The following is a 144179-nucleotide window of genomic DNA, read 5'->3' as shown; positions in this document are numbered from 1 at the left end:
CAAAACTATTTAGAAAAGATATCTGAATGGTGCGAAAATGAATCCGTTAAACTTCGGTTACACGATAAATCAGTCAAATACAAAGGCCGTAAATTCAATTAAATACCAAGGAATTACAATTACGAACGACTTAAATTGAAAGGAACACATAGAAAATGTTGTGGGGAAGCTTACCCAAAGACTGCGTTTTATTAGAAAGACACTTAGAAAATGTAACAGATGTACTAAGGAGAATGCCTACACTACACTTGTCCGTCATCTTTTAGATTACTGCTGCGCGGTGTGGGATCCTTACCAGATAGGACTGCCGGAGTACTTCGAAAAAGTTCAAAGAAAGGCAGCACGTTTTGTATTATCGCGAAATATGGGCTCCCATAAGATAGCACGCAACTTGAATAATCGCGGCAGCGGGCTAGTAAGCATAGAGCCCGCTGCTGTCGCCCACCTCCCTCCCCGCGACCGCCTACAAACTCACAGCAGCCGTTAGGTTAGGCTAGGTTACTGTTTTTTAACGTCCTGTCGACAACGAGGTCATTAGAGACGGAGCACAAGCTCGGGTTAGGGAAGGATGGGGAAGGAAATCGGCCGTGCCCTTTCAAAGGAACCATCCCGGCATTTGCCTGAAACGATTTAGGGAAATCACGGAAAACCTAAATCAGGATGGCTGGAGACGGGATTGAACCGTCGTCCTCCCGAATGCGAGTCCAGTGTGCTAACCACTGCGCCACCTCGCTCGGTACAGCAGCCGTAATTAAGTGTATTTGGACAACTGCGATCGATATTATCGGAAATATTCTAGAACTTAATACATCCCAGTTAATTAATTAATCTAGTGTAGTACTTCGTGACGTTATCCAAACATCGATATCTTGTCCTACAGACCTTCACAGGTCAACTGCTACGTCTTTGGAGCAAGTACACTCCTGGAAATGGAAAAAAGAACACATTGACACTGGTGTGTCAGACCCACCATACTTGCTCCGGACACTGCGAGAGGGCTGTACAAGCAATGATCACACGCACGGCACAGCGGACACACCAGGAACCGCGGTGCTGGCCGTCGAATGGCGCTAGTTGCGCAGCGTTTGTGCACCGCCGCCGTGAGTGTCAGCCAGTTTGCCGTGGCATACGGAGCTCCATCGCAGTCTTTAACACTGGTAGCATGCCGCGACAGCGTGGACGTGAACCGTATGTGCAGTTGACGGACTTTGAGCGAGGGCGTATAGTGGGCATGCGGGAGGCCGGGTGGACGTACCGCCGAATTGCTCAACACGTGGGGCGTGAGGTCTCCACAGTACATCGATGTTGTTGCCAGTGGTCGGCGGAAGGTGCATGTGCCCGTCGACCAGGGACCGGACCGCAGCGACGCACGGATGCACGCCAAGACCGTAGGATCCTATGCAGTGCCGTAGGGGACCGCACCGCCACTTCCCAGCAAATTAGGGACACTGTTGCTCCTGGGGTATCGGCGAGGACCATTCGCAACCGTCTCCATGAAGCTGGGCTACGGTCCCGCACACCGTTAGGCCGTCTTCCGCTCACGCCCCAACATCGTGCAGCCCGCCTCCAGTGGTGTCGCGACAGGCGTGAATGGAGGGACGAATGGAGATGTGTCGTCTTCAGCGATGAGAGTCGCTTCTGCCTTGGTGCCAATGATGGTCGTATGCGTGTTTGGCGCCGTGCAGGTGAGCGCCACAATCAGGACTGCATACGACCGAGGCACACAGGGCCAACACCCGGCATCATGGTGTGGGGAGCGATCTCCTACACTGGCCGTACACCACTGGTGATCGTCGAGGGGACACTGAATAGTGCACGGTACATCCAAACCGTCATCGAACCCATCGTTCTACCATTCCTAGACCGGCAAGGGAACTTGCTGTTCCAACAGGACAATGCACGTCCGCATGTATCCCATGCCACCTAACGTGCTCTAGAAGGTGTAAGTCAACTACGCTGGCCATCAAGATCTCCGGATCTGTCCCCCATTGAGCATGTTTGGGACTGGATGAAGCGTCGTCTCACGCGGTCTGCACGTCCAGCACGAACACTGGTCCAACTGAGGTGCCAGGTGGAAATGGCATGCAAGCCGTTCCACAGGACTACATCCAGCATCTCTACGATCGTCTCCATGGGAGAATAGCAGCCTGCATTGCTGTGAAAGGTGGATATACACTGTACTAGTGCCGACATTGTGCATGCTCTGTTGCCTGTGTCTATGTGCCTGTGGTTCTGTCAGTGTGATCATGTGATGTATCTGACCCCAGGAATGTGTCAATAAAGTTTCCCCTTCCTGGGACAATGAATTCACGGTGTTCTTATTTCAATTTCCAGGAGTGTATTTCCTCTTGATGTTCTAGGTTATCGGACATTTGTGATCACTATGTCTCAAGTTCGTGGTGTTGGAGAAACGTCTACAATTTTTTTTTATTGATAATTGAATTGAAATGTGATAATTGATTGAATGAGATTGAAATGAGATAGGATTTAGGATGGACATCATTAAAACACAGGCGTTTTTCGTTGCGACGGAATCTTCTCACGAAATTCCAATCACCAACTTTCTCCTCCCAATGCGAAAATATTTTGTTGATACCGACCTACATAGGGAGAAACGATCACCACGATAAAATAAGGGAAATCAGAGCTCGTAAGGAAAGATGTAGGTGTTCGTTCTTTCCGCGCGCTATACGAGATTGGAATAATAGAGATTTTTGAAGGTGGTTCGATGAACCCTCTGCCAGGCACTTAAATGTGATTTGCAGAGTATCCACGTAGATGTAGGTTTAGAAACTGGGCAACGCTGGTTAATCAGCAGGTATGATATCCGCGAGGGCATCGTGAAAAGTAAAGCCTCCGAATTTTTTACATGAAAACTGTTGAAGCTTGCCGGCCGGTGTGGCCGAGCGGTTGTAGGCGCTACAGTCTGGAACCACTCGACCGCTACGGTCGCAGGTTCGAATCCTGCCTCGGGCATGGATGTGTGTGCTGTCCTTAGGTTAGTTAGGTTTAAGTAGTTCTAAGTTCTAGGGTACTAATTACAACAGAAGTTAAGTCCCATAGTGCACAGAGCCATTTGACCCATTTTTTTGTTGAACCTTTTTAAATAAAATAAACGTTATTAACACTCTACTTGTTTATTCTTCATGTCTACATATTTGCAGCCGTCTGCCTCTAGAGGGCCGAGAATCCTACCGTGTTACACGGTGGTGTGTACTTATCTATGTCTGTGCATGAGGAATATCGTGCTGTAACAGAGTTAGAATAACTCGACCACACATGGAGCACCCTCTTCTCTCTTCTCCAATGTGCCAGTACCAGAACTCACACGAGTGCCGAGACATCTGCAACAATCCGTCACCTTGGGTTCCCCTGTCATCGATCATCCTCTGTACAGTCCCGAGTTGGCGCTATCCGATTTTCATCAGTTTCCAAAACTTAAATCAAACCTCCGAGGACTTCACGTTGATAGCGATGAAGCGTTGCAAGTAGAGGTGAGGTTGTGCCTCCGTCAGGAAAGTCAAACATTCTGCAGTGGCGGTATCAAGAAATGTGTCTCTCGTTGGGAGAAAGGTGTTCGTCGCCAAGGTGAGTACGTTGAGAAAAATACGAGGGGCGTTTGAAAAGTCTGTGAAAAAATAATAACTACTTCAGTGTTTGGGGTAAACCTTTTTTATTTTTCGACATAGTCTCCTTTTAAACTTATACACTTCGTTCACCGTTGTTATAATTTGTTGATCCCATCAGAATAATAGGAATAGTCCAAATCTGCAAAATAGCTATTAGTTGCTGCAGTGACCAACTCGTTCGAATAAAATCTTTGTCCCGCCAGCCATTTCTTCAAATTGGGGAACAAATAGTAGTCCGAGGGAGCCAAGTCTGGAGAATAGGCGGGATGTGAAACGAGTTGGAATCCTATTTCCATTAATTTTGCTACTACAACTGCTGAGGTGTGTGCTGATACATTGTCGTGATGTGAAAGGACTTTTCTGGGGTCCAATCGCCGGCGCTTTTCTTGCAGCTTGGTTTGCAAATAGTCCAATAACGATGAATAATGTGCACCTGTAACAGTTTTACCCTTTTCCAGATGGTCGATGAGGATTATCCCTTGCGAATCCTAAAAGATAGTAGCCATAACCTTTCCGGCCGAAGGAATGGCCTTCGCCTTTTTTGGTACAGATTCTCCCTTGGTAATCCATTGTTTAGATTGTTCCTTGGTCTCAGGAGTATATTTATGTACCCATCTTTCATCCACAGTGACGAAACCACGCTTTAAGTCCTGCGATTTCTTCCTAAACAGCTGCAATTCATCATTGCAACACTTCACACGATTCCGTTTTTGGTCAAGCATGAGCAATCGCGGAACCCATCTTGCGGATAGCTCTCTCATGGAATTTTCAAACGCCCCTCATATGTAGCCATGAAGAATAAAGGTGTAGAATGTTAATCTGTAAGTAGGCTGTTTATGTTTTCTTATTGGCAACGTTACATAGCGCTCTGTATGAAAAATCACTGGCTGTGCTGTGTGCAGTCTGTCGCTAGTTTGCATTGTTGTCTGCCATTGTAGTGTTGGGCAGATGGATGTGAACAGCACGTAGCGTTGAGCAGTTGGAGGTGAGCTGCCAGCAGTGGTGGATGTGGGAAGAGAGATGGCGGAGTTTGGATATTTGTAAGACTGGATGTCATGAACTGATATATATAATATGACTTTTGAACAATATTAAGTTAAATACATTGTTTGTTCTCTATCAAAATCTTTCTTTTGCTAACTGTGCCTATCAGTAGCTAGTGCCTTCAGTAGTTTGAATCTTTTAATTAGCTGGCAGTAGTGGTGCTCGCTGTATTGCAGTAGTTCGAGTAACGAAGATTTTGTGAGGTAAGTCATTTGTGAAAGGTATAGGTTAATGTTAGTCAGGGCCATTCTTTTGTAGGAACTTTTGAAAGTCAGACTGCGTTGCACTAAAAATATTGTGTGTCAGTTTAAGCACAGTCATGTATAATTGTTAAAAGGGGACGTTTCATATGGCGACCATGCCAGGATACCTCCCTGGAATCTTCTGATTTTTTCTTGTAGTTTGTGTAATTAGTGTAGCTTTTGTTTATTGCTAGCATGTAATTATAGAGTGAATTTCCTTTTTAGTTGTAGTTTTTCATTGTTGTACAGTAAAACAGTTGTGGCATGCATGTAGATTTCCAGCAAGTATTTCACAGCTGCGCTTGCAATTAACGAGATATTATTTTCAGTGCTACGTTAATGTGTTCTCTTATTTTTGCTCTTAAAATTGTGCTTTTCTGTGTTATCGTGTGAAATATTGTGACAATAATGGCGTGTGAAAAACGTAATACTAGGCTCCAAAGTAAACTGAGAAATGACAGTGAAGACGAAAGCAGTGTGTTAGCGCCGCCGAGTAATGAATTAACTAATGTTCAAAGTAGTAATTTGGTAATTGTGCATAGGGAAATGGAGCGGGCTGCAAATAATGGTGTAGGCAGTGAAACAATTAGTGAACAGCGAAGCATTATCGATCGATCAGTCGGCAACAGCTCGTCTCAGGAATCCGAAATGACAGGACACAATCTTGCCAATACTGTAGATTCGGGTTTTGAGTCCTCACCATTTTCTCAAATAAGTCAAGACACATTTTCTGCTTGTCAAAATGTGAATGTTGCCGGTGCAAATTCACTGCCGAAAAGCACTGAGTAACATGTTTCAGACACCAGTGCATTGTTATTACAGTTAATAAAACAAATGGGACAAACACAGCAAAAGCTTCAAAAGTTAGACACAATGGAACAAAATCTTCAAAAGTTAGACACAATGGAACAACACCAGAGACAAACACAGCAATAGTTAGACGCAATGGAACAAAATTTTCACACCACGCTTGAACAAACACGTGAAGATTTAACTACTGACTTACATAAAATGGAATCGAAATGTCAAAAAGTCTGTAATGACGTAAAAACACAAATTTGTGAGCATTTCCAACCTATTTTTTCACGGCATGAAAATGCATTACAGAATCACGAAGCAGCCATAAAAGAACTGCAAACTATTGTTCATGAAAATCATGAGACCTTGCAAGCTAAAATTGACTCAGTTGCATCTACCGATTCAGTTACGCAACTTGCAAAAACTCAGGAAAACTTAAAGGATACAGTAGATACTCTGAAAATTGGTTCAGAAAGACACATGGAGGAAATTTACGGAACAGCCACAAAATAATAACTCAGGGCACTTCGGAAATTATGAAAGAAATTGGCAAGGTACACCGAATTTTGAGATGGAACCGCCGAAACGACGTAACAATGACCGACATGCGACTCGCCGATATGATGATTTTGACTATAAGCTGTTCATTGCTACACGTAAATTCAAAACATTTAAGAATTCTGGCAACGACATTCATCCACAAGCATGGCTCCATCAATGCTCTCATTGTTTTCCTCCCAACTGGTCATTAGAGCACAGATTAGAATTTATGTGTGGCTATTTAGAGAATGAACCAGCTGTAAGAATGCGATCGGTCATTCACGATTGCCACAGTGAAGGAGAATTTTACCATGCCTTCCTCTCGGCATATTGGTCTCAAGCTACACAAGACCGAGTAAAACACAGCATCATGATGATGAAACATTTCGAACAATCTGAATTTTCCAGTCTTGTGAAACCCATACAGCCCCTCAGAACTTATCCGCATTTGCTAAATAAAATTACCTGAACATTTACGACATATTATTTTGGCAGGACGTTGCAAAGACGACATTGAAGCTTCTCAGGGACTCTTACAAGAATTAGAAATTGACACAGGCAGTCGCCAGATGCGAAAACGGGAGCACAACAATTACAGGTCACATGTGTCACAATTCCGTGACGACAGAAATAATAACTGGACACGGCAAGGCTATTCTTACAAAGTAAATCGTGACCAAAACAGACACCACCCATATGCCAACCGTTGGCAGAATAGTAGTTACAGAGAAAGATCGCATTTCCGTAGTAACGAATATGACAGAGATAAACATAGAAACAGACAATATGGTAACCAAAACAATTAATATCAAGGGAGACAGAATAACTTCAGATGCAACAGTTCATCGCGCAGTTACGATTCATGGAGAAATTCTCCACCACGTGACCGACAAGAAAGAAATTATGGAATCTACCTACATGCCGACAGACGATATAATCGTAACGACAGACCTGAATTGCATCAGAACTGGCGGGATTCAAACAGAGCAGGGCACTCTCGACAAGGTGAATTTGTAGAAGTTAGATCTCTTAATCCTAACGATGCGCGCCAACAAAGGGACAGACAATGACCCGCACCGCAAGCAGCCACGTGCGCCGGCTGGCTCGGTGAAAAATAACATGGACGCTAACCTTGAGAAAAATTTTAGTATTCCTTATCGACGTATACCGCATGATAATTGCGTTCAAGTTGAAACTCTGCGTACTAGGAAGAGTAAATGACTGCACCACTTTTCACATGTAAAACTGTTTATTGAGAGATAATCTGTTTTTTTTTAACTTAATTTTTGCTACAAAATTTTTCACTTTACATTACTAGTATGCTTTGTCAGACTTAGAATCTGTTAAGATGTAACAATGTTTGAAGTTAAATATCCAGTCAAGAACCAAGAGAACTTATTTAAACAGAAATTACGAATGCATTGTTATTGTGAACAGATGACACAGTGTTATTGTGTGTCTACATTCTTGCTTGTTAGTTGCACGATTACGTAACGACTATAAGGCTCACATACTTAGAACATTTACCAGTACTGCTAATGAGATTTTAATGCAACATTTTGGTTTACTTGAAAATATATTCTGGATTTAAAGTACTTTCAGTGAGATACCAGATGACACAGTGGTTAGTTTATGTGACAGCTACACGATTTTATCACGACGCTACTAATGAGTGACAATTTACAATGTTGCTTTTGCAGTGTTTCTGTTTTATATCTGCACAGTTTTTCTGTATTATTCTGGAAAGTAAAACATGTTTTAGTAGTAACTTTTGTTGTATAGCTACAATGAGACTGCCATTTCCGTAGCACAACAATACGTTACAGCACAGTACTTTCTTTATCACGGCAATAAGCGTAATAACTAAGATATCTATACGCAGAGCATTTCACTTTTGTTTATCATGAGGTAAGTACATTGGCTTCTGCAGAACTTAGCTTTTGGAGGACAATAACTACGACACTTCCACAGAGATTATCTTACAGCAAGACGCACATTTAGCGCTACAGGTCACGTATTTGAGTGATTGATTTTGTACTTAAATCATTTATTTTAAAGATATTTGAAGTACAATGATACAAAGGTTTTCCGTGATACATTTCATTCCATTGCTGTAATCTGTAACACCTGAGGGTATAATTACATTAATCCTCAGGGGGGTACACATTTACTTTGTGTACCATGTGTTTGGCAAACACAAGGAGCCCTAGCTAATATGGTATTTGCTTATACAACTTTACACATCGGTACCATATTCCTCTACCACATAAATTACACAGCTATCTGATCATTTAACTGAGAGATAAAGTTTTTTACTACATCAGTGACACATGTTTACACAATTACACAGTTCGATAAATTCAAACTTATGAAACTGTATTTTGTCTGTACTTTGTGAACTGTTCATATTTTTTCGGAACCATTGTGATACTATGAGAGCATTGAATGATGTATTTGGTAAGGAAGCATGATTTTAAAGTATGTTTGAGTTAGATGACACTATTGAAATGAACAGAGAATATTTTTTTGGGTTTGAAATTGTTGGAGGAAGCTACGACGTTTTTGAGATTTGACTGAGGTGTTATGATGTTATTATTATGACGACGATGTGTATTATGCTGCTGAGGTATGTTTATGATTAATAAGCTGATGCTATATCAGTTATTTGATTATGCTACATATCTGTTATGATGAAATATTGAAGAAGTGTCGACGAACATGTATATGTGTAATAAGGTAAGGAATAATGAGTAGTGGTTAGGGACTCTGGCTTGTGAAAAAGGATGTTGGAAACCAAGAATCGTACTTTAAGAGTTATGAAATGTATGTATATGCGTAAATGTATCACAACGCCGACGAAAATTTTTTGGACACTGTTATATATATAGGATTTTGTTTCTACACATTTGCAACACAAATTCTCGACCCGTGAAATTTTGTATATGAGACTGCCACTGTAGTGCAAACTGGTGTTGTAAATATTTCGTTAAGAAAGTTAAGTGACCTTCACGTAATGCATCGTGGGCACGACGCATTACGTGGGCAGCTGCGCGACAGTCGCCTGTAAAAAAGCCATTAGTATGTGCCTTTCAGAGGCACAGGTGGAAAAAAAAGAGAGACCATTATCCCCGCTATTGACATTTCTTTGTCGAAAGCATCGCAAATACGACACGCTCAAACTTGAAAATATATGATTATACTGTGGAGCTCTTAATTTATGATATTTACTAAAATGCCTAATGAAATAATGAGAAACATTTTTACATCTATTGTCTTTCTAGTTGAGAGATTGCTCAATTTGTTTAATATCTAGTTTTTAGCTGCCCTGCAGCATTGGTTAAAATAAAATTTTATAGATGTACTAATACAGATATTTTATACCTACAGATCCAGTAAATACTAACTTTATGATGTACTTAAAAAAAACGAAGGAATACAAAAAGACATTTCCCTTCACAGGAATTGCATACATAATTTTCTTTTCAAGTACATGGTAATATTTTTTTATAATAAGTTGTTGTGGTGCACCACTTTAATTACATAGACACTAAGATGTGACATAGGTATTAGACATGGCAATCTTTACTGTAATATTTTTTTCCAATTGAGCTTTGTCATGTTTAGATTTAAGTTATTGCATTTGCTGCTGCTCTTTGCCAGGCATAATGTTACTGAATTTGACTTTGTATTACTCTGTTAAGCCAGTTTTACTACTGATTTATTTTTATTGTTTGCTGCACATTGCCTTATATTAGTTGTAATATTGCAATTACTTTGCTAATTTCTATAATGCTGCTGGCTTCGCCAATTTCCATTTTTTTGTCATTGTGGTTTGTGTTAATTTGTTATGTGCTGCTGCATTGCCTTGTCCCTTGGTATATATATCTGAGTAGATTTAAGTTAGCTTAAGAGGGGGTAGACTATATAAGAAACTGACTATGGACAATAGGGAAAGAATGCATTGAGAAGGTATATGAAAAATATTTGGGCCAAAATGAGTATTGTACACTGAGATATAATTATTTTGAAAGAAATATGAATAGAATACAGACAGCAGGTATAGATAGGACTTTTTGGGAATAATGATGAATGAAGGGAGATCTCCAAGAAGTAAAGAAAGTTTTGTTTGCAAAATACTGCAGTAAAACAAACCCTGTCCTTTCCTTTTGTATTATTCTGCTATATGTTTGTGTACCCTTGTGTATTTGTGTTCATCCTGTATTTATGTGTTTATCTGATACGATTTATGTTGTGAATTTTTCTAATACTCAGCTACATTCACTATGATGAGGAATACTGTTATCCTCAAATATAATTTGCATTAATAATATGTTATTTACTTTGTAAAGATGTTTAGACATTATTTATCTGTTCTGTTTTGTTGCTCATGTGTGAAGTTGATGTTTCAAAAGTTATTCTGATCTTTTATGTAGGTACTTATAATTCCTGTAACACTGATGTATATGTTATTTCGATTCTTTTGTAAAGCCTGTATTACTACAAATGTTATCTGTATTATTATGTTTTTAATTATGTTTTCTGTATCTTTGTAATTGTATTCTCAAGTTATAAAATTGTAATTGACACCAGTTCGTCAAATTAAGTAACTTGTAAGTTACATTTCACTGGTCATAGTATATGGACAATATGTGACAAGTAGGGACTGATAGTGTTTGGACGTGTGTTAATAATTCAGCAAGGGACTGACTAACAGCATTGCTGGTTCTAAGGACAATTCCAAAAACTTTGTGCGTGCACAAGTGGTGGTTTATGGACTTGCTATATTCTCCGCAAGACTCTTCGATGGTGATTGTGCACCTGCACAGTAACAACAGATGGCTGCTGGCCATCTCTATAAGGACTACAGTGGGTCTGCATCTTTGATGACCCACCAATACCATTATTTCTACCAGGACTACAGTGGGTCTACACCTTTGCTGTCTCACCAGTACCATTATTTCTACAAGGACCGCAGTGGGTCTGCACCTCTGGTGGCCCACCAATACCACAATCTCTACCTGGACTACAGTGAGTCTGCACCTTTGATGACTCACCAATACCATACTCTCTACCAGAACTACAGTGGGTCTGCTCTTTGATGATCTACCTACCAATATTCTTCAAAACTTCGACTGACTCTGCAGTGGGTTTGCTCTGTTGTGGCCCATTACCTGTCAGCATGTCAAGAGTCAGCACTGTCTTTCCGTTGGAAGGACAACACTACTTCTTCAAGACTACATGGAAATCCACTACTTCCGTGTGCATTGTCTTTTACTGCTCAGACTTTGAGAAAAAAAAGCACTGCAATTTTACTGTGATGAATGATCAGGACTGTCTTTATGGACTGTGAGAAAATTTTAGCTTTTGATCAACATTGTATCAATAAGTGTGTGCATTTGATTTCTTTGTTATTGTAATTGTGAAAATTTTTTTAACAAAAATGTATTGGCCAGTGCCCAAAACAATTTGTAAATTTTTTTGTGGGGAGCATGGGGGCTATGTAAGTAGGCTGTTTATGTTTTCTTATTGCAACGTTACATAGCGCTCTGTATGAAAAATCACTGGCTGTGCTGTGTGCAATCTGTCGCTAGTTTTCATTGTTGTCTGCCATTGTAGTGTTGGGCAGGTGGATGTGAACAGCGCGTAGCGTTGAGCAGTTGGAGGTGAGCTGCCAGCAGTGGTGGATGTGGGGAGAGAGATGGCGGAGTTTGGAAATTTGTAAGACTGGATATCATGAACTGATATATATAATATGATTTTTGAACAATATTAAACTGTGCCTATCAGTAGTTAGTGCCTTCAGTAGTTTGAATCTTTTAATTAGCTGGCAGTAGTGGTGCTCGCTGCATTGCAGTAGTTCGAGTAACGAAGATTTTGTGAGGTAAGTGATTTGTGAAAGATATAGGTTAATGTTAGTCAGGGCCATTCTTTTGTAGGGATTTTTGAAAGTCAGATTGCGTTGCGCTAAAAATATTGTGTGTCAGTTTAAGCACAGTCATGTATAACTGTTAAAAGGGGACGTTTCAAATCAATTTAATTTTATTCAGGAAGTTTTAAGAGTTTTCACATAAAAATGCGGAGGCATTGCTTTTCGGCACGCCCTCGTACTTAAATACGTACTCTGCAAGGCGCATTAGAGTGCGTGGCAGAGGGTTCTTTGTACCACCGCCTGTCCTCGCGTGAAATACACGCTCTAGGTACCATACCTTAATTGTTGCGTAGTATGAGGCCAATGTCGGAACTAGAAACGTTCTCAATAGCGTTTCGCGAAAATATTTCTTTCAGCTGTGGATTACTGTGAAAGCGTACGGAGAATTAGCTAGGTCAGGGCACAAGTCAGGAAGACAAAATGGTAGATATCGAAATAGATAACAGAGCGATAGAAAAACAATTAAAATCGCTCAAAAGAGGAAAGGCCGCTGGACCTGATGGGATACAAGTTCGATTTTACGCAGAGTACGCGAAGGAACTTGCCCCCATTGTTGCAGCGGTGTACCGTAGGTCTCTAGAAGAGCGTAGCGTTCCAAAGGATTGGAAAAGGGCATAGGTCATCCCCGTTTTCAAGAAGGGACGTCAAACAGATGTGCAGAACTATAAACCTATATCTCTAACGTCAATCAGTTGTAGAATTTTGGAACACGTATTATGTTCGAGTATAATGACTTTTCTGGAGATTAGAAACCTACTCTGTAGGAATCAGCATGGATTTCGAAAAAGACGATCGTGTGAAACCCAGCTAGCGCTATTCGTTCACGAGGCTCAGAGGGCCATAGACACGGGTTCCCAGGTAGATGCCGTGTTTCTTGACTTCCACAAGGCGTTTGTTACAGTTCCCCACAGTCGTTTAATGAACAAAGTAAGAGCATATGGACTATCAGACCAATTGCGTGATAGGATTGAAGAGTTCTAGATAACAGAATGCAGCATATCATTCTCAAAGGAGAGAAGTCTTCTGAAGTGAGAGTGATTTCAGGTGTGCCGCAGGGGAGTGTCGTAGGACCGTTATTATTCACTATATATATATATATATATATATATATATATATATATATATATATATATATATATATATATATATAGACAAATGCAATGTGCTGCGAATACACAGAGACAAAGATTCTTTATCATTTAGCTACAATATAGCAGGTCAGCAACTGGAAGCAGTTAATTCCATAAATTATCTGGGAGTAGGCATTAGGAGTGATATAAAATGGAATGACCGTATAAAATTATTCGTCGGTAAAGCAGATACCAGACTGAGATTCATTGGAAGAATCCTAAGGAAATGCAATCCGAAAACAAAGGAAGTAGGTTACAGTACACTTGTTCGCCCACTGCTTGAATACTGCTACCGGTGTGGGATCCGTGCCAGATAGGGTTGACAGAAGAGATAGAGAAGATCCAACGAAGAGGACCGCGCTTCGTTACAGGATCATTTAGTAGTGCCAAAAGCGTTACGGAGATGATAGATAAACTCCAGTGGAAGACTGCAAGAGAGACTGGTTTTTGTTAAAGTTTCGCGTATATACCTTCACCGAGGAGTCAAGCAGTATATTGCTCCCTCCTACGTATATCTCACGAAGGGACCACAAGGATAAAATCAGAGAGATAAGAGTCCAGACAGAGGGATACCGACAATCTTTCTTTCCACGAACATTACGAGACTGGAATAGAAGGGAGAACCGATAGAGGTACTCAAAGTACCCTCCGCCACACACCGTCAGGTGGCTTGCGGAGTATGGATGTGGATGTAGATGTAGAAGAGCCGCAATACAAAACACCACATACAATGAAACAAAAACCTGGCGTCTAAACGCATGGAAACAAATGCAATACAAAAGTCCAGACAAGACACAGATGATTTCACAGATCGTAACACACGAAAGTGAAACGGCAGAAACGGTAGTAATTCAGCTTCTCCAAGAAAATGGATATTCACTTAGCTTTCATACAGAAAAATTCGGCATCCTGCAACTGAGTCAGGAAATCTGTTCCGGCGTAGAAGACAAGCGCCGACACGACGGACAGGAATGGCAGAGCAGAAAGGGCTGTGAAGTAGACGTCGGCCAAATAGTACGCTGAGCGACCCCTGTCCTCCCCCGGTAGCTGATTGGTCAGCGCGACAGGATGTCAATCATAAGCGCCTGGGTTCGATTCCCGGCTGGGTCGGAGATTTTCTCCGCTCAGGGACTGGGTGTTGTGTTTTCCCAATCATCATCATTTCATCCTCATCGACGAGCAAGGCGCCGAAGTGGCGTCAAATCGAAAGACTTGCACCCGGCGAACGGCCTAGCCGATGGGAGGCCCTAGTCACACGAGCGACCCCTGTCTAGCACGACACGGAGACAGCTGCGGCCTCTAGGCGAAGAAAACATAAGCCGCGCCGCCTGGTCCCGGCCATGTTGAAAACTAAGCCGTTCTACGAGCTCTAAAGCAGCGACTTAGGAATTGTATAATTTCACTTGTATTAGGCACTGTCTACAATGGTGAGACTCCTTATTTGTTTGTCGCCATTTGCTTGCGATACAACACTGTAAATTCTCAAAGTTAAGTACTATCATTTATCTTACTGTAATAAAAATTCATTGATACGATTTGTTTGAATTGTTGTCTGGCGACGCGAGAAATCAGGTTTCCTAGGCACCCCATATTCGACAGAGACAACAAAATCAATCCTGAAGTCTGCATGAACTGTGCAAAAGCACATCAAATGGCTCTGAGCACTATGGGACTTAACTTCTAAGGTCATCAGTCCCATAGAACTTAGAACTACTTAAACCTAACTAACCTAAGGACACCACACACATCCATGCCCGAGACAGGATTCGAACCTACGACCGCAGCAGCAACGCGGTTCCAGACTATAGCGCCTAGAACCGCTCGGCCACCTCGGCCAGCGCAGTAGCACATCAGGAAGTAACCACAGTACCGTGTATGTGTGTCACAACTGGATAGCTTGGTATTTACCAGAATTTCCCTCTGTTTCCTTTTCCAGCTGAACTGCATGAGGAACATTCTGATCGCTGGACTTCTGGAGCGAGTGGCTGAGTTGCTTGAAGCGAATTTAGTTAGCCTGTAGGCAAAACGATGGAAAAGACAAGGCACACCTCTCATGACAAATGAATCGCAAAGTGAAAAACCGAAACCAAGTCTTCATAAGAGAAAATCGCTTTACGTCGTACAACTGTTGTCGTGCAATCAGTGTCTGGTTTATTAACGTTTTGTTGGTGGTTTGGTCTTCAGTCCTGAGACTGGTTTGATGCAGCTATCCATGCTACTCTATCCTGTGCAAGCTTCTTCATCTCCAAGTAGCTACTGCATCCTACATGTACATCCTTCTGAACATGTTTCGTGTATCCATGCCTTTGTCTCCCTCTACGATTTTTAACCTCCATGCTTCCCTCCAATACTAAACTGATGACCCCTTGATGCCTCAGAATGTGTCCTACCAATCGATCCCTTTTTCTAGTCAAGTTGTGCCACCGATTCCTCTTCTCCCCAATTCTATTCAGTACCTTCTCATTATTTATGTAATCTACCCATCTTATCTTCAGCATTCTTCAGTAGCACTACGTTTCGAAAGCTTCTATTCTCTTCTTGTCTCAACTATTTATCGTTCATGTTCCACTTCCATATATGGCACCCTCCATACAAATACTTCCAGATATGACTTCCTGGCACTTAAATCTATATTCGATGTTAACAAATTTCTCTTCTTAAGAAACGTTTTCCTTGCCATTGCCAGTCTACATTTTATATCCTCTCTACTTCGACCATCATCAGTTATTTTGCTCCTCAAATAGCAAAACTCCTTTACTACTTTAAATGTCTCATCTCCTAATCTAATGCCCTCAGCATCACCTGATTTAATTCGACTACATTCCAGTATCCTCGTTTTGCTTTTGGTGATGTTCTTCTTATCTCCTCCTTTCAAGACACTGTCCGTTCCGTTAAACCGCTCTTCCAGGTCCTTTGCTGTCTTTGACAGAATTACAGTGTCGTTGGGAAACCTCAAAGTTTTTATTTTTTCTCCATGGACTTTAATTCCTACTCCAAATTTTTATTTTATATCCTTTACTGCTTGCTCAATATACAGGTTGAATAACATCAAAGATAGGCTACCCTGCCCCACTCCCCTCTCAACCACTGCTTCTTTCGTGCCCCTCGACTCTTATAACTGTCCTGTGGTTTCTGTACAAATTGTAAATAGCCTTTCGCTCCCTGTATTTTACCCCTGCCATCTCTAGAATATGTCAACATTGTCACAAGTTTTTCTAAGTCTACAAATGCTAGAAACGTAGGTTTGCCTGTCCTTAACCTATCTTCTAAGATATGTCGAAGGGTCAGTATTACCTCACGTGTTCGAACATTTCTACGGAATCCAAACTGATCTTCCCCGAGGTCGGCTTCTACTAGTTTTTTCCATTAGTCTATAAAGTATTAGTGTTAGTATTTTGCAGCCGTGACTTATTAAACTGACAGTTCGATAATTTTCACACCTGTTAGCACTTGCTTTACTTTGGATTGGAATTATTATATTCTTCTTGAAGTCTGAGGGTATTTCACCTGTCTCATACATCTTGGTCACCAGATGGTAGAGTTTTGTCAGGGCTGGCTCTCTCACGGTTATCAATAGTTCTGATGGAATGTTGTGTACTCCCGGGGCCTTGTTTCGAATTAGGTCTTTCTGTCCTCTGTCAAACTCTTCACGCAGTATCGTATCTCCTATTTCATATTTATCTACGTCATCTTCCATTTCCATAATACTGCCTCAAGTACATCGCCCTTGTATAGATACTCTACATACTCTTTCCACTTTCCTGCCTTCCCTTCTTTGCTTAGAACTGGTTATCCATCTGAACTCTTGATATTCATTCATGTGGTTCTCTTTTCTCCAAAGATCTCTTTAATTTTCCTGCAAGTCTTATAATGATCAGAAAAGAGAAAGCAACTAAACAAAAATGTTTCACTTCACAAACTGAATAAAACGCGACGTAGCATAGGCCCAGGATACAGAAAGAATGTAAAAACGGCGCTAGCAAACAACGCAAAAAGGCAGTGAAATGAAGGTTTTAAGAACACTCAGGAAACGATGAAAGAAGGAAAACGCAAATATCTCAAGGTTAATGAAGGATTTCGTTATCTGAAAGTGTTTAAGGGAAGTGGTAGTTTCGTCATATGGGAGATCGAAATCAAAATTTTGTTTTCCTACGGGAGATCTTTGTGACATTGTGGGTGATACTGAACCACTTGAAAAACTTGACACAGGAAAAGAGAAGAAATGGCACCAATGGGACAGCAAGAAGAGAGCGTATATACGGTAACGAGAACAATCAACTAAAAGGTAAAACCACGTGTGTTGCGTTGTGAAACTACCAAGACTATACGAGAAACGTAACTGTAATGTACGGAAGAGACGCTTCTCAAAGAGCTCAGCAGTTATTCTAACGTCACTTCACCCATCTGTTCTAATACCTTTTTGGGTATGACCAAATTCCAGTTCTCATCTTCTACCATAAGGTATTTAAATTTAGTGTAATATGTCGCAAATGCCGGAACTATAAACGTTCTCAATAGCATTTCGCGAAAAGACGTTTTCTTCCAGTCACGGATTACTGAGAAAGCAGTCGGAGAATTAGCTAATGAGGAAGGCGTAGCTGAATTAATTTGCACTTAGCTTTTTGATGTTGAAGTGCTGGTGATTTCTGCCAGTCTGCTGTTGCTGCTTCTTGTGCAAGTTTACAAAAATAGCATGTAGAAAGAGGTTTGTCGTTTGTCTTCAAATAAAAAGTCTTGGCCATCATGTCATTTCCCACCATATGGTTTACTTCCAAGTCCTCATACACTTTTACCGCTGGTTACAATAGTCATATGTATTAGTGATGACAACAGGTTTTAGAGCGACCCTCAAAACACGTCCACTTCCTACCCTCCCAGAAAACCAAATGAGTCGTCTGCACGAGACGTCATGGACTTCGTGAAATCTTCAGGTTCAGGTTGAATTTGTTATTTTGATTTTTGTTTAGAAGCTTTCGAGACAGGTTAATATCCTTATAAAAACTAGAAAAATGTGAAACTTACAGGGTGAGACTAACGCTTACAGTAACTATTGGCAATTATTTACGAGAATATAGTGTTTATATTATGTTGACAGTGGTAGACGTAATTTGACTTCGGCGTATTTTCCACTCTGATTGCTAAACAGGTGTTTTGCAGTTTTGTGTTTTTCTACAAATGGGTTACATATGGTTTATGTTCCATATCAGGCTACAAATAATAAAAGTGATTTTGTTGTGAGCAGTTTTGTGAATCAATGATGCTTTTTAATTCGAAATTACGCCACAATTTTGAGATTTAGCTATTTTCTATTCGGGATAGAACTGACATACACTAGAAAGCACTTCAGTGCCTTTGTCTCCTAAGCTTTCGGATGAGACAAAGTTTCAAAAGATGATTTAATTAATAATTTAGCAATATTGCACAATTTGTAATTTTCGTCTTTTGGTTCGTTATTGAAATTAACATGGTTATTTCTAAGGTGTCAGTGCTCAGAGGTTTGTTCTCATGTAACATACGTCTCGTCTGATAAAACAATTTTTGTTTTCTTGATAACTGTGTGGTTTCAAATTTGCTTGAAGATAATGTTCGAAAAGCTGTAACATCCATCATATATTTCTTGTATATAGAACTTTTATAGGGTGTCTACAAATGTTATCTGTCGAAATAGTGAGTGAACAGATTTAACAGATCCTGAAGATAAACTAGAAAGTTTTACTGAATCTGCCGATACCATCTTCATAATGTTACATAATTCAAGATTCTTATAGTTTCAAATACAATAGAACTAGAGCCATAGCAACTAAAGCAATTACTCTACAGAATATAGCATTTGAATTAAATCAATTCCAATCAGAAAATATGACAGATTCTATTTTTCCAGACGAATTCAAAAAATTTCTCGGGTATAGGATTCATTAGCCAATAGTGAGAAGTCTACGGCAAATCTAAATGCAAGGCTCGTAAGAGAAGGCTAACGACCGAATCGTAATTGTCAAGGAGGTAGTCTTACCTTTAAAGTATGTTTTAACAAAAATAAAAGAAAGGATCCGTGAGTGACAGATTTGCACTTTTTGCAGTAGAATGCAATAAGTCTAACAAAAGAAGAAGTTGCTGTATATGTAAGAAATATAATCACAGAGAAGATAAATGCTACTACAAAAACAAAAAATCAGAGCAAGAAACAAAAATGAGACCTTCCAAGCACTGTCCTCACCGCAAGAGAACAAACAACCATCGTTATGTTAATAACAGAAACAACCTCACAAAAGCAGCATTTTTCGGCTTTGAAGTAATCAAAGATCAAGCTATTGAAGAGAAACAGGAAATAAGACATCACTGAAGATGATAAGAGAGAAGTCATCACTGAAGTGACATAGGAAGAAGACATGAATAAAGGAAAACAGCAAAGGAGACTCTGCATTTCATGCACATGAATGCAACAAACAAAAAATTTCTTGAGAAGCTAACAAGAAAGAAGAAATGGTCATGGTCGGTGATAGTGCTCCTGCAGGACATATGTGTTATGAAGTGGGCAAGTTAAAAATGTGAAAGACTATGACAGAGTTGTAAAAGCTGCCAAAGAAGGTGGATCAATGAAGATAATAGCACCAGGGAACTTTGTGCGTGAAACCTGTATCCTCAAGGACGTTGTGTACGTTCTTTGACAGTACATAAGTAATCTGATATCTGTAAATGCCAGGCATATCACTGAAAATGATTTCAGATAATATGGCATTAGTTACTGAGTCACTTGATAGTGCCAAAGAATAAATCACAGAACTACAGAAACAAGGAGGCAAAAAAGGACTAAAAGTAGCATTTGAAAAAAACACATTTCGTGGCAAATATCAGTGATGCTGCTGAAAATCTAAAAACTTTTGAAATTCATACCAACACAATATCTAAAACAGTTTTAAATATCTAGGTAAAGGGATAACAAGTAAAGCAAGAGGAAAGATAACCATATAAAATAGAGTATGTAAAATGGAAATGGCACTCCAAATGACCAAAAACATACAGAACATAAAAACTTTGTTCTGGAACACAAAATTAAGACATTATCAAACAGTGGTAAGGCCTGGAACACTGTATACAGAAGCAACACTTAAACTAACAAGATTTTTGGATCTCGAAAAACTGCAAAAAGTTGAAAGAAGAATTCTAAGGAAAATACTGCGACCTAGAAGTGATACTAATGTTGGATACAAATTAAGATCAGAGAGCTCTATTTGAAAATGGAAAGTCGAATTGATATGATGAGGAAAAGATCATCACAGTTTTATGGCCACATACACCGAATGGATAGCAAAAGACTGACCAAGCAGATCTTTAAATTACTAAACAAAACAAAAACAGGAAACTTTTTAGAGAAATAAATACAAAAGGTAGGATGTCAGAAAAGAAAGAGGTCTGAAAAAGGAAGAAAGTGGACCCAGGAAGTAAAGGGACGACAAAAGATGAAGGAAGTGTGGGAGCAACGAAAATTAAAGAAGCAAAACCAAAATCGATTTCTCGTACCCTCCAAAAGAGTTGTTCGGATAAATAAAAGAAAATTCTCAGTTATGTTTGGCAAACATTTATTTGGAATTTATAAAGAGAAAATGCACATTTTAGAAGCGCCAAATCCAACAAATCGATTTATGAAATGTCAATTAAACCAGGGATGCAGTCACTTCTTGCAGAAGGAGGACAGCAGAATGGCGCAAGATGCTTGGTCATCAGGCACAATTCAAGAAAATGTCTGATGGGGTTCCAAATAGTTCATGCTCAGCACAAATATTGTATGAAGCTTGTGTGAGAGCTGAGCTACTAAGAAAGCCATTTTATACTGTAAGAGAAAAAGTGACAATACCACCTCAAACAATACATACTATGTTTTTGTTGAGAGATACATCCCCTGTATTTAATGGATACATATACTACATGAGGCTGTTAGATGATTTCATTCTGTTTCTGTAACCTCTTTGTTAAAATTTAAGCCAGTGGCTGTAACATTCATAAGAAAATATATGCTGGACAGAGAAAATCAGTACAAGAATAATATGTGATGAAGATGGTGAGTACACTATTTGTGATTTTAAGAACTGGAGTGAAGAAAAACGAATTGTGCTAGACTGTAGTAGCCGTTATAGTCCTCAATGGGTAATCAGTGAGACTTTATCTGAATAAGAAATGAGCAAGAAAATAGCTATGATCTTTGACAGCTAACTGAAGAATGATCTATGGGAGAAGCAGTGATCTCAGGGACACATTTCTACATCTACATCTACATGATTACTCTGTTATTCACAATAAAGTGCCTGGCAGAGGGTTCAATGAACCACCTTCTAGCTGTCTCTCTACTGTTCCTCTCTCGAACGGCAAGCGGGAAAAACGAGTACTTAGATTTTTCTGTCGACCCCTGATTTCTCTTATTTTATCGTGATGATCATTTCTCCCTATTTAGGTTGATGCCAACAGAATGTTTTCGCAGTTGGAGGAGAAAACTGGTGATCGAAATTTCATGAGAAGATCCAGTCACAACGAAAAACGCTTTTCTTTTAATGATTGCCACTCCAATTCACGTATCATGTCTGTGACACTATCTCCCCTATTTCACGATAATACAAAACGAGCTGCCCTTCTTTGTACTTTTTCGATGTCATCCGAAAGTCCCACCTGATGCGGATCCCACACCGCACAGCAATACTCCAAAATAGGGCGGACAAGCGTAGTGTAAGCAGTCTCTTTAGTACAGCTGTTGCACCTTCTAAGTGTTCTGCCAATGAGTCGCAGTCTTTGGTTTCCTCTACCTCAATATTATCTACGTGATCGTTCCAATTTAGGTTATTTGTAATTATAATCCCTAAGTATATAGTTGAATTTATAGCCTTCATATTTGTCTGAGATATCGCGTAATCGAAATTTAGCTGATTTCTTTTAGTACTCATGTGAATAACTTTACACTTTTCCTTATTCAGAGTCAATTGCCACTTTCCACACTTTAATCAATAGAAGTTCAACTATCAATCAAAGCGTTACAACTGCAGAAAAGTCTCTTGGGAGACCAGATCTATCAGCACTTCAAACTTTTGGATCAAGAATTTCTACGAAAACATCTAGGCCACTTGAAGAAACTAAATGAAAGAAGTAATCCATAATTCCTGTTACGTATGCTCCAAATAGCTGCAGACGGTTTGATGTAGAAGGAAGAAGTATTGCTGAGTTAAGAGATCCAGAGCCTGAAAACGATAAAAGAAACCATAGAGGAAAGTTGTTACAGTATTGATTGTCAGCGGTTTTTAACTAGAAAAGAATGCATACTTTAACAAATAATTCAGCTCAGTAGTAGATGTCTATTCACTAAGATACGTAATTGTTTGTTACGGCAGTAGAGAAAAATTTTGATATGAGAGTGTCTGATGGAAAAGGAAATTTGATGAGGAGATTTTTATGAAGATACTGGCAGAATGACCGCTTCCGTACCTGAGTGGTCAGTGCCGTAGCTGAAGGGTCGGTGCACATGACTGCCAAGGGGGGGATTCATGTTCGACTCCTAGTATTGCCAGGGACTTTCCCTTTCTGAGAAGGATAGAATGGGACGCTGATTGCGAATTCTTTGACATCAGCCGTATTAGATATAGATATACCGCCTATTAGTAAGACATGAAAATTTGTGGCGAAACGAATCTCGAACCCAGATTACCCGCTTTTTCAAGAGCAGTTTCCTTAAAAACTTCGGCTATCCGTGCACGCTCCCCAGGTCGATCCAAAGCTCCATGTTGTTGTGGTGGTCTTCAGTCCTGAGACTGGTTTGATGCAGCTCTCCATGCTACTCTATCCTGTGCAAGCTTCTTCATCTCTCAGTACCCCTCAACCGAGCGAGGTGGCGCAGTGGTTAGCACACTGGACTCGCATTCGGGAGGACGACGGTTCAATCCCGTCTCCAGCCATCCTGATTTAGGTTTTCCGTGATTCCCCTAAATCGTTTCAGGCAAATGCCAGGATGGTTCCTTTGAAAGGGCACGGCCGATTTCCTTCCCAATCCTTCCCTAACCCAAGCTTGCGCTCCGTCTCTAATGACCTCGTTGTCGACGGGACGTTAAACACTAACCACCAACCCCCCCCCCCCTCCCAGTACCTGCTGCAACCTACATCCTTCTGAATCTGCTTGGTGTATTGAACTCTTGGTCTCCCTCTACGATTTTTACCCTTCACGCTGCCCTCCAATACTAAATTGGTGATCCCTTGATGCCTCAGAATATGTCCTACCAACCGATCCCTTCTTCTAGTGAAGTTGTGCCACAAACTCCTCCCCAATTCTATTCAATACCTCCTCATTAGTTATGTGATCTACCCATCTAATCTTCAGCATTCTTCTGTAGCACCACATTTCGAAAGCTTGTATTCTCTTCTTGTCTAAACTATTTATCGTCCACGTTTCACTTCCATACATGGCTACACTCCATACAAATACTTTCAGAAACGACTTCCTGACACTTAAATCGATACTCGATGTTAACAAATTTTTCTTCTTCAGAAACGTTTTCCTTGCCATTGCCAGTCTACATTTTATATCCTCTCTACTTCGACCACGATCAGTTATTTTGCTTCCCAAATAGCAAAACTCCTTTACTACTTTAAGTGTCTCATTTCCTAATCTAATACCCTCAGCATCTCCCGACTTAATTCGACTACATTCCATTATCATCGTTTTGCTTTTGTTGATGTTCATCTTATATCCTCCTTTCAAGACACTATCCATTCCGTTCAACTGCTCTTCCAAGTCCTTTGCTGTCTCTGACAGAATTACAATGTCATCGGTGAACCTCAAAGTTTTTATTTCTCCTCCATGGATTTTAATAGCTACTCCGAATTTTTCTTTTGTTTCCATAAAAAAATGAAGAAAAATCCATACTCCAGTCCAGTGAAGTAACCACCAATTTATGGACTCAACACTGAATTTATTGTGCACATCACATAACATCACATTTTACAAAACTAGGCAGCATTAAGTACATGGACACCAGAGGAGATGCAGTCTGGGCTGCGGTTTACTGCTGATGTTGACAGAAGCAGAGCAGGCGACGCAGAGCGCAGCTGCAGACCTGATGTTGACTGGAGATGTTTAACATCACTGTGGCCCCTTCCTGGCTTACTGGGCACATTTTTGCATAGTTGGTTTCTTCTCCAGCACCGCATTCAAATTTTCCGTGCTGATAGTAGCATGTAGGCAAATGGAATTGTCTTGTGTGACGATTATACGTCCGTCGTGCGGAATCCGCTATGTATCCGACCCCACAATGTTCTGGAGGGAGGATCAGAAAATATTTCAAACCTGAGTGAAACTTGACAAACGGAAATTCAGACAAAGAAGTTGGCCGAGCTTCCGGTATTAACCATTGAACACTCTTTTGCCGAGTAGTTTTAGATTTTCTAACAGGCGATATAAAAGCGTCGATTTTGTCCTTGTTTGATACAGATTCGAAGAATTTAGAATAAACTGTAGACTGCATGACTCGCCCTGGAAATTCTGCCATTTTGTGGATCAACCGCCTATTGGTTACTGTAGTAACACACTCATTGTCAACAATAGCAGACTGTTTGCTGGTCCAGTGGCCATTCCGTTATTGCTACCTCGGATAAATTCTAGTGACCGATACCACCCGTCGGCTTTGACCAATGACGTCACACGTAAGGCAAAGATGCTGCAATGGACAATCTATGAATGTAACGGATCATACTCGTAAACAAACGAATGGAGCATGCCGTAAAATAATACATTTAACGAGACTATTATTTAAGCGCGAATTTCATTTAAACGAGTTGAAAATGACTAAAATAAATAAGAGCACGAGAGCAATTACGAGTGCATACATTATATTACATTTTCCACACGTACTGCGAAAACGATGTAAATAATGAACCGTCGAATAGTTGGAATCGGTAACTAGAAGCAAACTATGTAGGAGGTCATTTCTAGTTTCGGACTCCAGTATTACTGTTTCTTGCGCAAAAATCTTATAACATATCGGAAACTTGCTTAAAAAATGAAAATTTTTACACACATTACTGCACACGCAAAGAAATAAAACGCAAAAATGACCAAATCCTGAAACCGACAACTGTACTACACGAATGTCACACCAGGTACAGTAATTCCAAAAAAACACTCAGTAACACTGGTACATGAGGAATGAAAGTAAAATCAAGAGCAGTATGCTGAAAACATGGAAAAGGAAAACATAAAAGTGGCTCCATAAAAAGAAACTTACCGCATATGAACTTCCAAAGGAGTCACAGATTGAAACTGACAAGAACGTAATAAGGACATAACAAGAAATAATAATGTTAGAAAGTGAGGCTTTAACGAAAGAAGCAAAATCCAGAAGAACTAATGAAAAAAATAATAAGAAAGAGAAATTGCCAGGCACGAATAAGGTACAGCCCAAATCATTTCCTCCCTACCACCCGCCCTCAATCAGACCCAAAATTTTAAAATTGAAAGAAAAAATGAAACCACGAGTCAGACCGGCAACAGATTTTACAGCCCTCCAATACCCCTCGATAGTATTAGTACATGCATCCGTCTTGTAATCTTTAAACTGAATATTTTGATTCACTACTAAATGAGGATAACCCCTTACACGCAACCCCTTGTACGCAGCAAACCCATCCGACATGACTACAAAACCTTCTTCAACATATTCTTCTATTAAAGATGTCAAGACTTCCTTTGTCCGATTTTGTACAACCCTAAATACAACATCAGCACAATCTTTCAAAAACTACTGCTCCAAAAACCCAAAGCCCAACAACCTCGTGCCCCCTTTCGTACTTTCTCTTTCCAAAATGTGACTCATCTACTTCAACTATACCCCCCCCCCCCCCCCCCCGCCCCCAGTGACCCCCTATACTTCATAAATTCCCCGCAGACTTCTCTACAAAACGAGAACCTGTCGACTACAGTGCCACACGTAACCCCTGCTTCGTGCATGACAGATTTGCAAGAATATCGATCTTTCGAAGCACGTCCTTCTGCGTATGGATCTCCATACGTTATTTCTTCTGCACCTCCACATGTATTCATCGGAAGTTCGTGATGGCCCAACCTTCGTCAAAATCATACAATTTCCACAGACACTGCACTTGCAAAATTCAGCAGTGACGCCCAATGATTGCAAAAAATTTATTGTTGATTTACTGTCACTCATTTTGTGCAGCAGAATTTTCGCAGTAAAAACAACCGACTCATCCATAACGAACAGCGTGAGAAATCAAGACCTTATAAATCACGACTACTTATAAATCACGACTACTTTCAGTAATAAAAGATGTCGGAAACAAATTACTAGATGAAAACAAAACAATTTACATCGAATTTTTAAAATGCTCGCGTAACGAGGAAATCCAGAGAAATAATTTAACGTTCATCGACAGCAATCTGCGGCACAAACAAAATAACATCACACATTACGTCATTGATTAAAGCCGACGGGTGGTATCGGATACTAGAATTGACCCGCTACCTCTGTTATTTCTCACTGTAGCTGCAGCAACCCGCTCTTTAGGACTAATTAATACCGATTTATCTTCGGACATTAAATAAATTAGTTCACAGACCAGTTCTGAAACTGAACTGCGAGGAAGCTTTCTAATCATTGTAGACAGAGCAGCCAAAATTTCCCTGACTACAAGACGCCTCAGCATTGTGATGCCGCGTGACGGAAGAAACCGCTGTTGGTTGTGATTCCCCTAGTAGACTGAGTCGCAGGTGAGCGGACATCCAAGTGTCGTCTGGTATAAGCTGGTGGATTCACTTCACGACATCCCTTTCACACGTTCATTGGACTGACCATTACGTTAGAAGTGTTGAAATGAGTAATGATATCTTCTTGTACGAAAACTTCGTTTACGATTCTTTTTGTTGGATTAACAGGACTGGAATGACGTGTACTGTAATTTATTTGCACCATTCGAGGTTATGACAAACTTACGTCACTTATAAACCCACACAACCGGTTCCGCAAACTTTGAAGTTGCTTCTTCTGGTGTCTGGTGCAAATATCTGTACAATATATATATATATATATATATATATATATATATATATATATATATATATATTTAATTAATGTATTTGTAAGTGACCTGAAGAAATACAGCTACAGCGGACCATCGCATATTTCATTCAGTTTCATTTTAATAGTTTTAACAAATGTATTAAAAAAACTGTTCGCTGTATGAATTGACAAGCAATCATGTATAATCGAGGAATGAATTAGAATATGACACGGCAATGGAATGTGTTCGTGATTCTGCACAAGTTATTAGTGGCGACGATTCAGGAACCGTCGATATTCATGAAAATTTAAGCTGAATGCTGAAGGAGAAAAAAAAGTACACTTCAGGAAAATAATGTGGTGTGTAGTCGTGGATCCATAAGAATGAGTTAGAGAAAATGAAGTGAAGAGAGATTGCATCATGAACACTTCATTGTGTTTCTCAAAGTTAGTATAACAAAATGTCCTATATAAGTTAGCATTATATGTTTATTCAATAGCTCTCCTAATGTTTCAGATAGAAAAAATGTATCCTCTCGTTAGAGTTTTATAAAGAATGTCTGCTTTTATAAGGCATTATCAAGGTAAACGTTCTCCTTCACAGTTTATGAAGATTATTCGACTTGTTTATCTTGTTGTTAAGGGCTTTATGATTATTTCGTACGACAGTTTCGTACGATGAATGAAAAAGCACTGCACTTCTTATGGAACAGGGCACCAGCATATACAAGCAGTGCGTCCGGAGCACGGCAGCTACACCAAGCGGGGGAAGTCCACCTGGCGGACGACTCCTTCGTTGGCCACCCACACTGAGCCAGAGCGACCCTCCCGGATGACTCGAGTCAGCGCTTCGGCGATGAACTCAGGCCTGCAAACAATCGGCACACACCGTCAAAGTGTCATATGTATGCCGCTACAGTCTACAGCCTACTACCTACATCCATGTACACTGTGAGGTGTCAGGTCAGAGGGGTGTTCTGAACACAATTTCGACACAAAGCAGCTCAATGGGCTGTGGAGTGGAAGGGGTAGGCTAGCAATAGAACAGTGCATCACCATTGACTAGACACTCATTTATTGAACACATAAGTCAGTTATTACTCAAAAGGAACAATCAGTACAAATTACAAAATGATATTCTTTTCCTTTAAGTCACACAAACATTTAAACAGGCAAATAGCAATCATTTAACTCAAAGCCTTTTCAAAAAGCAAGACTAGAAAATTTGAATGATGAGTTAAAATCATATTTAAATAGGCTCTGACCGAGCACTTATGTTAAAACGAAATACTTCCTCTTAGGAACCAGCGATCAAAATTAATTACATAATCCTCAACAACCATATTACATCAAAGACATTTAAGATTAAACAGTAATATATAACATCCGAGAGCTGCAGACCCAAGTTTGAAGCAGCACGTTTCAGATGGACTGCACTGCAACAGTACAATACAAGTCCCTCAGAGGATCTCCCCAAACAGGAAGTTATGGCCGCAGTCGAGAAAATATCAACATCATTCCATGTACAGATCTAAAACAAACTAAGAGCTCTCTTAAGTTTGCTACAGTTAATTCCCTTTCAGCATAACATACATCACAAGTCTAGCCCTAGGACGGTACCGACACCCCGCAATTTAACACACGAAAAACTACAGCGATGCACTCATCACGTATCCTTACAAAATCCAAGAACAGAGAGCCAGCTCCCCAATAGCGAAACATTTAACCACGCGCAGCGTGCGGGTTTGCGGGATGCTGATCTCTCCCTTAACCTCAACACCAGTTCAAATACTAGTCAGCCTACAATCTTGAACCACCATACACATTCCTTCAGTTACTGCATAGAAAGCCAATGTGGTAGGCAAACAGAGCACCATATGACAAAAGCTTACGCAGTTTCCTTACTAGACAACCCTTATGAATAGTAGTCGTATTTTTTTTTTCTTTTTTAAACCTGAGCACACCCACAATCAAAAGACAAACAACGCCAATCATAAGGACAGTAGCACATAAGCAAGTAGCAATGGTAACTTCTGCTTAGATTGGCTACAAATCAGCGCGTAATTTAACACACCAGAGAACAGTCTTTACTACGTAACCATCAATAGAATAGCAAATTACTCACACGTGTACTCCCCCACGATTTCGATTCGCAAAGCCATAGACAAAACGTGGAGAACGTATCACTTAGACCAACATAATGGTGCTCCCTCAGTTACCCCAAATAACTGACTCGCTCAGTTGCACAACAAGGAACCAAACCTAATGAAACCACCACAGTTTTCGCCTCTAAATTGTCACAGTACAAGTGGGACTCAATCACAAATGCAATTTTACATCAGCAGTTCCCGTATAGTCAATACAAGAGCCTGATTTTCACCCGTTTATAACGGCAGGCAGCAACATCGTACGGAAAAGAGCGTAGGCAAGAGCTCTTACCAATTCTCTTCTCCAGAAGCAGCCACCGAAACTCTCGGGAACCACTGGGACATCCAATGCAAAAATCGTTACTCCTTCACACAAATTACAGGACGCCCACTTCCGGCTGCTTGCTACGGCGCCTTCCGTTCAGAGCCAACTTGTATATCTCCATGCGATAGGTCCGGTCCCACACTCGCTGCGTCAACCCGACAACCGTCTGCCACCACGTCCTGGAGCACCCCCCCCCCTCCCCCTCCCCAACAGGACCTGGCCTCGTGACTCCTCGCGTAGGCCCCAGAGGGCGCTGCTTACCGCCCTGACCGTGGCAGGAAAGATAAACCACCAGAGTGGCACTATCGATATGAGCCGCCACGGCTCACACTGGTTTCCAAAATTAAAGCAACAAATGGAAATTTTGCAAGGTTGCGTTTATTTTGCCATAAAACACTGTAAACAGTATGTAAAGAATACAAAACGTTAATAACTGCTTATGCACAACGGTAGACAAAAATGTTCTTCACTTTTTCCAACTTAACGGATTTTCACGCAGATTCCGACAACTCGTTAAGGGGGTCAGTATGGAGTGTGACCACCTCTGACAGCAATACAAGCTCGACAGTGGCTCGACCTGCTGTGAATGACGTCATCAAACTTATGTTGAGGCAATAACGCCCATTATTCCTGCAGAGCTGCTCGCAAGCTTTGGAGAGTGGGTAATGGATGCTGATGAGATGCAGCCTCTCTCCCTAGCGGATCCCAGTCATACTGCGTGGGATGCGTGCAACATTTTCCTTTTCCGAGAAAACATCGACCACCCGTTCTCTAAGAGGTCACCGAGCGAGATGGCGCAGTGGCTAGCGCACTGGACTTGCATTCGGGAGGACAACGGTTCAAACCCGCGTCCGGCCATCGTGATTTAGGTTTTCCGTGATTTCCCTAAATCGCTCCAGGCAAATACTCCGCAATCCACCATACGGTGCGTGGCGGAGGGTACCTCGTACCACAACTAGCATCTTCTCTCCCTGTTCCACTCCCAAACAGAACAAGGGAAAAATAACTGCCTATATGAACCTCTACGAGCCCTAATCTCTCTTATCTTATCTTTGTGGTCTTTCCGCGAAATACAAGTTGGCGGCAGTAAAATTGTACTGCAGTCAGCCTCAAATGCTGGTTCTCTAAATTTCCTCAGTATCGATTCACGAAAAGAACACCTCCTTTCCTCTAGAGATTCCCACCCAAGTTCCTGAAGCATTTCCGTAACACTCGTGTGATGATAAAACCTACCAGTAACAAATTTAGCAGCCCGCCTCTGAATTACTTCTATGTCTTCCCTCAATCCGACCTGATAGGAATCCCAAACGCTAGAGCAGTACTCAAGAATAGGTCGTATTAGTGTTTTATAAGCGGTCTCCTTTACAGATGAACCACATCTTCCCAAAATTCTACCAATGAACCGAAGACGACTGTCCGCCTTCCCCACAGCTGCCATTACATACTTGTCCCACTTCATATCGCTCTGCAATGTTACGCCCAAATATTTAATCGACGTGACTGTGTCAAGCGCTACACTACTAATGGAGTATTCAAACATTACAGGATTCTTTTCCCTATTCATCTGCATTCATTTACATTTATATATATTTAGAGTTAGCTGCCATTCTGTACACCAGTCACAAATCCTGTCCTGCGTTTTGCAGGAGCGATGCTTTCTAAAGCCGTGCTGATGCATGAACAGCAACTTCTCTGTCTCAAGGAAATTCATTATATTCGAACTGAGAATATGTTCGAGAATCCTGCAACAAACCGATGTTAAGGATATTGGTCTGTAATTTTGAGGATCCATTCTTCTACCCATCTTATATACAGGCGTCAAGTGCACTTTTTTCCAATCGCTCGGGACTTTACGTTGGGCAAGAGATTCGCGATAAATGCAAGCTAACTAAGGAGCCAATGCAGTAGAGTACTCTCTTTAAAACCGAACTGGAATCCCATCAGGACCTGGCGATTTATTTATTTTCAACCCATTCAGCTGCTTCACAACGCCAGGGATGTCTAGCACTATGTCCTCCATACGGGAACTGTACGAGACTCAAACGGCGATATGTTTGTACAATCCTCGTGCGTGAAAGATTTCTCAAATGCTAAATTTAAAATTTCAGCTTTCGTTTTGCTGTCTTCCGTTGCCAGGCCAGATTGATCAGTGAGTGACTGGATGGCAGCCTTCGACCCGCTTACCGATTTTACGTAAGACCAGAATTTCCTTGGGTTTTCAGCAAGATCTTTTGCTAAGGTATGACGGTGGTAGTGGTTGAATGCTTAATGAGGTCTGGGTCCACACCACCTCACAACAACCGCACGTGAGGTCCCAAGATTTTGTCGCGATACCTGACAGCAGTTAAACCTTGCCGATTCACCTGTACAATTTCATGAAAAGCTGTTTGAGTGGTCAACATAATCCCTGCCCACACCATTAGGGATCCTCCTTGGTACCCGTGTCTTTCCACAATGTTTGGGTCCCGAAATTGTGTTTCACATTCCCTCCAGATACAAATGCTTCGAGAATAATTCTCCAGACCAAACCAGCACTCATCTGCGAAAAGAACATTGGACCACTGTTCCACCATCCAATTGGCATGCTGACGACTCCACTCTAGACGTTCCCTTGTGTGAAGACGCGTCAGAGGTAGACATACAGCAGGTCTCCAGCTATAAAGGCCAGTGTGCCAAAGCCTTCTGTACACCGTTTGCCTCGCTACAACACGTCCAGTGGATGCTGCGAGGTCAGATGTCAGTTACCGTGCAGCACTACGGCGGTACCTTCGCACCCTTACAACCAAATAACAGTCCTCTCTTTCTGATATCAAACAAGGATGCCCCTGGCCTGGTCTTCAGGATACTGTTTCATTCTCCATAAACTGGTGCCACATCCGAGAAATTAAGCCATCAGGCCACACCAGTTTCCAACTGTCCTGCTTCCATTCTTTTTATGACCCTCCACCACAGAAAGTTTGGCAGGCGTCTTCTTTGTGCCACATCACCCTGTCTGTAACTGTATACACAGCGATTGTGGATGTGGGGCTAACCAGCACACACTACCCCGTTTGATAGGTGCCCTGACGTCATCGTTGGTCGTGGTTGTCCGTTAATGGGAATTACACTTACCGTGCTTAACAAGATTGTACAGACATCTCTTGTCACCTTGATGATTATACCATGAATTAGACATAAGACAACCAAACAGAAGCATGTTGCTTTAATTTTGGACACCATTGTATATGTTGTTGTTGTTGTGGTCTTCAGTCCTGAGACTGGTTTGATGCAGCTCTCCATGCTGATCTATCCTGTGCAAGCTTCTTCATCTCCCAGTACCTACTGCAGCCTACATCCTTCTGAATCTGCTTAGTGTATTCCACTGTATCCATTGTATATAACTCAGGGATAACCAACAATGTTACAGTAAAATATACATGTTACAGTAGTGCTGAAGTGGGCAAATCTTTCAATTACGCTGAAATCCTAAATCTGTCTTATTGCAAAAAGAGAAAATCAAATGGAGGAAGTTCTGCCACTGGATCTTAGCAGCGAATGATCGAGGAGCCTACTGCTTAATTACCCGCACTTATTTGGCTGTTTCGCTTCACATATTGAATGTACCTTCAGCAAGAGAATTCACCATCCCACTGCCTACAAATTCCTACTTGCACAGAATCTGCTTAGAGCTGACATCGAGAAATGTCGCTGTATGGTTACCATCACTGTCGCTGTACCATCGCCACATTCTCATGATCACCATCAGTGTATCATCTCATGTTCTGCGGTAACTCATCTTTACGAAAGAAAGTCTTCATTGTACAAAAACGTGCTGGGAGAATAATGTGTGGTGCTCACCCACGATCATCTTGTAGTCATCTATTTAAGGAGTTGGGCATTCTGACTACTACTTCACAGTACAGTTATTCCTCCATGAAGTTTGTTGTAAGTAATCCATTACAGTTCAAGAGGAGCAATGAGGTACACAATTACAATATCAGAAGGAGAAATGGCATTCATTACTCTGCCTTTAGCAGAAAAATGGGTCTACAATGCAGCAACAATAATTTTTCATCACTTACCAAGTGATAACAAACTGAGAACGTTTCTCCTTGGCCGGCCAGGGTGGCCGAGCGGTTCTAGGCGCTACAGTCTGGAACCGCGCGACCGCTACAGTCGCATGTTCGAATCCTGCCTCGGGCATGGATGTGTGTGATGTCCTTAGGTTAGTTAGGTTTAAGTAGTTCTAAGTTCTAGGGGACTGATGACCAAAGAAGTTGAGTCCCATAGTGCTCAGAGCCAGAGCCCGTTTCTCCTTGACAACTCCTCCTGTTCTGTAGAAGAATTCTATTATTGTACTGTGTAAGAGGTGGTGACTAGGAATTACTAACTCACATCTGTATATCTTGCTTTCTTTTTATATATTAAAAAACTTATAAATTTTCAGAATGTAATGATACATACAAATTAATTTGCAATATGAATGTATAGTGACTTGTTACATGTCATTATGATCTGTTGTGCTAAATGATCTATGGAACATGTTACTCACTAATTAACTCTCCATCAACATCACCATCACCTTACCTCACTGTCACAATTATTGTCACCACACTGTGATCATACTGTCACCATCACTGTCACTATTGCCATCACTTTGGCATGAGCATGCTATCACCATGTCCATGATTGTCACTATCTCCATCACCCTACCATCAGTGTACCATCACTACAGTCAGAATCTTTGTCACTGTCAGCACACTTCTGTCACTGTCACCATCAATGTCACTGTCACCACAACACCGTACTATCACTATCAACATCACCATCACTATCATCTTCTTCATCACTGTCACCACCACAATCACTGTCATCGTGTGTCACCATACCATGACTGTCACCATCACCATACTGTGACCATATTGTCACTGTCATCACCAGCATGCCATCACTGTATCATCAACAACATGATCACTGTCACTGTGACTGTTGTCATGGAATAACTATAACATCACCACCAACATGACCTTCACTGTTGACATCTTTGGCACTATTATTATCACTATCATTGTCACCATCACCATCACTGTACCATCACTGTACCATAACTGTCACCATCACCAATACTGTCACTGTCGCCACCACAATGACCACCACCTTACCATCAGTGTATTGTCCTTGTCAACATCGCCATCACCATCATTTTTGTCACTGACACTGCACCATCATCATCACTGTCATTGTTACTATCACCACACAATCACAATACCACCACCATCAATGTCAATGTCACCTTCACCTTCACCATTACTTTCATCATTGTCGTGGATGTGACCATCACGAATAGTATACCAGCACTGTATGACCTCAGTCACTATCATCAACACTTTGACTGTCAGTGTCACTGTAACTGTCACCATCAGCATCACCCTAAAATCAGGGTACTGTCATTGTCAACATCACCATTACTGGCACTGTTACTGCACCACCATCATCAATCTCACCATACCATCACTTTACTGTCACTATCACTATTAACATCACTTTCACCATCACTATCACCACCACAAACACTCTCACTCTCACCATCGCCATTGCCATTCCATCACTATACCATCACCATAATCATACCATGACCACACTATCACCATCATTGTCGCCATCACTGCCATTTTTTCTATTTGCCTCAAAAGCAGCAACTTGGATGCAGTTAAACTGCTTACGCAACATGCAGAACCATGGGTGGATGTGTATGTTGGGACAGGGGGAGGGGATGATACCATGACACCCATACACCTTCTATCAGTTCCAACAGGTGGTTTTAACTTAAAATTATGAATATAATGTTAAAAGTAGCTAAGGAGTGACAGACAAAAAACACTAAAAATGCTGTCAATGTCACCTACCCATAACCACTACTCTTGGACTTCATCATGGACTTCTGCTTTGCATTGCAATCTGAACTTGTTTTGCCACCTTGTTTCTTACCATGCGTTCATTCACTTTCTTAGTGGGACTAATGGGTCTTCAGTACTGGTCAACCCTGCCTGTGTGCACTCAGCTGAGGCAGTCCTAATGCATATGATACAGCCTGGCTGTAAGGCTGCCTTTGTGACAGCTGCTTGCCCACCCCTTTCCACCTGTGCTAACAAGCGTCCAGCTGCACACAGGCAGATCATCTTTGTCTCAACCATCGTTGTATCCTCTTGACACATGTCTCTGAGTTTTCACGGTGTTTCAACTCCTTGACTGGGAAACTTAACACACTTCTATAGGATATAAGGGACCGTAGACTTTTTTTTAGTTTTAAAGTTGGCCAGTCTGGGGAGGGAGGGGCGGGGCGGCCAGACACCCCAGGCCTATGTATAGTCTCCATTCATCTCTCTTTTTCATTTCCATTGTCTCCTCTTTTGCTCCCACTGCCACTATCTCCATCCATATCTCTTTCTCTTTTACTGCCACTGGTTCTCACTGGCCTTCACTATCTTCTCTCTGACTCCCACTGTTATTGTCTGCATCCAACTCTCCTTCTCTTTCACTTCCACTTTCTCTCTTACCATCACTCTTTTTTTTCTCTCTCTCACTGCCACAGTCTCTCTTCCAACATCACTGTGTCTCTATTACTCTCATTTAGCACCTGAAAGCGCCAATATGTTCGCATCCCAAAATTTTTGATAAGTAAGACAAAATGACGATTGAGGCAGCTGGTTCCCCACTTTTTTGCCACAGTCCTCTAAAAAGAAACATATCCGCCTTCCTTGTTCTCTGACAGTAGCATTTTTCAGCTGGTTCCCTCTTTTCCCTCTTAAAGCAGGGTGTGCTGTTTATATAAAATGGTCTGTAGATCAGTAAATTTTTGAGAGTTTCAACAAAGATAAAGAGTCAGTCATCAGCTGCAAGTAATATTGCAGGCGTTGTATCTGGAAAACCTTTGGTTATAGCATGTTCGTGGAATGTTGCATTAAGCAGATCTTTCATTGGGCTAGCGACATGAGGGGCTGCCAGTCTTGCATGAAAACAGTGGTTGCCATTTAGCTGTGCTCTTCCAAAGCCGGAGTCACAAGCTGCACAAGGAGGTCTCGATGATGTGCACCTGGCATGCCCTCTGGGTGATGTTTTTCAAAGAAGAGCGGGCTGAGAATGAAGGAGTCTGTGAAACCACACCACACAGTCACATACGACAAGTGCAATGGCTCTTCATGGACGACATGCAGTTGAACAGTGCCCCAAATTCTGTAGTTCTGTGTATTCATCACCCCCTGACGACAATGAGGTTTCAGTTGCTGTACCATATGGATCTTGTATGGGTACTAGTGTAAAATAGAGCACAAAAATTCCCGCACTGTTGTCCGGGAGGCAGAGAATTCTTGTGACACTGCAGGGGCACTAGCATTACCTGGGCCACATGCTGCATGGTCAGTTACAGCAACAGCAACTTCGTCGACAACTTTCTCTGAGATAGAACGTCTACCTCTTCCTGGTGCCACACCAAGCTCATCATGAGTTCGGTTTTCATTATCATCTGCTGTAAAGCATTTAATGATATCAACCTCTCCTCAGACCTTTCAGTCAGCGATACTCTCTCAGTGGAGCACAGTAATTGGTCCTGTTCTCATAAAATAGCGCACAGGTTCTCTTCTTGACGGTTAGAGCATGCCATATGACAGTGTGGATGTCATAGAGTCATACAAACAGTCTACAGTGTCAAATTTGCACCTCCTGTCCAAAATTGGAACTAATTTTTCCAGTGTAAATCGATTCCGCATTCTCGTATTAGCATATCTGTCAAGTTTTGCAGTCTTACAGCCCACACTGCACCTGTGTGAGTAGCTGCACTTTGATTATATCGACCCGGTACGAATGGAGCTTGCGACAAAGTCACTTCATTTCACACTGAATGAAATGGAAGTAGGTTAAGCGCAAGCATAAGAATAATGGAAGAAACTTGTGCATTCGGAGCAGCAGAGGTACAACGCCACAGAGCTACCACGCAATACCTGTTGATGTGAGTGGCAGACAGGAGTTGGGCGAGAGGCTGCTTGATGTAGTCGTGCATCAGGTGTTCCGGAGAGTCCAGCAGCAATGGTGACTCAGTAGGGCCCGGACACAGCGCCACCACAGACACGCCCGTCTTATCCGTGTACGTGGCACCCTGTAACAGAGCGACTTTAACGTTCTATGTACAGTGCAGAACGGACGTCTGAGGTCATTTCTGCTATACGCTCCTAGTAGAAGGCACAACTGCTAAAGCTGTGTCATTCCCCCCCCCCCTCCCTACCCGTTCATCCCCTCCATGAAATTATCTTTCTAGATTTTTTTCCCCGACAGATTTAGCAGCTTTTATAATTTATGTAAGTTGGTTTGATAGAAGTCAAGCATTATTGAAACTTGTGTGAGGTATAACAAATATTATTATGAAGTGCATTTGAAAGTGAATACAGACGTATAGAAAAGGAGAGTGACAAGAGCTGCAGAATGGCTGAACAAAAACGGCTAGTGGACAAATTGAAGGCTGTCCGTAAATGTGTGCTTGACTTGGGTAAAGATTTATGCTGCCTATGGGAAAATTAAAGAGACCTTTCGGGAAAAAAAGAGAGGCAGCTTTATCAGTATCGAGAGCTCAGACAGAAAACTAGCACTTAGCAAAGGAAGGAATGCTCAAAGATGAAAGAAATATACATGGTGTAAGAGGTATAAGTGCAGATATTTATCTTGGTGACTGAAAACAGTGTACTGAAAAACAGTAGATCAGTATTCACTTAATTCACAGAGTAATACTTGTAATTATTAGGAGTACTGTGTTGTTAGGTTGGTTAGTACCTCCAGGTGCATGTGGCAAGACCAAGTGATAAGTGGCTGTTTTTCCCCTAGTAGCAGGTCAGGTGCTGATCTGTGGATGCGTGGATGTAAAATGGTTAGACTATACTGACAGCCGTAGTCCACTTGGTGGTGCAGTGACAACCATGCAGAAAACATCAGGTACTAAATTATGTGTCGTGTCTGTGGTAAAACAGCTTGACACAGAAAAAAAACAAATATCACCCTGAAGTGGGTATATATTAAGGTACCAATGATCATAATATTTGTACTTACACCCTCAATACGTTCTACACAAGGGATATACAAGGGTAAACTTGAGAGTAATATTATAGGAAGAGAAGAGGAAGCACCTGAAGGTGTGATGGGAGATAAGATACTATGATAAGAATATGACTGAGCATTAATGGACCTATGTCGAAATAAGTCCCGTGGCATACATTACATTCCACTAGAATTATTGACATCTATGTGAGAGCCAGAAAAATCTACTCCACCTCTTATATAACATACGCTATGTGATCAAAAGAATCCAGACACCTTGAAAGGGTCCTGTAGCCACCTTTCAGTAGTCCGGTAGCCCATTTTCATTACCATTTCTCTTTCTTTTCCTTGTTTCTCTATTCTCTTTACTCTCATAGTAGTGTGATTGAATGAATGTGGTTGTGTGTCACGTTGATAGACGGTGGCGTAGTCTGCTGCAGAAAGTCTGCGATAGCCATACAGATTCAGCAGCAGTTGCACAGAATAGCCAACTCTCGTAGTGGTCAAGTCGGCAAAGAGGTTTCCGCTACTTGTGAGAAATCCACCTTCGTTAGGTTGGTGGCGGAAATGGCATCTTGGGGTTTTCCGGTCCACGCGGAGCGTGGAAGAGGCTGGAGAAGCGGGAGGCAGTCTGCCGCCGGTACGGGAAGCGTCCACAGCTGTGCTCCAGTCGAAGAAGGGTGAGTTAGACTGACCGCGTGGCGCGTTGTTACTTGGCGAGGGGAGAGCTGTTAGCTTTTGGTCTCGCTTTTCAACTCTGAAAGATTGCTTTGAATGTCGCAGCAAGGAATGCAAAACTTTGGCAGATGCTTCACTTAGTAAATTTCTATAGCAGACTTGGATCCGCTGGAAGAGCGCCACACAAAGGTGTCGATAAGAAGTGAGCACTCGCTTCTGTATGAATGTCTGTTTGCCTTCAGCTGTGCCTGTATAAGCTTTCACCTTTCTAAATATTTAGAGCCTTGCCTTCTCGTAAATTTTCCTTACTTTCCGTGTCTTTCGTCCGTGGGGAGCCAACCACGTGGTAGAACATTACAGTTGTTGGGCTACCGGCATCACTAACTGTCCGATCGCATGTTTGTTTTAGAAAATGTTAACATGATTGTATGATGTGATATTGTTGGAATTTGGCACTATACCTAGAAATTGTGCCTCCACAAACCACGTGTTATCAGGAATCGTGTACATGCCTCACATCCTTAGTTTAGGAATAAATGATTTTATCTACAATTTTCTCTTGTGTTCCGATATTACGTTTTTGCGTCTAAGCCATTCACCTCGAAGCTTTCCCCTTAGCACATCCAATGCGTTTCCTTATGCACAGGTCCAGTGATTAGTCTCCTCTTGTATTTTATAACAAATGCTTTAGATTAAGTCATATTTTCAGGTGTGTTGCTGGGAGCTGATCTTATGCAGTGTTCATGCATATTCTGTTTTATTTTAAATGTTTGATTGTCGTGAACAGCGCACAGGCAATACTATTAATTACATCGTATCCACTGTGAGCGACCTCACAACGTATGCATTTTTTGTGTATTTTTGCTCTGTGATCAAATTAATTTATTTTCCGACTCGACCAAATATTTGATTAGTTGTATGGTTTGAGTCAGTGGCGACCCTATTCTTCTCACGTTGATTTCATAAGCAATAAGTATTTCCATTCCCAATAATAAGGAATAACCCGTAGTAACGTGGTTAGTTACACATGGCTTACCCTGCTCACGGATTTCGGTGAACCAGAGATCTTCTGATGCGCAGTGAGGATTAGTTATTTTCAGTTGGATGTGCTAATTGGTATATTGTTTTTCTGTAATACAGAATTTATGTGAATTTATGATATAGGCGTGAATTTTCTTACATGTTTTATCTTGTATATGTATTACTGTATAGACATTGTGATTTAGTATTCAATTGTGTTACAAGTTTGGGTTGATTCTTGTCCTGTGGCGTGTACCGGTGTCATATAGTAAATCTTGGGTGCTTTGTGGGGACTGTGAGTCCATTAGGAGACTTTGGCATTATTCTTGTTGTATTTTGGAGCATGGAGTAACTATCCTTATGATGGAGACGCGTAGCTGTTCAGGGAGCCGCGATCGGAAAAACCTGCCAGACAATAACCCTGAACAAGGACGAGGTCAAAACGTCAAGTCCGACCAGGAACGAAATGCAGAAAACGCAAGTACAAGTGTTGTCCATCCTGAGCCCGCTGTAGTGATTTCGAATCATTCGATAGATGCAAATTCATTACAGGCTATGCTACGACAATTACTAGACAGTAATAGGAGACATATCGAGGAAGTGGATAAAAAACAAGCAGAAGAAAATAGGAGGCATATCGAGGAAGCGAATAAAAGTTTGACTAGTGAAATAGTACAGGGTGTTGGGGAGAAACTGGCGATCATTGACCAACGCATCTCCGCCTTAGAAGAGGGGCAGCAAGTCATTAGCAAGCAGGTGATGGAGCAAGAAGAAAGGTTTGCTGGGAATATACGTATACTACCAGAACAATGCCAGAGTGAACAAGCGGCTCTTGAGTCCCGAGTAGGACAAAATTCCGCCAGGGATCTCCGCACATTAGCAGAACAATGCCAGAGTGACCACACAGCTCTTGTGTCCCGAATAGAGGACACTGCGGCTAAGTGCCCGGTCCACCTTAGCGCGCAGGTAGAAACCCTCAGCCAGGCAATAATAGCTCTCGAGCGAGAGCAAGGGCTTACACAAACAAAACAAGACACGGCCCACCGAGAGATGCGAGAAGAAATAGCCAGGATCTCAGACGCAGTGGCGCGTAAGTCTGACAATAATAGGGAAACGATTACCTCGTCATCAGCGGATGCAGACGAAATACGGTCGATAACGAAATGTCCACGTGGACAGTGTGAAATAAAAATACAACAAAGAGGGGTTACCGAGGGAATATGTGAGCGCATTGCCCATTTAGAACTTCATCTAAAAGGGTTAAAGGCCCATGAAGTTGAAAGAAATGAACGAAAGGGCCATTATTCCGACGATGATTCCGGGAACGATGGCGAATTTGATCATCGTCATGATCATGGATCTCGTATCAGGTGGGAACGGCGCGGATCCCCTCAGGAACGTTCGCCAAGGGAAACTCACGAATATGACTTTAAACATTTTCTGACCGTGAGGAAGTTTGAAGTCTTCCATAACTCGGCTACGGGGATTCACCCGTGGGCCTGGTTACAGCAGTTCGAGTTCTCCCTCCCTCCTACGTGGCCCAGTGCGCACAAGATGGAGTATATGTGCGGCTACCTCGAAGGAGAGCCAGCGGCGCGGATTATGTCAATTGCACGCAATTGCTACACTGTTGGGGAGTTTAGACAACACTTCCTGTCGATCTATTGGTCAGTGGCAGCGCAAAGTCGTGTAAAACACGGACTCAGTATGCTACCAGAGTTAAACAGGTCATAATTCTCCAGCCCTGTGCAGATGTTCGAGCACATACTGCAGGCGAATGAACATCTTGACAATCCTTATGGACCTGCGGAAATTATTCGTATTTGCCTGGAAAAATTTTCAATGCATTTGCGGCACGTTATCCTTGCAGGGCGATGTAAGGATGACGTAGAGGGGTTTCGCAATTTCCTTTTAGAGCTTGAGTGCGATGCGAATGGCACCACGCGGAATTACGGTCAGAGCGCCTACGAGCAGCGGCCGCGCGAGCGAAGCCGCAGCCGTAGAGACAGATGGCACTCCAGACGTAACGGGTCACCTGAGAGTTACAGAGCGCACGAGCGGTGGCAGCCTCGCGACTCCTCACGGAACGCGGGCAGAACAAACGATGCCAATGGTCATCATTCGCCGAGAGTAAATCAGAGACATCCCGGAGAGTTTAGAAGATACGGTAATGGGCAGAGATTTAGGCGCAATTATAGTGGACCTAGGAACGGTAGCCGTGATCGACCCCAGAATAATTATCGAACAAGCAACAACAGGGGTGCCGTAAACAGTACGGGTGGTCCGCCAGTGGGTGTTGAAATTCGTCCCGCAAACCCGCAGCACAATCCGACAAATGCCTCTAATCAAAGGGATCAATGACTGTTGGCTGGCTCGGTTGGCGTCAAACTTAATGAGGACCGGTGCTATTGATGATATTGATGTGCATTTGAATAAAGGAAGACGATATTAGGGAAGATTTGTTGAGGGAGGGCCACAGTTTTGGTGTGCCCACGCTAAACCCAGTCGCCTCTGTTTCGTAAAATTACAGTGCATATTTTCCAATGTTTTGATTCACTCTGGTGTGATTGAAATTAAAGTTTATATTTTCTATGAATTGTAAAGGGTCCCCCAATATGTGTGTAGTTATTTCTTCTTCTCAGCAGAAAGGAGTAGTGTTGTGCAGCTTTATAACGTCTGAACGTGAATAACTATGAGGTTCATATGAAGCGTTTCTTATTACAGTAAGATGGCTTTTGTTTCTTAATGACTAAAAAGGTATCGGGTTTGTTGACATGGCGAGTCATTTCGTAAGGTAATTCTTGATGATAAATTACAGTTGTAATGTTCTTATTCCCCTTAGGTGAGCATGATTCAGTGAGATTTTTCAAATGTACTGCGATGTTGATGAAGCGACTTGGTGACTTGTAGGTGAAGGATTTGTGTACGAAGGGAGATTAATAGTGTTTGATTTTCAGAGTTGCCATCTTATAAGGTATTTGGAAAGTGTAACTTGCCGCCACATACTACTAGGTACGGTTGAGGGCACCATAATGTGAAACCCCAGAAGGCGTATATGGAAACAGCTTATAAACTCAAGCAGATTGATATTTAATAGAGAATCAATGCGACTACCTCCAAGCTGAAATAACATGACGATAGGTGAGGACCCCTGGGGACATGTGGTGAGTAAGTGTGTAATCATTATGAGTATCTTATGATAGCAGTAAGTTGGGTACTCATGGCCCTGGACAATGGATTTCTTTTGACAGTATTTTTTATGTACTTGTAGGACGAAGTGTTTATGTGTTTGCTAATAGGATGATAGGATGATTTTAATTTCCATTTTTATGCCCACTGACCTTTTGCATTAGTCTGATGAATAGATGTTGAAACATTTACCATTCCAGATGTGACTTGAATGAACCTTCTGTGTCCCATTAATAATAACTTGTCCATAGAAAAGAAGCCTCGGAAATTTTCCACAGATCAGCAAACATGTTCTGCAAACCTTGGAGGAGCAGTCAATGAACAACGATATGGGTATTGGTGTTGAAAGGAATATTTTGTTTATATGTGGGAATTGTAGTCGGGCTATATGGTGATGGTGATTAGTACGAACTGTGTAGATTGTGTGTGAGAGCGTAGTTAGGAGTAGGTAGAGTTTTGTGTCTGTAGCTAGCAGCGGCGCCAAATCCTATCCAAATCCTGACCAAACCTTGTACAAGATCTACCCTGAATGATTGACAGCAGATGTAATGCTGGAACTATATTTTATAAAAAGGATTTTTTGTTTGTTTGAATATTGTTTATTTAATTTTCTACATTGTTTTTTTATTAGTAATGTTAAGAAGGCCCTTTTTGTCAAGTTAATTTTGGGCACTATTCTCTGTATTGATCAGGAGTGAGAAACTCCGAAGATTTTGTGGTAATCTGTACACATGATATTTTGTAATGATCTCTGTGAGCGCAGTTCTTAAGTGGGTGCAAGGCCACCTAGGGAGCCTCCGCATCGGAAAGCACAGGGCTTGGTCCACCTGCAGGCGTTGCAGAACCCTGGTATCAACGGCGAAGCAGTGATGCGGCGAGCGGTCACAGCTGTACAGCTGTTTCCCCATCAGAGGGGAGGGGGTGCTGGTCTTCCCCCAGCCGCAGGCTCACAACGGAGCCCGCAGGCGTGTCACCACGGCAGCGCCAGCTGATGGCCGGCGTTCCACCCCATGCGCTAGTCATCTGACAAGCGAAAGGGAAAGTATGACGCACACCAGGCGAGGCCGCCGATCCCTGAGCGCCGCTAGTCCAGACGGCTGCTGTGGTGAGGTAACGCCCACTGCCCGGAGGGACACGGGTCCCACCACTGACGCATCAGCTGAGACGGTGCAAAGAGGTGATAAGCGGGTCTCAAGCCCGACACCTGCACGAGTTTACGTCGACCTCGATGCGACGCAGAAGAGCGTGTGTCTCCCCATTGACATGACAGGAGATGGGGGCGTGTGTCGGTAAAACACATTCCTCCACAACACACGGACGACGACCGCCAAGCCGCCTTCTCGATGATGAGGCAGGGCCCACAAGTGGCGATGTCCCGCAAATCTGCAACGCCGAACCATCCCACAGTATGGACGCAGAGGGTGGAAACGGGCATGAGGCAACGTCGTGGGGTGCTGTCTAGGATGAACAACCTGGGTTACAACGGACGTTACAATCAACGCCGCTGCGAACTCCCCAGTTCAGTGTTGTTGTCCCCTAGTAGCTTATTCTCCAAGTCGCCCACCCCAGCACCTAAAGAGAATACCCAGTGAAAATACCATGTGATGAAACTGCAAAATGACAGCGTGTCAACGAGCTGGTTTCTGGGTGTGTTTTTGTACTCATGTCTTATTTTCCATAGGTAGTTATTTACCAGCTGTCATTCCATTCGGTTCATTAATGATTTTGTATCACTGTATTTAGTGTGAAAATTGTATTTTGCACTTTCACTTACATGTTTTTATTTATGTCAGCACCAGCTGATACTGCTTTGGTTCGTGATAATGATTTTGCAACATTGAATTTGTTTATATATGTATATATTTTGAGTACCTGTTCATCTATGTCTCTATGTTATTTTTTGATAATAGGTTTAAGCAATTTTAAGATAATATCTCATGTTTGTTGTCGTTGTACGTCAGATGACATGATGTTAGCGTACAGTATCACACTTAATTTAATTTGTTTTGCAGGCCTTGCAGACCGCATGAGGTCACAATTATTGACTAAGGTCAGATAAAACTCATTTGGATCTAAGAGATCAATCAATTCTTTTGTGCTGCTGTTTGCCTGTTGCAATTGTTGCTCGTTAGGGTATGTTTGTTTTGAAGACTGTTGGCCAATCTCCTAGCATGGCGAGAAAATTCGCGGCACAGTCTTCTCCGGGACGTTTGGGGTGATGAAAGGGTCCTGTAGCCACCTTTCATTAGTCCGGTAGCCCATTTTCATTACCATTTCTCTTTCTTTTCCTTGTTTCTCTATTCTCTTTACTCTCATAGTAGTGTGATTGAATGAATGTGGTTGTGTGTCACGTTGATAGACAGTGGCGTAGTCTGCTGCAGAAAGTCTGCGATAGTCGTACAGATTCAGCAGCAATTGCACAGAATAGCCAACTCTCGTAGTGGTCAAGTCGGCAAAGAGGTTTCCGCTACTTGTGAGAAATCCACCTTCGTTAGGTTGGTGGCGGAAATGGCATCTTGGGGTTTTCCGGTCCACGCGGAGCGTGGAAGAGGCTGGAGAAGCGGGAGGCAGTCTGCCGCCGGTACGGGAAGCGTCCACAGCTGTGCTCCAGTCGAAGAAGGGTGAGTTAGACTGACCGCGTGGCGCGTTGTTACTTGGCGAGGGGAGAGCTGTTAGCTTTTGGTCTCGCTTTTCAACTCTGAAAGATTGCTTTGCCTTGTCGCAGCAAGGAATGCAAAACTTTGGCAGATGCTTCACTTAGTAAATTTCTATAGCAGACTTGGATCCGCTGGAAGAGCGCCACACAAAGGTGTCGATAAGAAGTGAGCACTCGCTTCTGTATGAATGTCTGTTTGCCTTCAGCTGTGCCTGTATAAGCTTTCACCTTTCTAAATATTTAGAGCCTTGCCTCATCGTAAATTTTCCTTACTTTCCGTGTCTTTCGTCCGTGGGGAGCCAACCACGTGGTAGAACATTATAGTTGTTGGGCTACCGGCATCACTAACTGTCCGATCGCATGTTTGTTTTAGAAAACGTTAACATGATTGTATGATGTGATATTGTTGGAATTTGGCACTATACCTAGAAATTGTGCCTCCACAAACCACGTGTTATCAGGAATTGTGTACATGCCTCACATCCTTAGTTTAGGAATAAATGATTTTATCTACAATTTTCTCTTGAGTTCCGAGATTACGTTTTTGCGCCTAAGCCACTCACCTCATAGCTTTCACATTAGCACATCCAATGCGTTTCCTTAAGCACAGGTTCAGTGATTAGTCTCCTCTTGTATTTTATAACAAATGCTTTAGATTAAGTCATATTTTCGGGTGTGTTGCTGGGAGCTGATCTTGTGCAGTGTTCATGCACTTTTTCTATTTTATTTTAAATGTTTGATTGTCGTGAACAGCGCACGGGCAATACTATTAATTACATCGTATCCGCTGTGAGCGACCTCACAATGTATGCATTTTTTGTGAGTTTTTGGTCTGTGATCAAATTAATTTATTTTCCGACTCGACCAAATATTTGATTAGTTGTATGGTTTGAGTCGGTGGCGACCCTATTCTTCTCACGTTGATTTCATAAGCAATAAGTATTTCCATTCCCAATAATAAGGAATAACCCGTAGTAACGTGGTTAGTTACACATGGCTTACCCTGCTCACGGATTTCGGTAAATCAGAGATCTTCTGATGCGCAGTGAGGATTAGTTATTTTCAGTTGGATGTGCTAATTGGTATATTGTTTTTCTGTAATACAGAATTTATGTGAATTTATGATATAGGCGTGAATTTTCTTACATGTTTTATCTTGTATATGTATTACTGTATAGACATTGTGATTTAGTATTCAATTGTGTTACAAGTTTGGGTTGATTCTTGTCCTGTGGCGTGTACCGGTGTCATATAGTAAATCTTGGGTGCTTTGTGGGGACTGTGAGTCCATTAGGAGACTTTGGCATTATTCTTGTTGTATTTTGGAGCATGGAGTAACTATCCTTATGATGGAGACGCGTAGCTGTTCAGGGAGCCGCGATCGGAAAAACCTGCCAGACAATAACCCTGAACAAGGACGAGGTCAAAACGTCAAGTCCGACCAGGAACGAAATGCAGAAAACGCAAGTACAAGTGTTGTCCATCCTGAGCCCGCTGTAGTGATTTCGAATCATTCGATAGATGCAAATTCATTACAGGCTATGCTATGACAGTTACTAGACAGTAATAGGAGACATATCGAGGAAGTGGACAAAAAACAAGCAGAAGAAAATAGGAGGCATATCCAGGAAGCGAATAAAAGTTTGACTAGTGAAATAGTACAGGGTGTTGGGGAGAACCTGGCGATCATTGACCAATGCATCTCCGCCTTAGAAGAGGGGCAGCAAGTCATTAGCAAGCAGGTGATGGAGCAAGAAGAAAGGTTTGCTGGGAATATACGTATACTAGCAGAACAACGCCAGAGTGAACAAGCGGCTCTTGAGTCCCGTGGAGGACAAAATTCCGCCAGGGATCTCCGCGCGTTAGCAGAACAATGCCAGAGTGACCACGCGGCTCTTGTGTCCCGAATAGAGGACACTGCGGCTAAGTGCCCGGTCCACCTTAGCGGGCAGGTAGAAACCCTCAGCCAGGCGATAATAGCTCTCGAGCGAGAGCAAGGGCTTACACAAACAAAACAAGACACGGCCCACCGAGAGTGCGAGAAGAAATAGCCAGGATCTCAGACGCAGTGGCGCGTAAGTCTGACAATAATAGGGAAACGATTACCTCGTCATCAGCGGATGCAGACGAAATACGGTCGATAACGAAATGTCCGCGTGGACAGTGTGAAATAAAAATACAACAAAGAGAGGTTACCGAGGGAATATGTGAGCTCATTGCCCATTTAGAACTTCACCTAAAAGGGTTAAAGGCCCATGAAGTTGAAAGAAATGAACGAAAGGGCCATTATTCCGATGATGATTCCGGGAACGATGGCGAATTTGATCATCGTCATGATCACGGATCTCGTACCAGGTGGGAACGGCGCGGATCCCCTCAGGAACGTTCGCCAAGGGAAACTCACGAATTTGACTTTAAACATTTTCTGACTGTGAGGAAGTTTGAAGTCTTCCGTAACTTGGCTACGGGGATTCACCCGCGGGCCTGGTTACAGCAGCTCGAGTTCTCCCTCCCTCCTACGTGACCCAGTGCGCACAAGATGGAGTATATGTGCGGCTACCTCAAAGGTGAGCCAGCGGCGCGGATGAGGTCAATTGCTCGCAATTGCTACACTGTTGGGGAGTTTCGACAACACTTCCTGTCGATCTATTGGCCAGTGGCAGCGCAAAGTCGTGTAAAACACGGACTCATTATGCTACCAGAGTTAAACAGGTCATAATTCTCCAGCCCTGTGCAGATGTTCGAGCACATACTGCAGGCGAATGAACATCTTGACAATCCTTATGGACCTGCGGAAATTATTCGTATTTGCCTGGGAAAGTTTCCAATGCAGTTGCGGCACGTTATCCTTGCAGGGCGATGTAAGGATGACGTAGAGGGGTTTCGCAATTTCCTTTTAGAGCTTGAGTGCGATGCGAATGGCACCACGCGGAATTACGGTCAGAGCGCCTACGAGCAGCGGCCGCGCGAGCGAAGCCGCAGCCGTAGAGACAGATGGCACTCCAGACGTAACGGGTCGCCTGAGAGTTACAGAGCGCGCGAGCGGTGGCAGCCTCGCGACTCCTCACGGAACGCGGGCAGAACATGTGGTGTCACCGCCAGACACCACACTTGCTAGGTGGTAGCTTTAAATCGGCCGCGGTCCATTAGTACAGGTCGGACCCGCGTGTCGCCACTGTCAGGGATCGCAGACCGAGCGCCACCACAAGGCAGGTCTCGAGATACGGACTAGCACTCGCCCCAGTTGTACAGACGACGTAGCTAGCGATGCACACTGACGAAGCCTCGCTCATTTGCAGAGCAGATAGTTAGAATAGCCTTCAGCTAAGTCAATGGCTACAACCTAGCAAGGCGCCATTAGTAGTTTATTGCATGTATCTATGGAGTCTCACTTATATCGTCAATAGCGATGTACCAAGGATGGATTAAAGTTAAGTATTCCAGAAGCTACGTACTTTTCTTTATAGCATTCATTATGTATCCTGTTACAGACATATCTCTTGCCTGCGTGAACTAAACGCGTGCCTTTCGGCTACTTCCGTGGCGTGGCTGTCTTGCTACGCCACAACAGAACAAACGATGCCAATGGTCATCATTCGCCGAGAGTAAATCAGAGACACCCCGGGGAGTTTAGAAGATATGGTAATGAACAGAGATTTAGGCGCAATTATAGTGGACCTAGGAACGGTAGTCGTGATCGACCCCACCCCAGAATAATTATCGAACAAGCAACAACAGGGGTGCCGTAAACAGTACGGGTGGTCCGCCAGTGGGTGTTGAAATTCGTCCCGCAAACCCGCGGCACAATCCGACAAATGCCTCTAATCAAAGGGATCAATGACTGTTGGCTGGCTCGGTTGGCGTCAAACTTAATGAGGACCGGTGCTATTGATGATATTGATGTGCATTTGAATAAAGGTAGACGATATTAGGGAAGATTTGTTGAGGGAGGGCCACAGTATTGGTGTGCCCACGGTAAACCCAGTCGCCTCTGTTTCGTAAAATTACAGTGTATATTTTCCAATGTTTTGATTCACTCTGGTGTGATTGAAATTAAAGTTTATATTTTCTATGAATTGTAAAGGGTCCCCCAATATGTGTGTAGTTATTTCTTCTTCTCAGCAGAAAGGAGTAGTGTTGTGCAGCTTTATAACGTCTGAACGTGAATAACTATGAGGTTCATATGAAGCGTTTCCTATTACAGTAAGATGGCTTTTGTTTCTTAATGACTAAAAAGGTATCGGGTGTGTAACTTGGCGAGTCATTTCGTAAGGTAATTCTTGATGATAAATTACAGTTGTAATGTTCTTATTCCCCTTAGGTGAGCATGATTCAGTGAGATTTTTCAAATGTACTGCGATGTTGATGAAGCGACTTGGTGACTTGTAGGTGAAGGATTTGTGTACGAAGGGAGATTAATAGTGTTTGATTTTCAGAGTTGCCATCATAAGATATTTGGAAAGTGTAACTTGCCGCCACATACTACTAGGTACGGTTGAGGGCACCAGAATGTGAAACCCCAGAAGACATAAATGGAAACAGCTTATAAACTCAAGCAGCTTGATATTTAATAGAGAATCAATGCGACTACCTCCAAGCTGAAATAACATGACGGTAGGTGAGGACCCCTGGGGACATGTGGTGAGTAAGAGTGTAATCATTATGAGTATCTTATGATAGCAGTAAGTTGGGTACTCATGGCCCTGGACAATGGATTTCTTTTGACAGGATTTTTTTATGTACTTATAGGACGAAGTGTTTATGTGTTTGCTAATAGGATAGGATGATTTTTATTTCCATTTTTATGCCCACTGACCTTTTGCATTAGTCTGATGAATAGATGTTGAAACATTTACCATTCCAGATGTGACTTGAATGAACCTTCTGTGTCTCATTAATCATAACTTTTATTATGCAATGTCCATAGAAAAGAAGTCTTGGAAATTTTTCACAGATCAGCAAACATGTTCTGCAAACCTTGGAGCAGCAGTCAATGCACGTGGTGTTGAAAGGAATATTTTGTTTATATGTGGGAATTGTAGTCGGGCTATATGGTGATGGTGACTAGTACGAGCTGTGTAGATTGTGTGTGAGAGCGTAGTTAGGAGCAGGTAGAGTTTTGTGTCTGTAGCTAGCAGCGGCGCCAAATCCTATCCAAATCCTGACCAAACCTTGTACAAGATCTACCCTGAATGATTGACAGCAGATGTAATGCTGGAACTATATTTTATAAAAAGGATTTTTTGTTTGTTTGAATATTGGTTATTTAATTTTCTTCATTGTTTTTTTATTAGTAATGTTAAGAAGGCCCTTTTTGTCAAGTTAATTATGGGCACTATTCCATGTATTGATCAGGAGTGAGAAACTCCGAAGATTTGGTGGTAATCTGTACACATGATATTTTTTAACGACCTCTGTGAGCGCAGTTCTTAAGTGGGTGCAAGGCCGCCTAGGGAGCCTCCGCATCGGAAAGCACAGGGCTTGGTCCACCGGCAGGCGCTGCAGAACCCTGGTATCAACGGCGAAGCAGTGGTGTGGCGAGCGGTCACAGCTGTACAGCTTTTTCCCCATCAGAGGGGAGGGGATGCTGGTCTTCCCCCAGCCGCAGGCTCACAACGGAGCCCGCAGGCGTGTCACCACGGCAGCGCCAGCTGATGGCCGGCGTTCCACCCCATGCGCTAGTCATCTGACAAGCGAAAGGGAAAGTATGACGCACACCAGGCGAGGCCGCCGATCCCTGAGCGCCGCTAGTCCAGACGGCTGCTGCGGTGAGGTAACGCCCACTGCCCGGAGGGACACGGGTCCCACCACTGACGCATCAGCTGAGACGGTGCAAAGAGGTGATAAGCGGGTCTCAAGCCCGACACCCGCACGAGTTTACGTCGACCTCGATGCGACGCAGAAGAGCGCGTGTCTCCCCATTGACACGACAGGAGACGGGGGCGTGTGTCGATAAAACACATTCCTCCACAACACACGGACGACGACCGCCAAGCCGCCTTCTCGATGATGAGGCAGGGCCCACAAGTGGCGATGTCCTGCAAATCTGCAACGCCGAACCATCCCACAGTATGGACGCAGAGGGTGGAAACGGGCACGAGGCAACGTCGCGGGGTGCTGTCTAGGATGAACAACCTGGGTTACAACGGACGTTACAATCAACGCCGCTGCGAACTCCCCAGTTCAGTGTTGTGGTCCCCTAGTAGCTTATTCTCCAAGTCGCCCACCCCAGCACCTAAAGAGAATACCCAGTGAAAATACCATGTGACGAAACTGCAAAATGACAGCGTGTCAACGAGCTGGTTTCTGGGTGTGTTTTTGTACTCATGTCTTATTTTCCATAGGTGTTTATTTACCAGCTGTCATTCCATTGGGTTCATTAATGATTTTGTATCACTGTATTTGTTGTGAAAATTGTATTTTGCACTTTCACTTACATGTTTTTATTTATGTCAGCACCAGCTGATACTGCTTTGGTTCATGATAGTGATTTTGCAACTTTGAATTTGTTTATATATGTATATATTTTGTGTACCTGTTCATCTATGTCTCTATGTTAACTTTTGATAATAGGTTTAAGCAATTTTAAGATATTATTTCATGTTTGTTGTCGTTGTAGGTCAGATCACATGATGTTAGCGTGCAGTATCACACTTAATTTAATTTGTTTTGTTAGCCTTGCGAACTGCATGAGGTCAGAATTATTGACTAAGGTCAGATAAAACTCATTTGGATCTAAGAGATCAATCAATTCTTTTGTGCTGCTGTTTGCCTGTTGCAATTGTTGCTCGTTAGGGTATGTTTGTTTTGAAGACTGTTGGCCAATCTCCTAGCATGGCGAGAAAATTCGCGGCACAGTCTTCTCCGGGACGTTTGGGGTGATGAAAGGGTCCTGTAGCCACCTTTCATTAGTCCGGTAGCCCATTTTCATTACCATTTCTCTTCTTTTCCTTGTTTCTCTATTCTCTTTACTCTCATAGTAGTGTGATTGAATGAATGTGGTTGTGTGTCACGTTGATAGACGGTGGCGTAGTCTGCTGCAGAAAGTCTGCGATAGTCGTACAGATTCAGCAGCAGTTGCACAGAATAGCCAACTCTCGTAGTGGTCAAGTCGGCAAAGAGGTTTCCGCTACTTGTGAGAAATCCACCTGCGTTAGGTTGGTGGCGGAAATGGCATCTTGGGGTTTTCCGGTCCACGCGGAGCGTGGAAGAGGCTGGAGAAGCGGGAGGCAGTCTGCCGCCGGTATGGGATGCGTCCACTGCTGTGCTCCAGTCGAAGAAGGGTGAGCTAGACTGACCGCGTGGCGCGTTGTTACTTGGCGAGGGGAGAGCTGTTAGCTTTTGGTCTCGCTTTTCAACTCTGAAAGATAGCTTTGCCTTGTCGCAGCAAGGAATGCAAAACTTTGGCAGATGCTTCACTTAGTAAATTTCTATAGCAGACTTGGATCCGCCGGAAGAGCGCCACACAAAGGTGTCGATAAGAAGTGAGCACTCGCTTCTGTATGAATGTCTGTTTGCCTTCAGCTGTGCCTGTATAAGCTTTCACCTTTCTAAATATTTAGAGCCTTGCCTTCTCGTAAATTTTCCTTACTTTCCGTGTCTTTCGTCCGTGGGGAGCCAACCACGTGGTAGAACATTATAGTTGTTGGGCTACCGGCATCACTAACTGTCCGATCGCATGTTTGTTTTAGAAAACGTTAACATGATTGTATGATGTGATATTGTTGGAATTTGGCACTATACCTAGAAATTGTGCCTCCACAAACCACATGTTATCAGGAATCGTGTACATGCCTCACATCCTTAGTTTAGGAATAAATGGTTTTATCTACAATTTTCTCTTGTGTTCCGAGATTACGTTTTTGCGCCTAAGCCACTCACCTCGTAGCTTTCCCATTAGCACATCCAACGCGTTTCCTTATGCACAGGTCCAGTGATTAGTCTCCTCTTGTATTTTATAACAAACGCTTTAGATTAAGTCATATTTTCAGGTGTGTTGCTGGGAGCTGATCTTATGCAGTGTTCATGCATTTTCTATTTTATTTTAAATGTTTGATTGTCGTGAACAGCGCACGGGCAATACTATTAATTACATCGTATCCGCTGTGAGCGACCTCACAACATATGCATTTTTTGTGAGTTTTTGGTCTGTGATCAAATTAATTTATTTTCCGACTCGACCAAATCTTTGATTAGTTGTATGGTTTGAGTCGGTGGCGACCCTATTCTTCCCACGTTGATTTCATAAGCAATAAGTATTTCCATTCCCAATAATAAGGAATAACCGGTAGTAACGTGGTTAGTTACAACCTGGCTCAAAATGACTTACAAGTTCGTGGTGCCCTCCATCGGTAATGCTGTAATTCAATGTGGTGTTGGCCCGCACTTAGCCCTGATGGCAGCTTCCACTCTTGCAGGTCAACCAGGTCCTGGAAGGTTTCTTGGGGAATGGCTGCCCATCCTTCACGGAGTGTGCACTGAGGAAGGTATCGCTGTCCATCAGAGAGGTCTGGCATGAACTCGGCGTTCCAAAACATCCCAAAGGTGTTCTGTAGGATTCAGGTCAGGATTCTGTGTAGGCCAGTCCATTACAGGAATGTTATTTCGTGTAACCACTCCGCCACAGGCCGTGCATTATGAACAGGAACTCGATCGTGTTGAAAGATGCAATGGTGATCCCCGAATTGCTCTTCAACAGTGGGAAGCAAGAACGTGCTCAAAACATCAATGTAGGCCTGTGCTATGATAGTGCCACGCAAAACAACAAGGGGTGCAAGCCCCCTCCACGAAAAACATGACCAGACCATAACGACACCGCTTCTGGATTTTACTGTTGGCAGTACACACGCTAACAGATGATGTTAACCGGGCATTCGCCATACCCACACGCTGCCATCCCATCGCCACATCGTGTACCGCGATTCGTCACTCCACACAACGTTTTTCCACTATTCAATCGTCCAATGTTTAAGCTCCTTATATCAAGCGAGGCGTCGTTTGGCATTTATCGGCGTGATGTGTGGCTTATGAGCAGCCGCTCGAACATGAAATCCAAGTTTTCTCATCTCCCGCCTAACCGTTGCTGTGGATCCTGATGCAGTTTGGATTCCGGAGTGATGGTCTGGATAGATGTCAGCCTATTACACATTACGACCTTCTTCAAGTGTCGGCGGTCTCTGTCAGTCAACAGACCAGGTCGGCCTGTACTCTTTTGTGCTGTGCGTGTCCCTTTACGTTTTCACTTCACTATCACATCAGAAACAGTGGACCTAGGGATGTTTAGGAATGTTGAAACCTCGCGTACAGACGTATGACACAAGTGACACCTAATCACCTGACCACGTTCGAAGTCCGTGAGTTCTGCGGAGCGCCCCATTCTGCTCTCTCACGATGTCTAATGACTACTGAGGTCGCTGATATGGAGTGCCTAGCAGTAGGTGGCAGCACAATGCACCTAATATGAAAAACGTATGTTTTGGGGGGGAGGGGGGTGTTCGAATAATTTTGATCACATAGTGTATATGAGACAGGAAAGATACTCTCAGAACTCAGGAAGAATGTGATAATACCAATTTCAAAGGAGCCAGATGCTCACATGTGTGAACACTGCCAAACCACCAGTTAAATATAGTTGCTAAATACTGCCACGAATTTTTTTACTAAAGAATGAAAAAACTGATAGAAGCCAACCTCGGGGAAGGTCATTTTGTGTTTTACAGAAATTTAGGAACCCATGAGGCAAAACTGAAGAAACGACTTGTCCTGTAAGATAGGTTGAAGAGAGGCAGACCTATGTTTATAACAATTCTAGATTAGCAGAAAGTTTTTCACAATGATGACTGGACTACACTCTTTGAAATTCTAAAGGTAGCGAAGTTAAAATACAGGGAGAGAAAGGTTATTTACAAGTTGTACAGAAACCATACTACTGTTGTAAGAGACGAAGGATATGAAAGGTAGGGCATAGTTGGGAAGGGAAAAAGACAGAGTTGTAGCCTATCCCAGTGTTATTAACATGCATTTTGAGCAGGAAATGAAGGAAACGAAGGATGCATTGTGAAATGGAGGCAAAATACAATGAAATAAAAATTGTGAGGTCTGTCAGTGTCAACGTAATTCTGTCAGAGGCAACAAAGGACTTGGAAGAGCAGGTAAATGAAATGGATAGTGGCTTGAAAAGAGGTCGCAAGACTAACATCAACAGAAGTAAAACAAGGGCAAGAGAATGTAACTGAATCACATCAGGTAGAGTGACTAGGGCCTCCCGTCGGGCAGACCGTTCGCCGGGTGCAAGTCTTTCGATTTGACGCCACTTCGGCGACTTGCGCGTCGATGAGGATGAAATGGTGATGATTAGCACAACACAACACCCAGTGCCTGAGCGGAGAAAATCTCCGACCCAACTGGGAATCAAACCCGGGCCCTTAGGATTGACATTTTGTCGCGCTGACCACTCAGCTACCGCGGGCGGACATTACATCAGGTGATGCTGAGAGATTGGGGAATGAGAAACTAAAAGAAACGGATGTGTTTTGTCACTCGGGCAGCAGAATAACTGACAACGAGGGAAGCAGAGAGGATATAAAACAAAGACTGACAACGGCACAAAAAACATTTCTCAAAAAGAGGAGTTTATTAAAATCTTATATGAATGTGTTAGGAAATCTTTTATGAAAGTTTTCATCTGGCGGGAAGCCTTGTATGTCAGAGAGACGTGACGATAAGGAGAGGGAACAAGGATAGAATAGTAGCTTTTGAAATGTGATGCTATAGGTTAGATGCGTACACCGAAAAACAGATTATGAGGTGCTGAATCGAATTGGAGAAAAAGAAATTTATAGTACAATTTGACCAAAAGAAGGGATCGTTAGATTGGACACATTTGAGGCATTAGCAATCGTCAATTTAGTATTGGAGGCAAGTGTGGATGGTAAGAATTGTAGCAGAAGATCAAGACTTGAACATAATAAGCAGATTCAAATGGGTTATGTTGTAGCTAAGCAGAGATGAAGCGGCTTGCATAGTCGGCATAGCCTAGTGTGGAGAGCTGCATCAAGCCAGGCTACAGAGTAAACACCACAGCAACAGAATAAATAACATATTTTACGTTCTCGTCGTAAAGTACGAGGGCAGTTCAATAAGTAATGCAACACTTTTTTTTCTCGGCCAATTTTGGTTGAAAAAACCGGAAATTTCTTGTGGAACATTTTCAAACATTCCCTCTTCGTCTCGTATAGTTTCATTGACTTCCGACAGGTGGCAGCGCTGTACGGAGCTGTTAAAATGGCGTCTGTAACGGATGTGCGTTGCAAACAACGGGCAGTGATCGAGTTTCGTTTGGCGGAAAACCAGGGCATCTCAGATATTCATAGGCGCTTGCAGAATGTCTACGGTGATCTGGCAGTGGACGTAAGCACGGTGAGTCGTTGGGCAAAGAGTGTGTCATCATCGCCGCAAGGTCAAGCAAGACTGTCTGATCTCCCGCGTGCGGGCCGGCCGTGCACAGCTGTGACTCCTGCAATGGCGGAGCGTGCGAACACACTCGTTCGAGATGATCGACGGATCACCATCAAACAACTCAGTGCTCAACTTGACATCTCTCTTGGTAGTGCTGTCACAATTGTTCACCAGTTGGGATATTCAAAGGTTTGTTCCCGCTGGGTCCCTCGTTGTCTAACCGAACACCATAAAGAGCAAAGGAGAACCATCTGTGCGGAATTGCTTGCTCGTTATGTGGCTGAGGGTGACAATTTCTTGTCAAAGATTGTTACAGGCGATGAAACAAAACGGCAATCAATGGAGTGGCGCCACACCCACTCCCCTACCAAGAAAAAGTTTAAAGCCATACCCTCAGCCGGTAAAGTCATGGTTACAGTCTTCTGGGACGCTGAAGGGGTTATTCTGTTCGATGTCCTTCCCCATGGTCAAACGATCAACTCTGAAGTGTATTGTGCTACTCTTCAGAAATTGAAGAAATGACTTCAGCGTGTTCGTAGGCACAAAAATCTGAACGAACTTCTCCTTCTTCATGACAACGCAAGACCTCACACAAGTCTTCGCACCCGAGAGGAGCTCACAAAACTTCAGTGGACTGTTCTTCCTCATGCACCCTACAGCCCCGATCTCGCACCGTCAGATTTCCATATGTTTGGCCCAATGAAGGACGCAATCCGTGGGAGGCACTACGCCGATGATGAAGAAGTTATTGATGCAGTACGACGTTGGCTCCGACATCGACCAGTGGAATGGTACCGTGCAGGCATACAGGCCCTCATTTCAAGGTGGCGTAAGGCCGTAGCATTTAATGGAGATTACGTTGAAAAATAGTGTTGTGTAGGTAAAAGATTGGGGAATAACCTGGTGTATTTCAATGCTGAATAAAACAACCCCTGTTTCAGAAAAAAAATGTGTTGCATTACTTATTGAACTGCCCTCGTATTAATGATACGTAAGTTATAAATTACAAATGAAAGAAAATTTACTAGAGTATATCCACTTCCATGAAATGTGTTTTACTATCATTTTATTATTCATTCCCTTGAGGTGAGGATAAGATATGCTGATTATGTTATTAAAGTAAAGTTCAGCAGTTGTGTCGCATTCTATGGGCAAAATAAGGTCACCGGCCAAAAGTTACTCACCCTTAGAGAAATCATGACAAGCATGATTTAGTACCGTGGAATTCCGCCCCTCGAGCTGATAACCGCCGCGCTTCGGCTACGAAGTGAGTCGGCAATGTTGTGTCGGTGCGTCGGACCCAAGTAAAGCCCCGCACACAGGATTTGACCGCTCAGTTCCACCAAATTGCGGGGATGCTGATGTCAGACTTTTACTCCGTTCCAACATGGTCGACAAGCTTTTATGGGTTCAAGTCAAGTGATTTTGCAGGCCAGTTGATATGTAATAGGGTGGGGTAATGTTCAGAAAACAAGTCACATATTCTTCCGGCCCTATTGACCCTGCTGTTGTCGTCTTTGTGCGGCTGTGTAAGCAATGGCGTCTTGCGAGGTCACTAACTCCAACTGTTCATTGCATGCACTTCCTGTCACAATATTCTGTCGCTAAGGTAGGTATTACACTATCACATTTCTTTAACAAAGAAATATGATCAAATTTCTTTGACAAACATCTTTGACGTGGCGCTAAAAAGCAGTATTACACTGTCATCATATTTTTCGTCAACGCTGAAGATGACGGACAATAACAACTTGCTATTAAGCACTGTAGTTGCTTGTATCACAATTACATTGTGTGTGCATTTGGAAGGGAAACGTAGGAAAAAAAGGAAGCGTACTTTGTTGAAACCATGGATTTTCGTCGAGATAATGAAAGCACTCAGCAAAAATTGTTATCACATTTGGAGTGGGGCCGTCAAATCTTATATAAATTACTTACCCTATGTAAGTAATCAAAAGTATCCGGCACCCACAAAAACAAACGTTTTTCATATTAGGTGCATTGTGCGGCCACCTACTACCATGGAACTCCATATTAGCGAACTCAGTAGTCATTAGACATCGTGAGAGAGCAGAATGAGGCACTCCGCGGAACTCACTGACTTCGAACGTGGTCAGGTGATTGGGTGTCACTTGCGTCATACATCTGTACGCAAGATTTCCACACTCCTAAACATCCCTAGGTCCACTGTTTCGGATGTGATAGAGGTGGTGGTGTTCTGGTGTGGTCGTGTTTTTCACGGAGGCGGCTTGCACTCCTTGTTATTTAGCGTGACACTGTCACAGCTCAGGCCTACATTGATGTTTTAAGCACCTTCTTGCTTTCCACTATTGAAGAGCAATTCGGGGATGTCGATTGCATCTTTCAACACGATCGAGCACCTGTTCATAATGCACGGCCTGTGGCGGAATGGTTACACGACAATAACATCGCCTATGGACTGGCCTACACAGAGTCCTGATCTGAACCCTATACAACACCTTTGGGATGTTTGGGAACGCCGACTTCGTGCCAGGCCTCACCGACCAACATCGATACCTTTCCTCAGTACAGCACTCCGTGAAGAATGGGCCACCATTCCCCAAGAAACATTCAAGCACTTGACTGAGCGTATGCCTACGAGAGTGAAAGCTGTCATCTAGGATAAGGGTGGGCCAACACCATACTGAAATGCAGCATTCCCGATGGAGGGCGCCGCGAATTTGTAAATCGCTTTCAGTCAGTTGTCCGGATACTTTAGTCACATAGTGTAAGAATGGAAGAGAGCGTATTACAGTATTTGCTCAGTAAATTGACTGCTCGTATTACAAAGCAAAATAGTCACTTGAGAAATGCTATATGTGTAGAAGACAGGCTCACCATAACACTGCGAGTTCTCGCTACAGGAGAGAGCTACTCTAGCCTATAATACAGCACTCGAAATACCACAGTGCAGTCACCCTCGACCGTCGCCTCTCCTGGACTCCCCATCTCCAGACGATCCAAGCCAAGGCACGTTCCCGACTCCGTCTCCTCAAGCTCCTTTCCGGCCGCACGTGGGGTCTGGACCCCTCCACAATCCTCCACACCTATAAATCCCTCATCCGCCCTATCCTTTGTTACGCCCATCCAGCGTGGATCTCCGCCCCCCCTACCTTCTATAAATCCCTCCAAATCCTTGAACGCCATGCTCTCCGCCTTGCCTATCGCATCCGTCTCCCCTCCCCCATGTGGATCCTGTATGATCTCATCCCCTTCCCCCACCTCCTCCTTTTCCTTGAAAGGATATGGATCCTGTACACCTCCCGTAAACTTGATCCTCCTCACCCGCTCGTGTCCCCGATCCTCTCCCACCCCCGCCCGCTGCCGCGCCTGTATTCCCACGTCCCACCCGGTCTCCATCTCTCCACCCTCCTTACCCTCTCCCAAGGTGGCTTCCGCCAGCTCCCCTTCCCTGATGATGTCCTCGTCCCCTCCATCTACCCCTCTTATCAACTTTGATCCTCCCCCCCACCTCCTGTGTCCTCTCCTTTAGGCACCCTCCCTCCCTCCCTTCCCTTCCCTCCTCTTTCCTTTCCCCCCTCCCTCCTCCCCTCTCCACCGGGCTTCCCCTCCCCCTTCCTCCCTCCCCCTCTCTCCTTTGCCCATGGCATCTCTGCTCCCCCCTCTCCCATTCCCCTTCCCATTCCTCCTCCTCCACCTCCTCTCTTGGCAGGTCCCCGGACTCGTACACGCTCCGTGAACATTCGCGCGCCGGAGATCATCGCCGTCAGTGTTTCGTGTGTGTGCCTTCGTTTGTGTGTAGTGTTGTTCGCCGTCACGCCCCCACCGTTCACGTGCCGTCGCCATCATCCATGTTCTGTGCATCGTGTCGCCCAGTGTTAGTGATGTTTCTCGTCCAGCGTGAACGGCTCCATGTTTTTTCGATTTTTTAGTGTCTACATTTTTTTGCCCACCGTTTTTACTGTCTACTCTGTGCCACCTTTATGTACTACTTGTTGTAACACTCAAGGCTGAAGAGCGGCGTATTGTGCTGCTGCCAGCCCGCCTTTGTATAAGGTGTTAAAATCACAATAAAGAAAAAAAAAACCACAGTGTACATTAACCAAAACAATTCCAAATATGTGTGAAGCGATTTGTATAGCACTGAAGGATAAATATCTGGAGATAAAAAATGATTAGTTCGCTCTCTGGGCATAAAAAACTATTTTTGTTTTTGCGGAATTTGATTAATAGAATTATTCTCCTAACAACTACAAAATTAATAAAAAGTACGAACCAGATAAAGCACTTTTTAACTTGTGGCTTCCAGAGGTCAAAAATAGACAAATTATAACGGAGAGCTAAGAATTTTTTTATTTTGCAGTGTCTCGTCCTCCGTTGCGGCTTGCTGGAAATCTGTCTGAATATTTACCTGGTACAGAGGTGGATGGCTGTAGCTGTGATTGTGGACATGAAGTCGCCTGCAGCATAATCCACCTTCCCATCAGCGCACAACTAATAGCATGTACTGTGCCCCTTGCTCCCTCCCCCCTACCCCTCCTGTCACCCCCGTAGAAGCAAGATTGTTATAAAGAGTCGAAGGAATATGCCAACTAAACTTTGCAGTCATGTTTACAAACACACTACAAACATAAAACAGCTGTAGCGATGCCAGCAGTCAAGGCTGTTACATTTCACACTGCAGTGAACGGAAGACAAACGACTTTTATGACCAAATCTACGACGAGGCCCTAGATTTGATCATATTTCTTTGATGAAAGGCAGGGTTTGACAAAATTCCCTGTCGTTGTTGTTGTTGTTGTTGTTGTGGTCTTCAGTCCTGAGACTGGTGTGATGCAGCTCTCAATGCTACTCTATCCTGTGGTAGCTGCTTCATCTACAAGTAAACTACTGCACCCTACATCCTTCTGAATCTGCTTAGTGTATTCATCTCTCCCTCTACGATTTTTACCCTCCATGCTTCCCTTACACACTAACTGGTGATCCCTTGATGCGTCAGAACGTGTCCTACCAACCAATCCCTCCCCACAAATTCGTCTTCTCCACCATTCTATTAAATACTTCCTCATTAGTTACGTGATCTACCAACCTAATCTTCAGCACTCTTCTGTAGCACCACATTTCGAAAACGTCTGTTCTCTTCTTGTCTAAACTATTCATCTTCCATGTTTCACTTCCATACATGGCTACACTCCACACAAATACTTTCAGAAAAGGCTTCCTGACACTTAAATCTGTACTCGATGTTAACAAATTTCTCTCCTTCAGAAACGCTTTCCTTGCCATTCCCATTTTACATTTTATATCCTCCCTACTTAGACCAATATCAGTTATTTTGCTCCCCAAATTGCAAAACTCATTTACTACTTTAAGTGTCTCATTTTCTTATCTAATTACCTCAGAATCACCTGATTTAACTCGACTACATTCCATTATCCTAATTTTGCTTTTGCTGATTCAAGACACTGTCCATTTCGTTCAACTGCTCTTGCAGGTCCTTTTGCTGTCTCTAACAGAGTAACAATGTCATCGGCAAATCTCAAAGTTTTTATTTCTTCTCCATGGATTTTAATTCCTACTCCAAATTTTTCTTTTGTTTCCTTTACTGCTTGCGCAATATACAGATTGAATAACATTGAGGATAGGCTACAACTCTGTCTCACTCCCTTCCCAACCACTGCTTCCCTTTCGTACCCATCGACTCTTGTAACTGCCATCTGCTTTCTCTACAAATTGTAAATAGCCTTTCGCTCCCTGCATTTGACCCCTGACACCTTCAGAATTTGAAAGAGAGTATTCGAGTCAACATTGTCAAAAGCTTTCTCTAAGTCTACAAACGCTAGAACCGTAAGTTTGCCTTTCCTTAACCCATCTTCTAAGGTAAGTCGTAGGATCAGTATTGCCTCACGTGTTCCAACATGTCTACAGAATCCGAACTAATCGTCCCCAAGGTCAGCCTCTACCAGTTTTTCCATTCGACTATAAAGAATTCGGGTAAGTATTTTGCATCCGTGACTTATTAAGCTAATAGTCGTGTAATTTTCACACTTGTCAACACCTGCTCTCTTCGGGATTGGAATTAATATTCTTCTTGAAGTCTGAGGGTATTTCGCCTGTCTCATACATCCTGCTCACCAGATGGTAGAGTTTTGTCAGGACTGGCTCTCCCAAGGCTGTCAGTAGTTCTAATGGAATGTTGTGAACTCCGGGGGCCTCGTTTCGACTTAGGTCTTTCAGTGCTCTGTCAAACTCTTCACGCAGTATCATATCTCCCATTTCATCTTCATCTACATCCTCTTCCATTTCCATAATATTGTCCTCAAGTACATCGCACTTGTATAAACCCTCTATATACTCCTTCCACCTTTCTGCTTTCCCTTCTTTGCTTAGAACTGGGTTTCCATCTGAGCTCTTGATATTCATACAAGTGGCTCTCTTTTCTCCAAAGGTCTCTCTAATTTTCCTGTAGCCAGTATCTATCTTACCCCTTGTGAGATAAGCCTCTACATCCTTACATTTGTCCTCTAGCCATCCCTGCTTAGCCATTTTGCACTTCCTGTCGATCTCATTTTTGAGACGTTTGTGTTGCTTTTTGCCTGCTTCATTTACTGCATTTTTATATTTTCTCCTTTCATCAATTAAATTCAGTATCTCTTCTGTTCCCCAAAGGTTTCTACTAGCCCTCGTCTTTTTACCTACTTGATCCTCTGCTGCCTTCACTATTTCATCCCTCAAAGCTACCCATTCTTCTTCTACTGTATTTCTTTCCCCCATTCCAGTCAATCGTTCCCTAATGCTCTCCCTGAAACTCTCTATAACCTCTGGTTCTGTCAGTTTATCCAGGTCCCATCTCCTTAAATTCCCACCTTTTTGCAGTTTCTTCAGTTTTAATCTACAGTTCATAACCAACAGATTGTGGTCAGGGTCCACATCTACCTTTGGAAATGTCTTACAATTTAAAACCTGGTTCCTAAATCTCTGTCTTACCGTTATATAATCTCTCTGAAACCTTCCAGAATCTCCAGACTTCTTCCATGTATGCAACCTTCTTTCATGATTCTTGGACCAAGTGTTAATTATGATCAAGTTATGCTCTGTGCAAAATCCTTCTTGAAGTCTGAGTTCCCTATTACACTATCAAATATCTTTGATACAAACATCTGACATACCAACTAGGACAAAGAAATATTATAGTGTAATACCGGCCTAACAGTTGTGGATGGATCTTCATCCACTGCCTACAGCAGTTCCTGTCGGGTTTGGTAGCTGTTTCTATTCAAAAACTTCGAAACGCGTCTTCGATCCGTCTCAAATAGAACCTTTTTCCGACCACTCTTCGAATCGTGGACATGCGTGTAACGCCACTGCCCGGAGCTACGTTGAACAGTCGCCCGCGAAACATCAACAGATCCAGCAGCTTCACACACTGTATGGCTGCTGTCACGGCCAGACACGATCGCCCGTTTTTGCAACTCTGTTAAGCCCTTACATTTACGCATTTTTCGGTACAATATCCACTTGAAGCTCAAATGTCTCATTCGTCGCTACTCTCTTATGCTCACCTACAGGTAGAGCGTGTGCGGTTCAGACGTGACTGGAACGTTATGGTTTATGTAAAGGTTTAACGATTCATCTGGGCGCGTGCGCTTGGGTGACTAACTTTTTTTCCGGCTAGCTTAGCTAAATTTGACAGTCTGCTTTTAACCAAGCTTACACTTAAATTACGGTGGCATGCTGAAAAATAAAGCCTTTGAATTTTTTATTCCGTTCTTAATTTCGGTTGAGATATTACATGTCATGCATACCTGTCGACTTTCCCGCTTCACTGACAGAAGTTGCAATCCCATTCAACTAGACATCTCAGAATTATAGTGTGCAATACGGTTGTGTGTAACGTAAGCGTGAGAAACAGCGTGGTTTAATCGAGTTTCGAATTCGGAGTGTTGGTCCACACGTGGAACATCGTCTCCTCCAGCACGGCAATGCCAGACCCCTCGAGCTCTGCGACATCTGCAGCTGTCCGACGCCTTGGGTTCACTGTCATCGATCACCTCCCATTCGGTTCAGACCTAGTCCATCCGATTTTCGTCTGTTTACTAAACTTAAATAACGCCTCTTAGGACTGCAGTTTGATAGTGATGAAGCGGTGCAATCAGAGGTGAGGTTGTGACTCCGTCAACAAAGTCAGACATTCATAAACTGGTTTCTCGTCGGAAGACACGTGATCGTCGTCAAGGTGAGAAGTAAATATTTATACGTGAAGAATAAACGTGTAGAATGTGAAACGTCTCTGTGAAGTCGTTTCATAAGACGCTTGTCGAATTCGGTACAATTGATTCACTTTACTACCTGATTTTAGCTCAATTCATGAACTCTTCCAGAAAGACTGAGCACTCAAATAAGACCTATTGAATATTGTATGTGTGTTGTATCCCAAAGAAAGCAGGTGTTGACAGATGTGAAAATTACCGAACTATCAGTTTAATAAGTCATGGCTGCAAAATACTAACGCGAATTCTTTACAGACGAATGGAAAAACTGGTAGAAGCGGATCTCGGGGAAGATCAGTTTGGATTCCGTAGAAATGTTGGAACACGTGAGGCAATACTAACCTAACGACTTATGTTAGAAGAAAGATTAAGAAAAGGCAAACCTACGTTTCTAGCATTTGAAGACTTAGAGAAAGCTTTTGACAATGTTAACTGGAATACTCTCTTTTAAATTCTGAAGGTGGCAGGGGTAAAATACAGGGAGCGAAAGGCTATTTACAATTTGTACAGAAACCAGGTGGCAGTTATAAGAGTCGAGGGGCATGAAAGGGAAGCAGTGGTTGAGAAGGGAGTGAGACAGGGTTGTAGCCTCTCCCCGATGTTATTCAATCTGTATATTGAGCAAGCAGTAAAGGAAACAAAAGAAAAATTTGGAGTAGGTATTAAAATTCATGGAGAAGAAGTAAAAATTTGAGGTTCGCCGATGACATTGTAATTCTGTCAGAGACAGCAAAGGACTTGGAAGAGCAGTAGAACGGAATGGACAGTGTCTTGAAAGGAGGATATAAGATGAACATCAACAAAAGAAAAACGAGGATAATGGAATGTAGTCAAATTAAATCGGGTGATGCTGAGGGAATTAAAATAGGAAATGAGACCCTTAAAGTAGTAAAGGAGTTTTGCTATTTAGGGAGTAAAATAACTGATGATGGTCGAAGTAGAGAGGATATAAAATGTAAACTGGCAATGGCAAGGAAATCGTTTCTGAAGAAATTTGTTAACGTCGAGTATAGATTTAAGTGTCAGGAAGTCGTTTCTGAAAATATTTGTATGGAGTGTAGCCATGTATGGAAGTGAAACATGGACGATAACTAGTTTGGACAAGAAGAGAATAGAAGCTTTCGAAATGTGGTGCTACAGAAGAATGCTGAAGATAAGGTGGGTAGATCACGTAACTAATGAGGAGGTATTGAATAGGATTGGGGAGAAGAGAAGTTTGTGGCACAACTTGACTAGAAGAAGGGATCGGTTGGTAGGACATGTTTTGAGGCATAAAGGGATCACAAATTTAGCATTGGAGGGCAGCGTGGAGGTTAAAAATCGTAGAGGGAGACCAAGAGATGAATACACTAAGCAGATTCAGAAGGATGTAGGTTGCAGTAGGTACTGGGAGATGAAGGAGCTTGCACAGGATAGAGTAGCATGGAGAGCTGCATCAAACCAGTCTCAGGACTGATGACCACAACAACATGTGTGTTTTAATGTGGGGTTTCGGTTTTGTTTTGTGGGAAACGCTGAGTTGGTCATCGTCTGCTGGGAGCAGACGATGTTGCTTCTCGTTCGAAGGAGAGCACAGGATGACCAACTTAGGTTTCCAATACCTGAACAGATAGGTTTACCCATCTTAGTCGAAGGCTGTGTCGAAGGCTGGTAGCTTCCGCTGCACGGGGAGCTAGGTAATCTCGAAAGAGAAAGCGGCACTCTTCGGTGAACGCTTGATGAGTACGGATCGTAGCTTTTAAGGTGATATGAAGCAGGTTGAGTTAGGACTTCGTTATGTTTAACTGTTGAAGTGCTTAAGAACTTGAACTTAGCTGAAGCGTGTGAAGCGAGTTATTTTTCCGATTGTGCCATAATTATATTTCTTTAAATAGGCGATTTTTGGGTGTTTCAGTTAAAAGTGTGGAATTGACTTTGTTCATTTTGAACACCGATGAAGTGGAACTTCAAATGGTAAATTTGATTAGGAAAAGCTGGTTAGGATCACTTCAACCGTACGTTAGTGTAATACTGTGTCGAAGCCAGTATGATTTTTAATGATTTTTAATGGCTCTGAGCACTATGGGACTTAACATCTGAGGTCATCAGTCCCCTAGAACAGAACTACTTAAACCTAACTAACCCAAGGACATCACACACTTCCATGCCCGAGGCAGGATTCGAACCTGCGACCGTAGCGGTCGCGCAGTTCGAGACTGAAGTGCCTAGAACCGCTCGGCCACACCGGCCGGCATTGATTTTTAATATTATATTTTGTGGAAGTAGCTTTTGTCTTTGTGTGTCGATTTTGTGCCACGTGTTTGGTAATCAGTGACCCTTCTGGTCCACCACGGCACCGCAATAGTCTTTATTTTAACAGTTTGCTTGTTTAATGAGCTATAATTTCTGCAAGAACATCTGTGCTTTCGTGCGATTTCTGCAAAGCAGCACAACTGTTTGATTCGGAATGCACCAAGTGCTACAGTTCGGCCGTTTGCAAGCAGCAGACGCACTTAGTATGTTCAATAATAATCGCACAACCTCGTGCATTCGTTAAACCTCTGTTCAGAATAGTGCATGCGTACAATCTTAATGTGAATCCCACTGAGATATTTTTATGGTATGAATGCAAAGGCGATGACAGTTTTATTGTCTCCCACCCCCGTTTTTTGTGTTTCTTCTTGCTGTAGTTAAATTGTGCTCTGTTACATTCTCACGTAATTCTTACTTAAATATTTCTAGCCAGGTATCAGTTATGTGTAGTTAGGATGTGCAACCAAATACTTAGATACAATAAACAATCTACGTGAAAGATAAATACTGTGGTGTTGATCTTACCCACTTCTCCGATTTCCATCCTGAATTAATCAACTTGCTTCATGCACGACATGGAGTGCTGTTTATCTGGCTACTTAAAGAAATTTGCATACTTATAATTAAATTATTAAAGTAATTAAACTAATAATTTTCCAGCTCCGGTTTTTTCTAAATGGTTAGGAAGGGCTTGGGCTAGTAGCGACCCTGAATTTCTAAATTTTTATCATTATTTGTGTGAGAGAAGCAGCTATAAATGCGAGATAACGTATATGGCTCGATGAGAAACGTCGTAAAGACAATAATACGTTACAAATGGTAAGGAACTTTAAAAACTTTAGCAGATTTCACATAAAAATTTCGGAGACGTTACTTTTTAGCAAGCCCTCCTAGACTTTTTTTATCAACTTCGTCGTACTACAACCGCATTCTTAAAATTTTGCAGCGATTGGCGTTGTCATAGATACTCTCTAAGCTATTTCGATAAGCATCTCTTAACCCACAGTTCGAATAAAAACTTTGAAAATAGGAAAACGAGAAGTTCTGTCAGCGCTTTTCATTAACTCTTTCACCTTGAACTTGAAAGCAACAATTTCATTATCTGACTCCACTGTGTCAACATCTGTGCTATATTTGGCATGAGGAGAAGCTGCGAAGATTTCAAGATAAGATACAAAGCTTTCATTTAAGGCAGTGTTCGTCAAACTTTTCTGCGTAAGAGGAAAGACTTAATAGTTAATATGACACCTCGTGCCGCATGGGGATGTTCGTGGACGGGGGTAGGAGGAAGAGGCTAAATTGGTCACTCAAAGAATAATTCAATTCTCATCAAAGCCTGGTTACTGACAGAACCCACTTTAACATTTTGAAAGTTCATATTATAGCGTGTCACACGAGAGATTTTCAAGTGAAAAGAAAAATAACATATTGGAACTATATGCACTTTTATGGACATAGTGGCCAATTTTCTGTACCTAAGCGGGTACTGTGGCAATTGCCATCTCTACAGGATCCATGTTTCTTTTTCTTATTTCCGGGCACATTTTCTACGCATATTCACGGTATATGAAAGCATGTCAATAGGCTGTAGGAGACTGTTCTCCATCGGAATTTCGTATTAGGCCATATACAGGGTGTCCCAGCTATCTTGTCCACCCAAAATATCTCTGGAACAATAACAGCTATTGGAAAACGACTTTCACCGGTATCATTGTAGGCCTGGGGCCCATGAATGTACATATTTGGAAACATTCCAAAACGAAAGCATATGTGTTTTTTAACACAAACTTATGTCTTTTTAAATGGACATCTTATATTTTTTCTTCAGAAATCCATAGCATGACAAAGCACATACACAATGGCGTTGATTGCATCGCAATATTTCCATTACATCCCGAGATATTGAGACGCGAAGTTGACGCTTGAAACACCCGACATGCGCTGCTAGCGCACGCCCTGAGGCTCAGGCGTGAACCCCATGCTGCCCGTAATCGCGATGTGATTGACATGTGTAATCACACCTCCATACTTATCAAGAGGTCCGAAACGAATAATACGGTCTGCTGACATCCTGCATTAACGTCGTACATTCCAGCAGGTATTTATCCCATAGGCTAGGCGTGATGCGGTTCTGTAACATATCCGTGTACCGCAACGATAGTCACAAAGTTAACTTCGCTTATCGTTAATCCGTTACTAAAAAGGTAATGCCGTTCAACGTTAAAACTTTACTTTACCGTAGATCTAGCGCAAGTGACAGTTAATCATTCACTCGTAATAGTAAAATTCATGTTGATGGTTTTAGTGAAACGAGTAAGTGGACTAAAAGTTTTACCGTTGTTTAGGTAAAATTGTTTAGATTTGGGAACTTCAGGTAGGACATAGAAGATGAATTTAAACATGTTTAACCAATTAGTTTTATTATCACATAATTATCAATGTTATGTTTATCTAATGCGTTAAATGACAAATTGTTGCAAACAAATGTTTCTTAACATCACTGGGTAAAATGGGCCTTTTTAGAAACTTCCACTGTGATACCAGCACTACATACTAAACATAGCGTTCACATCTCATGCTCAAAGTGATGCCCATTGGCTTGCATACATAGGGTCACTCCGCGGATGAAGGATGCCCTACTTCGTGCTACTGTTTCCTCTTTGATGGCTGTACAAGCATCAATAATGCGTTGCTTCATGTCCTCTGGTGTTGTTGGTTCATGTTGGTAAACAGCATCCTTCACTGCTCCCCAAAGAAAATAATCCAGCGGTGTAAGGTCCGGAGATCGGGCAGGCCACCTAACTGGGCCACCTCGTCCAATCCACGTACCAGGGAACTTACGGTTCAGACGTCGTCGTACTCGTAAGGTGTTATGTGCAGGGCAACCGTCATGCTGATACCACATGACCATTCTCCGGTTAAGAGGTACGGTGTCCAAGAGAACAGGAAGATTGTGTCGTATAAATCTGGAGTATTGTCTGCCATTTTGGATGCCATTTATAAAGAAAGGTCCGATAATGGTATCTCCAATAATCCCACACCAAACATTAACTTTCCACGGACGTTGATGCTCTACCTGACGGAGCCATTTTGGATTGCCTGCGGACCAATAATGCATATTCCTCATATTGACAATTCCTTTGTTGGAGAATGATGCCTCGTCGGTAAAGAGAACATCTGCAAAAAAATTTGGATTAGTCAGAAGTTTTTGCTGAGCCCACCGACAGAATGTTACCCTATTGCGGAAGTCATTTCCATGAAGATCCTGGTGTAAATGAACATGGTAAGGATGAAATTTATGACGTTTAAGAATACGCTGTGCACTTGATTTCGACACACCAACTTCACGTTCAATTTGACGTGTGCTGATTTGAGGATTCACAGCTATGGTAGCGAGCACATCAACTTCACCACGTTCATCTGCGCGTGTTCTAGGACGATGTCGAGGTCTTGGATTTAAGCTTCCCGTTTCACGTAGACGAGATGTGAGACGACCAAACATCCGGCTCGAAGGCGATGGCTTGTCAGGGAATCGTCTTCTGTACAGTCGTTCTGCCTGAACAGCATTTCGTCCACCTACAACAGGGTACAGTACAGGTATGTAGAGTAGGGTAGAAAACAGACATATTAACTTAATAATCATAATTTTCGCTAACAGTACTATCAACAAACAAGCAATCTCAACGTATTTCCCGTCAACGTACATTCTCCATAGATCAGCAGCATTTCTACCATATCTTCATGTGTGTACATTATACTGTACAGTATAAGTTCCACAACACAACGTTTATTCACAATGTGTACTACCTCCGTGCCGTCACTAGATTACTCTGATGCAAGACTACACTGGCAAGCGGTGTACTGCACGCCAAAGCAACAAATAGGATGCTCGGAGGGTGGTGGAGTACAGGAGTTTGCATGGGTCGCAAATCATAAACAAGGCGAAGTGGTAACTGTGGCAGTAGTGGGAACTACGTTGGACACTTGAGTAGGTAGAGCCAGGCCCTGCGCGACAGGCACAATGGGTCATATAACGCATTAGATAAACCTTATTTTGGGTGTGCAGGATAAATAAGACAACCTGACGGGTGTACAACGATCGGTACTGGTTCATATTGTGTACGCAGATATGTAAAACGTGCAAGAGGGAAACCATTATGTGCTTATGAGAGTTGATGGCAGCAGACCGTATTATTCGTTTCGGACCTCTTGATAAGTATGGAAGTGTGATTACACATGTCAATCACATCGCGATTACGGGCAGCATAGGGTTCACCCCTGAGCCTCAGGACGTGCGCTAGCAGCGCATGTCGGGTGTTTCAAGCGTCAACTTCGCGCCTCAGTATCTCGGGATGTAATGGAAATATTGCGATGCAATCAATGCCATTGTGTATGTGTTTTGTCTTGCTATGGATTGCTGAAGAAAAAATATAGGTCCATTTAAAAAAACATAAGTTTGTGTTAAAAAACACATATGCTTTCGTTTTAGAATGTTTCCAAATATGTACATTCATGGGCCCCAGGCCTACATTGATATCGGTGAAAGTCGTTTTCCAATAGCTGTTATTGTTCCAGAGATATTTTGGGTGGACAAGATAGCTGCGACACCCTGTATAACTACAGAGACGGTTTTAAGTAATGTAGCTTATTTAACTCAAAATAATCACAAAGAGATAGAATGACTGATGATGGCTTTGTATGGGACCAAACTACTAAGGTCATCGGTCCCTATGCTTACACACTACTTAATCTAACTAAACTAACTTACGCTAAGGACGGCAAACACAGTCATGCCCGAGGGAGGATTCGAACCTCTGATGGGGGGAGCCGCACGGACAGTGACAAGACGCCTTGACCGCGCGGTTACCCCGCCCGGCCATTGATGTTTTAAGCGTCTTCTTCCTTCCACTGTTGAAGAGCAATTCGGGGTAGCGATTGCATCCTTGGACACCATCGATCACCTGCTCATAATGCACGGCATGTGGCGGAGTGGTTACACGGAAATAACATCCCTGTAATGGACTGGCGTGCACAGAGTCCTGACCTGAATCCTATAGAACATCTTTGGAATGTTTTGGAACGCCGAGTTCGTTCCAGGCCTCACCAAACCGACGTCGATACCTCTCCTCAGTGAAGCACTCCGTGGAGAATGGGCTGCCATTCCCCAAGAAACCTTCCAGCACCTGATTGAACGTATGCCTGCGAGAGTGAAAGCTGTCATCAAGGCTAAGGGTGGGCCAACACCATATTGCATTCTAGCATTACCGATGGAGCGCGCCACGAAGTTGTAAGTCATTTTCAGCCAGGTTTCCGCATACGTTTGATCACATAGTGTATATTGGTAAAGAGCTGTGGCAGATTTCTTGTTGCGTGCTGTTGAATCTGTTGAAAGTCGCCGTGTTTATTTGCAGGGTCGGTCGCCAATCTCCACAGCATGTCTCAAACTCCACGTCGTCGTAGTATAGCTGAAACTTTCTGTAGTAAATAGAATTACTAGAAAGAGTAATATTTACGTCCGAGTCTCATCTAGTTATACCAGATGATCAAAAAGTCAGTATAAATTTGAAAACTGAATAAATCACAGAATAATGTAGATAGAGAGGTACAAATTGACACAGATGCTTGCAATGACATGGGGTTTTATTAGAACCAAGAAAATACAAAAGTTAAAAAAATGTCCGATAGATGGCGCTTCATCTGATCAGAATAGCAATAATTAGCATAACGAAGTAAGACAAAGATGTTCTTTACAGGAAATGCTCAATACGTCCACCATCACTCCTCAACATTAGCTGTAGTCGATTAATAATGTTGTGAACAGCACTGTAAAGCATGTCCAGAGTTATGGTGATGCATTGGCGTCGGATGTTGTCTTTCAGCATCCCTAGAGACGTTGGTCGATCACGATACACTTGTGACTTCAGGTAACCCCAAAGGCAATAATCGCACGTACTGAGGTCTGGGGACCTGAGAGGCCAACCATGACGGAAGTGACGGATGAGCACACAATCATCACCAAACGACGCGCGCAAGAGATCTTTCACACGTCTAGCAATACTTTTTTTTTTTTGGTTCTAACAAAACCTCATGTCATTCCAAGCATGTGTGTCAATTTTTACCTCTCTATCTACATTATTCCGTGGTTTATTAAGTTTTCGAATTTATACTGACTTTTTGATCACCCAGTACATCAGAGATGAGCACTCTATTTTTTCCTTGAATACAACTTTTACTTTTACTATCGAGCTGTAAAACGTAATATTCACAATTATAAGTCCCCTTCGTCTTTATCGGAACAAGAACAAAATCGGGGTCATTAACATTACATTCGACAAAAGAGATAATAAAAATCAGAGATAATGAAATGATAGTGTTCGCTTTTCTTATGCAAAGAGTAACGTTTTAGGTTCCTAAACACAGCGCAGTATCTGACACCGTTATTTCCGTAATAAAAAGTGATATTACACAACGCGCGATATCTTCGCAGTGGGCGAACCTGTTCTTGAACGACCTCGCCTACTGCAGATCTCATGTACAGACATGCTGCACTGTTATTATTAATACAACGCCAGCTCAAAACACTTGTCCACAACATCTGATTACTGCAAGACACTTCAACGCCAAATAATACCTCTTCACAACAAGAGACAAAAAAAGATGCATCTAATGCGGGACACCATCTTATACGTTTGTCCACCGTGTGGCAACATGGGCGCTTTACCACTTGAACAGCTGGTGACGTGGCAGGGGAAGCCGTCTCGCCATTGGTGTTACCTGGCAATGGCGCAACGTCCCATCTCGTGAGCCAAACGTCTCAAGTCGCAACTAATTTTAAACACACTACAGTTTATGAGTCTACGCACCCATGAATGAGCCTCTACTCCATAGAAATGTTCGTTGGAAGGTTTTCAGACTTGTTTCGCCCATTCTGCATAACTCCCGCTTGAGTTTTGCAAGACAAGCAACTAAAGGTTCAAATGTGTGTGAAATCTTATGGGACTTAACTGCTAAAGTCATCAGTCCCTAAGCTTACACACTACTTAACCTAAATTATCCTAAGGACAAACACACACACCCATGCCCGAGGGAGGACTCGAACCTCCAACGGGACCAGCCGCACAGTTCATGACTGCAGCGCCTCAGACCGCTTTGCTAATCCGGCGCGGCGACAAGCAACGCGGTTGCAAGACTTGCAGGTACAACATTGTCGAGTGCCTACTTGTTTGCTATGAAGGCTGAGTTCTAACTGACCCCTCCTAGAGATAAATATTACGCAGTACTATTGTGCCATTCTTGGGCACACTCTCACAATATATTGACACAATATTATTGTGAGCATATGAGGGCAGCTTAACAATATTGATCTATGACACTGTAAACTGGGGTGTCGAGTAGTTGCGTCAAGGGTCACACAAAACTAGTTAACTCGGAATGCAATACAAAAGAAAAGCTTGTGATAAAATTATAAAAAATATTCGTATCTTCCTTTAGTGTAACCATAAATAACGTATTAAATGAATGATAGCTATACTGAAGTCCACTATTTTGTGCATATAACTTCCAATTATGTCACTACATGTCTCCCTCCTGCTGCAGTCCATTGGCACTCTTTATCGATCCATGTCTTAATAAGCTCTTCAAGTGGCGACACTGGGAGATTATAAACTTGTCCTTCATACTGCTTCATTTTTCATTCGTGACGTGTGTCTGTCTATTCAGAGGGAAAATACCGGGTGCTCAAAAAGTCAGTATAAATTTGAAAACTTAATAAACCACTGAATAATGTTGATAGAGAGGTAAAAATTGACACACATGCTTGGAATGACATGGGGTTTTATTAGAACCAAAAAAAATCAAAGTTCACAAAATGTCCGACAGATGGCGCTGGACAGCAAAACGTCAGTGACTGCGCATGACAATCGTGTATAAAAGGAGCTGTAATGAGAGAGAGAATCAGATGCGCCAGCAGTCGCAGCATGTTGACGTTACCTGAAAAGGCGCTTTTAGTGAAGCTGTATTGTCAGAATGGGGAATGTGCTAGTTCAGCGTTACGATCCTATCGCCGTAGGAAGGGGATTCGAACGGGTAAAGGTCCGTTGACAAATGCAGCTGTGGTGAGAATGATTTCGAAGTTCGAAGCCACGGGTTGTTTAGATGATAGACCCCGTAATGGCCGACCGAGCACAAGGCGTAATGCTGCTGAGGCAGTTCGGGAAGAAATGGAGACTGTAGAGGGTTCGTCTATGCACGGGGAAGTCAGCGCTGGTGCAGTCGCACGTCGCACCGGCATTCCATACACTACTGTTTGGTTGGCACTGAGGCGTACCCTCCGATGCTATCCGTACAAAATCCACATGAACTGTTACCTGGCGATTTAGTGAAGCGGGGGGCATTTGCGGTGTGGGCATTTCAAAAGATGGCGGAAGATGACGATTGGTTGAGTAACGTGTTGTGGACCGACGAAGATCATTTCCCACTCCGAGGGTCTGTCAACGCCCACAACTGCAGAATTTGGGCTAGCGAAAATCCTATAACTGTCGTAGAAACTACATTGCACGACGAGAAAGTCACGGTATGGGTTGGATTTACCACATCTACCGTTATCGGGCCTTTTTTCTTCGAGGAAATGCGTGATTCTGGTTTTGTACTTCTACCGTGACGGGTGAGAGGTTCGCCGATATGTTACAGAATCGCATCATCCCCAGCCTGGCTGATAAACACCTGCTGGAACGAACGATGTTTATGCAGGATGGCGCTCCACCCCATATTGCTAGACGCGTGAAAGATCTCTTGCGCGCGTCGTTTGGTGATGATCGTGTGCTCAGCCGCCACTTTCGTCATGCTTGGCCTCCCAGTTCCCCAGACCTCAGTCCGTGCGGTTATTGGCTTTGGGGTTACCTGAAGTCGCAAGTGTATCGTGGTCGACCGACATCTCTAGGGATGCTCAAAAAACAAAAAAAAAAACAAAAAAACAACAAAAATCCGACGCCAATGCCTCACCATAACTCCGGACATGCTTTACAGTGCTGTTCACAACATTATTCCTCGACTACAGCTACTGTTGAGTAATGATGGTGGACATATTGATCATTTCCTCTAAAGAACATCATTTTTGCTTTGTCTTACTTTGTTATGCTAATTATTGCTATTCTGATCAGATGAAGCGCCATCTGTCGGACATTTTTTGAACTTTTGTATTTTTTTGGTTCTAATAAAACCCCATGTCATTCCAAGCAATCAGTTTTCAAATTTATACTGACTTTTTGATCGCCCAGTTCTTAGTCGTATGTATGAACTTTAGGATGCAATGCTGCAGTTGTCCACAGCTCGTGGTCGTGCGGTAGCGTTCTCGCTTCCCATGCCTGGGCACCCGGGTTCGATTCGCGGCGGGGTCAGGGATTTTCTCTGCTTCGTGATGACTGGGTGTTGTGTGATGTCCTTAGGTTAGTTAGGTTTAAGTAGTTCTAAGTTCTAGAGGACTGATGACCATAGCTGTTAAGTCCCATAGTGCTCAGAGCCGTTTGAACCAATGCTGCAGTTATCTGAGCAAGAAAACAAAACCAAGCTTCTGGATGCAGTAAAAAACGAGCTTTGCTTCCTGATTTACATGTAACTAGCTTTGTGTTCGACATATATATTGAACACATCTCCTCCTCCTCCTCTTCTTGTCTGACTCTTCCTGCCTCTGGCAGTCGTCCTCATCCTTCCACCTATATCCGTTATCTCTTCCTCCCCCTCCACCTTTGTCCATTTCCTCTGACCCCTTTGTCTCACCATATCTTCCTCCCCCCAGCCTCTCACCACATCCTCCTCCAACTCCACCTCCCCCTCTTCCTTTTCCACTTCCCACCACCCCTCTATGCCTTCCACCAGCTTCATGCATCGCCCCTCCTTCCCTCTTTCTGTCCACTCCCTCCTCCTCCTCCTCCTCATTCTGCCCATACTCACCACCACAACTTTTTTCAGCCATGCACATGTAGCCCCTGCAATACTATTCAATAAAGCAGGATGATACTTCTCCTGCAACATTCCCGTTATGCAGGGCAGACTAAACATCAGGGGTATGAAAATAATTTATTTCCTCCTAATGTATAGATCACCATGCAAAGAAGAGCGATAAAGCAGACCAATACTACCTCAGCATAACACACCTGATGGCAGGGCAACCTACGTGTTGTGGCCTGGAAAACCATTTCTTGCCTCTGCCCTGCAAATCAGGTTGCTTAGGCAGGGCGATATGGTTCCCGCAAAACACACCTGTTGTGAAGGCTAACTTATATGCTACGGACTGGAAAAAACACGTTTTTGCTCACGTCTCCACTCCTGTTTGTGCTAGGACATTATACCCTGCATTGCTGGTATTAGTAGGGCCAGCTGTTTCTGTTTCAAATTTAGCTGAAATCTCTCTAGGGGTTTGGGAGGAGATCCAAGACATACACACATACACTATGTTTCACATAAAAAATAACAGGTATTCAACAAAATAAATTCTAGTCTACAGGGTAAGGGTGCAACTCATTTTACTGCCATAGACAAAACTGTAAGCTTAAGAGACAAATTTGGGATAAAGTTGAGAAAAACGAATTAAAGCAATTTTGAAACAAACTTAGGAACAAAATACAACCATTTATTCATGACCATTTAGTTTAATTGGAACAATGATTGAATGGATATTTCCCAACACTAGATTAAACTACTATGGCTGGATAAGAAATCATTATGCACTTTTCAGTATTTTGAATTTGTTGAGGACAAGTAAGTGGCATACGTGAAGATAAACTGCACGTTAAGACTTGTAAATTAGTATCTGTTTCATTGAGTATTTCAAATAAACCAGAAAGGAAAGCTTGTTTTGTGCTCCAGAACCATATATGTGCAACTTTTCTATTTCTATTCAGCAAGAATACTCTCACCTATGTAAACGAGCACTCATCATTTTGCTACAGTTTTCCGCAACATATTCGTGTGTAAGTGCTTTTTTATAATGACTAATGTAGAAACAATTAAACATGGAAGTTTTGAGAACGTCAGATAAAGAAATGCGCGTGAATTTGTTCTATAAAAAAAATGGCTTTGAGCACTGTTGGACTTATCTTCTGAGGTCATCAGTCCCCTAGAACTTAGAACTACTTAAACCTAACTAACCTAAGGACATCATACACACCCATGCCCGAGGTAGGATTCGAACCTGCGACTGTAGCAGCAGTGCGGTTCCAGACTGTAGCACCTGGAACCGCTCGGCCACCCTGGCCGGCTTTGTTCTACATCCGAGGTAAAATTATAGACGTGTAATGCTCATCAAAGCCCAAATGTGTCATTTAATTCATAATAGTACAAAAAAATGTGACCACATGTGAAAAGCCTGAATAATCACCTTTCGCAGCATGCACGTGTAGGAAGAGAGACAATGAGGTTCTGGAAGGCACGAACGTAGATGTGGACCCAGGGGGACTCCAGTGCTGTGGTCAGCTGTGCTAGGTTTCTCAGTTGAGGAGTCAAGGTGCAAACAACCCAGTCGAGGTGGTTGGACATATTGGGTTTAAATCCATGAGAGTTTGGTGGCCAGGGGAGTACGGAAAACTCACCTTCATGATCTTCAAACCATGTGTATACACTGGGAGCTGTGTGGCACATTGCACTGTCTGGCTGGTAGATGCCATCATGCTGAGGATTGGATTGGATTGTTTGGGGGAAGAGACCAAACAGCGAAGTCATCGGTCTCATCGGATTAGGGAAGGAAGTCATACGTGCCCTTTCAAAGGAACCATCTCAGCATTTGCCTGAAGCGATTTAGGGAAATCACAGAAAACCTAAATCAGGATGGCCGGACTCGGGACTGAACCGTCGTCCTCCCGAATGCGAATCCAGTGTGCTAATCACTGTGCCACCTCACTCGGTGCTGAGGAAAAACAGGCTGCATGTAGGGGTGGATATGACCCCCAGGAATAGAAGCATGCTTGTGTTGATCCATTATGCCTTCCAGAATGACGATATCAGCCTGAGAACGCCACAAGGAAATTCCCCAGACCAGAAAGATCCATCCTCCAGCCTGGAACCTTCCGACAATTGTTGCAGTGTATTTGCTTTCAGATGTTTCACGCCGTGCACGCCAATGGCCATCTGTCCAATGGACCATATGACTCAGTGGACGTCCAGTTGCAGTAGTCACTTGCAAATTACAGCCTTGGACGTCGGTGAACAGCAGTCACCATGGATTCATGAATCAGGTGCCTGCTTCTCAGGTCCAAACGCAGCAAAATTTCATGAACGATCCTTGAGGAGACACTGTCCATAGTCCCTTGATTCATGCGGGCCATCAGCTGCTCAACATACAGATCTCTGCAGCTGCCATTCACTCCTGTCATCTGTGGCTTATCGTACATCACAGTTGCCTCAGTGCTGGTTTTGGACAGCACCTTTTTGCCAAGCACAGTATATTTTCGTCACTTTCTTCTGTTTTCCGTCTTTCCCTTAGTTTCTGTAAATTCGTAGAGGTATGTACCGTCTATGCAACTAAATGAAGACAGTTTGCCGGCCGGAGTGGCCGAGAGGTTCTAGGCGCTACAGTCTGGAACCGCGCGACCACTACAGTCGCAGGTTCAAATCCTGCCTCGGGTGTGGATGTGTGTGATGTCCTTAGGTTAGTTAGGTTTAAGTAGTTCTAAGTTCTAGGGGACTGATGACCTCAGTTGTTAAGTCCCATAGTGCTCAGAGCCATTTTTTGAAGACAGTTTGTTTACTGCCTTCATTTAGTTGCATAGGCGGTACATACAGGGTGTTTCAAAAATGACCGGTATATTTGAAACGGCAATAAAAACTAAACGAGCAGCGATAGAAATACACCGTTTGTTGCAATATGCTTGGGACAACAGTACATTTTCAGGCAGACAAACTTTCGAAATTACAGTAGTTACAATTTTCAACAACAGATGGCGCTGCAAGTGATGTGAAAGATATACAGGATGTTTCAAAAATGACTGGTATATTTGAAACGGCAATAAAAACTAAACGAGCAGCGATAGAAATACACCGTTTGTTGCAATATGCTTCGGACAACAGTACATTTTCAGGCAGACAAACTTTCGAAATTACAGTAGTTACAATTTTCAACAACAGATGGCGCTGCAAGTGATGTGAAAGATATAGAAGACAACGCAGTCTGTGGGTGCGCCATTCTGTACATTGTCTTTCTGCTGTAAGCGTGTGCTGTTCACAATGTGCAAGTGTGCTGTAGACAACATGGTTTATTCCTTAGAACAGAGGATTTTTCTGGTGTTGGAATTCCACCGCCTAGAACACAGTGTTGTTGCAACAAGACGAAGTTTTCAATGGAGGTTTAATGTAACCAAAGGACCAAAAAGCGATACAATAAAGGATCTGTTTGAAAAATTTCAACGGACTGGGAACGTGACGGATGAACGTGCTGGAAAGGTAGGGCGACCGCGTACGGCAACCACAGAGGGCAACGCGCAGCTAGTGCAGCAGGTGACCCAACAGCGGCCTTGGGTTTCCGTTCGCCGTGTTGCAGCTGCGGTCCAAATGACGCCAACGTCCACGTATCGTCTCATGCGCCAGAGTTTACACCTCTATCCATACAAAATTCAAACGCGGCAACCCCTCAGCGCCGCTACCATTGCTGCACGAGAGACATTCGCTAACGATATAGTGCACAGGATTGATGACGGCGATATGCATGTGGGCAGCATTTGGTTTACTGACGAAGCTTATTTTTACTTGGACGGCTTCGTCAATAAACAGAACTGGCGCATATGGGGAACTGAAAAGCCCCATGTTGCAGTCCCATCGTCCCTGCATCCTCAAAAAGTACTTGTCTGGGCCGCCATTTCTTCCAAAGGAATCATTGGCCCATTTTTCAGATCCGAAACGATTACTGCATCACGCTATCTGGACATTCTTCGTGAATTTGTGGCGGTACAAACTGCCTTAGACGATACTGCGAACACCTCGTGGTTTATGCAAGATGGTGCCCGGCCACATCACACGGCCGACGTCTTTAATTTCCTGAATGAATATTTCGATGATCGTGTGATTGCTTTGGGCTATCCGAAACATACAGGAGGCGGCGTGGATTGGCCTCCCTATTCGCCAGACATGAACCCCTGTGACTTCTTTCTGTGGGGACACTTGAAAGACCAGGTGTACCGCCAGAATCCAGAAACAATTGAACAGCTGAAGCAGTACATCTCATCTGCATGTGAAGCCATTCCGCCAGACACGTTGTCAAAGGTTTCGGGTAATTTCATTCAGAGACTACGCCATATTATTGCTACGCATGGTGGACATGTGGAAAATATCGTACTATAGAGTTTCCCAGACCGCAGCGCCATCTGTGGTTGAAAATTGTAACTACTGTAATTTCGAAAGTTTGTCTGCCTGAAAATGTACTGTCGTCCCAAGCATATTGCAACAAACGGTGTATTTCTATCGCTGCTCGTTTAGTTTTTATTGCCGTTTCAAATATACCGGTCATTTTTGAAACACCCTGTACCTCCACGACAGTATATTTTAACCACAGCAGTATGCAACAGTTTACCGACTTAGCCTTTTCGGAAATTTCTCCATCCTTGGCTCAAAAGCCAATGATCATGACCAATACACTGCTCTGTTTCCACATTACATCAATAACTGCTCTGTTTTCTGCGTCACCCCCCCCCCCCTTACGAACCCCCGACACACTTTATATGCCCTCCACTGCTAGTACTGCCACCTGCCATCTATGAGTGGTTACTGCGCATTAGCGGCGAACATGGATGGTAGCCATATCGTAAGGTGTCCGGATTTAACAGACCTAACATGAACTATATCCATAATGACAGTACCATGCAGTATGAGATCCTCAGAAAATAATAATTACATTATATCAACAAAAGGCAATTGCAGTTAATCTCACGTACCCGAAAACTAACACAACAATCTCTACCAATATATGGACAGCAGCATGAAACAAACAGGTTAAAGTGAAATGCATTATGGAGACGAACCAATCAGGTGGATAATGACATCGTAAAACTCACATTAGCAAGAGAATGGCGAGCTTCAGCACAGAAAGGGATAAGGCCAGAACAATACATTATTCCTTTTAGCATAAATAAGACCATGACCAGAAAGAAAAAATAAAAATGTGTATTCACCCTAGCGAGATACTGATTGGCTGAAGCCATACTTGGCGGCGCAGACGCGACTCGTTTGGGAGATCTCATTATATAAAAGCATTTTGAAACCTAAAATTAAGGCGCTCTCTCTCTCTCTCTCTCTCTCTCTCTCTCTCTCTCTCTCTCTCGTCTCACGGTGGACCGCATAAGTGTGTGAAAATAAGCGAAGGCGTTGAGCGTTTGCTTTCTGCAAAGTGAGCATGATACACTTCATATATCATGGCGACAGATAGCAAAACGGTAGTGAAATATTCCTGTGGGAATTTTTGCGGGCAAAGAAATTGAGCACATCACTCCAATGCACAGCTAGTGTGCAATAGCCATTATTTCGACTGGAGAAAGATTAAAATTCTACAGAACGCAGGAAAGTTGCGACTGAGTGAATTCAGTCACGTCAGAGTAGGGAATTAGCGTTTCAGATCCAGCATGGAGATAACGCCATTGCAGATGCTGCTTGGTAAAGTACCATCGTGCATTAGGCCTCAGTAAATATTGAGTCTAGATTTTGCTCATTCCAACTTGCGTACACTTTGACCATTGAATATCGAACCTACCCTCACACTGAGTACATGAGAGTTTTTTCATTGTTTCAAAAAGTAAATTTATTCTCCACCAACTCAGTGCATTGACCAGCTACGACAATGTAGATTCAAATGAGCTGATGAGGATTTTTAGTATTCATTCTGTCCTGTGATAAAAAATTTTCATGTGTGGAGATAACAATTTTAATAATCATCATTTCAATATGTCCAAGAATTAAATATTTTGTTACTGGTTATCAAAAGTAATTGAACATGATTGTTGTTTATCACTTGACGGTTGAAAGCAACAGTTGATAAATTATATGTAGAATAAAAAAGGGAATAACTGTTTTGTCTTCCTAGAGTAGACCCCAAACTTTCACTTTTATTATTTCATGCATTTTGGGTACTTGACAGCAGCATTTCTAATGACTTTCGTTATGATCTGCATCTGATATTAGCTGCTTTATAGGGCCAGAATGTCTGTTTGACATGCTGGGCTTGAGAAGACAGTTCAGAGGTTTTGTCGAATTGCGCGCTAAGTGGTAAGCTAAGTTTGCACACATTAGTACACTCACTGTGTAGATAGAAAGGTCAGACATATGACAGCATTAATGTGACTGGATCCTGTATAATTATACTGTACTTAGAATCAAACTTCAAAAATTAATTTTTCTTTTAAATATCATTTCTCACAATAGAACCTCATTTATTAATACACTGGTGGGAAAAAAAATTAGTGCAACTTGGAAGACGATGTAGATTTTGATTCGATGATGGCATAGCATATACCACCTCAGGGATAGTAGATGTACTGATAATAGTGTCAACGCCATCCACCAACAAATAGTGTAGCGGTATTAACTACCACAGCATACGTGTCTATCTTTTAACAGGGAATTCTTACAGGCAGAAGGCTCAGTGTGGCGCAAACTTGTGAAGCAATGAGTCAACCATGTCATGGAGATGCTTTCTACAGCCAACGGAGCGATTTTGAAAGGGGTCAAACTGTGGCCTTCTGAGTGGTGGGATCGTCCTTGCAGAGAATTGCCACACAATTTGGACGTGCTGCGTCAATTGTGCAATGATGCTGGTATCGGTGGTCACAAATGTAGATGAGCTTCTGGGCGTCCACACAGCACAGTATTGAACACGAAACAGTGGCAGATCGTACAGCTACCACAGCACGGGTAGGAGGGCTTGCGAGCCCAGCCGTGTCATCATGAGCGGTTGTGATCCAGTTACTAGCAGTGGTACTACGGGCACACGCAGCTCCAGCCCGTCTTCCAGTCACTCCACTGTACTGATGTGCACAGCTCAACTAGTGTCGCCAGAGGATCGCACGGAAGATCGAATAGAGCGCCGTGGTCTTCAGCGATGAAAGCAACTGCATGCAAGTGATGGTCGTTTGTGCGTATGATATAGACCTGGTCAATGCTGTATCGTAGAGTGCATTCACACAAGACACACCGGCCCCACCCCATGCCATTGTTGTTTCTGGTGGGAACGCTAACCAGCGCTTGGTAGGTGCAGAATATTGTTAGACCCGTTCTTTTGGCGTTCTTGCAACAGGACGATGACGTGTTTTTCCAATATGGTGATGCTCGCCCACACACATGTCTGTAGCTCGTGGCCTAGTGGCTACCATTGCTGCCTCTGGATCACGGGTCCCAGGTTCGATTCCCGGTCAGGTTGGGGATTTTCTCTGCCAGGGGACTGGGTGTTTGTGCTGTCATTTCACCATCATCATTCGTGACAGTGGTTATATTGGATTGTGAAACAATTGGACTGCGTAAAAATTGGGACTTCGTTCAAGCGCTGAGGACTGCACCGTCCAGAGCCCCACAATTCAAACATCATCATCATCATCATCATCGCCTTCACACTCCCCGTGAAACTCAATGGGCTCCACAGGATGTGCAGCAACTTCGATTTCCAGCATGATCTCTGGACATGTCTCCAGTCGAGCACGTGTGGGGTATGATGGGATCAGAAGTGACTCGCGCTACTCATCAATGAATTGTCGTGTCCCACTGACGTGTCCTGAGAGGGAGTGGAAGGACTGCGTTGGGGCGCGTCAGAGAACTTACTTGGCATGAGGTCTCGGTGGTGTGGGCCGCCGACTCCTCACTGCTCCGTTGTAGAGAAGGCTGCAAGGTGAGCTAGAGTACGGAACTCGGATAGGATCTTAGGGAAGCTTTCATATATGAACACTCGATGTATAGAACGATTATACTGGAAGTACCCCTGGCACTTGTGATTTAAATAAGATTCTATATACAGTCTCCAATGATTGTCTATCTGGCTATGCAGTTGCCATCCCTAACTTCCCAAACCTAAGTCCTAATACAGCAGAGGCGAGCGCACCAGACTAAGTGTCAGCTGCGTCGATTCAGCCTAAGTGCCTACTTGTTGCTGTGCTCAATACTCTCCTGCAACTCTTGCAGCATCCCGACGCAGACTGACGTGGACCGGCTTCCTAAGTACCTCACTCCATCACTGTCTTCGATCTAGCGGCTATCCGCTTTTATAGGGGTTAGTGCACCCGGCATCACTTGTTCTAGAAGGTTCTAGAAGGTTCTAGCACCCCGAACTTTGAGCCCTGAGTAGGCTGGTCACGCGGCAGCATTTGATGCCTACGTGATGAACTAGCCATTCTCCACTGTTTGCTGTGTCCACGGGTTGCCACTAACTGTGTTTGAGCCTCGTGATACTGCATACTCCGCTCTTGTTAGTCGAGTACACATTACACATTACACATGAGATAGTCTGGTCACGTCCGCCTCGCTTGATCTGTAGCAATAATTTTCCAGCCTACAGCCTACATGATTTTAATTCTATCTTCGACTATTCGCGACAGAATGGATGTTACTGAACTATGTGAACAGGTCAAGCAACCGTTCAGTGACGTATCACAGAGCAGTATTCGCTATCTGTACTATCGATTGGATGCCAGAGTCAGTGCCTGCACTGCCGCCCGTGGAGGATACACCATGTGCTAATATGAGTATTTCAGCATGTGTCGATATCTGGTACCTCAGTACTGCTCGTGCTATTGGTCTGTAGATGTAATCATTTCATGTACTCCACATGCACTGTTGCAACAACATATCTTGAGTGAACTGGAAACCTCTAAAAGGTAAACTATTTTTATTTTTTTCACCAGTGTATAAGTGGAAGATTGTCTCGTGAAACTATATGTATTGAGAGAGTGTCTGCCATGAATATAAGTTTGGAAAGCTCTGCTCTAGAAGTACGATTTTGCGACTGGTGGTTACTTACTCCACAGGCGCGGGTGAGGGCGGCGACGGCGGCCTTGGTGGAGCAGTAGACTGGCGCCAGGAAACTCGGCTCCAGGCCGGCGGTCGAGGAGACGTTCACCACCAGACCGCCCCTACCGCCCCTGTCTCTGCCCATGTACTGGAAGGCCAGCAGCACGCTGCCGATGGTGCCCTTCTGCAAAGGACAGTACCGCCGATAACAATCCTTTGATGATGAAATACACTGATGAAACATTTTGACTACAATCCACCTTGAGACTGACTGACACCCGGTGGCAATGTGGGCACAAAACAAGGGCAGGAAAGTAACAGGTGCAAAAGTGAAACAGGTGATTTTAAACCTCCACCAGCGATGCAAATTTATTTACAGCCATATAGCAGAAATAAAACATGAATTTCCAATGCTTGCGATTTTTAATGCCCATCACTCGAACATGACATCATTTAGGTGGCCACCATTTACCTTCGCACACCTCTCAACTCTGTTGTGGAATGAAGGCTTTCACGACTGGATGACATATCTTCTGGTAAACCTTCCGGGATGTAAGGTCGTGGTCCATGAAACTCTTCAGCTCCTAACTCAGTCGGCAAGACTCACCGGAGGAGAAACACCCCTCTGAAGATGTCCAGCGCAGCTCTGGACGAAACGTTAGGAGCTGAAGAGTTTCATGGACCACGACCTTACATCCTGGAAGGTTTACCAGAAGATCTGTTGTGAAAATTGGATACCGTATCCTGCAGGAATGCCACTGGAATTCCATTAAATTCTTGACGAATTTGATCCTTAAGTTGCTGGCTGTATATGGTGGATCACACTGGAGGATCTGAGCTTTCAAATGACCACAAATCGAGAAATCACAAGCTCAAAGGTCAGCGGACCTTGAAGGTCAGGAAATGTCCCCATCTCGGGGATGAGACGACCGGGAAAGATTATCTGTAGCGCGTTAATGGAATGCTGGGAGGTGTAGCATGTGACCACATCTTGTTGGAAGAAAGTGTTTGCAGTTACAGGACGATCACCAAGCTGCCGCACTAGGAAAAGGTTCAACATGCGAACATAACGTCCTGCATTCACAGTAACAACTTTGCCGTGATTGTCTTCAAAAGAATAAGGCCCTGTGATACCAAGCAATGATACGCTACACCACATTACCATTTTCTGATTGCGAAGTGGCGTTTCACGAAGCATTTCAGGATTTTAATGTGATAAATATCTAAAGTTTTGCTTGTTAGCGAAACCTGACACATAAAAATTGGTGCTATTGTTCATGATTATTCTGTTACACAGACCTAGGTTGGCATTCATGAGTTCCAATCATTCCTTCCAAAAGTGTAGTTTCTTTGGCAGATCATGCACATTCAGTTTTTGCACTGAAATTAAAATCCGCCCCAACAGGCCATGAAGGCCCAACGGTACTGACCGGCCGCCGTGTTATCCTCAGCTGACACGCATCACTGGATGCAGACATGGAGGGGCATGTGGTCAGCGGACCACTCTCCCGGCCGTATGTCAGTTGACGAGACTGGAGCCGCTACTTCTCAGTCAAGTAGCTCCTCAGTCCGACTCACTGAGCTGAGTGCAGTCCTCTTGCAAACAGCGCTCAGCAGACCAGATGGTCACCCATCCAATTGCTAGCCCAGCCCAACAGCGCTTAAATTCGCTGATCTGATGAGAACTGGTGTTACCACTATGGCAAGGTTCTTGCACTATCTGTATTTTGCATGGGTGGTACTGCAGTTCCTTGTGTAAATGCTGTACACTGCAATCAAATATATCAAGTTGCAGAGCATGGTTCTGTGCAGAAGCCTGGGACATCAGATGAGGGCTTCTTCCACTCTTGCAACATTATCTGCTGTGTGCGAGAGTTTTGCACTTCAACCCAATTTCGCATTGTATCGCCCATTTCCTTAAAGCTCTGTACCCCCACTCTGATACAATGTGCCACATGTCTGGGGTAGAACATGCAAGACTGTAGTGAGCACGAAACGCATGCTATGTGGCCATGTAGCTGTTGTTGGTTTTGCAAAACGCTTTTATAACAACAATGTGTTGTTCACCGGTCCACAACGCCTTCTCGACTGAACATCGATATCAGGGTCAGTGGCATCGTAACGGGCTATTTCCAGGGTTGCCAAATCGCTTGTTTCACTGCCACACTTGTTATCTATGTGGAACAGAGACGAATAGGCAATCATTTTAGGGGTGAAATGAAATGTCGTGTGGTGAGAACCTCCCAGCGTGTCGACCTGATCGCCTGGTTCAAGTCTTTTCAGCTGAAGCCACTTCAGTGACTTGCGCGTCGATTAGGATGAAATGATGATGATGAAGACGACACAAATACCCAGTCCCTGAGCAGAGAAAATCTCCAGCCCAGCCGGAAATCGAACCTAGGCCCCATGGGATGACGAGCTGGCACACTGTCCACTCAGCTACGGTGGTGGACATTCGAGGAGTGATATAACAGCAGATGGACAAAGCCATTGACATAAGCAACTTTCAGAAAGGGCAGAATGTCAGGGCCAGCACCTGGGAATGAGCATCTCTGAAACGGCGAAGCTGGTCAGCTTTTGGGTGCTGCTGTCGTGGACATCTATGAAAAGTGGTCGAAGTATGGTGAAACCATGAGTAGGTGACATGGTGTTACTAGTGCACCCCTCATTATACAACACGGTCAGAACTTCGCCTGCTCTGTAAAACGGGATAAGTGGCGAACTATGGCACATATGAGGATAGAGTATAGTGCTGGTGCAGTTTCTGGATACACCTTTCAGCCAACATTGTTGAACGTGGGGTTCCACAGTAGACGATCCATATGTGATCCCATGTTGCCCCAACGACATCATCCATTATGCTTGCAGTGAGCATGGGATTAATATCGAGTTCAAATGGTTCAAATGGCTCTTAGCACTATGGGACTTAACATCTGTGGTCATCAGTCCCCTAGAACTAAGAACTACTTAAACCTAACTAACCTAAGGACATCACGCACATCCATGCCCGAGGCAGGATTCGAACCTGCGACCGTAGCGGTCACGCGGTTCCAGACTGAAGCGCCTAGAACCTCACGGCCACCCCGCCCGGCCAGCAGGTCTTCCTCGTATTATAGTCTGACACCACTGTTTGCCTCATATATTTGTCCCCAAGACACTTAATGTTGTAGAACAATTGTACTGTGCAGACAGCAAGGTAACTGACTAAAGCCAGAGTAAGAGAGATAGCAATAGCAAGAAAACCGTTTCTGAAATAGGCTATACATACTACACTCACATTCAGGAAAACGGAACGCCTTTAACGACTAGTGATAGGACGTTCATATTCGTAGGACGTGTACATTAGCATGTTCTACAGAAATGATTAACATTTGAATCATGTCGGCCCGCGTGTTCAAGGTCAACATCGATATGGCGGCGCAACACCACCTAACGCTAAAATCTGGCTGCAGCTCTCGTTGTCGCTATAAACTGAAAATAATGCATCAGTGTGACTCGAGCAGACGCGCAGGATGCATCGCAGATATTTGCGCCAAGCGCGCCTTCAAACCACTGAGTTTGAAAGAGGGTGCGTATTGGCGTGGGAGAATGTGATGCATCCATCCGGGAAACTGCTGTTCGTGTGGGACAAAATGTTTAGGCAGTGCAGCGAGTGTGCGTGGAATGGTTCATTGAAGGCCTTAGAACACGACACGTGTGAGGTCGCACGACCTAGATCCCGCCCACCACTCACCCCCACCCCCCATCCCAACTAGAAGATCGACACTTCATCCGAATGGCAGTACAGGACATATCTGCGTTCTCTTCAGCTCTGGCACAACAGTGGAACACATTGTACACTACCCGCGGTGACATCCATCGCTGTTTATTATGGCGCGGCTTGCGTGGGCGTCATCCACTTCTCCGCCTACCTTTGACGGATGTGCAGAAAGCCGCTAGACGGCAACGGCGTGTGGAATAACGTCACTGGGGACAGAAATGGCATCAGATAGTGTTTTCGTAAGAATCTCGGTTCTGTTTGTTCCAAAATGATGGCAGCATTTTCGTTTGTTCCAGATAGCGGGAGCGCCATCACAGTGACTGCATTCGCACAAGACGTACACCACCAACTCAAGCTCTTATGGTGTGGAGTGCTGTTGGGTACAACCATAAATCACAGTTGCTGCGTGTCCAGGGCACTATGTGATCAAAAGTATCCGCTGGTTGAAAATGACTTAGAAGTTCGTGGCGCCCTCCATCGGTAATGCTGGAATTTAGTATGCCCCTCGGGCATGGATGTGCGTGATGTCCTTAGGTTAGTTAGGTTTAAGTAGTTCTAAGTTCTAGGGGACTGATGACCACAGATTTTAAGTCCCATAGGGCTGAGAGCCATCTGAACCATTTGAAGGACTGCCAAACGGTTCTGGAGACTTACGAGGTTGATGTCGACCTCCCGCCGCCACACGCTCTCTCGCAGGATGCCCGCGGTGTTGACGACTATGTCCAGCCGGCCGAACGTTGACATCGCAGTCCGGAAGACCTCTGCAACAGGGAGGCAGGCTCAGCGCTACAAAGAAGCTCCGAAAGACACACAATCGTTACAGTTGTAGAGAGTAATTAGATACATCCTCGCTGGACACCATTTCTGCAATAATGAGCTTGTTAAGATTTAACGTTTAAAGTTAATGAATGTGGATTATATTGAGCCTTGAAGCTGCGCCTAAATATTGATAAAACTACACTACTGGCCATTAAAATTGCTACACCAAAAAGAAATTCAGATGATAAACGAGTATTCATTGGACAAATATATTATACTGGAACTGACATGTGATTATATTTTCACGCAATTTGGGTGCATCGATCCTGAGAAATCAGTACCCAGAACAACCACCTCTGGCCGTAATAACGGCCTTGATACGCCTGGGCATTGAGTCAAACAGAGCTTGGATGGCGAGTACAGGTACAGCTGCCCATGCAGCTTCAACACGATACCACAGTACGTCAAGAGTAGTGACTGGCGTATTCTGACGAGCCAGTTGCTCTGCCACCATTGACCAGATGTTTTCAATGGGTGAGAGATCTGGAGAATGTGCTGGCCAGGGCAGCAGTCGAACATTTTCTGTATCCAGAAAGGCCCGTACAGGACCTGTAACATGCGGTTGTGCATTATCCTGCTGAAAAGTAGGGTTTCGTAGGGATCAGATGAAGGGTAGAGCCACGGGTCGTAACACATTTTAAATGTAACGTCCACTGTTCAAAGTGCCGTCAATGTGAACAAGAAGTGACCGAGACGTGTAACCTGTGGCACCCTATACCATCACGCTGGGTGATACGCCAGTATGGCGATGACAAATACACGCTTCCAATGTGCGTCCACCGCGATATCGCCAAACACGGATGCGACCATCATAATGCTGTAAACAAAACCTGGATTCATCCGAAAAAATGACGTTTTGCCACTCGTGCACCGATGTTCGTCGTTGAGTACACCATCGCAGGCGCTCCTGTCTGTGATGCAGCGTCAAGGGAAACCGCAGCCATGGTCTCCGAGCTGATAGTCCACGCTGCTGCAAACGTCGTCGAACTGTTCGTGCAGATGGTTGTTGTCTTGTCCTCATCTGTTGATTCCGGGATCGAGACGTGGCTGCACGACCCGTTACAGCCATGCGGATAAGATGCCTGTCATCTCGACTGCTAGTGATACGAGGCCGTTGGGATCCAGCACGGCGTTCCGTATTACCCTCCCGAACCCACCGATTCCATATTCTGCTATCTCGACCAACGTGAACAGTAATGTCGCGATACGATAAATCGTAATCGCGATGGGCTACAATCCGACCTTTAACAAAGTCCTCCTTACACGAAGCATCACAACAACGTTTCACCAGGCAACGGCGGTCAACTGCTGTTTGTGTATGAGAAATCGGTTGGAAACTTTCCTCATGTCAGCACGTTGTAGGCGTCGCCGCCTTGTGTGAAAGCTCTGAAAAGCTAATCATTTGCATATCACAGCATCTTCTTCCTGTCGGTTAAATTTCGCATCTGTAGCACGTCATCTTCGTGGTGTAGCAATTTTAATGGCCAGCAGTGTATTAAGTCTGCCTGGGTAAGATTATGCAAAATGTTGTGATCAACTTTGCAGGTGTGAAAAGGAAACATTCACTTTCCGTTCGAAGCCGTACAGCCCATAATCTGTATAATAGGCAGGCAAAATCACCGTGAGCTTCAAGACAATCGTCCCACGGATGCATCAGGTTGAAGACTCCCGTTTGGTAAAGTACCGTGTCCTCATGCGTGAAGAAGTCCGTAACTGTCTGCTGCACATGCTCATCAGACCGGAATCGTAGGCCCTTCAAGGCCATTTCTAAGGGACTGAAGGAGTCATACTCGAATTCGGTGAGGGGAAGGGGGGGGAGGGAGATGAGGAGTATAGGGCGGACGCTCGAGTGTCTCCCACTTTGAGAGGTTCCATGCCCTCTATTGCATGTCACCTCTCATTTCATCAATTTTATGAACGTCCTATGTCACTGAACGGTGGTAACGGACCAAATAAGGTTATTGTAATGAGAGTATTTGTACTGAGAGCTCAAAAATACTTTTCACTTGATTCCTATGCATGTTGGGTTACTTCCCTGTGTGGCATGTCCGAGGCGAGCATCGGAGGACGCGGCACACTGCATTTCCGGTTGGGGGCTGCACTTTCTCGAATTCTGAGGGGTTCGTACAATAGGCTTTAGCGCCTGGCGGAACGACTGACGTCGGTCGAGTTTCGCCTACTGTATGTAGGGCGAAACGACCTACGAGACGTCTGAGTGTCGTCGCAGTTTATGTGTTTACCGTACCGGCATATCTAGAATGAAGACTCCTGGCACCGACTGGCTGCATTGTCCTCTTGATTCTGAAAATACACTCCTGGAAATGGAAAAAAGAACACTTTGCCACCGGTGTGTCAGACCCACCATACTTGCTCCGGACACTGCGAGAGGGCTGTACAAGCAATGATCACACGCACGGCACAGCGGACACACCAGGAACCGCGGTGTTGGCCGTCGAATGGCGCTAGCTGCGCAGCATTTGTGCACCGCCGCCGTCAGTGTCAGCCAGTTTGCCGTGGCATACGGAGCTCCATCGCAGTCTTTAACACTGGTAGCATGCCGCGACAGCGTGGACGTGAACCGTATGTGCAGTTGAAGGACTTTGAGCGAGGGCGTATAGTGGGCATGCGGGAGGCCGGGTGGACGTACCGCCGAATTGCTCAACACGTTGGGCGTGAGGTCTCCACAGTACATCGATGTTGTCGCCAGTGGTCGGCGGAAGGTGCACGTGCCCGTCGACCTGGGACCGGACCGCAGCGACGCACGGATGCACGCCAAGACCGTAGGATCCTACGCAGTGCCGTAGGTGACCGCACCGCCACTTCCCAGCAAATTAGGGACACTGTTGCTCCTGGGGTATCGGCGAGGACCATTCGCAACCGTCTCCATGAAGCTGGGCTACGGTCCCGCACACCGTTAGGCCGTCTTCCGCTCACGCCCCAACATCGTGCAGCCCGCCTCCAGTGGTGTCGCGACAGGCGTGAATGGAGGGACGAATGGAGACGTGTCGTCTTCAGCGATGAGAGTCGCTTCTGCCTTGGTGCCAATGATGGTCGTATGCGTGTTTGGCGCCGTGCAGGTGAGCGCCACAATCAGGACTGCATACGACCGAGGCACACAGGGCCAACACCCGGCATCATGGTGTGGGGAGCGATCTCCTACACTGGCCGTACACCACTGGTGATCGTCGAGGGGACACTGAATAGTGCACGGTACATCCAAACCGTCATCGAACCCATCGTTCTACCATTCCTCGACCTGCAAGGGAACTTGCTGTTCCAACAGGACAATGCACGTCCGCATGTATCCCGTGCCACCCAACGTGCTCTAGAAGGTGTAAGTCAACTACCCTGGCCAGCAAGATCTCCGGATCTGTCCCCCATTGAGCATGTTTGGGACTGGATGAAGCGTCGTCTCACGCGGTCTGCACGTCCAGCACGAACGCTGGTCCAACTGAGGCGCCAGGTGGAAATGGCATGGCAAGCCGTTCCACAGGACTACATCCAGCATCTCTACGATCGTCTCCATGGGAGAATAGCAGCCTGCATTGCTGCGAAAGGTGGATATACACTGTACTAGTGCCGACATTGTGCATGCTCTGTTGCCTGTGTCTATGTGCCTGTGGTTCTGTCAGTGTGATCATGTGATGTATCTGACCCCAGGAATGTGTCAATAAAGTTTCCCCTTCCTGGGACAATGAATTCACGGTGTTCTTATTTCAATTTCCAGGAGTGTACTTATGGACCATGCCCTGCTGGGTGCGACTGTCTGGCGCCGGATGGCCGGTGGCCTAGGCAGGTTGTTTTCGTAGCCGGTCAAACGGAAAGTACAGTGCCCTCAGCTGAATAGCACAGCCATAACGGGTCAACTTAAACTGTGGCTGGTTGACGTCATAATGCCCTGCTCGAAATTGGAGGGAACGGTTGCTATTGGCGTGAATGATGTTCTGAGAGACTGTGGGGGAATTTTGAATTCAGCACTGAATGCTGATTCACAGTTTTCGAGGGAGCTGAGCAATGTTGGCTTCGCTCTTGCGTCGCACGGGTTCTGGGACTCGGGATCTGATCTTCGTGGGAGTTGAATGGTCTTGCGACTTAGTCGCACTTTTTCCGCAGAACTTAGAATTCTCTGACAGCGTTCGGGGCCAGGGGTTGAAACAGAGTTGCTGCACCGCAGAAGCCGACGCCTACATCATCAGAACGTTGCCTACCGACGATCTGCGAAAGATTTGAGGATTGGTAAGGTATTTTGCGGCTCCAGCACTGTAGGACCTATAATTTGTACACTGAAGACCTCAGCAGCACGCGCGCTTGCGTTGCTACAACTCCACCTTGCTTGTTTCTCCATGTCATCCCATTTGAGCTCTCACTACTAATCACGATACTACAATATTGTCAGGAGAGTAATATTTGATTGATTAAGACCTCCAGTCACTATCGTCAAGCTATTGCATCACAGAGTGTAGGAGCGCCTTGTTCTCGAGCCAACTCTTATTCTCAGTTCAGTACACCCTATCCTTTAACCTACTGTTTGTGTCGATAATCATGTGCCTTTATGTTACGATGTATAATAGATCTCACTGTAATATTTAATCCGCATATCATTTCGTAGATATATGCAGAATCCCATTTCCTGTTATTTATTATGATAAAGTTCTCTTTTTTATCTGAGTAGATCACGATTTTTATTAAATTATTGTGAATGAGCACTCCTTATTTTACCAACTATCAGCGGTCACCATCATTTCCTTCCGTTACCATTGTGCATAATTATTAATTAGGTGGTAGATAAGGAGGGAGTCGAGTGCATGTCTCGTTCTCATGCAAAATTCGTCAGAATTAAAGAGGGGGGACTACTCAAGAGGATGTCGTTATCAGGAGAAAGAAAACTGGCGTTCTACGGATCGGAGCGTGGAATGTCAGATCCCTTAATCGGGCAGGTAGGTTAGAAAATTTAAAAAGGGAAATGGATAGGTTGAAGTTAGATATAGTGGGAATTAGTGAAGTTCGGTGGCAGGAGGAACAAGACTTCTGGTCAGGTGACTACAGGGTTATAAACACAAAATCAAATAGAGGTAATGCAGGAGTAGGTTTAATAATGAACAGGAAAATAGGAATGCGGGTAAGCTACTACAAACAGCATAGTGAACGCATTATTGTGGCCAAGATAGATACAAAGCCCACACCTACTACAGTAGTACAAGTTTATATGCCAACTAGCTCTGCAGATGACGAAGAAATTGAAGAAATGTATGATGAAATAAAAGAAATTATTCAGATTGTGAAGGGAGACGAAAATTTAATAGTCATGGGTGACTGGAATTCGAGTGTAGGAAAAGGGGAGAAGGAAACATAGTAGGTGAATATGGATTGGGGGACAGAAATGAAAGAGGAAGCCGCCTGGTAGAATTTTGCACAGAGCACAACATAATCATAACTAACACTTGGTTTAAGAATCATGAAAGAAGGTTGTATACATGGAAGAACCCTGGAGATACTAAAAGGTATCAGATAGATTATATAATGGTAAGACAGAGATTTAGGAACCAGGTTTTAAATTGTAAGACATTTCCAGGGGCAGATGTGGACTCTGACCACAATCTATTGGTTATGACCTGTAGATTAAAACTGAAGAAACTGCAAAAAGGTGGGAATTTAAGGAGATGGGACCTGGATAAACTAAAAGAACCAGAGGTTGTACAGAGATTCAGGGAGAGCATAAGGGAGCAATTGACAGGAATGGGGGAAATAAATACAGTAGAAGAAGAATGGGTAGCTTTGAGGGATGAAGTAGTGAAGGCAGCAGAGGATCAAGTAGGTAAAAAGACGAGTGCTAGTAGAAATCCTTGGGTAACAGAAGAAATATTGAATTTATTTGATGAAAGAAGAAAATATAAAAATGCAGTAAGTGAAACAGGCAAAAAGGAATACAAACGTCTCAAAAATGAGATTGACAGGAAGTGCAAAATGGCTAAGCAGGTATGGATAGAGGACAAATGTAAGGATGTAGAGGCCTATCTCACTAGGGGTAAGATAGATACCGCCTACAGGAAAATTAAAGAGACCTTTGGAGATAAGAGAATGACTTGTATGAATATCAAGAGCTCAGATGGAAACCCAGTTCTAAGCAAAGAAGGGAAAGCAGAAAGGTGGAAGGAGTATATAGAGGGTCTATACAAGGGCGATGTACTTGAGGACAATATTATGGAAATGGAAGAGGATGTAGATGAAGATGAAATGGGAGATATGATACTGCGTGAAGAGTTTGACAGAGCACTGAAAGACCTGAGTCGAAACAAAGCCCCCGGAGTAGACAATATTCCATTGGAACTACTGATGGCCGTGGAAGAGCCAGTCCTGACAAAACTCTACCATCTGGTGAGCAAGATGTATGAGACAGGTGAAATACCCTCAGACTTCAAGAAGAATATAATAATTCCAATCCCAAAGAAAGAAGGTGTTGACAGATGTGAAAATTACCGTACTATCAGCTTAATAAGTCACAGCTGCAAAATACTAACACGAATTCTTTACAGACGAATGGAAAAACTAATAGAAGCCAACCTCGGGGAAGATCAGTTTGGATTCCGTAGAAACACTGGAACACGTGAGGCAATACTGACCTTACGACTTATCTTAGAAGAAAGATTAAGGAAAGGCAAACCTACGTTTCTAGCATTTGTAGACTTAGAGAAAGCTTTTGACAATGTTGACTGGAATACTCTCTTTCAAATTCTAAAGGTGGCAGGGGTAAAATACAGGGAGCGAAAGGCTATTTACAATTTGTACAGAAACCAGATGGCAGTTATAAGGGTTGAGGGACATGAAAGGAAAGCAGTGGTTGGGAAGGGAGTAAGACAGGGTTGTAGCCTCTCCCCGATGTTGTTCAATCTGTATATTGAGCAAGCAGTAAAGGAAACAAAAGAAAAATTCGGAGTAGGTATTAAAATTCATGGAGAAGAAATAAAAACTTTGAGGTTCGCCGATGACACTGTAATTCTGTCAGAGACAGCAAAGGACTTGGAAGAGCAGTTGAATGGAATGGACAGTGTCTTGAAAGGAGGATATAAGATGAACATCAACAAAAGCAAAACAAGGATAATGGAATGTAGTCTAATTAAGTCGGGTGATGCTGAGGGAATTAGATTAGGAAATGAGGCACTTAAAGTAGTAAAGGAGTTTTGCTATTTGGGGAGCAAAATAACTGATGATGGTCGAAGTAGAGAGGATATAAAATGTAGGCTGGCAATGGCAAGGAAAGCGTTTCTGAAGAAGAGAAATTTGTTAACATCCAGTATTGATTTAAGTGTCAGGAAGTCATTTCTGAAAGTATTCGTATGGAGTGTAGCCATGTATGGAAGTGAAACATGGACGATAAATAGTTTGGACAAGAAGAGAATAGAAGCTTTCGAAATGTGGTGCTACAGAAGAATGCTGAAGATTAGATGGGTAGATCACATAACTAATGAGGAAGTATTGAATAGGATTGGGGAGAAGAGAAGTTTGTGGCACAACTTGACCAGAAGAAGGGATCGGTTGGTAGGACATGTTCTGAGGCATCAAGGGATCACCAATTTAGTATTGGAGGGCAGCGTGGAGGGTAAAAATCGTAGAGGGAGACCAAGAGATGAATACACTAAGCAGATTCAGAAGGATGTAGATTGCAGTAGGTACTGGGAGATGAAAAAGCTTGCACAGGATAGAGTAGCATGGAGAGCTGCATCAAACCAGTCTCAGGACTGAAGACCACAACAACAACAACAAAGAGGTACAAACTCTTCTCCACCCTGGCATCTTGCAACTTGAGTTGGCGTAACTTTCGCGTTACAGCATTTGCGATATTGGAACATTGACCAGCGTATTCTGATGAATAGCACCATTGCAAAACAGTGGGTTTCGGCAGACATGCTGTCCCATACACATCCTTCATTCTCCGATGGATGTCTGCTGGTGTTGTCCTTCGGTAGCCAAGAAAAGAATAACAGCTGTGCTGTGTCCTATCTTGCATTCCTTCCCCTACCCCCTCCCCCCCAGCCCTCACGCCTCCTCAACCCAATCCCTAGGGGAGGAATATCATTTGGACTGCCATCAATGAGTCTAGCGGACACGAAAACTATCGATTCGCTGCTAACATCGATCGTTATCGAATAGCTCCCCACGCAACCACCACCCCTAGCGGTGGTATGAGGTATTACCTTCACAATATTGCAAGCGTGCGGTTTGTTTTTGCTTAGTCCAGTATTGAGAACAAGTGTGTGAGGTGAAATGACAAGTTTAATGCCGTCCTACTTCTCACCAAATTACAGCTTTCCACACAGTTTTCAACTCGACAACATAAAAACAGCGCAATGGATAAAGCATCTTGCCAACATCAAAAAGTGAAATAAGTTTATACACTACAATGTTAAATATTAACTCTCCGAAAGAACATTAATACTAACCACAATATTATGAAAGTTTCATTGGAAGTTTCTTTACATTAATGCCAAGCACAATAATATGAAAGTTTAATTAGACGTTTCTTTAAAAAATTACTCCTACACATACGTTATGATGTTGGTCAGTACTATGAAAATCGTCCAATACCGGTTCGAAGTTCGGTACTATTTAAGATGACAATCAAGTTACGGTGGATGGTTAGTCAAGTGACAAATTTGAGTGCAAGGTTACCCAAGGCCACTCTCTCCCACTGGAATTGCTACAAAACTAATCTGGCCTTTGCTGAACTTTCCAGCAGAAACTTTCCTCATGTTTCCCGTTATGCAAGAAAACATGTACTCAGCCCTAGTCATATTATGTGACGATATAAATGCGCGTGGTTGGAGCAGCGTGTATATTATAGTGCCCTCTCAGTTCTCGCGAGAACAATTAACTGATTTGGCTGACTCGTATCTCCACAGTTGGAGCTAAACATTGCTACTGCTAATTCTTTAGCTGGAGTGCAGCCGCTGTGATCGCAGTGTTCACACAAATTTCTTCTCTGCGTCGCACAGAACGTTAAGCGCTCTGTTCTGCACTTGACGTCAGTTTAGAGAAGACTCACCCATTACAAAATTTCTCTCTTGTCCTACTCATGGCAGAACTGCCTCCCTCCACTTGGGTTCCTTTCTCACATCACGGCTTTTTTCGACCAATAGGAGCATTCCTCTTATTTTGTAGAAACACACTCTACCAATCACAACGAGACTTCAGTATTTTTCTCCTTCGTAGTGCATTTGCACCAATCGGATATTTTGTGCCCATTCTTGACACCTAAAGTACATTGACCCTTCCGTGTGTTGCACTCGCTGTACGAAAATGCGTCACTCTTTTGTTTGTATCCCGTTGGAATTCCGAAACGCAGTTTTCTAAAGCTTCTTGACTGCCCTTGAGCAGATGCCATCGCTACAGGCGGCCCTCCAGCTTGAATCACCTGGCCCGGGGTCGCTGTCCTCTTTCCTGCCACCCCTTTAAGTGGTTTCTGGCGCAACGTCCGCAACGCGGCTTTGCTACGTTGTTGTGGAGCTGGCTTTTCAAAACTAAAAGCGACTCAACTCGCGTTCGCTGTTCTACCTTCTGCTCAAAGACATGCATTGTATAGGAATGGTGTGTTAACTACCGCCGATTGCCTGTCATCAGTTTTTGCATTACATATTGATAAGAAAATGTTCTCATAACTGTCGATTTATGTTAGGTGTCATCTTCACCTTCTCATTGCGATTTGTAAAGGTCTCATGTAAGGTGTAAATCTGACCATTTATTCTGCCAGCTTACAATATTTTCTGGCAAACTACTAATATACAGGCATGACACAAGTGCAAATGAAATAGTTTTTTGATAATTGATTAATGTGTAAATCGAGATCCACATATGTAGACTTAAAATCTCACTTATCATGGAAAAGTATTAGTCTTTCCTTTGTATTTTCTTCAACAAAAACATTTTATTCAGGAGTATATATATATATATTTGATATATGCTAATACACACAGAAAACACGATACTTAAAGTTCAAAATTTTTAAATATATGATTTTCAATACAGGTTTTTGTTGATATTTAAAGACTCCATAAATGCGAGGAAACAATAATCATAGATTAATTTTTGGGAAGTAATAATTTTTAGTGCCAGTAAATAAGCCCTTACGTTCTATAACAATCTTCAGGACTATTATTTTTCACAATACATAAATACATTCCGCATTTGATGGATATGTCTCTTATTTTGGCATTGCAGATAGATTTCCTGCATTTTGAGGTATTTCTGACTCAACAAATTTTGGTAATTGGGTTACACTGCAAAACCTAACTTCTAAAACTAGTTGCAACACAGCTCTTCTTGGCTTTTTTATCGTATTTCACACATCATTAACATCTCCACTGTCAGAGGAATTCACTGTATGAGGACGTCCACTTCTCTTATCTACTGGCCCACCATCTCAGCATTGTCATTAATTACCAGTCAGTTTCACCAAACTCAGCAGGACAGCCTTCAGTCATAAACGAGAATTCATCTTCACAGTCAGATAAATCCGGATTGCTGTCATTAAGAAAAACTTCTAATTGCTCATCAATTAATATTTCATGCACTGCTATAGAGTGTAGAAATATCAGTTATTTCAGTATTTCATTATCGAAGACGAAATTGAAATGAGCAAGTATGCATTATGACCCGAGATCCACATGCGAGGACATTCAGAAATTGTGTTATTTCAAAGTAAAAAACAAAATTTATGCAAATTGAATCCAGAATAGTTAGCCAAAGATGGGTAGAAACACGGATTTTCAGTCAGTTTAGGTATAATAGTTATTTTCAAACATTTTTGATTTGTACAAATAACCGTTTCCTGAATGCCCCTAAGTGCAAAATAACATATGAATCGTTCCTTGCAACATGCTGCGCCCTGGTTTTAAAACTAAGAACTGAAAGGTGCATACTCGCAGATCATCAGTCTATTAGTGGAAAGGACCCCTATTTATGAACAAAAGAAAATAATGAGCGAAGGTTCACATGTATGGACTGAGGGAACGAGGAGGATGGGAATGGAATATCTTGTAAGCCTGTATGACATGGAGGCAGAGGAGTCACATACTTAAACTTTGCAATTTCACAGCTGCTCACCTTCCAGTGACTCGGAATCCGCCACGTTGGCTTTGACGAAGATGGCGCTTCCCCTCCTGAACTGCTCCTGCAGCTCTTCAGCAGCCTTTGTACCGGCCGCATCGTTGATATCTGTAAGCACCACCTGCAGGACAAGACAAAGCAAGGCAGGAGAACCAGTCAGTGAGTTAGACTCCGATTAAAATCACTTTGTGAGTGACGTTTCAACGATTCGGGTGGTGGGGGGGCAGCCGCCAGCCAATCGTAGTTTCTTCTTGAGCGCCAGGTGCGTGCTGTGCTGCCGTTTCCTAGGTACGTCCAGCGTCTTCCCACACACTGGCAACACTGCTACCCCATTCCCCCTCCTCACTGCAACCTGTCATTCACGAAGTAATTGTCTGCTCCTGGTAGCTGAGTGGTCAGCGCGACGGAACGTCATATCTGACGCCCAGGTTCGACTCCCGGCTGTGTAAGAGATTTTCTCCACTCAGGGACTGGGTGTTGTTTTTAGTTTTAGTTATGTCATGTTCAGTAGATCATTTTCCCGATTATTTTATCGATATGATGTGGAACAAGTCAGATTACAAGACATATATACACATGAATAGTGCTAATATTAATATTACTGAAATTTTTAGTTCTAGATATGCAACTACCTTTAGGGGTACCATTTTTTTACCATTTCTGAAACAGAAACTCATCCATGGAATAGAAGGGGTTGTCCAAAAGAAGTGATTTTAAGCTAGATTTAAGACTTGCTCTGATATCTGCCAGACACTTACGTTGTTGGGCAAATGATCAAAGATTTTTGTTGCTGAATAATGTACTCCTTTTTGAGCAACTGACAGCTTCAATAACGGATAGGAAAGGTAATTATTCCCTCTAGTGTTGTACGTATGAACATCACTGTTCTTTGCAAACTGAGATGGATTATTTATGACGATTTTCATTAGCGAATATATGTACTCTGATGGTGCATTTAAAATACCTAACTCCTTGAAAAGGTGTCTACATGACGTCCTTGGGTGAGCACCACTAATTATTCTCAGTGCTTTCTTTTGTGCAATCAATGCTTTATCTCTAAGTGGTGAGTTACCGTAGAAAACTATTCCATAAGATGTTATTGTGTGGAAATATGTAAAGTATGTTGGGAGGCTGATCTGTTTTTTACCAAGACTAACGATTATATGAAGAGCAAAAGAAGCTGAACTTAGTTGTTTGAGAAGCTCAGTAATATGCTTCTTCCAGTTCAAGTTGTCATCAATGTGAACACCCAAAAATTTGGAGAGCTCTACCCTGTTAACTGACCCCTGTTCGTATGCGACATTGATTGCCGGTATGACTCTGTTCGGTGTACAGAACTGGATATAGTGAGTTTTTTTCAAAATTAAGGTAGAGTCCACTTTCTGAGAACCACTTAATAATTCTTTGAAAGACATCCTTAACAATATCTTCAGCTCCTTTATCTGGAATGGGATTTATTATAATACTCGTGTCATCTGCAAAAAGTACTAGTTCTGCTTGCTGGACGTTAAGTGAGGGCATTCACATGAATAAGGAACAGCGGAGGAACTAAAATTCAACCATGTGGAGCTCCCTTTGTGATAGCTCCCCATTCACTAGAATTTACCACCCTCCCAACATTATTTGTGCTACTCAGCACAACTTGTTGCTTTCTGTTCATTAAGTATGATTCAAACCAGCTGCGTGTATATCCTTCAATTCCATAAAACCTGAGTTTTTCGAGTGTGACATGATCCACACAGTCAAATGCCTTGGAGAGGTCACAAAAAATACCAACTGACGATAATTTGTTATTCAGGGCTCGTACTATTCGATGGATAAATGTGTAGATAGCATTCTCAGTCGAGTAACCCTTCCGGAATCCGAGCGGTGACATGCTGAGTAAATTATTTTCACTTAAATGTGAGACTACTCTTGAATACATAACTTTTTCGAATATTTCAGAAAATGAAGTCAGCAATGAGATTGGTCTTATTTTCAATAAGTCTGGAAAAATTCCCTGTGCCAGCAAAGCAGTACATATATCGCTAAAGACTCCACTTATTAAATTGTCCTTATCATCATCATTTCATCACCATCCACATGCAAGTCGCTGAAGTGGCGTCAACTCGAAAGACTTGCACCAAGTGAATGGTATACCCGACGGGAGGCCCTAGCCACACGACATTTCCATTTTTTTTACAAAGTAATTTTAATCACATTATAGGTCACAATGTCCTACACCCCAATTGTGCTCCAAATGGTTTGTCCTCAGCCACATGAAGCGTTCAGGATCCAATTTGTACAGTACACGAGCTACTAAAACACTTGTGCACACGCAGATATCTGCGCATTGCGGAAAGCCATCGGCACACGGACCATGCTGTCGAACGCCAACGTTGAGCGTGCCCAGTTCAACGAGCTGCTGAACGCCCAGGAACGATGTGACCCGTGCGTACGCTACGTGTGCCCCAACATTGTATACGCAATCAGAACGCGCTGCAGCGACATTTGTGGGATGTTACTATTCTTAAGTCACACTGTTTACGAATCGGGTGCGTGTAAGATTTCCATGTTACCTCTACTAAAATGCACATTTCCTCCATCGACCATATGCTAGTCACATTGTTCTACCTGTAGTATACATAAATAAAAACTTCAATATCTGTTTACATGTTTTAAGGGAAAAAGGAAAGTACCATGTTCCATCAATAATGACTAAGGCTTATAAAATTTTCATTACAAATATTACGATACAAATTTACAATAGTTCTCCACATAAGATAAATATTATTTCATCATTCCCACATTTTAGTGATACCCTAAGGTCATTGTTACTTGAGCACTGTTCCTAGCCAGTAGCAGAATCTTTACAATATGTGAATTACGAAATTAAAAAGAAGGGGGAAAATATCTTACTGCAAGTAATGCAAGCTGTCCTGTAGATTAAGCCAATCGAACAAACTCACTCCTCAAAAAAGGGTGCACATACATTTACATAACATCGAATGTTACAGTACATACTTATATTAAACTAATAAGAAAGCATCAGAACCTATTAAAACGCGAACGCCAGAAAAAAATTTGACATGATGGGACGGGAACCACCACATCACTACCTTGATATTTACCGTTAGCGCTAACGCTACTCTCGGCACTAAACGAACAACAACTGTTTGATGAACAATCCCAGAATGTTGTCATTTGCTAAAAGCTTTAATCTTAGTTTTGTTACTAACTGAAATTTAATTATAACAAATTGTACCAAGAGTAGTGCATTTTTGAAGGATCCTCAATGTGTCATTGCCTGCAAATGGCATACTCTTCTAATACGTAAATCCTGGAGCCTAACTGTTGCCTTTGTGAGTTGCTTGCAGTTGCATTTGAATCTTACAAGGGAACCTCCCCATCACACCCCCCTCAGATTTAGTTACAAGTTGGCACAGTGGATAGGCCTTGAAAAACTGAACACAGATCAATCGAGAAAACAGGAAGAAGTTGTATGGAACTACGAAAAAAATAAGTAAAATATGCAAACTGAGTAGTCCATGCCAAAGATATGCAACATCATATGGTCTCGTGGTTAGCGTGAGCAGCTGTGGAATGAGAGGTCCTTGGTTCAACTCTTCCCTCGAGTGAAAAGTTTACTTTCTTTATTTTCGCAAAGTTATGATCTGTCCGTTCGTTCATTGACGTCTCTGTTCACTGTAATAAGTTCAGTGTCTGTGTTTTGCGACCGCAAAACCGTGCGATTAGTAGACGAATGGACGTGCCTCTCCAATGGGAACCGAAAACATTTGATCGCAAGGTCATAGGCCAACCGATTCCTCCACAGGAAAACACGTCTGATATATTCTATACGACACATGACAGGAATATGTTGTCGACCCACCTAACTTGTAAACTTGGCGAATGGGTAAAAAGATTCTTCTACCTTGCCCGATTTAGGTTTTCTTGTGGACGTGATAATCACTCCCAAAAAAGTGATGAAATCACAAGAGTGTGTCTCATAAACTGCAACAAATGAATGCAACAGTTTCACAGTCGCACAGTTTTCCCTGTGATCTGTCAAAACATATGTTTTTAACGTTTTCAAATTTTTCCGTGTGTACACCGTCAAATCCTGCATATGTCCAAGCAAATCTGAACATGTCCTGGAACTTTGGAGAGCGAAGTTGAATGTGTGTGTGTGCCTGAACTTTGATAGAAAATAAAAAATTGAAATTTTCACTCGAGGGAAGACTTGAACCAAGCACCTCTCGTTCCACAGCTGCTCACTCTAACCACAGGACCACAGCGCTACTTAGCTGGCGCTCTCCTTAATGTTGCCTATCTTGAACATGGACTACTCAGTTTGTATATTTTGCTTATTTTTTCATAGTTCCACACAACTTCTTCCTGTTTTCTCGATTGATCTGTGTTCAGTTTTTCAAGGCCTATCCACTGTGCCAACTTATAACTAAATCTGAGGGGGGTGCGATGGGGAGGTTCCCTTGTTGGGAGGTTGCTTAGAATAACACAGTGTCGCAGGAGAGTGGTGATTTGCGTACTATCGTGCTGAAATAAATGTTTTAGCCACACACAGAGACTGATAACCATTGGTCTGACTCGATGGCCAACATGAGTGTGGTTTTTAGGTGCTTTCCTATGATCATTTAAGCAAATGATAGGCTCGTCACTACATCCGCCAAAGAAAATATGATACTCGAATAGCTAAAGCTCAATAACACAAAAAACAAAGTTTACAAAATTTGCAGAGTGTAGCAAGCATGACTTCCCTCCCTTCGGTTAACTGGCACAGGAATGGCATCCGGTGACACATTTAAGTAAAATAAATTTGCCTAACATCAAAAACAGTGGACCCTGCACAGTGAAACGAAAGTTGGGAAAGAGAGAAATTTTATTACAGACCAGTAAGCTGTTATTCTACAAGATAGTTATAAAGTACATGGAATGCTCCAAAACAGCAATACAGATTATTGGCCAAAAATAGAATAACAAATGATTCAGTGTGTGGAAGACAAATCCTCAAAGCTTATTTTTTACAATGTTTTCAGATGTTCTGCAGCATAATGGTCTAAGTTTCAATGTAAAAGTTATAAGAAGTGATATGTGGGTCACCAGAAAGATTGCATTAGCTTCCATGGGCTGGAAGGTGCCCATGTTGCCACATTCAGGTGAGTATAGACGGACATGCAAGTGGGTTGCATAGCAAAGGCAGACAACTGCAGCAGAAAACAGCATGGCACAGCAATAGTCGCCGCAATGGACGAAGGATTGTTAGCACAGCAGGGCTGGTCTCTGTTATGAAGACCACTAGCCACGAGAGAGAGGTACAAAAACTTCAGGGTGAGGCAAAAGTCTGGATACACACCTACAAAAGCCGAAATGTGTGAGGAATCATAATGGCTTCTGGTATGGTGTATCTGTAAGTGGCTGGCCAGTGTGGCCGAGCGGTTCTAGGCGCTTCAGTCAGGAACCGCGCGACCGCTACGGTCGCAGGTTCGAATCCTGCCTTGGGCATGGATGTGTGTGATGTCCTTAGGTTAGTTAGGTTTAAGTAGTTCTAAGTTCTACGGGACTGATGACCTCAGACGTTACGTCCCATAGTGCTCAGAGCCATTTGAACCGTTCTATCTGTAAGTGGGGGCGCAACTTATAAAAGCTATGGCGACAGAGGCGGCCATCTTGAAATCCGCCATCATGGATTTGGATTACATGTTTCAAATCGGAAGCGCGTCATGTGGCACATTATTTTGAATTGTCTGTTTCTCAGGAATACACATGTGAAATCTGTTTTCAGATATCATCATTTGTGTAGTAGTTACGGCTTGTTAAAGTTTAGGACATTTGTCAGAGTCGGCATTACAGCATATTCTTAATATGGCGTCCATTGCGTTGCAGTGACAATCGGAGTTTTTCGCCAGTCCTACTGCGCACGTTGCAGGATCTATCGGTCAACAGAGGCACATGTTTCCTCAATACACTGGATTTTTACCTCATAGACAATTGATTTCAAATGTTCCCACAGATAAAAGTAAGGATATGTACGATCAGGTGACCATGGTGGCCATTCGATAGGATCCCTCCTACGTATTCGGTGACCTCCATAAACTGATTTCAGAAGCATATTGGGGAAGTGCACTGTTTTGTTGGAAGAAGGTTGGGAACACCCAGCGGATTCAACAGTGTTGGACGCACATAATGACGGAGCACATTAGGATACCTCTCCCAATCCGAGGTTCTTGTGCCCCAATCCCACACGAAACCATCACTTTTTACTACCAGCACCTTCACAGAGATCCAAACAACAGGGGTTTGCATCTGACCAGTAACGATGATTCTACGAGGGCGGTTCAGAAACTAATCTCCGATTGGTCACAGTGCGGGTTGTGGGGGGAGTAGCGACGCCATCTGTGCGTTCACGCACTCAACAGGTCAGTCGGCATCAAGCCGTGGTCGAGTGAACGTCGTACCTGCGCTAGTTTAGTTTTTGTGGCAGTTTGAAATGTGTGCTGCAATAGAAAACCCCGCCAAATGTGAAGTGCGTGCTGTCATAAGGTTTTTTTACAGCCAAAGGATATTCTGCAGCAGCTATTCATCGTGAGCTTTGTGCCGTGTATGGACCAAGAGTTATGAGTGAAGGAGTTGTCCGTGAATGGGTACGTTTATTTAAAAGTGGACGAGAAAACGTTAATGATGAAGAGAGGAGTGGTAGACCATCATTGGTGACTGACGAACTCGTTCAGACAGTTGATGCAAAAGTTCGTGAAAATCGACGTTTCTCAATGTCGGAGTTGTCTACTGGTTTTCCACAGATTTCTAAGACTCTCTTGTACGAGATAGTGACAGCAAGATTGGGTTACCGTAAGTTCTGTGCACGATGGGTGCCCAAAATTCTTACCGACCACCACAAAACTCAAAGAATGGCCTCTGCATTAGACTTTCTGTCACGTTATGAGGACGAAGGAGAACCACTGTTAAACAGAATCGTGACCGGTGACGAAACCTGGATTAAGTACGTGAACCCTGAGACAAAAGAACAATCAAAGATGTGGGCACATTCAAATTCGCCTACCAAACCAAGAAAAGCCTCGCAAGATTTTTCTGCCAGAAAACTGATGGCAACGGTGTTTTGGGATGCCAAAGGGGTGTTGTTGGTTGAATTCATGGAACGTGGTACGACCATTAATCAAGACGTGTACTGTGAAACAATAAAAAAGTTACGACGGGCTATACAGAACAAACGCCGTGGTATGCTGACTTCCGGTATCGTTTTTTTGCACGATAACGCCCGTCCTCACTCTGCTCGCAGAACAACGGCCCTTCTTGAGTCCTTCAAGTGGGACGTTATCAACCATCCACCTTACAGCCCAGACCTAGCGCCAAGTGATTATCACCTCTTCATGCATTTGAAGAAATGGCTCGGGTCACAGCGGTTTGATGACGACGAAGAGCTCAAAGATGCGGTCACAGGCTGGCTCCAGGCACAAGCGGGTGATTTTTATGCAGAAGGAATTTCAAAGCTTGTGAAGAGATACGATAAGTGCCTCAATCGCTATGGAGACTATGTAGAAAAATAGTGCAAAGATGTAGTTGTAAGATGTATATATTAAAATATTTTTATTTAACTTGGTGTATTTTTTTAAATGAACCGGAGGTTACTTTCTGAACGGCCCTCGTATTTGTTTACTTCCACATGCACATAAAAATTAGCTTTGACCACTAAACAACACCTGTAGTATGAAGTCTGGATTCATGTTACACTGATGTAGAGCCCATTCTGCAAACTCCACCCGTCAATCAGGGTCATCCTCTGAGAGATAATGCTGCAATTGTAACTTGTACACGTACCATTAGTGTATGTGCAGCACACGCAGGATTGAATACCGACTGACACCAGGTGTGGCTCATAACTGGCGCATACTGCGTTGCGGACTTTTCACAACAAATGGTCAGGTTTACACAGGTACACGTGTACAATAGTCAGGAGACATTGCAACATGCATTTTACAGAGTGCCGGCCGGGGTAGTCAGAGCGGTTCTAGGAAACGCGCAACTGCTACGGTCGCAGGTTCGAATCCTGCCTCGGGCATGGATGTGTGTGATGTCCTTAGGTTAGTTAGTTCTAAGTTCTAGGGGACTGATGACCTCAGACGTTTAAGTCCCATAGTGCTCCGAGCAATTTGAACCATTTTACAGAGTAAAAACTGATAATACGTACTTTTCGCACATTCGCCTCTAAGCGTTACTGTGGGTGACACACTACAGTTGTTGTACAGTTCTCAATAATGTTCGAATATCCCACAGTCACCTTGAGTGTACCTGTACACCCTTTGGAGAACATGTATTGTTTGAGTGCCTCTGCACATTCCCTAATGAGGACAGTAGTGTCCATGACGCGACAAAGCAGTTCATCTCGCTTATTCACCTTTCGTTTGTATACCTCAGCCTTCGTCCAAACCTATAAAAAAACATATAGTGGCCTAATGCCTCCCGATCTTGATGGTCTGCCACGACCAGTCTAGCGATTAGGATAAGTGCGGCTGAGACGTTCTCTCACATGTCTTGTAAAATATAGAGGGCCTCTGACGTGCTGGAAGTATGTAGTAGTCCACATGGCCAAAGGAACATCCTCAAGGTGTTCAACAAACGAATTTTTCAAAATATTTAACTAATTCTGTACCGTCGTCCACTCTTCTAAAATGACTGGATCGACACTATGTGATCAAAAGTATCCGGACACCCACAAAAACAAACGTTTTTCATATTAGGTGCGTTGTGCTGCCACCTACTGCCAGGTACTCCATGTCAATGACGTCAGTAGTCATTAGACATCGCGAGAGAGCAGAATGGGGGGCACCGCGGAACTCACGGATTTCGAACGTGGCCAGGTGATTGGGTGTCAGTAGTGTCATACGTCTGTACACGAGATTCCCACACTCCCAAACACCCCTAGGTCCACTGTTTTCCATGTGATTGTGAAGTTGAAAAGTGAAGGGACACGTACAGCACAAAAGCGTACAGGCCGACTTCGTTTGTTGACTGACAGAGAACGCCGAAAGTTGAAGAGGGTCGTAATGTGTAATAGGCAGACATCTATCCTGACCATCATACAGGAATTCCAAACTGCATCAGGATCGACTGCAAATACTATAACAGTTAGGCGGGGTGTGAGAAAACTTGGATTTCATGGTCGAGCGGCTGCTCATAAGCCACACATCACGCCGATAAATGCCAAACGACGCCTCGCTTGGTGTAAGGAGCGTAAACATTGGACGGCTGAACAGTGGAAAAACGTTGTGTAGAGTGACGAATCACGGTATACAATGTAGCAATCCGATGGCGGGGTGTGGGTATGGCGAATGCCCGGTGAACGTCATCTGCCAGCGTGTGTAGAGCCAATAGCAAAATTCGGAGGCGGTGGTGTTATGGTGCGGTCGTGTTTTTCGTGGAGGGGGCTTGCACGCCTTGTTGTTTCGCGTGGCACTATCACAGCACAGGCCTACACTGATATTTTGGGCACCTTCTTGCTTCCCACTGTTGAAGAGCAATTCGGGGATGGCGATTGCATCTTTCAAAATGATCGAGCACCTGTTCATAATGCACGGCTTGTGGCGGAGTGGTTACACGACAATGTTCGCCCCTGTAAGATGAGTGGCCAGCGCGGTGGAATGCCACGCCAATGGGTCCGGGTGCGATTCCTGGCTGGGGAAGGAGACTTTCTCCACTTAGGGACTGGGTGTTGTGTTGTCCTCATCATCATTTCATCCCCATCTCCGATGGGCAAGTCGCCCAATGTGGCGTCGAATGCAATAAGTACTTGCCCTCAGTGGCCGCACTTCCCCAAATGGGGAACTCCCGGCCCACAATTCCGTACGCTCATTTCCATTTTTACACGACAATAACATCCCTGTAATGGACCGGCCTGCATAGAGTCCTGACCTGAATCCTATAGAACACCTTTGGAATGTTTTGGAACGCCGACTTCGTGCCAGGCCTCACCGACTATATCAATCAGTGCAGCACTCTGTGAAGAATGGGCTATCATTCCCCTTCCGCAAGAAACCTTCCAGCACCTGATTGAATGTATGCCTGCGAGAGTGGAAGCTGTCATCAAAGCTAAGGGTGGGCCAACAACGTATTGAATTCCAGCATTACCGATGGAGGGCGCCACGAAGTTGTAAGTCATTTTCAGCCAGGTGTCCAGATACTTTTGATCACATAGTGTATCAACATGCTACCAATCGTAATGCACCAAACATTGATCGAAACACTAATCTAGAAATTGGTTTATACTGCAGCATGTGAAATTTCCTGCGACTATCGATGGTTATTACATGTGTTGTTGATCCTATTCTGGATAAACTTGGCTTCATCAGTAAAACGTACTAATGGAAGCAAGACACGATTGTCATTTAACCAGTGGTAAAATTCAAGTCATGTGGTATTGTCGCCAATCAGAAGATTGTGAACTCGCCTCTGTTTGAAATGGGTACAAGTTTTCTCCATGTAACGTTCACCATACACGTGTTTGTGGAACACTGATATCTGCAGGAAGTCGCCGTGTGCAGGTAGGAGACCTGCGCTGCACCATTTCAACAATATGTTGCTATTCCTGCACATATTGTTGAACTATATGCTTAGAAGAAAAATGGGTACTTGGAAGAATACCATTTTCACGTAATGTGCTTAATACTCTGGTAAACACGCTACGATCAAGAATTAGATGTGTCGGAAAATGCCCACAATATTCTGCAACACTACCATCACAGAAGCTGTATACATACACCATATCTGCATAATCTTCACTGATGTAGATGTGTGGCATTTTAGCCAGTGCGTATGGAAACACTGATGACCGATACTTAACGCAATGGACAACTGCATGTTCACCAAGCTAATTTAATGGCAGGAAGACATCCTGACCAAAGAGGTTGAAAGCAACGAGGTCGGTTGAGCTAGAATGAAACATCAAAGAGGTTAGGTGTGCAAGATACATATGTGCGTGCTACTAGCCCAAGACAAGTGTACTTCAAAGGTTTTCTACGTTGGAACTCATTCAGAATATAACTATGTCCGTCCATATGAAGTTTTTGGCTTCAAATGAGCTTTCCTGTCATATCCCTTAACAATGACTGCTCCTCCTGGGACATCCTTTATTCTAATGTTTATTCACATTGCAGAGAAACGTTTCTCCTATCTGGTGTGGTTGCCATTAGCTGCATGTGTCTTATGACAATCAGCAATCATATCCTTCATAGCTCACCAACAGTAATTGACTCCATGTACTAGACAAATCAGTTTTTTCTACGTCCTAAAGTGCGCGTCATATATCTTGGCGGCCGAGTTTAGGTTCGTTCTGCGCATCTGACGTCACAAAACACAGTCAGCCAATGAACAGAGAACGACGTTGCCACATCTCGACTGCAGTGAAGAGCACGGACGAGTGTCTTCAGTTTTAGAAACGTTCAGTCATAAATAAAGTAATAGAACAAAAGCATTGTCTTGATAGCAGACTTTCTTTTATAGAAAGTTTGGAAAAAGCATTCTTTATACCAATTGCTTCATATTCTATTAATTAAACCAAACAAGCAATAAGACTCCTAATTCAGGCGATAGCAAGGAAAGGTGTTTATTTCTGTGGTGTCACCGCCAGACACCACACTTGCTAGGTGGTAGCTTAAATCGGCCGCGGTCCATTTAGTACATGTCGGACCCGCATGTCGCCACTGTGTGATCGCAGACCTAGCGCCACCACAAGGCAGGTCTCGAGATACGGACGAGCACTCGCCCCAGTTGTACGACGACTTTGCTAGCGACTACACTGACGAAGCCTTCTCTCATTTGCCGAGAGACTGTTAGAATAGCCTTCAGCTAAGTCCATGGCTACGACCTAGCAAGGCGCCAATTGTAACAGTGCATGTATCTTACGAGTCTCATTTGTATAGTCAAGAGAGATGTATCACAAGGAGTGATTAAAAGATAAGTATATTCCAAAGCTACGTATTTTCTTTATAGCAGTCAATACTTATCCTGTTCCAGACTTGACGCCAGTCGGCGTGTGTGTACGCCTTTCGGCTCCCTTCTCAGTGTGGCGTAGCTAGCTTGTTACGCCACAACAGTTTCAATCTCACGAACAGCTTTTTCGCAATATAACAACAGCGGTAATTGTTTATTTCCTATCGTACTTCGACGAAGCGTGAGTAATTCATAGTCATACCAACAGTGTTTATAAGTAGTTGCGTGAGGTGTTAGAGTCCTTATGGAGTTACCCTGTTCGATGAGCTGAGATAGCAGAACGGTTAAGGTATTGGGCTGCCAAGTGAAAGTTTATGAGTTCAAACCTTGAGCAGTGCTTAATATTTTCTTTATTTAAAAACAATATTGGAGTGCCTTACTTCACGAATTTTATTCGTTTGAATTAAATTTCTAGTGCTTTGCCTCTTCATTAACTTTTTCGCTGCTGCAGACACGTGCTCCCCGCATTCCGCGCTGTGCGCGATTTTGTCATCACTACACTTCTCGCCTGTGCAGACACATGGTGTTCCCACTGCTTTGACACACTTATCATTCGATTCCAAAAACTATTTGGCCAAAAAATTTGATTTTTACACGTCTTCTTGACTGATACCTTCCCCCCATAAATGACTTAATTTTGTTTTGATGTGCAGCATTAAATGTAGTAAACCATTGCACGAAATTTTGAAGAGTTTGCAGAGGTAAAAGTCCATAGCGTATACTTTCCGTATGGTCGATTTTAGTTGCCACAATGTTGAGAATGAAATGTGGACAAGATACCTAAATTTCATATAATATTTACTGTATAACAATATCTCATTTAATTTAAGTACCACATAGGTGTCGTATGTAATATTTCGCGACTGTAATAAAAGTTTTATTTACACACGGCGCGTTTGGCTTTATTTTAAAGCACTTCCATCGGTGAAAGGTATGGCACATACACAATGGTATTCATGTTCTATTTCTTGTTTTTGTTCCACAGTCGCAGTTTTACCAACGGTATTGAAATATATCCCTCTTCTGCAACTGTAATAAGCGACTTATTTAGACCAGACGCGTTTCTCTCTTTTGAAGCATCATGTATTTTGTGTCCTCCATTGCCAAGTCACCTTTCGTAGTTTTGTGCTGCGGTAGCACAATATTCAACGTTTGTGTTGGCTCATCAGTGTTTTAGCAAATAAATGCTGTTTGTATGTGCCACACACAAAATTATATTTGACATAGCTCTGAGCACTTCACTGACAGACGGTATATTCAAGTCCTAATGTTTTTGTAAGTCCACAGTTTTGTTTAATGTATTTTGTCTACTTCCTTTTGATTGATTTAAGTGCTTTAAAATAAAGCCAAACGTGCCCAGTGTAAGTAAAACTTTTGTTACAGTCGCGAAAAGGTGGAATATTTCTCAATATTACATACGACACTTATGTGGTACTTAAATTAAATGAAATATATAGGTATCTTGTCCACATTTCATTCTCAACATTGTGGCAACTAAAATCGACCATACGGAAAGTATACTCTATGGACTTTTACCTCTGCAAACTCTTCAAAATTTCGTGCAATGGTTTACTATATTTAATGCTGCATAATAACTGCGTTGAACATCGAAACAAAATTAAGTCATTTATGGGGGGAAGGTATCAGTCAAGAAGATAGGTAAAAATCTAATTTTTGAGCCAAATAGTTTTTGTGGAATCGAATGATAAAAGAGTGTCAAAGCAGTCGGAACACAATGTGTCTGCACAGGCGAGCAGTGCAGTGACAAAATCGCTCCAGCGCGGAATGCAGGGAGCACGTCTTTGTAGCAGCGAAAGGGTTAATGCGGCCGTGGTGGCTTTACTTCACGAACTGCGCGCTCCCCCCTAAACGTAAGCTTGCGAACTATGCTATACTATGGCGCTGCTTCTATTGGCGCGTGCGTCGTGTGCAACTGGCAACGCAGCAATCTCCCGCGTCTAGGCGGGCATGCGCGAGCCGCCAAGATAAAAGAATTCAACTATAGTGGAATTGCCATAATGGCAGGAATCCCTGTTGTTGTTCGTAATGTGGCACAGACATTAGGTGAAACGCAGTAACTACGAACAATTGAGAAGTGACTCATGGAATTGAGAGAGCTTGAGAACTGGAAGCGGCCACCTCTGAGACGCTGACGACACTGACCTTGGCTCCCGCGCCCAGCAGCACTCTGCAGAAGGCTCCCCCAAGCACTCCCCCAGCTCCAGTCACCAGGGCCACTTTTCCTGTGAGGTCCATCCTGAAATGCAAACACAACTCTTCAGAAACCCCTCTGTCCATAGTTTGGAATTCATGTGGATGCCAGAATATCAGCAGACAGGACTCGTTACACTCTTAGAAAACTCAAGTTACTTTACACACAAATGGTTTGAATCATATTTAACAAAACCGAATGCATAAAGTTATACTAAATAAGGTCTCAAAATGCTTTTATAGAATGGGGATCTTCCCACCATGTCGCGTCTGCATCGCCACGTATGTCTTCAGCCAATCACCGTTTCGCTGTAGGTGAATACGAGGTGTGGCTAGAAAAAAACCGGACTAGTACTGGTGAAACAATAAAACGAATGCAATAAGGCTGAAAGTCGCGTGGCCTGTCACGTGACTCTCGCTCCGCCTACTGCTCGAGTTTCATCTGCCTCCTGCACTCAGTCTGCCCGTGGCGTCTGTTTTAAGTAGTTGACGTTTTGTCTGTGCGTCGGAAAATGTTGAGTGTACAGAAAGAACAGCGTGTTAACATCAAATTTTGTTTCAAACAAGGAAAATCTGCAAGTGAAACGTTTGTAATGTTACAACAAGTGTACGGCGATGATTGTTTATCGCGAACACAAGTGTTTGAGTGGTTTAAACGATTTAAAGATGGCCGCGAAGACACCAGTGATGACACTCGCACTGGCAGACCATTGTCAGCAAAAACTGATGCAAACATTGAAAAAATCGGTAAACTTGTTCGACAAGATCGCCGTTTAACAATCAGAGCAGTGTCTGAGTTAACAGGAGTTGACAAGGAAAGTGTTAGGCAGATTCTTCATGAAAGTTTCAACATGAACAAAGTGTGTTCAAAAATGGTTCCAAAGTGTCTCACAATTGAACAGAAGGAACGCCGAAGAATGATTTGTTCTGACATCCTGGAAAACATTGAAAGTGATCCCACCTTCTTACAAAATGTTATTACTTGCGATGAATCGTGGTTTTTTACTTACGATCCCGAAACTAAACGCCAATCGATGCACTGGAAAACTCCTGGTTCTCCACGACAAAAAAAAGCACGAATGTCAAAATCGAAATTCAAGGCAATGATGATTGTTTTTTTTTTGACATCAAAGGGATTGTGCACATTGATTGGGTACCAGAGGGATAAACAGTGAATCAGCATTACTACATTAGCGTCCTGGCTACCCTACGTGAGCGAGTACGGAGAAAACGGAACGATTTGTGGAGAAAAAAAGTCATGGATCCTTCACCAAGACAATGCCCCAGCTCACAGTGCGTTGTCAGTGAAGACGTTTTTGGCAAAACACAACATTCCCATCTTAGATCATCCACCCTACTCACCTGATTTGGCCCCCTGTGACTTTTTTCTTTTCCCTAAAGTCAAGTCAGCTTTGAAAGGAACTAGATTTGAGACTGTTGAAGCAGTAAAAGAAAAAGCGACGGAAGTAATGTATGGACTTACCGAAAATGATCTGCAGTATTGCTATGAACAGTGGAAAATTCGTATGGAGCGGTGTAGAGACCGAGGAGGAGAGTACATTGAAGGAGATAACATGAAATTGTAAATCATTGTAAATAAATGTTTTTTCCAGCATCAGTCCGGTTTTTTTCTAGCAGCACCTCGTACATTTTTATTTTTCTTGCTGGGTCGCAGCCTAGCCATGTTAATGACGTGCACCCACTTATCCTTGGTCCCAGCCTTATTTACGTTAAAAGGAATAGTGTACTGTTCTGGCCTTATCCTTTTCTGCGCTGAAGCTCACCGTTATCTTGCTAAATGGGAGTTTTATAATGTCATGAACCACCATGCGTTTCGCTTTAACTTGTTTGTTCCATGCCATTATCCATATTGGTAGAGACTGTTCTGTTAGTTTTCAGTACATGAGATTAACTGCAATTGCCTTTTGCTGATGTAATATAACTATTATTTTCTGAGGATCTCATACTGTATCGTGTCATTACGGATCAAGCTCATGTAAGGTCCATAAAATCCTAACACCTTACAAGTTACCCCAGAAAGTTACGCCATGCGACATTTATAAGTGGAAATAACCACAATATGTCAGGAGATTGATTCCTCTGATTCCAAGCAAGCAATTATATGATCGGCAAAAGTAACTAAACTTCATTGTTTGAGAAACTCAGTAATGTGTTTGATTCTGTTCAATTTTTTTATCAATACATACACGCAAATATTTGGAGCTTTCTGTCCTATTTACTAACCTGTGTTTATGTGCTGCATCAGCTGTTGGTATGACTCAATTTGTTGTACAGAACCGGATATAATGTGTTTCCTCAAAATTACGGTATCAGTTAATAATCCTCTGAAAAACATCACTGACATTTTATTCTACTGCTTTCTTACTAATGGGATTTGTTATAACACTTATACTGTCTGCAAAATCTGTTAATTGCGCTTGTTGAATATTAACTAGCATGTCATTCACATATACACCAATGAGCCAAAACATTATGACCACCAGTTTAATAGCATGTTGTTCCACTTTTAAAACACAATACAATAGATAGTCTGCTTGGAATACATTCTGCCAGTCCTTGACTTGATCCCAGCAGTATGTGGGACCAGATGTCTCCGCACAGGTCAAACAACTTCCACAAATTATGGGATGGTACTTTCTGGGCACATAGCTGGTGTCTGATATCTGTTCCAATAGGAACAGATCATGGACATTTGCTGGCCAAGACGTCGATGTGGATTCACAATAATGTCCTTCAAACCACTGTTGCACGATTCTGATCTTGCAACACAGACAATTATCCTACTGGAAATGCCATCGCTGCAGGAGGAGACTTCGAGAATGAAGCGATGCAGGTCGTCCGCAATGACGTTCATGTAGTTGACTGTTGTCACGATGCCTTTGATTACCACCACAGATACAATGGAAGCCCAACTAAATGTACCCCATACCATAGTTCTGCCCTACCAGTCTGCATCTGTGAGGCAGTGCATGTTTCGTGCAGCCATTTGCCTCAATGACAGCATGTAAAGAGCTGACCATCGACTTGGTGTAACGAGAAATGCGATTCATTCGATAGGCGATACGTTTCTATTAGTCCAGAGTGAAAACTCAGTGATACTCTGTCCGCTACAATCATACGAGGGCTATCCACAAAGTACATTACGTTTTCGAATTAAAAATAAAGAAAGTATTGAAATTTTTTTTAATATATACAGATGAAAGCCACACTTAAATACTACTTTTCTACATAGTTGCCATTTAAATTAAGGCACTTATCGTAGCGATGGACGAGCTTGGAAATTCCTTCATCGTAAAATTCGGCCGCCTGCGCCTTCAACCACGTGGTTACCTCTTCTTGAAGCTGTGCGTCGTTATCAAAACGCTGCATAGCCAACCACTTCTTCATTGCTGGGAATAAGTGGAAGTCGCTCGGTGCCAGGTCGGGACTGTACGGCGGATGAGGAAACAACCCCCACTTAAAAGATTCGAGAACTTCACGAGTGGCATTTGCCGTGTGGGCCCAGGCGTTGTCGTGAATCAGCAAGATCTTTGAGCCCAACTTTCCCCTGCGCTTGTTTTGTATTGCTCTTCTGAGGTTCTGCAGAGTTTGGCAATACCTTTGAGAGTTTATTGTAGTGCCTCTTTGCAGGAAATCCACAAAAATCACACCTTTTCTGTCCCAAAAGACAGTCGCCACGTGGTTGAAGGCGCAGGCGGCCGAATTTTACGACGAAGGAATTTCCAAGCTCGTCCATCGCTACGATAAGTGCCTTAATTTAAATGGCAACTACGTAGAAAACTAGTATTTAAGTGGGGCTTTCATCTGTATATAATAAAAAAAATTCCAATACTTTATTTATTTTTAATTCCAAAACGTAATGTACTTTGTGGATAGCCCTCGTAACTGATTGCAGTGGGCAATCATAGCTGACCATGTCATTGGGTTAACACAGGAACACGTATGTGTCATATGATGTGAAGCTCTATGTACAACGATAGCTTTTGAACAGCATGCTTCCAAACACCTGTACCTGCACCAGCATTGTACTCTATCGTCAGATCTGCCACAGATTGCTGCCTACCCTCGATTACACAGTGGGGTATCCTCCGACCTCTAACTTTTGTGATGAGACATGGTCGTCCAATACCATACAGCCTATTCGTTATTTCACCATTATACTACCTCTCTCTCTCTCGTCTCGTGGCGGACCACACAAGTGTGTGGAAATAAGTGAGGGCACTGAGAGCTTTGCTTTCTACGAAGTGAGGACGATACGCTTCACGTATTGTGGCGACAGATAGCAAAGCAGTAGTTAATTATTCCTGCGGGAATTTTTGCGGGCAAAGAAATTGTGCACATTGCTCCAACCCGCAGTGAGTGTGCAATAGCCATTATTTCGACTAGAGGAAGATTAACCTTCTATGGAATGATGCAGGAAAGTTGCGACTGAGCGAATTCAGACAAGGCCAGAGTAGGGAATTAGCGTTTCAAATCCAGCACAGAGACAACGCCATTGCAGATGCTGCTTGGTAAAGTACCATCACGCATTAGGCCATGGTAAATGTTGAGTCTACATTTTGCTTACTCCAGCTTGTGTACGCTTTGACCACTGAACATAAAAAACTATGATACTAACCGACCCTCACACTGAGTACATGAGAGTTTTTTCATTGGTTCAAAAAGTAAATTCATTCTCCACCAACTCAGTGCATTGACCAGTTATGAAAGCACAGATTTCAATGAGCTGATGAGCATTTTTAATAATCATTCTTTCCTGTGATAAAAATTTTTACATGTGTAAAGATAACGATTTTAATAATCGTCATTTCAATACATCCAGGAATATTTTGTTATTGAGTGTCAAAAGTAATTGAACATGATTGTTGTGTATCACTTGACCCCTAAAAGCAACAGTTGATAAATTATATGTAGAATCAAAACAGAAATTTACCACTCAGAAAGTATTGATTGCACAAATGCGAGCAGTTGATGGTGTTCACCTGTGGACGTGAAGTAGGTATCTTTTCAAGGAGCTGGGCATTTTAACTGCTCCGTCCCAAAACATTTTCACATTTTCGCTAGTGAAATTCGTCATAGTTTATTCATCACAGTTTGAGGACAGAGCCCCCAAATTACAATTGTATAGGAAGAAATTACCTTTTACTAGAACTTTCAGTGACTCGGAAAGAAGTTCAGTTTGCAGCAACAAAAAATGTTTGATCATGTGCCTAATAAGATGTAATGTCTCACAGGCAGCAAAGCAAGTTTTAAATCTACACTAAAATCATTTTCCCTGGACAATTCCTTCTATTCTATGGACAAATTTCTATTTGCGAGGGTGAGTCAAATGAAAACCTTAATTTTTTTAAAAAATATTATTCATTGTGCAGAAGTGGTACAAAGCTGTATCACTTTTCAACATAATCTCTCCCCCGCTCAATGCAAGTCCTCCAGCGCTAACAAAGTGAATAAATTCCTTAAAAAAAAATTCTTTTGGTAGTCCGTGCAACCACTCATGCACCGCGTGGCGTACCTTTTCATCAGAACGGAACTTCTTTCCTCCCATTGCGTCTCTGAGTGGTCCAAACATATGGAAATCACTTAGGGCAAGATCTGGTGAGTATAGTGGATGAGGAAGACACTCGTTTCCATTGGTGGAAGTGAACCCAGGTTTCGTCCCCAGTAATGATTCCTGCAAGGAAGCTGTCACCTTCTCGTTCAAAGCGCCGAAGAAGTTCTTCACAACCATCAACACGTCGTTCTCTCAATTCAGGAGTCAGCTGCCGTGGCACCCATCTTGCAGACACTTCGTGAAACTGAAACACATCATGCACAATGTGGTGTACTGACCCATGACTAATCTGTAAATATGTTGCAATGTCATTCAGTGTCACTCGGCAGTTTTCCTTCACTATGGCTTCAACTGCTGCAATGTTCTGTGGAGTCACAATTCGTTGTCCCTGATCTGGAGGAGGGAGATCTTCCACTGAAGTCACACCATTTGCGAACTTCCTACTCCACTCATAGATTTGCTGCTGTGACAAACATGCATCACCGTACTGAACCTTCATTCGTCGATCAATTTCAATAGGTTTCACACCTTCACTACGCAAAAACCAAATAACAGAACGCTGTTCTTCCCTGGTGCAAGTAGCAAGTGGGGCGGCCATCTTTATACTGATACTGCGACGGTATGTGTGCATCTGCACTATGCTGCCACCTACAGGCCATTCTGCACGCTGTAGCACGCTTACCAACTTACAGGGTAACGGCGCGAAATATCGATTTCTTATTACTAATTTAAGATTTTCGTTTGACTCACCCTCGTAAAAACTGGAAGCCTAAAAAAAATAGATCTCGGTTTTAAGTGTAGTTGCATGAGTAGGGCCGGCCGGAGTGGCCGAACGGTTCTAGCCGCTACAGTCTGGAGCCGCGCGACCGCTACGGTCGCAGGTTCGAATCCTGCCTCGGGCATGGGTGTGTGTGATGTCCTTAGGTTAGTTAGTTTTAAGTAGTTCTAAGTTCTAGGGGACTGATGACCTCAGAAGTTAAGTCCCATAGTGCTCAGAGCCATTTGAACCATTTGCATGAGTGGGACCACAAGGTAATGCCAGGTAGTAAAGGGTACAGCAATCAGTTGCAATGATGTTTATTGCGTTTCTAGATTTCAATCACTGGGTGGCCATCATCAGGACTGAAACACATGTCAAGAAATCGTTACGATAAGGTAACATACATACCTTACTAAATGAGCAGTTGTATAAGTTTTAAATGTTAGTCAGTCATAAAATACATACGAGTAAATGTAAGGTTAAACGTTAAAACCACTTGCTTATACACATAGTGTTGTGGACTGGCAAGACAGTCAATCCACTAGGAGGAAGCCGAAAGGCACGCGTTTAAGCTCACGCAGGCTGGCGTGAGGTCTGGAACAGGTCAGAGATATGAAACTAGCAAAAATAGTACGTATCTGTTGGAATACTTAACTTTAATCCATAATTGGTGAACATCGCTCTGGACGGTACAGGTTTTACAGCATCAATAGTAACTGGTAATGGCGCCTTGCTAGGTCGTAGCAAATGACGTAGCTGAAGGCTATGCTAACTATCGTCTCGGCAAATGAGAGCGTAATTTGCCAGTGAACCATCGCTAGCAAAGTCGGCTGTACAACTGGGGCGAGTGCTAGGAAGTGTCTCTAGACCTGCCGTGTGGCGGCGCTCGGTCTGCAATCACTGATAGTGGCGACACGCGGGTCCGACGTATACTAACGGACCGTGGCCGATTTAAAGGCTACCACCTAGCAAGTGTGGTGTCTGGCGGTGACACCACATTCCTCCCCCGCAAATCGGCGGACGGTTGTGGCATAAGGCTTCCGCCCGCCGTGGGGAGGACCCCATGTTGATGTATGCGACGAGGTGGGGAGCCTAACAACAGGCGAGGCTGTGCCACCCGTACCCTGCCATTCGGACCGCGGGGAGCTAGGAAACGCCTGAAAACCTGCTCCAGGGTGCACGCCAACATGCGGTGTATGTGCCCACAGAGAGACAGAAGGGGCCGAAGAGTCGACCTCCATCGGGCCGGTGCACCCGACGGGCAAAGACGACATATGGTCCGGAGCGGGCAAGAGTTCCATGGCGGAGGACAACTGGTCACAGGAAGCGATCGGCGGCGCGTGACCCAGGGAGGCGCCTGGCGGTTGCAGCGACGCGTCCACTGCGGGCGTCACCGGCGGGAGAACAGGCGGCGGCGGCGGCGCGTCGTCATGCGGCAAAATGGAAGGCATCGTCGGTAACACCTGGGGCTGAGGCGAGCCAGTAGATGGGTCCCCAGGGCGCTGACCGGACGGCACCGTCGCTGAAAGCAGACGGGGAGCGGCAGATCCCGTGCGACGACAGAGGCGCAGCTGATTGAGATGCCGACGCACCTCACCAGAGGCCCCCAAAACCAGATACATCGCGCGGCCGAGGCAGCGAAGAATGCGCCCTGCGAGCCAACGCGCCTGGAGCAAAAGCAGGTGTCTGCCGCTGCACAGGAACCTGATGCGGCGGATTTAGTAAAGACATCAAGGTGCGATGAGGGCGACCGTGAAGCAACTCAGCTGGCGAGCGATCATCTCGAGGCTGAGAGCGATACGAGGACAAAAAGAGCAATAACGCGTCCTCCCGAGAATGCGTCTCTTTCAACTTCAACATCTGTGACTTGAAAGTCCTGACCAAACGTTCAGCGGCACCGTTTGACTTCGGCGAAAACGGTGCGGACGTCAGATGTTGAATACCATTGGCCTTGCAGAATGGCTGAAATTCTGCGGACACGAATTGTGGGCCATTGTCGGAAACAATAGTCTGTGGAAGACCTTCAATACAAAAGATAGCGGATAACGCTTGGATGGTGGCAGATGACGTCGTGGAAGACATCCGGACAACAACAGGAAAATTAGTGAATGAATCGACAACAACCAACCATCGAGCATTCCAGAATGGACCAGCAAAATCGATGTGTAAGCGTTGCCAAGGGGAAGTGGCTTTTGGCCATGCAAAGAATTTCCGCGGTGGTGCTGATTGTTGTTCGGCACACACCATGCAAGAAGAGCACATATTCGTAATCGCGGCATCGATTCCGAACCAAGTACAGTGTTGACGAGCAAGTTGTTTCGTTCTCACTATACCCCAATGTCCTTGGTGGAGAAGCCGTAAGACAGAGGACTGTAACGAACGTGGGACCACGACCCTGGACTGATCATTATCAGAACGCAACAGCAAAACACCACGTCGTACAAAAAGTCTCTCCTTGTGAGCAAAAAATCGGCGAACCAACGGATCCTCGATCCGTGACTTTGACAAGGGCCATTGCGTAGCAACAAAACGCAGAACGGTAGCAAGGACAGCGTCGGCAGCTGTGGCTGTAGCCACACGACGAAAATCAATCGGAAACTATTCGACCACGTCATCGGTTTCCGAATCAATGAACATGCAAGCAAGTTCGGAGGAATCGAATGCCCTATCCTCAGCAACAGGCAAACGGGACAACGCATCGGCGTTTCCGTGCTTAGCAGTGGACCGATACAAGATATCGTAGCGGTACTGCGAGAGGAAAATAGACCAGCGAATGAATTTCTGCGCTGTACGTGGAGGTACAGGCTTGGTCGGATGAAAAAGCGATGTCAAAGGTTTGTGGTCTGTGATGATGGTAAAGTGACGACCATACAAGAAATCATGAAACTTTGTAACGCCAAATACGATAGCCAATCCTTTTCTCGATCTGTGAATAATTTCTTTGCGCAGACGAGAGCAATTTGGACGCAAAGGTAATAGTGCGATCGTGCGAACCATCTTTGTGCGCAAGCACAGCACCGATCCCGAAATCCGATGCATCCACCATCAACAAAAGGGGTTTCTGGGGATCGAATGGCGTAAGACATGTATTGGAAAGCAATGCCGATTTCAACTGGCGAAAGGCGCGTTCGCATGCCGTCGTCCAGACGAACGGAACACCGTTACGGCGTAAGCGATGAAGCGGAGCTGAAATGGAAGAGGCGTGGCGCACATAGCGATGATAATAATAAATTTTTCCCAGCACACTCTGTAGCTGCTTCAAATTCTGCGGCGAAGGCAAGTCTTGTATGGCACGGAGGTGCTCTGGACTGGGATGTATGCCTTGGGCATTGAGTACATGGCCCAGGTAGAGTAAGTCCCGAGCAAAAAACACACATTTGTCCTTCTGCAAGCGAAGACCATTTTGTCGCAAGACCTGAAATAAAGTTCTGAGATTGGCTACATGTTCTTCTTCCGTCTTTCCGGAGATCACAATATCGTCGAGATAGTTTGCTGCAGTAGGGACCGATGCACAAACAGTTTGTAGATATTGCCGAAACAATGCAGGGGCGGATGCACACCCGAATGGCAGTCGTTTGAATCGGTACAAACCAAGATGCGTGTTAACCACCAAAACGCGCTGGGAGTCTTCGTCCACCGGTATTTGCAAGTACGCATCTGCTAGGTCCAACTTCGAAAAATATTTACACGGGCACAGTTTGTCAAAAAGATCTTCAGGGTGGGGTAAAGGAAAAGTTGCAATCACTAGTTGTGGATTCACTGTTGCCTTGAAGTCCACACAAAGTCTCAATGTTCCGGAAGGTTTTGGCAAAATTACTAAGGGTGATGCCCAGAGAGAAGCCTGCACACGTTCAATCACACCTTGTGATTCCAAATGGTGTAATGTTCTTGCGACCTCATCACGCAATGCGTGGGGAACATTGCGCGCTCTGAAAAATTTCGGTTGTGCGTTTACTTCCAGTTCCAAATGTGCTTTATAGGTCTTAGCGCAACCAAGGCCCGGTGCAAAAATGTCTGCAAATTCTTCACATAGACGAGTAACACTTGCTGAAGGCACAGTCTGGTTCACTGATAGGACCTGATTTACTATAGACAAGTTAAACAACTGAAATAAATGCAAACCAAACAAGTTCACTGCAGAAGAAGAACGAAGGACGTAAAATGACACAAGTTTTGTTTGTCCCTTGTATGTTGAAAGAAGGCTGCACTGTCCTAACACAGGGATTGCTTGTCCTTAATAATTACTGAGCTTAACATTTGCGGCACGCAACGGAGGTGTGCCCAGCTGTTTGTATGTGTCTTGATTGATCAGTGAAACTGCAGCTCCGGTATCGAGCTGGAATGGTATCACTTTGCCGTTAATATGTAAATCTACAAAAAGTTTATTATCCTGCTGACGACATGAGCGACTGTCTCGTGCAGCGTGAACTGACACTGGTACAGAAGCACTTGCGACTTGACGGGATTTCCGGCGATGTTGACGCACACTATTTGTGGGACGAACACACTCACTGTGAGAGAGAGTAGCACTGGGCGGAGCGGAATGAACTACATGAATTTCCATGGGCGAAGTGTTGCGAGCCTGAGTATCCGTGGTTCGATTCTGATTCCGGCATGAAGCAAAGGGCCTGGAATGGTTGTGAGTGTCCGTTCTGAGCTTTTTCTGGCAAACACTTTGAACATGTCCTTTTTTATTACAGAAAAAACAAATAGCCTGGCGTGACGGGCAATTCTCACGCGAATGTCTAGTAGCACACCGCGGGCATGATTTTAGCACTGCATTTGCTTGCTTGCGCGGCAGCTGCGCAGACGGGCGCGAGGGCTGTTTACTGTTCCATGCAGCGCACCCAGCGGGCCGGTGAATGTGACACACGGCTGGTGAAGTTTCAAATGATTCCTGAGCAAAGTCAAGTGTGTCCTGTCGATCCAATATGTCCATCACTTGTTGAAGGGAGGGATTGACTAGTTTCAAAACCTGTTCTCTTGTACGAACATCAGAAACGTTCTGTGCAATTGCATCACGTACCATAGTATCTGAATAAGGAAGTCCACATTCACACTAAAAAGCACAATCCCTAGTAAGGCCTTGCAAAGTTGCAACCCACTCCCTATTAGTCTGACCTGTCATATGTTTTGTACGAAAGAACGTATACCGTTTGGCAACTACATTGACTGATTCTTTGAAATATGCGTCTACTGCAGACAAAATTTCGTCGTAGGACAGAGTTGCTACGTCGCGTCGGGGAAATAATTTCACTATCACATGGTATGTCTGGACGCCTACGGATGCTGACAAAAAGGGCTGCCGCTCATTACCTTGAATTCTATAGGCGGCGAGATGGAATCCAAATTGGCGTGACCACTCCGTCCAACTTTCCAGTGCAGCATCAAAAGGACGAAAAATTAGTGCAACAGCGTGTTGTGGCTGTGGTAGCGGTGGAGCGGCGGCTGCCGCATCGTTTTGCATTGCACGTTGACCCTGGACGAGCTGTCCAAGGGCATCCAGTAAGGCCTGCGTCTGCTGATTCTGTAAGCGATAAAATTCGGACAGTACATCTGGAGATTGTGGCGAAGCCATTACACAAGTAAATCAGGGCAGTATAGTTACGAACGCGATCCCATCCTCTTCGCCAAACTGTTGTGGACTGGCAAGACAGCCAATCCACTAGGAGGAAGCCGAAAGGCACGCGTTTAAGCTCACGCAGGCTGGCGTGAGGACTGGAACAGGTCAGGGATATGAGACTAGCAAAAATAGTATGTATCTGTTGGAATACTTAACTTTAATCCATAATTGGTGAACATCGCTCTGGACAGTACAGGTTTTACAGCATTAATAGTAACTGGTAATGGCGTCTTGCTAGGTCGTAGCAAATGACGTAGCTGAAGGCTATGCTAACTATCGTCTCGGCAAATGAGAGCGTAATTTGTCAGTGAACCATCGCTAGCAAAGTCGACTGTACAACTGGGGCGAGTGCTAGGAAGTGTCTCTAGACCTGCCGTGTGGCGGCGCTTGGTCTGCAATCACTAATAGTGGCGACAAGCGGGTCCGACGTATACTAACGGACCGCGGCCGATTTAAAGGCTACCACCTAGCAAGTGTGGTGTCTGGCGGTGACACCACCATAGTCCCAACTGGGCATTAATGTCAAAGGTTGCGTTCACACTGAGGCCTCTATTTACAGTTACAACAAGCTGGGTTCAGTGCACATCATACCACTTTACAACGCCCTCCTTTCATATAAGATACGTTGACAGCATGTATTAACTTTATTTTACCTTCATAATACGTATGTTTTATCATTTTATTTATTTTATGCTTTTTAAAAACTTATGTACATGAGGCATTTGACTCCCTTAGCCATGTAGCTGTCTTCCAAGCTTTGAGTGAGCAAGGAATGGGAGCAGTATACATTGAAGTGCTCAGGAAAATCTACGAGAATTCTTCAGCTTATGTTAACATCGGCGAATCAACTCAAGAATTCCGCATCATGAGGGGTGTCAAGCAAGGCGATCCCATCTCCCCAAAACTGTTCTCTTCTGTATTGGAAATGGCTATGTCAAAGCTGAGCTGGGAAGGTAAGGGAATTAGAATTAATGGAAGAAGGCTCACCAACTTGAGATTTGCTGATGATATTGCCTTACTGGCCAAAGACTTCGCAGAGCTCCAAAACTTAGTTACAGATCTTACATCGGAATGTCAGCTGGTTGGCTTGAACATGAACCTTTCCAAACCAAAAGTAATGTCGAACAAATGGGTCACAGGTGGAGATGTGAAAGTCAAGGACAGTCTACTAGAGGAGGTCAGTGAATATGTCTATCTTGGCCCGATTATAAATATGAAGGGAGACATAAGGCCAGAAATCTATCGACGCATCAAGCTTGGCTGGCAAGCATCTGGGAAGAATTCAAAAGCATTCAGATCAAAAATGCCAGTAAATCTGAAGAAAGCAGTATTTGATCAACGCATTCCTCCTGTGATGAAGTATGGCTGCAAGACATGGACACTGAACTCATTTACAAAAGGGAAATTTAGGACAGCACAGAGAGGCATGGAGGGATCAATTCTGGGCTATACAAGAAAGGACAGGAAAAGGGCAGATCACATCCGGTCTGTGACGAAGGTTAATGACATCTTAGAGAGAGTAGGTTCCTTGAAATGGCAGTGGGCTGGCCACGTCGCAAGAAGAAAAGACAACAGATGGACGAAGCTAGTACTGAAATGGAGTCCGAGAGGGCACCGGAGGCATAGAAGAAGACCACCAGACAGATGGGACAAAGACATCAAGAAGATCGCTGGTAACACCTGGCAGAGAACTGCCCAGGACCGTCCTACGTGGAGAAGACTGCTGAGAGCCTACCAGAATCCACGACTCGAAGAGGCCACATCATTTAATGATTGAATTGGCTGATGATGATGATGATAAAACAAATACGATGGTTGCAACTAAAAGCAGAAACTAATGTTTTACAGTTATACTGGTGGTAACTGTGTGAACTAGACGGGGGTTTCAGTTACTACTGCACATTTTACAATGGAACATAATTTAAAAATACAGAACATTGCACACAGTGTGATTGGACCTCTGATATGAACAGTGCAGCTGGGGCTACATGCATATACCAGTGGTTTTAATGGTTTAACTTACATTTACTGGCATTTATTTTATGACTGACTTACATTTAAAGCTTATGCAGCTGTACATTTAATAAGGCATGTCACGTTATCTTATTGTAACTGGCTCTTCATATGCTTTTTAGTACTGAAGATGGCAACTTAGTGACCGAAATGTAGATATCCAATATGCATCATTGCGATTGACTGCTCTAGCCTTACTACTTTAAATGAATACATTAGCTGTGCGAACTGTTTCCCAACGGAATGAAACCTCATAAAAGATAATGTGTTCATTAATGGTAACACCAGTCATGTATAGATTTGCTGTAAGAAGGGTATTAGGAGTAATCCATCGAACTACATACCTATATCATTGACGTCGGTTTGCAGTAGGGTTTTGGAGCATATACTGTATTCAAACATTATGAATCACTTCGAAGGGAACAATCTGTTGATACGTAATCAGCATGGTTTCAGAAAACATCATTCTTGTGCAACGCAGCTAGCTCTTTATACGCACGAAGTAACGGCCGCAATCGACAGGGGATCTCAGGTTGATTCCGCATTTCTAGATTTCCGAAAAGCTTTTAACACCGTTCCTCACAAGCGACTTCTAATCAAGCTGCGGGACTATGGGGTATCGTCTCAGTTGTGCGACTGGATTCGTGATTTCCTGTCAGGAAGGACGCAGTTCATAGTATTAGACGGCAAATCGTCGAGTAAAACTGAAGTAATATCAGATGTTCCCCAGGGAAGCGTCCTGGGACCTCTGCTGTTCCTGATCTATATAAATGACCTGGGTGACAATCTGAGCAGTTCGCATAGGTTGTTCGCAGATGATGCTGTAATTTACCGTCTAGTAAGGTCATCCGATTTAGGAGACATTGCTGTTTGGTGTGGCAGGTGGCAGTTGACGCTAAATAACGAGAAGTGTGAGGTGATCCACATGAGTTCCAAAAGAAATCCGTTGGAATTCGATTACTCGATAAATAGTACAATTCCCAAGGCTGTCAATTCAACTAAGTACCTGGGTGTTAAAATTACAAACAACTTCAGTTGGAAAGACCACATAGATAATATTGTGGGGAAGGCGAGCCAAAGGTTGCGTTTCATTGGCAGGACACTTAGAAGATGCAACAAGTCCACTAAAGAGACAGCTTACACTACACTCGTTCGTCCTCTGTTAGAATATTGCTGTGCGGTGTGGGATCCTTACCATGTGGGATTGACGGAGGACATCGAAAGGGTGCAAAAAAGGGCAGCTCGTTTCGTATTATCACGTAATAGGGGAGAGGGTGTGGCAGATATGATACGCGAGTTGGGATGGAAGTCATTAAAGCAAAGACGTTTTTCGTCGCGGCGAGATCTATTTACGAAATTTCAGTCACCAACTTTCTCTCCCGAATGCGAAAATATTTTGTTGAGCCCAGCCTACATAGGTAGGAATGATCATCAAAATAAGAGAAATCAGAGCTCGAACAGAAAGGTTTAGGTGTTCGTTTTTTCCACGCGCTGTTCGGGAGTGGAATGGTAGAGAGATAGTATGATTGTGGTTCGATGAACCCTCAGCCAAGCACTTAAATGTGAATTGCACAGTAGTCATGTAGATATAGAAGCTGATTCGTTCCACATCACTTCGATGAAAGGACTGTTCAAATGATCTACGGAACAAGTATCTGACTAACCAGTCACCGAGGAGGACTGGGTGACTTCCATCAATACGAGGTGCATTCAAGTTATAAGACCTCCGATTTTTTTCTAATTAACTACTCACCCGAAATCGATGAAACTGGCGTTACTTCTCGACGTAATCGCCCTGCAGACGTACACATTTTTCACAACCCTGACGCCATGATTCCATGGCAGCAGCGAAGGCTTCTTTAGGAGTCTGTTTTGACCACTGGAAAATCACTGAGGCAATAGCAGCACGGCTGGTGAATGTGCGGCGACGGAGAGTGTCTTTCATTGTTGGAAAAAGCCAAAAGTCACTAGGAGCCAGGTCAGGTGAGTAGGGAGCATGAGGAATCACTTCAAAGTTGTTATCACGAAGAAACTGTTGCGTAACGTTAGCTCGATGTGCGGGGGCGTTGTCTTGGTGAAACAGCACACGCGCAGCCCTTCCCGGACGTTTTTGTTGCAGTGCAGGAAGGAATTTGTTCTTCAAAACATTTTCGTAGGATGCACCTGTAACCGTAGAGCCCTTTGGAACACAATGGGTAAGGATTACGCCCTCGCTGTCCCAGAACATGGGCACCATCATTTTTTCAGCACTGGCGGTTACCCGAAATTTTTTTGGTGGCGGTGAATCTGTGTGCTTCCATTGAGCTGACTGGCGCTTTGTTTCTGGATTGAAAAATGGCATCCACGTCCCATCCATTGTCACAACCGACGAAAAGAAAGTCCCATTCATGCTGTCATTGCGCGTCAACATTGCTCGGCAACATGTCATGCGGGCAGCCGTGTGGTCGTCCGTCAGCATTCGTGGCACCCACCTGGATGACACTTCTCGCATTTTCAGGTCGTCATGCAGGATTGTGTGCACATAACCCACAGAAATGCCACCTCTGGAGGCGATCTGTTCAACAGCCATTCGGCGATCCCCTAAAACAATTCTCTCCACTTTCTCGATCGTGTCGTCAGACCAGCTTGTGTGAGCCCGAGGTTGTTTCAGTTTGTTGTCACATGATGTTCTGCCTTCATTAAACTGTCGCACCCACGAACGCACTTTCGACACATCCATAACTCCATCACCACATGTCTCCTTCAACTGTCGATGAATTTCAATTGGTTTCAAACCACGCAAATTCAGAAAACGAATGATTGCACGCTGTTCAGGTAAGGAAAACGTCGCCATTATAAGTACACTCCTGGAAATGGAAAAAAGAACACATTGACACCGGTGTGTCAGACCCACCATACTTGCTCCGGACACTGCGAGAGGGCTGTACAAGCAATGATCACACGCACGGCACAGCGGACACACCAGGAACCGCGGTGTTGGCCGTCGAATGGCGCTAGCTGCGCAGCATTTGTGCACCGCCGCCGTCAGTGTCAGCCAGTTTGCTGTGGCATACGGAGCTCCATCGCAGTCTTTAACACTGGTAGCATGCCGCGACAGCGTGGACGTGAACCGTATGTGCAGTTGACGGACTTTGAGCGAGGGCGTATAGTGGGCATGCGGGAGGCCGGGTGGACGTACCGCCGAATTGCTCAACACGTGGGGCGTGAGGTCTCCACAGTACATCGATGTTGTCGCCAGTGGTCGGCGGAAGGTGCACGTGCCCGTCGACCTGGGACCGGACCGCAGCGACGCACGGATGCACGCCAAGACCGTAAGATCCTACGCAGTGCCGTAGGAGACCGCACCGCCACTTCCCAGCAAATTAGGGACACTGTTGCTCCTGGGGTATCGGCGAGGACCATTCGCAACAGTCTCCATGAAGCTGGGCTACGGTCCCGCACACCGTTAGGCCGTCTTCCGCTCACGCCCCAACATCGTGCAGCCCGCCTCCAGTGGTGTCGCGACAGGCGTGAATGGAGGGACGAATGGAGACGTGTCGTCTTCAGCGATGAGAGTCGCTTCTGCCTTGATGCCAATGATGGTCGTATGCGTGTTTGGCGCCGTGCAGGTGAGCGCCACAATCAGGACTGCATACGACCGAGGCACACAGGGCCAACACCCGGCATCATGGTGTGGGGAGCGGTCTCCTACACTGGCCGTACACCACTGGTGATCGTCGAGGGGACACTGAATAGTGCACGGTACATCCAAACCGTCATCGAACCCATCGTTCTAGCATTCCTAGACCGGCAAGGGAACTTGCTGTTCCAACAGGACAATGCACGTCCGCATGTATCCCGTGCCACCCAAAGTGTTCTAGAAGGTGTAAGTCAACTACCCTGGCCAGCAAGATCTCCGGATCTGTCCCCCATTGAGCATGTTTGGGACTGGATGAAGCGTCGTCTCACGCGGTCTGCACGTCCAGCACGAACGCTGGTCCAACTGAGGCGCCAGGTGGAAATGGCATGGCAAGCCGTTCCGCAGGACTACATCCAGCATCTCTACGATCGTCTCCATGGGAGAATAGCAGCCTGCATTGCTGCGAAAGGTGGATATACACTGTACTAGTGCCGACATTGTGCATGCTCTGTTGCCTGTGTCCATGTGCCTGTGGTTCTTTCAGTGTGATCATGTGATGTATCTGACCCCAGGAATGTGTCAATAAAGTTTCCCCTTCCTGGGACAATGAATTCACGGTGTTCTTATTTCAATTTCCAGGAGTGTATTTAAAACAGTTCTCATTCTCGCCGCTGGCGGTAAAATTCCATCTGCCGTATGGTGCTGCCATCTCTGGTACGTATTGACAATGAACGTGGCCTCATTTTAAAACAATGCGCATGTTTCTATCTCTTTCTAGTCCGGAGAAAAGAAATCGGAGGCCTTAGAACTTGAATGCACCTTGTACAGGGGCACCCAAGGTCTCACCTTCGCTCTTTGAATGTGGCCACTCGAAAATGTCTACAGGAAAACGAAACCTTCCGGGCTCTGTCTATACCTACATTGATACTCCAAAAGCATCTTAAGGCACGTGGTGGAGGGTACCCTGTACCACTACCACTCATTTCCTTTCCTGTTGCAAATACAACGAGGGATAAACGACTGTCGGTATTCCTAGGTATTGTAACACTCCGGTTTAATTTACTGACTTACCCCGCTCGATCGGGATCTGATAGCAGCCCAAATAGATAATAATTAATGTGACCGTGTACCTAATGGGGCTGGCAATCGGATTGGACTGCTACGGAGATGTTACATTCCATTTTGTCCTTCTCAAATGCTGTAATAAAGAAATGTCTGGTGCCAAGAAGAACGACAACACAGCTTCATTAATCAATGACCTATATTCATTACAAAAAACACAAAGTAAGGAGACAGCCACTGCCTTCTTCGTACAGAATTAATAACAGCTAATCTCAGCACAGGCCCTTTAGTTATTCATTATCGTCACACGCAATTTCAATCATTGTAATCCAACACTACAATCCAACACTGCAATCCAACACTGCAATCCAAATGATGCTGGCGTGGTAGACACGTAATTACAAATATCGGCACAAAAATATCACTGAATCACACTAGTAATTATACTTTTTCACTTTCCCGAATATTCCTAACACAAAGGGGTTAAACCACGGCGATGGCCACTCCCTTTGTCGGTACGGTCTTGCATTCCAGCAACAGACCTCCACCCGGCACGGCCCACAGCGCGTACCACACTACTATCTCAACACTCGCTCTCGCTCTCGCAACCCGACACACACTATTGATTGTTTGTCCTGTCGACCTGTGCTGTCGCAAAACTTATAGTAAGGGCCCACGGACCCCTTACATCCCCGCCCTCGAAAACTTCTTTGAAGCCACAGGCGTAAAAGAATCGGCTAGGGAATTAGACATCACTACATATGAACAAAACACACAGTGCAAATAAGTAATGAAATTACAATCACCAAGAAAATCCTTGACTCCAGTAGTGGGCTGCCTCTACAATAATATTCTACAAAAGTTATTACATATCAAAAATATGGCATTGTCCAAATAACACACAACATCAATCCTACTTACTTAACATAGCATGGTAAATATTTTTTATAACTTATCTTACCAAAAATTTCCAAAAACTTTTCACTTTCAAAGGTTTGTACGAGTCATTAACTACATGTCTGTTATAACTTGCTATAGCAAAGACAAGAAAAGAAACTAGTTGAATGCCAGCTACCCCTTTGGTATGCCGTCCTTTCAGTGGGGTTCGTGCCATCCATACTACTACCACACTAACTTATAACTCCCTTCCCAACGCATATAAAAGTTAAGGAAGAAAAAATCACAACTTATTTAAATCTTTAACACAAGCAAATTGAAATTGAGACAAAATATGACATTTATACATTGAATGCCAGCTACCCCTTTGGTATGCCATCCTTTCAGCGGGGTTTGTGCCGTCCATACTACTATCACTCTAATTTATAACTCACTTGGCTAACACACATAAAAGTTAAGGAAGAAATTCACAACCTATTCATTACAGATTCCATAAATTTAAATGCTACATTGTACCGCTAAGCATGTCTTACATAATTATTTGCAACACTACAACTAATGTGGTCACCCAATGAAAAATTTTAAACTACTGATCATTTCATTTTGCCAAGCATTACTGCCATATGTGAATTGTTATCAAGAAAGCTTAGATGAGAGGTACAATATTTCCTGTTATATTCACATTAATTCAAATCCACTATATGGATTTTGTCATTCATTACTCAGTGCCAGAATTCTGCTTCTAAAGCTTGACCTACGTATAACCATAATTGACTCTGATAGCTAATTGGATACATGAATTACTAATTATTCATTAGTTACACTTTGTTTTATCAGCATACTTCAGATAAACATGTATACCTACAAATAACTTGCAAACAGATGTTGCTCATGTGCTAAATGACATACTTCAACATTTCAAACATCTCATACTCCATACTCTTCATTACACATAACTTAACATCAACTTCGACTGCAAATAAATATATATCTTCAACCTACATCAATTCTCCATATAATTCAATACTTCAAATATCTCATACTCAATACACATCATTACGACATAACTCCCTCAACTTAACAGCAACTTCAACTGCATATATATCTTCAACCTACATCAACTCTCCATATTCGCTGCAATAACCACATAAAAATACTCCTTCAGGCTCCTTAGCATCTCCATTCACCATATTTCACATCATTTATTCGAACAACTATCTCCTTGTGTATTTGTTTCTTTATATATTCATCTACTTACAAGCTGATACATTACTTCAATTTTCTTACAACAGTTTGGCCTTTTCATGCCTCATAAAACAACTCTATAAGATTACCCAAATTCTTGTTTAACCAATTAGCTTACCACGACATTATGTAAATATTCGCTTTCTGATATGGTTCTCATTTTATTCCTTCTGGCACTATTCACTTTGTAATGTACTCGCACTAAACTGAGCTTTCAACTTATTGATTCTTTGACACCTCACACACTACATCAACAGTAACTACTTATCCTTATTTTAAGTCAACTATAAATTTACTACATGGATTCTGACTGAATTACTTGGATGACCACTACCAATCCTAACTACTACTCACTAACTTTCTTAACCTAAGGATAGAGAAAGATGGTAGAGGGGTGACACTTGAAATTAGAAATAAAGTCTCACCCAGCTGGAAGTGTACCAGTCGCCACTTGGTATACCAGCAAAAGAGTTGCTAGCTCCCTACACCTTAACTACTTCTCCATATATGAGTGAACTATAAATTTGCTACAAGATTCCTAACTATCATTTGTACAACCACTACCTATTCTAACTACTACACACTAACTTTCTTAACCTAAGGATAGAGAAAGATGGTAGAGGAGTGAAACTTGAAATTAGAAGTAAAGTCTCACCCAGCTGGGAGTGTACCAGTCGCCACTTGGTATACCAGCAAAAGAGTTGCTAGCTCCCTACACCTAACTTTCTTCAATTCGTACCTCTTCCTCATCTGGGTTATCCCTGTTCTCGTGTGAGTAGTACCTTTTTATGTTTTCCACATGTTCCTTACCATGCACTCTCTTTGTCCATGCATACTCCAACTCCACAGTGTTAGGATGACCAATTTTTATAATCCTGTATGGTCCCTTATAAACGTGGTTGATTTATTTCAGAGTTTATTTTCTTTGATTTTGCATGAACCTTAGTCCCTTCCTTCTTCTTGATTCCCCAAGTGAAGGCCTCGCCTTCCATTGCAACCCTCTGATTATCCTCTTCTCGTCGCATGGCTAGAGCATTTCTCAGATTGACAGCCAATTGGTTTTGACTATCTTCTATCCCCTTAACCGCATCATTACATTGTTTCTGCATCTGCGTTATCCCGGCGATTCCATGATCGCAATTTGTTTCCACTTCGGTGATCCTTTCTCCCAATTCGGCTTTAGTTTCTTCAATATCGTCTTCTACCTTTTTTGTTAGCTTCCCTTCTATCTTCTCCACGTCTCCCTGGACTTGGTCTATATTCTCCTGTTGCTTCCTCTCTCTCTCTCGTCGATGTTCACCTTCAGTTGTTCGGGTAACTCCTGCACTTCCTCCTTCAGATTGCATTCCATCTTCGTGTATGATGTTTCGCTATTTTGTGAACCATTCTTTAATGATTCTCTAAATTCTCGTAATGATGCGTTAAATTCTTGTATACCTTTCTCTAATGATTCTCGTAATATTTTTCTCTCTTCTCTAGTTTCTTGTAAACCCTTCTCCAATGATTCTCGTAAATCTTCCTTTAGTGATGCGTTATTTTCTTTTAGCAAGGCTGCCAACATTGACCGTATATCTGCACCCTCGGAAACTGGCTTATCTCTCGTTGTTTGTCCCGGTGTCTCAGGATAACTAGTTGAGTGTGCTAATGGGCTATCTAATGACACTCCATAATCACTGATTCCTGAATAATCTCTGTCTTCCTGTCCTATCCCTTTCCTTTCAACTACTGCCTCACAAACCTGCTTATCTTCAGTAGACATGTTTGTTTATTTTTAATGCACAGGTAAGTAATATAGAATAACCCCTAGTAACCCAAAAACACTCCTAATTACCATGAAACTAATCAAACAGTACCTGAAGTATTTTTCAATTAATACCTAAATTGATACAATATGCAGGAGCATCGAACATAACAACTCTCAAAACCTAATCACTTCAAATATCAATTTTCACATACACAGCTTATGTAAAATGTTTTAAATAAGATAAATCATACCATTCATAAAATCTATACATATAAAATCCCCCAAAACAATAAGCATATCTGTATAATTATCATTTAGACAGCGCAGTATGGATAAATAAGTATGCTCAATTCAGAGTATTTTTCGAAAACTTTTCGGAAATTACTGCAATTGGGCACTTTTCCTAACACGCAATTCAGTTTACAAACGTTTATTTACCGCGAAAACTGCACCTTGCAATTTAATGTTATGTCAACCAGTCGTCTCCACTCACCAACCAACGTTACCACGAGTCACGATGTTTTGACGTTTGAAGTGGGCGTGGCGCTGTACTGTCGCTGGAACCGCGTGAAGTCGCGCTGCTCACTGTGGCTGGACATCGTAGTTCTCTGTCGGCCGCTCCGTGGCGCTGCAGGCGGGCGTAGTTTGTAGTTCGGCTGCTAGATATCGGGACGGCGCTTGGTGTAGTGCGTCTGTGCTTGAACTACTCTTTGCACAGGTAGTTGGGATGACGTGTGAAATCACCTCGCAGATTGAAGCTCTTTGGCGCAACTGCTACACGTGTGTGCGTGACGCCACTCAATAATTGCGTTGCCACAATACATTGTCGTCCGTGTACCAGTTTATGGGTCCGCATGAAGCTGTCTGAATTTCACTATTCAAAAAACAATTTCAGTCACAATATTACCACTAAACACTTCTTTAAATCTTTCGTGACGAATTCTTGGCTCGTTTTGCTATTTTAATGTTCACACGTGTCTTTCTTTAATGTTCACTTTTCACAGTTTTTCATGCAGATTTACGCGTTTGCACATTACAACACAGTTTATCGACACTGTTACCCTCATCGAATATGGCAAGAAAAAAGTTTAGTCACAATCGTAAGGTGCTATTACTTCGTATTGTTCAAAATGCACTGTTTGTTGTCGCAATATTGAAAGTTTATGCTCTGTCTCGATCCAACATTGGAAAATTTTTTCTCACGTTAAATAAAATAATATTACCTATTGTTCTTTATGATTCGTCCGAAAATTGCACTTATCCTTTCACGGTAAGCCAAGGGTGTAACACTCCAGTTTAATTTACTGACTTACCCCGCTCTACCGGGATCTGATAGCAGCCCAAATAGATAATAATTAATGTGACCGTGTACCTAATGGGGCTGGCAATCGGATTGGACTGCTACGGAGATGTTACATTCCATTTTGTCCTTCTCAAATGCTGTAATAAAGAAATGTCTGGTGCCAAGAAGAACAACAACACAGCTTCATTAATCAATGACCTATATTCATTACAAAAAACACAAAGTAAGGAGACAGCCACTGCCTTCGTCGTACAGAATTAATAACGGCTAATCTCAGCACAGGCCCTTTAGTTATTCATTATTGTCACACGCAATTTCAATCATTGTAATCCAACACTACAATCCAACACTGCAATCCAACACTGCAATCCAAATGATGCCGGCGCGGTAGACGCGTAATTACAAATATCGGCACAAAAATATCTCTGAATCACACTAGTAATTATACTTTTTCACTTTCCCGAATATTCCTAACACAAAGGGGTTAAACCACGGCGATGGCCACTCCCTTTGTCGGTACGGTCTTGCATTCCAGCAACAGACCTCCACCCGGCTCGGCCCACAGCGCGTACCACACTACTATCTCAACACTCGCTCTCGCTCTCGCAACCCGACACACACTATTGATTGTTTGTCCTGTCGACCTGTGCTGTCGCAAAACTTATAGTAAGGGCCTATGGACCCCTTACAGTATGAGCCCTGATTTCTCGTATCTGATGTTCGTGGGCCTTATGTGCAATGTATGTTGGTCGCAACAGAACCGTTCTGCAGTCAGCTTCAAATGCCGTTTGTCTAAATTTTCTCAATAGTTTTCTTTGAAAAGAATGTCGTTTTCCCCTCCAGGAATTCCCGTTTGAACTCCTGAAGGATCTCCGTAACACTTACATGCTGTTCGGTCCTACCAGTAACAAATCTAGCAGCCCACGTCTGAATTGCTTCGATGTCTTCCTTTAATCCGACCTGGTACGAATCCCAAACACTCGAACAGTACTCATGATCGCACTAGCGTCCTACATGCGGTCTCCTTTACAGATGAACCACACTTTCCTAGAATTCTCCCAACAAACTGAAGTCGACCATTCGCCTTGTGAGCGTGTGGGGTTGATCTGTTATTCTGCGCAACGGATTGATCTGAGATGTACCCTTTACCCTGTGGCTCCTGCAAGATGCATTTTCCACCCCCACACTACTACAGAAGTCAGACAGACGTTCTTAACGTTCTAAAGAGAAATGCCTGAAAAACTTTCAGCAATAAATATCTTTTGGAGTCGCACTGTAAGGAAGTGACACAAAAATTCACAAAAAAATATTATGTAACTAGCGGGATACTTGGGTACTGAAGTAGTGCTAGTTAGTGTAAGCACAACATGAAACTAACGAAAATTATTATTTATTTTGCAAAAATTCTGAGAAATTACAATGGCACTTTTAGTTATGAATTGAACAAGTTATATCCTGATTCTTTTCGGAATGTGAAGTTACCTCTCAAGGATAGGATTCGCTAATGAAATTTCTATACAAAGTTTAAGATGGTTGTTGACTTGACAGAATGGCTGAGAGGCGCGCCTACTCAACTTGAATAATTATCCTTAAGAATGTTGCTAGGTACGGTCGAGGCTGTCACGTGTGAAATGCAGTGAAGTGTACTTCTGTGGAGGAAATATAGGGCTCGCAATAGCTGTAGTGCACAATACCATAAGCTGCGATGACTGCTGTCTGTGCCACTCGCTTCTGACAAATAAGATAACTCTCGTTCTATCTGGATTGACCTTCGCCAATCAAACTCTCCCTATGGCTTAATGAAGTCAAGGATACCTATTCGCCCCTAGCCTAACTATTGGCGTGGTACACTGGTCAAATAACTATTCCACTGCAATGCCACTCAAAATTCGCTCGGAGGCGCTTAACTATAACTCTGTCTGTTCACACCGCACAATAAGTGTGTCGGCCACCACAGCGAACAACGCTTAATCGCAAGGACTCAATATAGAGTAGCACTTCGATTCGGTCTCGACAGATGTGCTCTCCCAGTGAAGTACTGAGGAGAGACTTGTTCCTCGCTCCAAGAGCGACAACAGAATGGTGCCTCTCCACACCAGATGTGAAGGGGTATATCTTTCAGTCTCTTCCATTATTCCTTCAGCTCAAGGCTTCAGAAATATCTTCTGCCAATCAGCATCGATCTTCTAAAACGGGAGAATGACGTTTCGTTTAAGGCGACCAATCCAGAAACCTGTAGCATTGGCGTTTGGCGTTTGCTGTCTCCTTGTGAAAATCTCTGAAACTGCATGCTATGTGTAAAGAATGCGTAGGCTGGCTGCTCCCACACAATGAAGCGGAATTTGCTTTTAAGCTGAACACGGGGTCGTTCTCCCCTTTCACTCAGGCCCACACTGTCCGCTACATGGGCGGTCACCAGCCGACATAGGCTGGGTCGTCCTCTGAAGGGTCCGGCGTCCCGTTGTGCGGTTTCTCTCCCAAACTAAAAGCTTCTGTGACCGTCGTGTCTGGAATGTATGTGTGTATGCCAGCCTCGAGTATTTCAACCACTGTGCATTTACTTGTTAATTGCGTATCGTTTATATGAATTCATACAACATTGACTTTATCTTATCGAGTTTGGGTTCGAATGAAGCGTCTTGATGTGCGGAATATGATTGCGAGGGTGGAATATGTAAGCAATGAAGGTCAGGAGACCATGACATCTTACAGCCTTTCCTGTTAAATCCTCATATGCTCGTCTCAATTCACGTCGCTTTGCAACGTTACGTCCAGGTATTCAAATGACATGACTGTGTCAAACAGGACTAATGCTGTATCTGAACATTATGGGTTTGTTTTTCCTACTCATTCCCATTAACCTACATTTTCCCAAATTTAGAGTTAGCTGCCATTTATTACATCACCTAGAAATTTTGTCTACATCATCATGTATCCTCTTACAGTCACTCAACTTCGACACCTTACCGTGCACCACAACATGATCAGCAAACAACTGCAGATTGCTGCCCATCCTGCCCGCCAAATCATTTATGTGTACAGAGAACAAGAG

At 43.5% G+C, this 144179-nt stretch overlaps 1 protein-coding gene across 1 annotated transcript; it reads right to left on the bottom strand.

Moving 5' to 3' along the window:
• Positions 1-27918: 27918 nt before the first annotated feature.
• Positions 27919-108217, bottom strand: LOC126424693 (15-hydroxyprostaglandin dehydrogenase [NAD(+)]-like). The gene is made up of 6 exons (XM_050087419.1): positions 108176-108217; positions 103073-103196; positions 91811-91917; positions 87407-87580; positions 37803-37957; positions 27919-28222 (listed from the first exon to the last, which is right to left on the bottom strand). The coding sequence occupies exons 1-6, from the start codon at positions 108215-108217 to the stop codon at positions 28108-28110; spliced, it is 717 nt and encodes a 238-aa protein (XP_049943376.1). The 3' UTR covers positions 27919-28107.
• Between the last annotated feature and the right edge of the window lie 35962 nt (positions 108218-144179).

Source organism: Schistocerca serialis, chromosome 10 (assembly GCF_023864345.2).
Source record: "Schistocerca serialis cubense isolate TAMUIC-IGC-003099 chromosome 10, iqSchSeri2.2, whole genome shotgun sequence".
Lineage (NCBI taxonomy): Eukaryota > Metazoa > Arthropoda > Insecta > Orthoptera > Acrididae > Schistocerca > Schistocerca serialis.
Note: the sequence above shows the minus strand (reverse complement) of the source record. Positions and strands in the feature narration are given on the sequence as shown.

Bases quoted from the DNA above. Each gene is read 5' to 3' on its own strand.
- LOC126424693 (XM_050087419.1), bottom strand. From the start codon at position 108,217: ATGGGCACCTTCCAGCCCATGGAAGCTAATGCAATCTTTCTG. The intron at 37,958-87,406 runs GTAAGTAACCAC...GCTCTGTTACAG, and splicing joins CCCTCACCCGCGCCTGTGGA to GGTGCCACGTACACGGATAA. The intron at 28,223-37,802 runs GTATTGCGTGGT...GATTGTTTGCAG, and splicing joins TCTGCCACTCACATCAACAG to GCCTGAGTTCATCGCCGAAG.